Source organism: Columba livia, chromosome 2 (assembly GCF_036013475.1).
Source record: "Columba livia isolate bColLiv1 breed racing homer chromosome 2, bColLiv1.pat.W.v2, whole genome shotgun sequence".
In the NCBI taxonomy this organism is placed as follows: domain Eukaryota; kingdom Metazoa; phylum Chordata; class Aves; order Columbiformes; family Columbidae; genus Columba; species Columba livia.
Genome location: NC_088603.1, coordinates 120,749,236 through 120,893,414, shown reverse-complemented (window position 1 = coordinate 120,893,414; position 144,179 = coordinate 120,749,236). Strand labels below are relative to the sequence as shown.

The 144,179-nt window shown below is 37.6% G+C and overlaps 1 protein-coding gene across 4 annotated transcripts; it reads left to right on the top strand.

Moving 5' to 3' along the window:
• The first annotated feature begins 47,223 nt into the window (after positions 1-47,223).
• Positions 47,224-129,308, top strand: RB1CC1 (RB1 inducible coiled-coil 1). 4 transcript variants are annotated; one of them, XM_065053535.1, is made up of 25 exons: positions 47,316-47,455; positions 50,565-50,654; positions 60,255-60,373; positions 63,218-63,345; positions 66,638-66,764; positions 67,014-67,184; positions 85,246-85,448; positions 86,487-86,922; positions 90,757-90,927; positions 95,134-95,318; positions 97,510-97,696; positions 97,785-97,866; positions 98,792-98,853; positions 99,893-99,996; positions 102,463-102,589; positions 109,521-111,436; positions 115,841-116,000; positions 117,915-118,023; positions 118,144-118,384; positions 120,232-120,283; positions 121,625-121,672; positions 125,432-125,490; positions 126,223-126,359; positions 127,905-127,975; positions 128,335-129,308. In XM_065053535.1, the coding sequence occupies exons 4-25, from the start codon at positions 63,275-63,277 to the stop codon at positions 128,410-128,412; spliced, it is 4,797 nt and encodes a 1,598-aa protein (XP_064909607.1). In that variant the 5' UTR covers positions 47,316-47,455; positions 50,565-50,654; positions 60,255-60,373; positions 63,218-63,274; the 3' UTR covers positions 128,413-129,308. The 4 variants fall into 4 exon arrangements, with proteins under 4 accessions (XP_064909608.1, XP_064909606.1, XP_064909607.1 ...); XM_065053536.1 differs by lacking the exon at positions 50,565-50,654 and having other exon boundaries at positions 47,224-47,455; positions 126,223-126,350; XM_065053534.1 differs by lacking the exon at positions 50,565-50,654 and having other exon boundaries at positions 47,224-47,455.
• Positions 129,309-144,179: the final 14,871 nt, after the last annotated feature.

The window sequence follows — 144,179 nt, the reverse complement described above, 5'->3', positions numbered from 1 at the left end:
TCTAAATACACATTATAGATTTTGGGTTATGGAAGTAGTCAGAAACAGGCAGGAATGAATAAATACACTTAGCTAGTAAGGAAGATGGTTAGAGAAACTCCCCTTCTGCAGCAGCTGATTATCCAACAAGATGATAATAAAAGTCTTGCTGCTGTGACCATTTACAAAGGAGTGCAGCAGAACAGATACTAGTTTGTAGGAAAATGTGAGGTGTCAGTCATAGTAGATTTCAAACCAGGGTCAGGAAGCTATGAATCCAAAAATGTACTTTATTACAATTGTGCAAAATCACTACACATAATCTCATATATATATGTTTGTATGTAGCGTAGATTTACAATTTATAAATAGTTTGGTGTATAATCTCCTGCCCTTGTCCTGAGATTTCAGTCTCTCTCTGCCAGGAGGTGAAGAACATTTTGCTCTCAAAAGGCTGACAAACTGCTTATGTTTAGTTATATATGGCTTCACTTAATCAGTAATGTTCACTAATTTTATGGGTATTTTAGGAAGTTTCTAAAAAAAAAATAAATGTTAAAGGCAAACATATTGTATCTGGAAGTAAAATGGAAACCTTGTTAACCCCCAAATTATTAAGTGAATTATTAAGTATCACTGACATTTTAATCTTTGATCACATAACTGATGTATAAACATACATGAAGCCAAAGTTTGGTCCAAAAAATCCCCAAAAAGTTGGTAATTCCATTTGATGTGCCAAGAAACTTATCTTGAAAAGGCTACACCTTGAGATACTGGCAATACAGACATATTCTGGATTAGTGCTCCAACAAATATGCTATAGTTTGAGGTAGGATCTTCCTCCTGCTGTATTTTATAAGAAAGCAGCTGCTATAAATACTTCCTATTTGAACTGTCATGATCAGACTCCAATTCAGGCACTGTGTTTACACATTAAGGGAGCCTACCAGACTGATCCCTTCTGGGAGAGAAAAGCTCATCCTGTGGCTCTTCAACTTGTTTAAATATACTAGTCATTTGTTCAGCAATGTTAAAGCTGGGTAGCTCAACACGTATGCCAGGGAGGTATCTTGTGAAATTTAGAGCCCTCCAGGCTTATTTCCATGGAATCAGAGATTCCCCAGGGTGAGATAGCAGCTGAAAGGAGGTTTCTCAGGTTATTTTGGATCTAGGGAGAAAGTGAAATCACTTACACTCACTTTAAGAGCATTTTTTATTTGAGCTGAGTGCTGGAATAAAATTAGTTAGATGGCAACATAATCAGCAGGAAAGTTGTTATTTCTTTGTCCTTTAAAAGGAAATTGAAAATAGAAAATCAATTTAGTTCGTAAGTAACTACAATGACTTCTTAATTGCCTCAGTGCAGGTTGCCACTCCAGCTGATATGCTGATGTGGCATTCAGAGATAATCTCTTCTCACATTTTCACAGGGCCGTGGGAGATGTCTGACATAACCAGTGCCAGCAGCTGAGCACTCAGCTGCCCTCCCTGCTTCACCGTGTAAAATGCTGGTTGCCTGAGTGGCTTGTGAATCCATGTATGACTGCACTGTTTAACTGCCTGCTCAATTAGATTTGCTGCCAATGAAGGTGTGTGAAATGAAGCTGCTGAACCACCAACTAGGGAAGCAAGTTAGAAGCATACGTTCCCTTTTCTTATGTCTCTGCAAGGATGGTATATTAGTGATGGGACAGAGAAGACATCACTTGTATGTGAGTTGCTAAAGGATACCTTGAATAACATATATTTATGCAGAATAAGAACAAGAATCAACTGGTGTATAATACAGAAAAAGCTGAAAATATTTTACCTGTCTATCTTACAGGTAAAGGGATAAAAATAAATTCCCAGGAAGGAAGAGAGTCTTGCTATCCTTCCTTTAAGTGTATCAAGTCTGAAATACTACAGGAAAAGGATTCAGAATTGTGGTTTCTACCCTGCTTTTTTTTTTCAACTCCTCGTTTTGGCTGTCAGGAGAATGAGACTGAGTTAGGAAAGAGGTTTTGATGTCCTGCAGACTCCTGTGAACAAACAGTGAAAGGTGACAGTCACACCGAAAAGGGACGGTCTGAAGAGTCAGGGTGAGTTTTAGTCAAAGTTGTGTCAGAGGGTGGTTTTCCCTTCCTCCATCTCCCCATGGAAAGCATGCTTCATTTGTCTGTTTTCTGTGTGCTCCATTTTCATCTCGTCCATGCCAGGAACTTCTAAACTCCCTGGATTTGGGTTTGGATTGCGTGCTGCACAATACTGGGCTTTCCCATTTCACATCTTCTTATTAGAAGTTCTCTAGGATTATCTCTAATGCCTCCCTTGGGTCCTTTACCTAACGACAGTCCAAGCATAGTATTTTGTAGAGAATCTATGGAGAGGAATCACAGTGGTGAAGGACAACTTGTGCCTAAAGAAACTTGGTGCCTGAAACATGGACTTTTTTACTAATTGTATAGCCACTGTGTCCCCTTGCCACCTCTATGTTCTGGTTTTGGCTGGAATAGAGTTAATTTTCTTCCTAGTAGCTGGTATAGTGCTGTGGTTTGGATTTAGTACGAGAAGAATGTTGATAATACACTGATACTTTAGTTGTTGCTGAGCAGTGCTTACACAAAGCCAATGACTTTTTAGCTTCTCACATTGCCCTGCCACCAAGAAGGCTAAGAGTGCCCAGGTAGCTGGGAGGAGACACAACCAGGACAGCTGACCCAAACTGGCCAAAGTGATATTCCATACCATATGATGTCTTGCTCAGTATATAAACTAGGAGGAAAATTATTCAGGGGGCTGCTGCTTGGGACCTGGTTGGGCATCAGTTGGAGAGTGGTGAGCAATTGCATTGCGCATCACTTGCTTGTGCAATTATTATTATTATTATTATTATTATTATTATTATTATTATTATTTCTGTCCTAACTGTCTTTATTTTAACCAATGAGTTCACCTTTTCTTTTTCTGACTCTCCCCTTTCACACTGCAGGGGAGTGAGCAAATGACTGTGACATTTAGCAGCCTACTGAGCTAAACCACAACACTTTGAAACAAGGAAAACAGGACTTTTCTCACTTGGACTGACAGTTTTCTTCATTCAAGCTATGTACATTCTTCTTTCCCTGAAGAATAAAAATATCTAAGCAATTTTTTAATATTGCAATATTACATATTCTAAGGTGAAATCCTGTCCTGCTGAAATCAAGTGATAAAACTTCATCCAACATCAGAAAAGTTAGGACACTGTCTGCTTTTAGAACTGTGTATATTTCAAATGAAACAGAGGAACATTTGTTTTTAACTTTAGGTTTAACTTTTAATATTATCAGTGCCATACTGATGTGGCTTGTGTGATATTTGAAATTAGAAAATGAGAGGCTATATGCAGATGATGTATTCTCTGCCTCTGTGTTCTTGGAATAGTCTGAATGACAGGATGTTTTCCTGTATTTGCAAGGCATATGCTTTTGAAAATCCAGTTTGTATGCTTTAAAAGTTCTTGAGTCTTTAGATCTAAATATCATTTCCAGTTGCCATTGAACTGCATATATGTAATATTTATTAGTGAGAACAGAAAATATATGTCTCCCTGTGAATGAAGAATGTGGTGTGCAGACAATGAGGATTGCTTTTCTAAAGTAAAAACTATGGCATTAATAATGGAGTCAGGTCTTTCAATTTCCAGCAGATTTGACCTTGGATCAAGTCAAAAGAGGTGGTTTGTTTTTTGTCTGCTTTTAAATATGTTGAAGAAAGAAGCAATGTTCTTCAGCCTTCCTAATTGTTGAAAGATCTCAGTGTCCACATTTAGTAAGATCTGTAGTTGGAAATTTCCGTGGAAAACCTGAAAGTCTCAGAATATTGTATTTAATATATCAGATGCACTTCCTCTGTCTGAAGTAGTATCCCTTCCATTTTTCAGCAACTAGAAAGAGAGAATTTTCTTTCCTGATACTAAGTCCTTTTTCTTCCTCTTCACTAAAAATTCTTATTAACCAGTAGTAGGGGTATCCTGTTCTTTTTAGAGTGGCCGCTTCATTCTCTCTAGTTAAATATCTCTTGGAGTTAACTAAGCCTAGTTGGCTTTTTATGCTAAACTTTTTTCTCCTAGTAAAGAATTGCATGTCAGAAAATTTTGATTGAACTACAAAACACCTGGGTACAGACTGTGATAGCCCAGTAAGAATAAGTGGTGCCTTGTGTCATGCATTATTCAGTTGGATAAAGACCTGGAATTGAGGTAAGACAAAGAGCTGACTGATGTGATTGTACTGAAATCTGGGTCTTCATGGAAGGAAACACATAAGATATTCCTCTTATCAGGGATTCTTCTTTATTTAAGTAGAACAGTATGTAATTCAAATTGAATATATATATATATATTTTTCCAATTTGCCACTGTTACAGGGTGAAGAGAATGGAAATTAATGAACAACAATCAAGTATAAAGTAGGTAAATATTTTGGTTCAGGCTAAACAGAAGGTTAAACAAAATCAGAATCACAGAATCACTTAGGTCAGAAAAGACCTTTAAGATTATTGAGTCCAACCATAAATCTAATACTGCCAAGTCCACCACTAGGCCATATCCCCAAGTGCCACATCCATACATCTTTTAAATACCTCCAGGGATGAGGACTCAAACGCTTCCCTGGGCCACCTATTCCAAAGCTTGATACCCTGGATTCTCCTTTCAGCCCTTCTTGTAGATGGGCATCACATTTTCCAATCCCAGTCAAACAGGACCTCGCCAGTTTGCCAGCATTGTTGATAAATGACGAAAAGTGGCTTAGTGAGCACTTCTGCCAGGTCCCTCAGTACCACTGGATGGATCCCATCTGGACCCACAGATTTGTCCATGTCTAAGTGGTGTAGCAGGTCACTAATAATTTCCCCTTGGATTATGAGGGCTTAATTCTGTTCCGCATGTCTGTCTCCCAGCTCAGGGGGCTGGGTACTTGGAGAACAACTGGATTTACTACTAAAGACTGAGGCAAAGAAGGCATATAGTACCTCAGCCTTTTCCTTTACCTTTGTCACTATGCTTCCTTCCTCATTCAATAAAGGATGGAGATTGTCCTTAGACCTCCTTTTGTTGTTAATGTATTTATAGAAACATATTTCATTGTCTTTTACAGCAGTAGCCAGATTAAGTTCTAGTTGGGTTTTTGCCTTTCTAATTATCTCCCAGCATTACCTCATGGCATCCTTGTAGTCCTCCTGAGTTGTCTGCCCCTTCTTCCAAAGGTCATAAATTCTCCTGGTTTTCCTGAACTCCAGCCAAAGCTCTCTGTTCAGCCAGGCTGCTCTTCTTACCCACCAGCTCATCTTTTGGCATATGGGAACAGTCTGTTCCTGCACCTTCCAGATTTTCTTCTTGAAGAATGTCCAGCCTTCCTGTACACCTTTGCCCTTCAGGACTGCCTCCCAAGGGATTCTGTCAGTCTCCTAAACAGGCCAAAGTCTGCCTTCTCGAAATCCAAGGTAGCAGTTCTGCTGAATCCCCTTCTTATTTCTTTAAGAACTGAAAACTTGATCATTTCATGACAACTATGCCCAGGACAGCCTCCAAGAACCACATCACCCACCTGGTCCTTCTCTGTTTGTGAACAACAGTATCAGAGAGGCACCTTCCCTAGTTGGCTGCTCACCAGCTGTGTCAGGAAGCTGTCTTCCACACATTCCAGGAGCCTCTTGGACTGTTTTCTCTCTGCTGTGTTGTATTTCCAGCAGACACCTGGTAAACTGAAGTCCCCCATGAGAACAAGGACTAGCGATTGTGAGACTTATCCCAGCTGCTTGTAGAATAGTTTGTCTGCCTCTTCATCCTTGTTGGGTGATCTGTAAAAGACTCTGACTAGGATATCTGCCTGTTGGTCTTCCCCCTGATTCTTACCCATAAATACTTGGCTCTTTCATCACCATTGTCAAGTCTGGACAGTCCAAACACTCCCTAACATACAGGGCTTCCTTGCCTATCCCTTCAGAAGAATTTATAGCCATCCATTGCAGCACTCCAGCTGTGTAAGTCATCCCACCATGTTTCCATTATGGCAACTATATAATAGTCTTGCTGCTACACAATGGCTGCCAGCCCTTCCTATTTGTTGCCCATGCTATATGCATTAAATGAGACATGAGGAGGAAGGAGGGAAAAGAAAAGCATTAATTCTGGAGAGATTTTATATTACCCTGAAACAAAAAGTTTTTTTTAAGTATATTTGATTGAACTTATTATCTTTTTAACTTGATAATTTGAAATGAAATTTTGAAAATACCTTCCAATTCAGAAAGCAATTTCCAAAACCACTTCCAAATAGACTTTTCAAAAAAACAGAACTCTGGTTTGATGAAAAAGTGATGTTCCAACTCTTTGTTTTCTTTCAGAATTGAATTAGAATGAAAATGGATTTTCAAAATGGGAAAAAAAAAAAAAGTTAAAGCAAGAATAAACATTTTTCAGAACTAGCCAAAAGCCTGTTATTTAAACGCAGGTTCAGATCCCAAGCCTCTCTTGCTCTCAGATGCTTCCATTTTGAACCTGAGAAAATGTCTGTTTTCACTTGTGGTGTTGTTTTAATGACAGACTTCCACAATAAGTCTTTTTAGAAATTAGAATTTTGTAAGTCCTCATATATCCATTTTTCAAATAAGTACTATTAAAATATAGCATATGCTTTACTTGAAATCACAATTATGCCAGATATTTATGGAAATTCCATTCTTTTTTTTATTGGGCTTTTTCTTCCACATGTACGTACCATATTTCAGAGCACAGTGGGAATGCATAAAATGAAAGGTCTAGTTACTGGTGAGCATTGAAGGCTATCATTAGTGAAAATGAAATTAATTGTATTATGCATTATGTGGTGTTCGTTCTTACAGAAATACCAGAATAAGCCAGCAGGCTTTCTTGAGAAGGAAAGAATAATGTAAACAAAGCATCAAAAACCTCACCAGGAAGCATTAAACTTCCAAAAACTGAAAAGAAATTAACCATAATTGCTAGCCTACTGTGGAGGTTACAACCAAAGCCAAGAGATGTAGTCTGCACTTTCTCAAGAAAACACTTTTTTCCCTAGAGAGGTAAAATCTACTGAACTGGCTGTCGATGCCCAGAGAATTCCTGTAGCCAGGTGTTACACAAAGGGAGAATTTGTGGTATTTATTCCATTTACCTCAGGGTACAATGGGCAAATGTCCCTGTATTAGGCTGCTGACCCTTGCTGGGATTTACGAGGTAAGTGGCAAGCTGCATTCCTATGGCTGGTGGCACCGCTGCAGCTGTGACTGCTTCACTGTCCCACTGACTGCTAACTGGCATTTAATTCCCTAAGCCTGCGGGGAATTTTGCATATAAGGAGTGGCACACAAAGAGGATGACAGCTGATTAGGGGGAGTCTTTCACTCTCCACCCCTCTCCCACCAAGCACATCCAGCTTCACGTCTCCCTCATTCGCAGCCATGAGCTTTGATGCTCCAAGATCTCCCACCCCAGCAGACAGGCTGCCCAATTTGCAACTCTATCACCAGCAGCTTTTGACAGGAGTGTGGGACAGGGATAAGGAATAGGGTTGTGGTGTGGTACTGAATCAGGGACTCACTGCCTTGTAGGACTCCATGTGTGCATCCCCACTGCCAGTTACAAACACACTTTAGCTTCAATTTAAGGGCTAGGATTAGGATTGGACTAGATGATCTTTTGAGGTCCCTTCCAATCCCTAACATTTGATGATTCTGTGATTCTTGCCCCTCCTCAGTTACTGGATCAGTCTGTCACTTGTTATATGGCTTTATCAGCCCTTAGGAATGAAGAAGATAGGAAGGTGGGTTTTGTTTTGTTTTGGTTTGGTTTTAGTGTTAACTACAGGGTCTTTGGGGTTTAGTGAAATTCGCTGCCTTAGTAGTTCCCCTTTTAGGACCCCAGAAAAATTTCGAAGGCTTACTGAATGCTTTCTTGTTTTATCTAGCTCCATTAGGCATTCTTTGCAGTGACTACAGCACAGAGCTAGCATGGATGTCTGGCCTCCTGTTACTGGGTACCTGAGAGATACCTCCACCAAACCTGTGATATTCCTTTTGTTGAACATCAAGAAAATGAAAATATTGCTATAATGTAATAAGCTGTCAGTGTTGTTTGCTTGCTTATCTATTTTCCTCTTTCTTTACAGATGAGAATTAAAGGAAACCAGCCAGAAAAAATATAAATGTTTTTATTTTTTTTAATTATTTTCTTCTGTTATTTAATTTGGTGATTCACTTCATTAGCTCTTCAGCTGCAAATTGCACTGCAGATCACTTGAAAATTCATACTAATTTGCAATCTTTTCTCTCCTCAAATCTTACAAAATGTGCTGAAGGCTGTCTAAAAGGGGAGATTCCTCTCTGCCCTTGAAGACTGAACAGAAGTGCTGGTTGTGCTGCTGGCTGATATGAACTTCATTTGGATGAAGGCTGGAAACAGACTTTCTTTCAAGAGAAGAGTCAGCCAGTCTGGAAGGAATCAGCCTGGATCCTAAATGCTGCTCAGGGATTAAACCAAGGATTATAGCATTTGATTCTGCTTTATCCGTATATATATATATGTATATATAGTACTGGGACTTGAAATTTAGGATGTTGCTTCTTTGTATGCTTTTATAATACAAAATAATTTACCAAACTATTTGATGCTTCCCAAAATGGCTGGAAAGCAGACAGTTTATCTCACTGAAAGTTCTAAAACTTCAGAACTTCTTGAGAACCATATTGAAAAATGCCTAACAAAGGGATAGAAGTCTTGGATGTTTGAAATGAGGAATACACATCCAATGATACATTTTAAATCATTCCAGGACATAAGAATTTAAAAGGTGCTAATAACTTTAAGCTAAATGGTCACAAAAAATGCCCTTGTTTAATTTTTTCAAAATGTTTACGTTAAAGATTCCACTTAATTTTGTTGTGGTTTTGTTTGGTTTTTTTGAGATGTGAGGAATGCAAAACTCATTAAAACCCTTTCTTATTAACAAACTGAAAAAATTGTATGTCTTTAGTATTTGTGCCAAGAAAAAATTATTTGTAACAGTTCACTGATAACGAATATTTATTCATGAGACTGTTCCAATTGCAAACAATGTGCGGTATATTCTGTGAAGTGTTAATTTGCAAAGCCACTTGCCTGGCTAAAGCTAGTCTCAGTTTTCAGCACAGTTTTAGGCTGTTCATCAGATTTCTTCCCAGGAAAAATATTATAATGTTAACTTCAGTAATGTGGAATGAATGCTAGCCTGTGTTAAGTGCCTCTATCTTATGCTAAATGTTGGAATTTGATGTCATACAAATCTTTGGTATATTAATTGCAGCTGTTTGAAATAGAGAGGCTTTGCTTAAGACTGATGGCAAGGGTTTTATATGACATGGGACAAATATTTCTTCCTCTGTAGAATTAAAAAAAAAAAAAAAAAAAGAAATCTAATACCTTTTCTTAGTTGTTTTTTGAACAAGGAAATTAGTATTTTGGTCTAAAGCTGCTGCATATTTTTTAGGAAAAATCCCTGCACTGATATATGTTTGTACTAATACATATTTAGTGGATGTGCAGCACAGATATTAAAGCAAACTGAGACACTGTATTATAAACTGCGAAGTATGACTCCAGGGATTTACACATTGGATTTGGTATATTAGTGCTTTTAGTATTCAAATAGAATTCTTTCTCCTTTACCACAAGATCACATCTCATATATTTTTTATCAAAAGAGTATATCTGGAAATGAAGTTTAATTATATTAATTGATATCTTTTTCCAAAACCTTTGATTTTATGAAGTATTTTGCATTAGATATGCTGAAGTAAGTAAATATTATTGCAGTCTTAACCCCACGGGTTAAGTCAGTGTCATTATCTACAGAAGGTCTTGATGGTCTACTTTTACAGCTGATTATAGGAGACAGACAAGAATTGTAAGATAGCACAGAAAAAGTTATGAATCTGAGAATGTACACAGTGGAATCTGAGCTATGAAATCAAGTTGGACAACAGGTTTTAGTACAGTGAAGTACAAAAAGGTAGCTGGAGATGCGGCTAAAATTTTGAATTACCATGAAGCAGTAGTTTAGACCAACTCAGGAAGCAAGGACTTTGCTGATATACTTAAAAAGAAGCAAAATGACATATTTTAGCGGCATGGAATGGGCATGGGTTTAGTCTTCATATGGGGACTGATATTTTAAAGAAAGAAAAAACAAGCGCTTTTTATAGAAACAGCAAAATCACTGGCAAATTGTTGTTAGGAAGCTTTAAATCCCAAGGGTACTGTTTGATTTCTTTGTTCTCCCCAAGTGACTAAACTGGAATGAACAAAACAAAACTTCCAGAAGCAAAATGAAAAATTTTTATTTTCTTGATGATCACTAAAAGAGATGTTATGTAAAATACCTTCAAAAGTTTTTGAAGATAATTATGTGTCTGGTGTTTGTGGGAGTGCTTTGTGCATTCAGTTGTTTTGAGGCTGATCCATCAGTGACTAACACAGAAAAGTGGAGGTGGGACGCTGTGCTGAGCAGTTTTCAGCAACATCAGAGCTAACAAAAGGAGAAGGAAACAACAACAACAAATCTTATCTCTGGGTGTTTTTGAGGGAAAAAAAACAAACTTTGTTCAAACCAAGTAATGTGATTTCTGCATGATTTGTTTCCTTCTCTTTTCTGTAGACTGCTTTCCTTAGAGTCATTTGGGTCACTGTTAACAGCAACTTTAGAGATGCTTTGAGATATGCAGGTTTACATCAGACTTTAAAAAGTGCATATGTGCATTTGCACATATGTATTTAGAGTTACAATAGGAGGGATTGAAGAGAAAAACACCAAAGATGCATAAGTCAATAAATCTTTAGATGTGTTAGGCAGTGTTATACACAGCTCATATAATGACTCATTTTTAAATAAAAAGGAATGCTGTAATGTCTCAGATCTATAAAGATGTATTCAAGTGGTGGCATTGACTTTCTCATTGACGGGGAACACACACAGTGTTGTGTCTAAACATCTCCAGTAAAGTAACATCCATATTGCTTAAAGTTGGCATCTGAGTGAAGCAGATAAGTAATAAATGTCCCTCACAGGCTTTGTAAGGTTTGGAACTAAAACTGTATTCTGTCTTAAGAGGATTGTTGAAGCATTTTCATCATTTTCATGGGAATGTCACGACACTGTAACACCAGTTCAGTAATATGATTACAGACCCAGTGAGGCCATTCTTTGTGGCCGATAGTAAGACACTGACTATTGTGCACAGAAGTATATACTCCTTGGACTTCTTTGGTGACTTTCTCTTCAGTGCCTCGTATTGTAACTCTAAATATTTTTCAGCATCTCCTATCCTATTCTGACATTTGTTAGGCTTTCTGCTTTGCTGCTATTTGTGACAGTGATGTCCAGCATGCAGGACATTTGTTTACTTTTCGAGAATTATTATCTCTGCTGTGATTATTATTTCTTTCAGTTCCATGCACCTGCTACTGACTCTCACCTTGGCTTCTTAGGCTTACCTATAATAGCTTTCCTTGTGTGTTTAAGGGCTCTATGTATGTGGTACTATAACTACTCCAAATACAAAGATTTAATATTTTCAGTTGCTAATCTATACTGCCTTTGACAAATAACTTGATGTACGTGCTTAATTTTTTCCGTCTAAAATGCTTTAGTTTATAAGGTCTTTGCAAGAAAGAATCAAGATTCAGTCCTGAAACACTGCAAGCGCTTACGTGCATTGGATCTGTGCCAACATCAAATAATGAGCTTGCATAAAAGGCTTGGGCTCAGGCTAAGAAAAAGATAATGGACAAGGATCATTAAACAAGCCAGTAGTCACACAAAGGTAATTATCACAATAGTTTTGTTTTGCATTTCCATGGCTATATAAAGATAACTCTAGTACAATTTCAGTTACACTGAAAAATAATTTCATTTTGAAGCTACATTTTAATTTCACTTCAATTTGTGAAAATTCAGAAGCATTTCCATTCAGTTTCCTTTTCTCTCTCTTGTGCAGATACGAAAAGCTGACTTGCCATTTCCCATTTCTTGATGTTAACTCTCTCCTCCTACTCGCGGTGCTATCCCTACACTTGTTCATAGACCTAGAAGTACTTTACCAGATGGATTAAAACAGATGGGCTGGCTTTCTCTTCTTTTTCTTTTTTTTCTTCTCTTAGTCTCTAAAAAAGGGTAAATTTCTTGCACCTAGTGAATTGCCCATACTTTTGTATGGGAAAAAATAATAATCTTTCATAATGCAATTTTTTAGACAATTATTAATTTATGCCTGAAAATTTATAAACATTCAGAAGAAAGTTCATAAAAATGAAATTGAAAAATCCATAATTCAATACACGTTGGAGTTTCCTCCACTGAACTCTAGAAAACAATTCAAATGAAAACCATTTTTTTTCAGAAACCCTTTATTTAAACTTCTAGCTTAAAGTATTGTCAGCACATTTCAGAAATTAAAATGAATACTTTCTCTTTGCTATTAATTACTCTTAACAATATCGTTAAAAAGGTTGTTTGCACAAAACCACATGAAACCTAACACTTTTGTTGCCATTAAATTCAGATTTGCACCTATGAAAAGGTTCCTAGGAGGTCATTTCACTCCGTAGAGACAATAACAACATCAATAACTCCTTCATCAAGCACTTTTCACACATTAGTGAAAAGCTAACCACACAGGTACAAGTTTTACATAGCAGACTGTTTCATGGGAAGCACCATCTTCTGAACAGAAATTTGACTGATCAGCTGCTCCAGCCAGCCCAGCCACCCCATGTGTTTTGTCCAGGGAAGATGTGGGCAGAGCTGTGGGGAGGCTGGTCCCTGGCACAGGTTGCCTCTGACACCCGCTCTGTGTGAAAATACAGCTCAGGTTCTTGTGGAGCCTGAAAGAGCCACTACCTGAGGTAAGGTCTGCTTAAGAAAACCATTAAGTGAGCAAAATGAGGTTTTAGTAAAGAGGGTGAAGGTAAATGAAAATTGGTTTTGGACCAGCATGTTTGCAACAAGCAGCAAAGTATTGCAAACAAAAATGTAGAATGGGTTTGTAGCCAGAGAAACATTCCCTCGCACCCCATAAGAAGTGATAACAGACAAAGCCTTTTGGGAAGGGTCCTGGCTACAAAAAAACGAACAAAACAAGTAACTACCTTAATTTTTGTGTTCTTTTTCCTTTTGGAGAAACTCACAAGGCCTCAGCTTTGCCTTAATGATGGGATTTGGTGGGGTGACACTATGAATGAGACTAAGTTATAAATGAACCCTCTCATTAAATGTGTACCTACCCATCAAAAATGGAATAATGACTATTGTTTATCCTTCCAGTTGCCAATGGTGTATTTAAAGTCCATTTTAAAATGTGCAGTTTTTTGATACAGGCAACAGGCACAGTCTGTGACTGTTCTCTGAGGTTTCCAAGTGTGGGAGGGGTATTGAATGATGCATGAACACTTTCATGAATTCAGTTTTCACTGAGCTTTGTAAAATATGCCCATGTAAAACCTGTCCAAAACTCATAGCAGATCTCCTAATAAAACATGATACCATCAACATGTGCAGTAATAAGATTTTGTAAGTACTAATGATTAAGAAGGCAAAAATGTTATGGGTTTTTTTGTGTGTGTGTTTGTTGCTGTTGTTTTTTTTGTGGGTTTTTTCATTTGTTTGTTTGTTTTGTTTGTTTTTTTGTTTTGTTTGTTTGTTTTTCTTTTGAGTGGGGTTTTTTTAGTTCATGTACACTTCCATGGTAAAAGCTTTTTTCCTTTCTGAATTTTATTCACGTCGAGTTGTGTGTCATCTTTCTAAATTCAAAATTAACCATCTTCTTTATTTTTTGCTGACCATATTAGAAGCCAGTTTTCAGCCTCCAGATCCAGCAGATGTCAACATTTGAGCACTGGAGTAATCAGTTAACAACAAGTGGTTATCAATATTGTCACAAACACATGCAGGGAAATGCAATATAAATACTTTCTTAAAAATGAAAAATATATCTAAGGGGGAGATGTAAAGGTTCAACACACCTGTCTATAAGTGTTAATAAAATTGCTAATCTGCTGCTTGCTCAGAAAATAAAAATCGGAGCTGATTGTAGCAATTTTTATCCCCACAATTTTCAGTGACAGAAAAAAATCACAGGGAAACAAAGCCTACAACAATCCACATTTGGTTTAGTACATATAATTTATGTATCTACCCACACCCCATTAAGCAGTATCGTATGAGGCGCCTCTGATTTCTTTGTTCCAACACACAGACATCCACCATTTAAGTTAATGGTTTTTATTGTGTTTTACAGAGATATTGCAGCTAAATTAGCTAAACCAGTAGGAACATTTTAATCAAAGCTTGCAGTGGATAGTCCCTTGCCAGTCTCAGGGGATTATGGCTTGCTGCATGCAGAGGGTGTCTTTGTTTAAACACATTTATGCATTGATGTATGGTCACCTCATGCCATGAACACAGACAGACTGGCTAAACTGTATTATTTGATCACAGCTCCAACAAACTTAAATTAATGTCAACATTACCTTTCTTGCTTTTGTGCAGTCTACAGAAGGAAATCACAACCAGAGTTTCTGGAAAACTATGCAGATTATCATCCTTTGGAGAATTATGGAGTGAGCATAGGTAAAACAAAGTTTGAAATCATGGCAACTTCTTGACTTCTTGCCTTGCTGTATTTTCTTCAGCAGAGAAGTGTAGCTTAGTTCTCAATGGCTTTGACTTGTATATTATGAAACATTTTATGTTTATTTCACGGTAATGTTTAGGAATGTTACCTCAATAAAACATCTCATTTTAATGTTCACTTGTTCAGTAGGAGTGTTCTTGTGAGACTTATTATATTTTCCAGTATCACTTCTCATTAAATATGAAGTAGAAAAGATACAACGGCGTTTCTTAGTGTAAATAAAAATGACTGAAGTGAGCTTAGGTTGAAGTCCTAAGTCATTAACCAAATAGCACTTTATATCTAACAGTATGTGAGTCTGTTTTGGTCTGGAAATGTTAGAGTTACTATTTGCTATGTATTGTTAGTCTTTGAAAACAGCACAGTCAATTGGAAACATGCATTAACTGTATTAAATGGGTCTAATTTTACACTAACAACAGAGAGAAAACATTTTTTTTACTTTCATGTATAATAGCTAAGATTCCATATCAAGAAGACAGAGACGGGCTCTTCATAGTGGAGCAGTGGGAGTATCAGAGACCATGGGCACAATTTGAAATAGGAGAGGTGCTGACTGGATATAGGGAAATCCTTTTCCCCCGTGTTGACACTGTCAGTCACTTACGTGGATCTGGTAATGCACATCCTGTTCAGCTCCACCATGCAAAATAACAGCTCATACTCTTGGCTTTAGATATGTTTATAGACATATAATCAGGACAAATAAAAATTGCTGTGGTCCTTTGAAGAGTCTCAGATCTTCCTCAAGAGCACTTTGAAAATATTTCCTATTGCATCTCTTATTTTTTTTAAATATTGAACAGTGTTTGGATTATTTTTCCTTAAAAATCTTTTTCATCATTAACTATTTTTCTTGTGTTTTAAAGGACTTTTAATGACTTCCAGTAATTAAAACGTCATTTTTTTTCAAGTAAAATGAAATCTTTTATTCTGTACTGCACATTTTCATTAAAATGAATTGTGATAGAGTTGAAAAATAATTGACCAGACGAAAATAAAACACTAGCATAAAAATGCCTTTATTTTGAACTCTTGTCTGGAAAAAATCAGTTCAGGGTGTTGATCATTACTGAGAAAATGATTGCTCCATTGTTTTTAGTTACACTTTCTTAGTAAGAAAGAATTTCTGTTGGGTGAGATTAGGTGCTCTTGGCAAATAGGCAGCAAACTGCAGTTTGCCCAAGGATTGTGAATAATGTCTTGATCTTTCCCTGACCTGTCCCTTGATTTCTGCATAAACTGAAAGCATCGAGCGCCAGAATCCAACTATTTGTTCCTTGTGTGGGTTTGGGTGCTCAGCCCAGACTTGACCCATGATAGAGACTACTTGTCACTATAGGCAGCAAATAATCCTTAAAAAAGAAAAAAGAGCTCCTTTGGCAAATGGATCTGATGTCACATACATAGAAGTCTTTCCTGACCTTGCAGCAGACCTGTATGCTGCATGGCTAATAACAGCAAATTTTGCTGTATAGCTGGAGTGGAACAGGGCACACAGTCTTTAGTTTCAAAAGTTTAGGACTCTTCAGTCTGAAGCCCCAAGCTGCCCGCAATAGCTGATTCTTCTCTTCGTCAACACTGTCAAAGAGAAGCTGTCAAGGGCTGTCATCCAGCACACACTTAAAACTGCCCTTACTGGGTCTGGCTGGGATGAAGTTAATTTTTTTCATAGCAGCCCATGGTGGATTTGTGGCTAGAACACGGCTGAAAACACACTCATATTTCAGCTGTTGCTGAGCAGTGCTTGCATGGCATCAAGGCGCTCTCTCCCGTTTTGCCCCTACAATGAGCAGGCTGCGGGTGAGCAAAAATCTGGGAAGTGACACAGTCAGGACAGCTGACCCCAGCTGGTCAAAGGGATAGTCATAGCATACATCAAGATACTCATCAATAAAAAATGGGAAGAGGAAAAAGGGAGTGGGGATTTGGGACCGTTGCTCAGATACTAGCTGGGCCTCTGTCTGCTTGAGGGAGTGGCTGCCTTTGAATCACTTATTCCCTTCCCTTCCCTTCCCTTCCCTTCCCTTCCCTTCCCTTCCCTTCCCTTCCCTTCCCTTCCCTTCCCTTCCCTTCCCTTCCCTTCCCTTCCCTTCCCTTCCCTTCCCTTCCCTTCCCTTCCCTTCCCTTCCCTTCCCTTCCCTTCCCTTCCCTTCCCTTCAACTGTCTTCATCTCAACCCAGGAGTTCTCTCACTTTTTCTCTTCCTACTCTCTCCCCTAGGGAGAGGGGAGTGAGCAAGCAGGTGTGGGGGAGCATGGCTGCTGTTTGGGGTCAACCTATGACAATTTCCTTCTACATATTTTTTTAATAGTAAGGAGACATTGCCAAACTCCAGAATAGGTACCTTAAGTAGGGTTTTAAATGAAAAAGGAGTTAGTGTTTAAATGTTGAATAAAATTTCTGAGACAAGTTAAGGAATTTTGAATGTATGACTTCTGAGCTCTTAATAACTAACCAGATAAGAAAACAACTATTACTGATCATGACAGAGTTAGGTTAAAATTGAATTAATTTTTAAGAAACAGATTCTGAAAGAAAATTACTTACAGCTAGTTACCATCATCTACTTTACAATGACTATATGGTTTTCTTTGACTTTGCCTTCTCTAACATAATGAATAGTTTCACATATGCTTTCTTTATTTCTATAATGCAAAAGAGAAGAAAATATTTTGTCCTACAAAACAAAACAAGACATACTTCACACCTGATGCCCACGATGCCTGAGGACAGCATGAAGGAACTATCAATAAATGATATATGCTAGTCACAGTGTGATTTTTGAGGCATCTGTCATAGGTATCGTGAGGTGTTCCCTGTGAGATACACACTTTTCTCTGAATTTGGTCTTTGGTACTGCTATAGGACTTGCACTCAGGTTTGTAGTACAAAAGGGAAACTGAAAACTGGATATTCTGTGGGCTAATGCGTGGTGGGAAATGTGTGAATAACATCTCCAGTCCTTTCCCTTACCATTGTACTCTTCTGTAAGAGGAACTGAGCCTTAACTTGATGCTTACCAGAAATGTTACTTAACAGAACTTATGCAAAACAAAATATTTAGTGCAGGTGTCTGCCATCTGGTATCACACAATTTCTATGAACATAGATAGCTATGAGGAAAACTAATATATGTTGATTAATTTTTCATTTTCTAACATCGATCTCCAAACACCAGTTTTGGCACCTCAGATAAATAATAACAGTTGTTAGCCTGTCTGGGAGCACATTTGGCTTTGACAGGACTGTTGGATACCAAAGTAGAGAATATGTTTTGTCCACAGCGCTATCTGGCTCTCTGCTTTGCTCTTTGCCAGATGCTAAAAGGGAAAATGCTGAAAATGTTGAATGATTTTTGGATCCAGTAAAATACGATGCTTCTTTTTTCTAGAATTTATAAACTAAGTAGTTTAAGAACAAAAAACACCTTAGTGATGCTTTAGGTAACTAAAACAGATGGAAGAGACTACATGCAAATGTTTCATTTATACATTTTGAAAGGCATTTAAAAACCACGAATGTGTTGCTCTATACTGGTCTTCTGAAAAGAAGAGAGCGAATTTCACTTTTCCACCATAGGATCTGCTAATTTCTTCTCTTAATAGTCTCTTCTCTTCCTTCCTTGTTAATAGAAATGAAGTTTCATTTGAAAAATTTTCATGTGAAAAGTATCTCAATGGAATTTCTCTGAAGAAATGACATGTATATTGCATTATATTGACTCAGATCTGCTCTAAATTTTACATTTTATCAATATTAATCAATATGTCCAGGTCAAATGCTGCTGAGTTTCATGAGATTTGTTGTTCATTCACACTTGTGGTTTCTCGAGAGATCAATATATCTCAGCTTGCTAAGTATCTAACACAAATCTTTGGTGTACCACGGCCTTTCCCTCTGGTTGAGCTAGGGGAGGATTCGATGTGGAATTAAATTAATTAATTTTGGAATTTTCTGTGGAATGGGTTTTTCTTTTTTTCAGTCACCTGCAAACCCAGTCACTGTCTCCTCTGCCTTTCTCCCTGGTCACATTCTGAGAGGGTAAATAGCTTTATCAGGTTGCATAGGTGGATTTCAAGTGGTGAAAAATACTAGTGGAGAAAATTAGCAGATTGGAAACATTGGAACTAGATTCCCAAGTATAAGAAATGGAGCTGTGTTTGCATCCAGGAATTATCATGCCTAGCATGTTCCAGATGCCAAATTGTGCTCTAACCTCCACGAACAGTTACCAGCATGTTTCTTTCAATGAAAGAGTGAGCTGCTTCCAGCTCAGATCCTTGCTCCTGTCCTGCTGTCTTATTTGTAAATTGTGATCAACTGCAAGGGAAAAGTCATGGCTGAAAATCAAACCAGTAGTGAAAAAAAGGCTCATTTTAACTCATTCCTGTCCCTTGTCTGTCACACAGCTTCACAAGCAACTGTAGTGGTGCAAATGAAGAAATGACACTGGAGCAGTTCCTAATGTAGCTGTTCAAAAAAATATAAATGCCTGAATTTCTTTTGTAATAATGAGCTGAGTACAAGTGCTTGTGAGTCTGCTTTCCCTTTCTGAAATAATCCTTATGAGAGCTATGAACTGTCAACTAATTTTAATGAAACACCAACTCTGAAATCTAAAGATGTTAAAGTTCATACTGCATATTGCTTCATCACTTATCACCCTAGCAGAAGCGGCCAGTTATTGTGATCCTCTCACAATTCTGCATTTCCACTCCAAACATTTGGAAATCAAATGCTCATAAAAAGCACAACAAAATTACCAAAACATTATCAGGTCCCATTCCCTCACTCTACTTCTTCCCATACTTCCTGTATGTAACTTTTTGAACAACTGAAAATACAAAAATATTGTTATATAGCATATTTGGTGAAATTCATGTCAATGTTGTTTCATGATGGCTTCTCTCCCAAGCAAAGGTTATAATTGAGTCCCATCTTAACTTCCTAGAAATAAGCACTAAACATATAAGTAATTTTTAATACCACGGTTTTATCTTGCCTTAAACCATTGTTTTCCTTTGTTTTAGTTTCCTCAGCTTTTCTGCAAGTTCTGTTTTTCCTGCTTTTTGATACAACTATTGAATTGTCTTGAAGACTGCATATTTCAAAATAGCAGCAAGCTCCTGGCACCAGGTAAAAGATGGGTAAAGAAGCTGAGATGGCTTCTTTCTGATGACACTAACATGCAGCTCTGAGGTTCTCTCAAGCCTGTGTAAAGCACTCACCAGACATATTCGTCAGATGCTGAGAAAACATGTGAATGCCCTACTAATATCATGTAGTATATCTTATTGTTATGAAGACATATTTCTTCTTAAAATGTAAAACCTCTTACTCAAATAAATCCTTTATTACTTCCACTGTGAAAATTATAATAGTTCCAATTGGAAATGGGTAAGGTTCTCTTTTCAATAGTCTTTTCTAACCCAAAAAAGTCATTTAGCTGACTTTCCACTGTAAAATTTTAATTCAGGTACATGGTCTGTTTTATAACTTTTAAATCAAATGTATACAGGAGTAGTACCAGAGATTTTTAATTGGTTTTGATAGAGCAATTAGTTTTGAGGGAAAGAGGTCTGGATCGCTTACACAAAAGTACGTAACCATAAATCTCCTCAGTGAGGATTTGCAGAAGTACCACATATGTGATTTACACTCTCGTCATCCTGCATTCACTAGCTCTCCTCTGCTTCTTCCACACTTGTCCCTCCTGCTGTCTGTGCTCCTTTCTTCAAGCTGTATGTTACTACAGTACATTCCCCTTATTTCTCAAAAATTCTCATTCAAAGTGGAGGGGTTTTGTTTGTTTGCTTGTTTGTTGTTCTTGTTTGGTTGGTTGGTTTTTGTTTTGGTGGTTGTTGTTTAAATAACAGGTTTGCAAATGCTTTTTCTGCACACTTCTTTAATGTTGGAATTTGAAGGAGTATAATTACATTTTTCAGCTTTATTTAGTAATAATATCTTTAAATATATCAATTTAATAGGTTGGAACAAGAAGCTATCCAAATTATTTTAACTATTAATTAAAAAAACAGAGGAAGATTTTTTTTGAAAAAATAATTTTCCCATTTTCATTTTTTTTTTCTCTGTATCCAATCTATTTCCCAAAACGATATACATGGGAAGACAAATATATTTTTAGACAACTATTTCTCAGCTGTTCCTTATTTTGACATTTCTAAACCAATTTGAGCATGACTTTCAATATTAAGAAGTTATTTTTCCACTGACCTTTACCAGTGGCAGGGCGAGTATCTGGAAAGGAGGAAAAACATGCTTCTAAATGCATTTTGTACTCACAGATGAAAGATGAAGATAGTCAGTGGTCACAGTCACAGTTCAACTTTTTCATTTCTTATGATGAGGCTGCTTTTGAACTCACAGGGTAGCTTTAGGTGCTTCTATGTAGGCAGCAATTTGGGAAGAGTTAATTATGGGCTTTAAGGGGTCTATTTGCCTGATACTACTTTCATATGAGGGATTTCATTGGTTAGTTGCTTTAGCACCAAAACTAACGCTGTTCCTTCCTGATAATTTTAGGTGTTTCAGTGATTCAACTTTTTTTTTCCCCATTTTTACACATTTTTCCTCATAGCTTACCAAGTCACGACTTTGATTCTAATCAGTGAATGTGCTCATTTCTCATACATGCACATTACGTTTTTTGGTTTTCCATTACCATGTTCTCATCTCCTGCAGGAAAACAGCTTTTTCTTGCCGGCACAGTTCCAAGGTGCTGCTATTTGAAAGGCAGGTTACTCAGGTTAACAACCACTCCTTGTTGCTATACCAACCCAGCTGATGGTGTGGCATCATTGCTGAGCAGCTGGTTTGGTACAAGAAGAGGTTTTACTAGCTAAAACACAAGCAGCTGGCTCAGTTCAAACAGAAGTTTTCCAAGACAATCCATGGCTCCTGAAGTTTGCATTAACACATTTGCTGAACTAGCAAGCAAGCAGTTAGAAATATGTTCAGCTGTAATTCTAAACCCATAGGTTTTCATTTTAATGGCACACTTTATATCCGCATGAAATATAAGCTGTATTTATGAAATTTATCTAACAAAATTCTATAAGTAAGCTCCCTACTTTCATTGACTTTCATGACCTGTCAAGACATCGAGATTAAAATTAGAGTATTTTAAACATAATTTGGAGAAAAGTCTGATTTGGTCTTGCAAATTTCTCTGCTGTTCCATCATCCAGAAAAATATTTGATAAAATGTCAGTACAAGAATGAGATAATATTTCTGAACCTCAATTAGAGCTGATTTGCTTAAACAAATGCAATTTTTTATATTAGCTTATTTCTTAATCAAATATTGGGCTTTATTACTGATATGTCATAAAGGATGTGCCACTTTCAATAAAAGTCTTACTCTTTGATGCAGTTCATGTCATATGTGCTTAGACATTTTTGTACTTAGGAGGTTTATTTTAGACCATTCAGAGTACTAGCTCTATAAACTCTTGCCATCACAGACACAAACGTGACAACTACAGCCTTGCTCTGATAACAGTGAAGGGCTGGAGATCAAGTCTGTTTCTTAACTTGTCCGTTTGCTACCAAGAAGAGTTATGGAGTTCACATAGTAATGAAAGAATATTGAATTTCAGATGGCAAATACTACAGAAGCAGCAAAGCAGCCATAAGATAACAGCCCATTTTGATATGCATCGGAAAGCAGATTATGAGGAAGCAGAAATATTAATATTATGCCAGCCTTCAAAAAGGGCAAGGTGGAGTGTGTAGGCAGGTCAGCCTCACCTCTTCTTCTAGGACCATTTTTGAGTAAATATGCCTGGAAGTCCTTCCCTGGCATATGCCAGGAGAGCAGATGGCCAGAAGCAGCCAGCAGAGCTTTACAAAGGCAGCCAGCCAACCTTCTTCCCCTCCATGAGGAACTGACTGGCTCGAGGAACAAGGGGAAAACCAATTATTTTTACCTTGACTTTAGTCAGGTCTTCAATGCTATCTGCCACAGCATCCTTACAGACAAACTGGAGGGAGAGGACTTGGACAGGTGTACGTTGAGGCCAGTAGAAAACTGACGGGACTTGCAGGCTCAAAGTGGAGTCTGCAGTTTGCAGCCTGATGGTGGCTAATGCCAAGCTCTGTTCTCAATAATCGATACTGAAGCAGATGGTGTTTAACATCTCCATTTCTGACCTGAATGATGGGATACATACAGTGAACCCTCAGCATGCTGGCAGGCAAGCACTGAACTGGAGGGAGTCATCAATCTGCTGGCAGAAAGCGCTGAGAGTCAGAGGGGCCTTGACATGCATGAGGAACAGGTTTCCTGGGAGAAACCTCAGGAAGTTTAGCAAAGAGAAAGGGGAAGTCCAGCACCTGGGACAAAATAATATCATGCAAGAGTAAAGGCTGGGCCCTGACTGACAGGATCAGCCATACACAAAACAGCCTTAGATGCTGGTTAGGTGAGTTGGCAGTGTGCTCCGGCAGTGACAATATGATTGCACTAACAAGAGTATATAAAGAAGTGATTACTCCTTTCAAGGCAGTATTTGTGAAGGTAAGTCTGACCTACTATGTCCTCTTTTGTGTTCGCTTCCTCCCCAGTACAAATGACAGATTGAGAAACTGGAGGAACTTCAGCAGAAAGACGGTTAGGGTGCTGTAGCATAACATAAAAGAGAAGGCTAAAGAAGGTGGCTTATTTCAGCCTGGAGACTAAACGTGAGGAAGCATAACTAGCCTTCAGCTACCTAAGCACAGGCTATAGCAGACGCTCACTCCAGCTTCTCTGTGAATTGTATAGGATGACAGGCAACAGCCACCAGCTTCGTCAGGGGAAATTCTAATAGCTATAATGAAAAAAATCAAAATGAGAGTAGTTAAGCACTAGAACATGTTGCCCTAAGTTGTTGAGAAATCTCCATCCTTGCAGATATCCAAAAGTTGACTGGACACGGCTCTGGGCAACCGTATCTAACATTGAAGCTGGCCCTGCAAGTTAGGCTGGGGAGGTGGGTATGGATTGGATGCCAAAAGTCTCTTCTAACCTAAATTATTATTGATTCTAAGCTCAAACCAAGCAGAGGGGATCTCTGTTCTTTCCCAGGAAAGTAATAAATAGGTATATTTAGTCACTCTGATAAGGTCAATTAAAGCAATAAATGCCTCCTTATAACTACTGAAAATGGATTAAACATTGTCTTCAGCTAATCCAGCATCAGAGCTACCACAATCCAACTACTCTTTGCCACTCATTGTCCCTTGACACATTTTGGCAGTGGTGATTTATTAAATAAATGTTCCAATTGCAGGGCTGAAATTTGTTCTATTTAGTGATACTCTCCTGAAAATCTATACCCTTCCTTTAGGCACGCCCTATTGGTGATACGTGTACTATGCTTACAATTAGTCTGTAAAGTTGAAGGGTTTTGTGCATCTCCTACATCTTTAAAACTATGACACAAGCACTATTGTAATGTGTTATACTATCATTTATGGACATAGGTGCTCATGAGATGTAATCTTGATCTTACTGAAACAAGTGGTTAATCCCGACTTATTGTACCACACAGCACCACTAAAGTAGCACACAGACCAGTAGGTTTTCAGCTCATCGTCAGAAATTTAATGTGAACAGATCATAAGAGAAAACTGAATTAAGTGATTTTAGACTTTCCTACTTATCAAGAGTATTCAGTTCAGTCATCGTGTTAGTTCAGTATTCTCATACATATGGAATGTATTATTGTTTTCTTTCCTCAGATATGCTAAAGACAACTATGTAACTGCCATGACTTCCTCTGTGGGAAAAGGAAAATACTGTAAAAATTTTGGAACTCATCAATACCCTTGCTTTAACAGTCCCGAGAATGGGAGTAGGTAATGGGACCTCAGATAGCTCCAGTGTGTCCTCCTCAGAACCAGGTAAAATCACTACTGGAAGATTATACTAGAAATGGCTATTCTCTATTTTGAGATTATCAGCGTTCAAGGACCCCAAAAATCTGTTTTGGTTTAATCATTTTTTATCTACATACTTATAAGGCCCAGGATATACAACACAGCCAGACTCTGTGCTACAGAAGGCACTGAAATGCTGGCTTTGGGCCAGTAATTATGACCATGGTGGTCTGAAAAGAACACTGAATTATTTCGACCATGAATAATAAATAATGTCATGGTTATTAATCCACACATAGAAAATAAGCATGGATGATCTTACAGTGACAGGATTTATCTCAAGATCAAGATGTTTGTTTTAGATAGTTTTTGGTCATTTAATGCATTTGTTTAGACTGAATGTCAAATTAGAACAAATTGTTAACTGTGACTCATGAAATGTCTGGAGTGTTTCCAGGTATTAGTTTATCATTTCAGTTTAAAACAAGTGATACAACTTAAAGATATATAGCACATAACCCACTGTTAGAAATACTTGCAGCAATACAGAGAAAAATGTCTTCTGAATCTATCACTGTGTTCTTCCGTAATTACAGTGAAATGTTGAGTATTCTCTTTCCCCTGAAACATTTTCATCTGTTAACCTCAGACTGTTTCTTTCCTTCCATGGCCATCAGAATTACCTTCAACAAAATACCACAGTATCAGCACACTTATAATACAAAAATCTTTCCTCTTCCAATACAAAATGCTAATTCCATGGTAGGATTTTATTTACTGAGGCCTGCATTTTTTCTTATGGGAAAAAAATCCATCTTGATATCCAAAATGTAAGGTGGGTGTGCATATATAATTATGGCTTATGAAATATACTGTATTTATCTGATATGTGTTTAAATCAATTGAATTTTTTAGATCTCTGAAAGACTGTTAACATTTTCTTTAGCAACTGGATCATAGACAATACTGGTTATTTGATTTAGACCATACATTCAAGGTTTAGATTACACTGATTAAATCCAGCATTCATATCTTCATATGTTGTGTTACATCTATATTATTTGCATTATACTTTATCTACTACACAAATAAAACTAATTTTTAAGAATATGAGATGAGAGGCAGGCATTTCCTGGAATATTTTATTCAATAAAGGCTTATTTGAAAGACGATGTCTTTAATGTGTGGTTAGGAATAACTGTGGCTAAATAAATTAGACAAATAAAGCTTCTGTGGGCATGCGCATGAGTCTCTCACTAGTTACAAACAGCCACACAAAGTTTGTATTCAACCCTGTGTAACTACACACTGTAATTTTAATTTCAAAGTAAAAATTGACTCCTGCATCAAAAAATTGTCAATAGCTGCTTATCTTGTATTTCATAATACTGTAACACATACAAAGAGTTTGTAGAAAGGAAAACATTTATATTTCTGACCATCCTGACACTAAAAATGTGTGTCCATGAGGCTTGTGCTCTCTTTATAGAAGAGTAGTTCAAGCAAGTTCTTGGCAGATTCATCACCTTAGAATTGACATCAAGTCTAGTGGTCTGAAGCTTGAAATATATGTGAAATTATAGTCTTGTTTCACACAGTTGCAGTAGTACTGCTTGGTCCAGATCCTGTATTAATTCTGACATTCAAGCACACCTGCCTTTGACAGCAACAAGGGCAAAGACTGGTAAAATGAGAGAAACAAACCAGCAAGGTGTTTCTGCTCCACCTAAATATTTACAATGCTATCATTGCAGCGTTAGCAAAGTTCAAGTTATAGGTTATATTGTATTAATTAGCAAGAAAAAACAACAGTTTAGGACAATTTCTTCAAAGTAGTTCTCGGTTTCAGTTCTCATCTGTTACAATCGTGGCACATCACGAAGGTCTAACAGAAAAATATATGCAGCTAATACAAATAATATGAATAGTTGAAAACAAAAACAAGTATTTTGACTTTGCACAAAATTTGCTTTTTTAGATTCCATTTGGGTTAGACACTTTCAGTTCCCTTTTCATGGAAATGGTGGAAGCAGAAGAGTCTGGAGAGAAACATCTATAATGATTTCTAACACTCAGAATTAATGAACAAATGATGCTTTCCCCAATCATTTATTCTATAGTAATGGCTGCACCATTTTTATAAATCAGACTCTGAAAATATCTCTGAAAATGCATGTTTGCGAAAAAAAAAAAAGCCACCAGAGACATTGTCATTGTATCACACATTAGAGGTCAGAAAGCTCTTGCTATTTAACCACAAAGCTGTAGAAATGAAAGGATGTGTCTCTGTGGAATAACAGGTTTTCTGTTCTGTCATCAGAAGATTATTAATGCTTTAAAAGGTGTGGATAAAGCCACATTTTGAGCTTAGCATTATTTTATACATTATCTACAAAACATTTCATGTTCTGTATCTAATGTGCTCCTACACCTACACAACCATTATGTCAGGAATGTCTTCATTTGAATCTTTAACAAACGACAACACAAACCAGCTGAATTATATTTTTATTTCTCTGATAATTTTTCCTGGTCCAAAGCACAACTGTTGAACAGTTTTAGGTTTTTCTCTTTAAGTATATAAAACTGATGTTGAAAAGCAATGTTTTGAGCAAAAGGCAATTAATCTGAAGCAAAAATCTCTGACACAAGTTATTCTCTACCCAGCCAGTGATTCTGGCTGTACGTAGCCCTGAAACAGAAGCTTTCAGCCTCAGCTACCCTTGCTGCCATGGGAGCAGGCTTAGATGCTTCACTGTTACACATACCAGGAACAGGTTCATTCTACAGGCTGAGACCTTTATCTAAATTGAGTCTTACACTGAAAAATGTAGTTTTATTCTAGGGTCCTAGGAAGGCAATTGGGGAGAGAATTGACAAGCAGCTTCAAGAAAAGATTTGTTTACTATGGATACACGATAGCAAGAACTTTCTAAAGCAGTGTGGGGCAAGTGCACTTCTTATTACTGTCCATAGTTCTGGACCGATTATTTCTCAGACTGCCTACATGCTGCTTGCAGGTGCTGAGGTCCAGCTGTCAGTGTCACAGGGATGAACCTTCTCTTGAACAAGTGCCAGTCCTCTGAGTAAACTGTGTTGCCTTCCACAGCTTGGTGCAAGGTTATCTCTGCCAGACCTTTGTCACAGCCTGGGAGAGCTGCTCATAGACTTGCAAAATAGTGCATGGCTCCAGAAAGGTATCTCTGTGTTCCTTTAGTTTCTCTTCCTTTTCAGAGAGAGGAATGTAGGAAAACGCTGGTTTGGTTTAGCAGATTTCATTCGGCCTTAAAGTTTCGTTGACTGAAAATAATCAACACTATCTTCAGTTTTCCTTCTAGCTGCCTTTATAAATCAGCATTTTTATCAGTTTACTATTAGCCATATCTGAGTGTGAAAGTAATAAAGCAATTCACCCATCATTTTGGGATCATTTGCTGTGCTACAGCAGGAATTTCTTGTCAGACACTAAGAGTTCTTTGTAACTCATACTGCTCTTTAGCAGTCAGCATACTACTCCACTGTCCTGAAACAAATTAAGTTACATGATATGTTAAAAAGGGTATGTTCTCATTAACAGTTCCTTGATTCAGGCTCAGTGAAGAAATCTAAGGTAATTCTGCTGTTTGTCATTGGCTCTAGACCATGTTCTATAAAAGTCTCAGTATTCTTTGAGTATATCTTGTGTGTAAATCTATCACCTTTTCATGAGACAGGAAACAGTATTTCTAGTTTCCCCTTTACAGGCTAAATCCATCATCTGCCTCTCAGAGAAATTGTTCTGATATGGGACCTGGAAAAGCCTTTGTGACCAAACCTCTGGAGTATGTTCTCTTTTTCAGTGTCAACTGTATGTTTGTAACAAAGATGGTTAACTAAGACTGTGCTTTCTAAAACATATCTCCAGTCACCAGAAGGTACCATGATTTTTAAATTAAAGTTCTGGTAGGCCATCTCATCTTTTTAAAATGCAGTGTCCTATGACCCATTCCTATAGACATGTATAAATCTTTAATTTTTATTGTGAACAGCTTATTTCTTTTATATCTGTCCTATTACTCTTTTTGTTTTCCTTTGAAAAACAAACATGTTGCCAGCTTGTTGGCTCTGCCATATTTTTAACTACCATGTGTGTCTATTTTGCTCCTTCCAGAGATGCTCATAAAAAAGTATACTTTTACTCATCTGTTATTGCATGGTTGATAGCAGGAATAGCAATGGCTTAAGGCAAGAATAATTCAGATGAATGCGTTCTCAGACTTCAGAGCTTTGCTGCATGTGAATTCACAGATAAAGTACCTGCTTTAAGACAATTTTCAAAGTCCTTAATGATGAGACTGTCAGAGGCATGAAATTTTGTTTTCTTTACTTACATCAACAATGGAACATCTCTTTTAGACCTGAAGATCTACAGATAATTCAAAAGCAGATCTTTTACCAGAGTATACTTTATGTTTATGTGATGCCATTAGGTCTGGCTGTGAGCTGGATGCAGGAAAAAAGAAATTAGAAATTACTAGGTAGTACCTTACCAGGAACTGATGTAGACCTTCAGCATTTAAGATGCCAGATACTGGATCATTTCACAGAGATGGATGTCTAGTTATGAGTCAAAGCACAGACTCACTTTACTCAGAAGCTGTGATTTTTCAGAAATACCCATAAGCAAAAATCTCTGGTCTTATGAAGATATTATGGTAACGAGGAATAAAAATACTGTTTATTTAATACAGGTACTTTTTTTTCTGCTACCAATCTCTTCTCTCAAGTCTAATATGAAATGAAAGTGGAGTATGGGTCCTGTTCTTCTAGTGCAGTGATCCCACTGTCACCCTGTTGTGCAAATTTGGCTTTTAGCTGTGTCAGAAAACCAGAAATCAAACTTTAAATTAACCACCACATAACTTTCTGAGAAAAGAAAGAACATTGGGGCAGTAACATTCTAAATACTAAAACTAAAGGAAAATTAAGCTGAACTAACAAATTCAATAATACTGCCTTGTACACACAAAACATCTAATTCCAGAAATAACATTAGTGGTGTAGCAATGATCATAACATGTAACAGTAACTGCATCTTTTTTTCTAATTATGTTCTATTTCAATATCCTGCTCGCAGTTACTACCTTCCACTGTCATCTAGTGTTCAAAAAACTTTCTGCAAATGTTTGGTGATTACACAGAAGAATAAAATACTACTTTTTCCCAAGTTCATTTTAAAAGTTTCAGTCAGAAAGTAACTCCTCCCCCTCTACTCTGCCCTGGTGAGGCCACATCTGGAGCACTGCGTCCAGTTATGGGCTCCCCAGTTCAAGAAGGACAAGGAATTACTGGAGGGAGTCCAGTGGTGGGCTACAAAGATGATGAGGGGTCTGGAGCATCTTTCTTATGATGAGAGACTGACAGAGCTGGGTCTGTTCAGCCTGGAGAAGAGAAGGCTGAGAGGGGATCTCACCAATGTTTATAAATATGTCAAGGGTGGGTGTCAAGAGGATGGGACCAGACTCTTTTCAGTGGTGCCCAACGATAGGATGAGGTGCAATGGGCACAGACTGAAGCACAGAAAGTTCCATCTGAATATGAGGAGAAACTTCTTTACTTCAAGGGTGACAGGAGCACTGGAACAGGCTGCCCAGAGAGGTTGTAGAGTCTCTTTCTCTGGAGACATTCAAACCCCACCTGTGCAACCTCCTCTAGGTGAACCTGCTTCAGCAGGTGGGTTGGACTAGATGATCTCCAGAGGTCCCTTCCAACCTCGACCATTCTGTGTGATTCTGTGTGAGCCATGGTGCCAGACTTTCAAAATTACAAGCTTAACAAAGGGCATTAATATCTGTTCCAGAAAACATACATAATCTGTTTACTCAGTAAATGTTATTCCAAGGGTAGAGGGCAATATTCCAAGGGTAGAAGCTAAATTACTCCAAATGACATAAGGGCAATTTATTAACATAAAACACATTAATAAAAGGGTGATTAAAAAAAAAATAAAATAAAAGTTCCCTCTGCAAAAAAACCTAACAAAACCCAATACTGTTTATGTAGGTTAATAGGTAATTCAAATACAGAAACAATTTTAACTCCACCTTCTTATAACCTATGAAAGATATAAAGATTTTAAAAGAAACTTTCAATCTTTACAACTTAGATTCATGCCACCTTAGACCAAAAAAATTAAGGTCAAAACATCACAATTATTCTTTGAATAATAATAATTAAAGAACAGGTAAATTTGCATGGAATTAAAGCTTTAAAAAGAACAGATCTACTTGTCCTTACAACCTGGCAGCTATATTCTTACAAGTTCAACTCAAGGAATCTTGGTGTCCATACAATTTACAAGTAAAAAAATAATAAGACCTCACAATAACTTATTTTTAAAATATTTATTTGGCAACTAGTGCAAATAAAATTGCAGTTCTTGATTAAGGTAGATATTGAACTTAAATGTGCGAAGGGAAGAAAGATTTCAACCTTTGTAACAGGACTTCTAATTTTTAAGCTTTCTTCCTGTATTTGCTACATACATAAATTTCTTTCAGTTGGCACCTTATGGTAGTAAATGGTGAGGTCTTGATTACAGAATTCTGGTTAGTGTTAGAATGAAACAAATAGAAGTTGCTTTTTAAGTGCCAGTACATCCCCAGAGAGATCCATATGGCATATGCAAACACATCTGGAAATCAATTAAATGTGTGCATTATTTATTATCCTGTCTATTGCTCCACATAGTAACTAAAAAAATTTCAGTAGCTCAAGGCTCTGAAAGTATTTAAACTCATTTTCTGTAAAGTAAACAATCTGTTCTGTAAATTTGAACTAATTTCCTTGCATTAAAGCGTGCTGAAAGAAAATCTAACAGCAACTTTGGAACTCAGTAGCAAATATCATACTAGAGCTGACTGTGCCACCTAAAATGTCATTTTAAGAAAATAAAAATTTTGTTCCAACAATATTTTTTTGTTATGGTTATCTCTGATTTTTGAATGCAGCAATTTTCAATTGGAATATAACCTTGGAACGCATTAAGTAGTTCCAACAACTTTATTCCTTTGTGAAATGAAGTATATGTATCTAGTAAAATACCTAAGTATCAATACTTGAACATTTGATATCAGACTACATTGAACCTCTAAATTTCTACTTGCTCTTCGCTAGAGCATTAGAAATATTCAAGGATATGTCTTTCTGCATATAGTAAAAGATGTTCAGACAAATTTGCAATCAATTATTAGACAATAAAAGATACTGAACAAAGATAAACTTCCTGAAAAACCTCCTAACCTCACCAAGCATTCTACATACTATATTCTAAATAAAAATTCAGTAGAAATTACTTATATTTGCCTTTAATGAAAAATGGCAAAAGGCAAATTAATCCTTGCTAAATAAGATGCTGGGAAAATTAAGAACCAAATAGAGAGTAAGAAATATATAATGTAGGACTGACATGCAGGTTTCCAGGCCACTGTGTTGTTTTTAACGTATACATTCCCTTGTCTGTTCTGGGATTGTTGTCCTACTCTATTTCCTAATTTTTTTTTCTAGAAACAAAATCCAAAATGAAGTGTGAAAACTTATGAAACCATATATAAAGAGTGGATCTGGATCCTGGATATGCTCTACACAGTCTATAATTAAAGAAGAAAAAAAAAATACTCCTATCATCAAACTCTTCGAACTCCAACACTTTCTTTCAGATTCAAAATATAAAGACTAGCAATGACCTCTAGTGTTGCGGTTTAAATACTGCAATATAATGCTGTGATCAGTAAACCACAGCATCCATGAAACAGCCAGGTAATGTTAGACTGTAGCATTCAACTATGTGGTGTAGCACAAAAGAAGCTCTTTTACTGAAGAGAAAACGCCTTGTCGAACTGAAGCTATCAACAGCAGAAATACTCTTCCATTTTTCCCTAGAAGCTAGTAAAAACTAGTGGAATACTGTTTGGATTGATAGTGTTTGGATTTCAGATGATGAGGGGCAAACTTTCTGTACTTTTCTTTGTACTTGGTTCTAGAACAAGGATTATGTATCAGATGAGATGCCACTCCAGCTGGCTCATATGTCCAGGACACATATCACAGAATCACAGAATCACAGAATCACAGAATCACAGAATCGACTGGGTTAGAAAAGACCTCAGAGATCATCGAGTCCAACCCTTGGTCCAACTCTAGCCTGTTTACTAGATCATGGCACTAAGTGCCATGTCCAATCTCAGTTTAAAAACCTGCAGGGATGGCGAGTCCACCACCTCCCTGGGCAGGCCATTCCAATGCCTGACCACTCTCTGTAAAAAATTTCTTTCTAATATCCAGCCTAAATTTCCCCTGGCAGAGTTTAAGCCCATGCCCCCTTGTCCTATTGCTAACTGCCTGGGAGAAGAGACCAATACCCACCTGGCTATAACTTTCCTTCAGGTAGTTATAGAGAGTGATGAGGTCACCTCTAAGCCTCCTCTTCTCTAGACTAAACAACCCCAGCTCCCTCAGCCTCTCCCCATAGGTCTTATGTTCAAGTCCCTTCATCAGTCGTGTTGCTCTTCTCTGGATCCAATGACAGAGGGAGCAGGAGAAAGTGAATTAAATCCCCACAAGAAGCGCGAATGAGAGGCTGTCATTTTTCATACATATATTATCTCCTTAGGACCATTTGTGGAGAAAAGACAGAGCAGTGTTGCTCTCTAAGATGGCCTTTATGCAAGGATAAGGCTATTACCGTCCCCTACACAAGCAAATGTTCCCTGCTGCATATTGGCTTTATCAGCCATGGCTATGAATAGAACAGGCCTAGATGCACAGATGTGGTTCAAAAAAGACAGTACTAGGACCTAAATCAATTGTCCATTTCAGCTTGATAGGAAATATTTCTCTTTGGTAACACCATAGAATTCTTGGCCTAACTCTTACAGCTCAGACCTTGAAATTATTTGAGAAGTGGGATTAATTTATTTCTACTAAGTATTAAAAAAAAGTCTACAGCTTCAGTGAAATATGAAAAATTGTCTTTAGGGACAAATTGCCACAGCATGATGGTTAAAAAGATCACATGAAATAAGCTGTGAAACCCTTGTGTGGCTTACCTGACGATTCAGGAGTATTTCACAAACAGTTGAACTAAAATCACACAATTATCTTCCTATTTTTTTTCCAGGGCTTGCTTTGGCAATCCAGTACTGAAGAGTGTAACATTTCTGTGCCTAATTCCACTTTTGGATCTGGTTTGCTCTCACTTGCTTCTTACCTTTTTTTTCCCTAATATTTATTATATTAATATTTTTTTCCCAATATATATTATTCCACTCCACTTGGAATTATTCTTTTTTATTATGGAATTATTATGGAATTATGGAATTATTGGAGTGGAATTATTCCACTCCACAGGAGGACCTGAAATTCCATACAGAGTGTTAGCATTGTGTGTCGATTCTAGGATTAGCTGTCTGCAGGAAAATCCCCAAAATACCCTGATTCATGCTAGAATGTACTTCACAAAATATTAAACAGCACAGTGACCTTAGAGGTGTGTGGAAAACAAAGGCTTTTTGAGACAGTAGTCTGGAGTATTTCTGAATTAGAGAAAATTGCAGGAAATGCTTCAATTTCTATAAATCTCTGGAGAACATAATGCAAATCAAGCCTAAGCAGGTTCAGATTTTAAGAAGCATTTGTGACAGATACGGGGTTTCTCCTCTTCTGCATCCTAAGGAAACTCCAAAGTTGAGTTAGTGCTTAGAGAAATATTAAACAAAATTCTTTATGACAGTTTCTCCAGCTCTGTCTTTCAGAAATAACTTCTTATAACTAAGTTGGAAAAAACAATTCCTCTTGCAGATAAATCTAGACTAACCAATTCTTCAACTGGGATTTGAGACTATTTAGTGACAACCAATTATTTTTGTCTCACATTCAGAACAGGTATATTTTGTTCACATTAGGGAACATGTGCAAATTCGGCAATTTCCTTTGCCTAATTTTCCAAAGGTAAAGATAATGAGCAAATTCGACCTGCAAAGACAAGTATAAAATAAAATGGGGATGAAAATTGAGTATTCAAAGAATTTAATAAACAGTCAAAAAGCCCCAACTGTGCAATCTAGAGAGAGCTACTTTTAAGAGCCTATCCAGATTCACCAGTTATATAAAGGACATAGCTGGAAATTAACCAACAGCAGCAACAAAACTAATCACTATTACAGACGATGAGGACCGGGTTAGGGAGCAATTAAATAGTCTGGACATCCATAAATCCATGGGTCCAGATGGGATGCACCCGCGGGTGCTGAGGGAGCTGGCTGAAGTCATTGCTGGACCGCTCTCCATCATCTTTGCCAAGTCTTGGGAAACGGGAGAGGTGCCTGAGGATTGGAGGAAAGCAAATGTCACTCCAGTCTTCAAAAAGGGCAAGAAGGAGGACCCAGGTAACTACAGACCGGGCAGCCTCACCTCCATCCCCGGGAAACTGATGGAACAACTTATCCTTGGTACCATCTCAAGGCATATCAAGGATAAGAGGATTACTAGGGGAAGTCAGCATGGCTTTACCAAGGGTAAGTCATGCTTGACCAACCTCATAGCCTTTTATGAGAATGTAACAAGGTGGATGGATGATGGCAGAGTGGTGGATGTGGTCTACCTTGACTTCAGTAAAGCCTTTGACACAGTCTCCCACAGCATCCTCACAGCTAAGTTGAGGAGGTGTGGTCTAGACAATAGACTAGTGAGGTGGGTTGCAAACTGGCTTAAGGAGAGAAGCCAGAGAGTGGTAGTCAATGGTGCGGAGTCTAGTTGGAGGCCAGTATGTAGTGGAGTGCCTCAGGGGTCAGTACTGGGGCCAATATTATTCAATATATTCATTCATGATTTAGACGAGGGAATAGAGTGTACTATCAGCAAGTTTGCTGATGACACTAAGCTGGGAGGGGTGGCTGGCACACCAGAAGGCTGTGCTGCCATCCAGCGGGACCTGGACAGGCTGGAGAGTTGGGCGGGGAATAACCTAATGAAATTTAACAAGGGAAAGTGTAGAGTCCTGCATCTGGGCAGGAACAACCCCAGGTTCCAGTATAGGTTGGGAAATTACATATTAGAGAGCAGTGTAGGGGAAAGGGACCTGGGGGTCCTGGTGGACAGCAGGATGGCCATGAGCCAGCACTGTGCCCTTGTGGCCAGGAAGGCCAATGGCATCCTGGGGTGTATTACAAGGGGGGTGGTTAGCAGATCGAGAGAGGTTCTCCTTCCCCTCTACTCCGCCCTGGTGAGACCACATCTGGAATATTGTGTCCAGTTCTGGGTCCCTCAGTTCAAGAACGACAGGGAACTGCTGGAGAGGGTCCAGCGTAGGGCAACAAAGATGATAAAGGGAGTGGAGCACCTCCCTTATGAAGAAAGGCTGAGGGAGCTGGGTCTCTTTAGTTTGGAGGAGACTGAGGGGTGACCTTATTAATGTTTATAAATATATAAAGGGTGAGTGCCATGAGGATGGAGCCAGGCTCTTCTCGGTGGCAAACAATGATAGGACAAGGGGTAATGGGATCAAGCTGGAACACAAGAGGTTCCACTTAAATTTGAGAAAAAACTTCTTCTCAGTGAGGGTGACGGAGCACTGGAACAGGCTGCCCAGGGAGGTTGTGGAGTCTCCTTCTCTGGAGACATTCAAAACCCACCTGGACATGTTCCTGTGCAACCTCACTTAGGCATTCCTGCTCCAGCAGGGGGATTGGACTAGATGATCTTTTGAGGTCCCTTCCAATCCCAAACATACTGTGATACTGTGATACAGAACTGTCATGGTTTAAATCCAGTCAGCAGCTCAGCCCCACACAGCTGCTCGCTCATCGCCCCCGACTAGTGGGATCAGGGAGAGAATAAGAGGGGTAAAAATGAGAAAACTCATCGGTTGAGATAAAGACAGTTTAATAGGTAAAGCACAAGCCATGCACACAAGCAAAAAAAAACAAAGGATTCATTCACTACTTCCCATGGGCAGGCGGGTGTTCAGCTGCGGTGATTAGAAACAATGCACACCAGGACGCAGACAGAGATTCACACACAGACAGAGATCTTGTTCAGGAAGGAGCGCAGAGCCGGACAGAGCAGAGAGCTGAGCCAGGATGAGGCCTTCTTTGTTAGTCAGTGACAATTTATAGGATTTACAGGTACGGACCTGGACTAAGATGTTACATAAGATGTTTTTCCAATAATTGTTATTAAAAACACACCACAATGATGTTATCTTTGTTTCAGTTACGTTCCCACTCATTCACAGACCAGGCCCAAGGACGTTCACACATCATACATATGGGGGCGGTTTTCCGACCCGAGATATCATTCTCAGTGGCCTGGGCTATCACTTCTTACACTCATAAAAACCAAACTTCTGTATAATCTGTCCAAGGACCTTTAGCTGTTCCCACATTCAGCCATCTTCAGGAAAGCTGGGCTCCATCATGCATAACAGTTACTTGGGAAAGCAAACACCATCACTCTGAAAGTCTCCCCCTTCATTCTTCTTCTCCCACCTGTATATGTTGAGCATGATGTCATATGGTATGGTATATCCCTTTGGTCAGTTGCAATCAGCTGTCCCAGCTGTGTCCCCTCCCAGCTTCTTGTGCACCCCCAGCCCACTCGCTGGCGGGGTGGGGTGAGATGCAGAAAAGGCCTTGACTCTGTGAAGGCACTGCGAAGCAATAACAAAAACATTTTCTGTATTATTTATTGTGTTTCCAGCACAAATCCAAAACATAATCTACTCTGAAGAAAATTAACTCTATCCCAGCCAAAACCAGCACAATAACACACTAGAGGAAAAGAGAAATAGGTAGGAGCAATACGAACTGGAAGATATGAAACACTGAAAAGCTGAAGTCCATAGCCAGTCTAGGCAAGGGTCAGTTGCTCTTTTGTTCCCAAAGTCTTAGAACTAACACTGGGCCTATAACAAGGTGTTGAAAATTTTAATGACATGAAAATCATCTACTGTTAACTAAGAAAGTTACCAGACACACAGATAATTTAAGTAAGTCCAGGTACCTTGGGGCTGTAAACCATGGTCCATTAAAGTTATTATCAATACAAATCTTAAAATCAGGGAAACTTAAGAAGAGTGAACGAGTACTAATGTTAGGGTAATGTTCAAAAAGGACAAATAGATGAAACTGCTTAATCTATAATTTGATGTGATGCCTATATCACACTTTTTCTTTACAAAGCTAACAGTTCAATTCTGTCAATACAGCTAAAAGGCTTAACACAGTTAATGTTGATCAGGAAGGTTCTGTGAAAATGGATCCAAACCGGTAAATTTTAATTGACTGGGATTACATATTTGAGGAAACAAAACATACTGCTTACTGAAGTCAGTTCCTTCACTGTTAAAGCAGGGACAATATAAAACTGTATACAGAAATCTGATTTTGTACGTACAGTGTAAAATAATATAAAAAAGCAAAACCCCAAATGAGTCTTCAAGGAAAGAATCCTCTTCCCATTTTGGGGGTGGGAAGGGTAGGGGTGGGAAAGGAAGTATTACAGTTTTGATATATTTTTCTTTCTTTCCTGTGCCAAAAAAATTATGCATGTATTGATCTCTATTATCTCTACCTTGCTTATTTCAGTCGAAGAGAGTAATTTGTAATTAGCAGATATTTTTACGTCTTAGTTTCCATTTTGGTGTCCTTCATACATTGGAGTATAAATACAATGAATACAACCATTTCAGAAATGTGTTTTAGAAAGACATTAGTTTAAGAGCTTTAGATATTCTTAACTTCAAAATAGCCTGCCATAATCTCCGCCTCTCTAAACAATTCCCTGCCTATACTGATTTGAACAATCTATATATGCTTTTAAAATGTGTAGGGAACATAAATGATATGATTAAACCAGCAGTCATCTGAGTTGCTGTATGGGAAAGCTCAAGTGCAGAGCAAATTCCAAAGCTTTAAAGCCCTGAAAGAGGATTCTTCCAACACCCACGCCTGATCTCAGCAATGAATATAAAATAGTTCCTAAGAATAGGTAATGAATGCAAGTGCATTCAGAATAGTTTTGTTTTTTTTTTTTTTTTTTTAACGATTTAAAACTTAGTTTAAATTAGAATACTCCTACAGTATCTTTTAAAATAATCTAACTAGGTACTTAGGAAGGTTTGATAGGTGTAGTCTCTTCTGGAGATGCAAAGAATCAACAGTTCACTCAGTTCATAATTCCAGTTTATTCTATTAAATGAAGTCAATGACTAATTCTTTGAATTGAGGCTCCGGGAGCTCAAAAAAAAAATGATGGTTTTGTTTCTATTCCATTCAGAAATAAAAATGAAACAAAAAGGGCTGAATGCTATAAGTTAGTAGAACAAAGGACAAAAAGTTAATTCAATGTGTTAATAGATGATATTTTCATTTAACAATTCATCTTCATGTAAGCACAAAGAGGGTTTTATATATTTGCTTTAAAGTTCTTGGTAGTTTATTTAAGCAATAAAATATAATAAATGAAAAGTTTCTGCGTCTTAAATTTTCAGTTTGTGTTGATGTAGAGACTGGGGAGGAGAGGGAAATTTACATGGTTATTTAAAAAGGCAGTTAACAAAATGCAAAAAAACCTCCAAATGTCTAAATTAGCAGCTTAGATTAAATACGATCATGCTTTTCTAGCCTTTAAAAATAGATTGCACATTAAAATCTAAATATAGGAGTGGATGTAGCCTAGAAGCATCTGAGTCTGTCTCACTGGAGTGCCTGATGAGGTACACGTCCAGGCTGGCTGCTGTGATGTTGGCTGGCTTGTGGCCTGGAGATGCCCCAAATCCCTGTTCCTGGCACAATACTGCCATTTGTATCTGGCTTTCTGTACTGGCCCAGGGGTTATAATGAGAGACAAAGTTTCACTGCTGGGGCTAAGGGAGGAGCTGAAGCCTCATAGGTATCCCTGCACCCCTTGGTTTATAAATTCTGTCTTTGTGGTTACTGAACCAGAAGAATGACTGATGTAAATCATAAATGGATCAGAGTATGTTATTTGTGAACAGAAAGACCATTAGATACTTAGAATGTTATTTTGCAAATGGGGACAGTATATCCTGTGCTACAACTGTAAAAAGAAAAATAAATCAGGTTGCTAGCAACATATCACAGAATCGACTGGGTTGGAAAAGACCTCAGAGATCATCGAGTCCAACCCTTGGTCCAACTCCAGTCCGTTTACTAGATCGTGGCACTAAGTGCCATGTCCAATCTCAGTTTAAAAACCTCCAGGGACAGCGAGGCAGGCCATTCCAACCACTCTCTCTGTAAAGAATTTCTTTCTAATATTCAGCCTAAATTTCCCCTGGTAGAGATTAAGCCCATGCCCCCTTGTCCTATTGCTAACTGCCTGGGAGAAGACACCAATCCCCACCTGGCTATAACTTCCCTTCAGGTAGTTATAGAGAGTGATGAGGTCACCTCTAAGCCTCCTCTTCTCTAGACTAAACAACCCCAGCTCCCTCAGCCTCTCCCCATAGGTCTTATGTTCAAGTCCCTTCACCAGTCGTGTTGCTCTTCTCTGGACCCGCTCCAGCACTTCAATGTCTTTCCTGAACTGAGGGGCCCACAACTGAACACAATACTCCAGGTGTGGCCTCACCAATGCAGAGTACAGGGGAAGGATCACTTCCCTTGTCCTGCTGACCACGCTATTTTTGATACAGGACAGGATACCGTTGGCCTTCTTGGCCACCTGGGCACACTGCTGGTTCATGTTGAGCTTCCTGTCAATTAGTACCCCCAGGTCCCTTTCTGTCTGACTGCTCTCCAGCCACTCTGCGCCCAGCCTGTAGCGCTGCAGGGGGTTGTTGTGACCAAAGTGCAGCACCCGGCATTTGGCCTTATTGAACTTCATCCCATTGGAATCAGCCCATTTTTTCCAGTCTATCCAGATCCCTCTGCAGAGCCCTCCTGCCTTCCAGCAGGTCGACACTCCCTCCCAACTTGGTGTCATCAGCAAATTTGCTGATGATGGTCTCAATCCCCTCATCTAAATCGTCAATAAAGATGTTAAACAGGACTGGACCCAACACTGACCCCTGGGGAACACCACTAGTGACTGGCCGCCAGCTGGATGCAGCCCCATTCACCAGCACTCTCTGGGCCCGGCCCTCCAGCCAGTTCTTAACCCAGCGTAGAGTACACTTGTCCAAGCCATGGGCTACCAGCTTTTGCAGGAGTATATTATGGGAGACAGTGTCAAAGGCCTCGCTGAAGTCCAGATAGACCACATCCACGGCTTTCCTCTCATCCACCAGGTGAGTCACCTGATCATAAAAGGAGATCAGGTTGGTCAGACAGGACCTGCCCCTCCTAAACCCATGCTGGCTGGGTCTGATCCCTTGTCCATCCTGAAGGTGCTGTGTGATTCCATTCAGGATGATCTGCTCCATAACCCTGCCAGGCACCGAGGTCAGGCTGACAGGCCTGTAGTTGCCAGGGTCAGCTCTGCAGCCCTTTTTGTGGACTGGGGTAACATTGGCCAATTTCCAATCATATGGGACCTCCCCAGTGAGCCAGGACTGTTGGAAGATGATGGAGAGCGGCTTGGCAAGTTCTTCTGCTAGCTCCCTCATCACCCTAGGATGGATCCCATCTGGTCCCATAGACTTGTGAGGCTCCAGATGGCTCAGTAAATCACCAACTATTTCCTCCTGGAATACAAGGGGCCTATTTGGCTTCCTATCTCTGTCAACCACCTCCAGAGATGAGTTGTCCTGAGGGCCACCTGTCTTACTGGCAAAAACTGAGGCAAAGTAGGTACTAAGTACCTCAGCTTTCTCCTCATCTTTGCTAACTATATTTCCCTCAAAGTCCAGCAGAGAATGGAGGTTTTCCTTGCCCCTCCTTTCGTTATTAACATATTTGAGGAAGGACTTTTTATTATCCCTGACAGAATTGGCCAAATTAACTTCAAATTGCACTTTTGTTTCCCTGTTTTCTGCATGATCTAGCTATTTCCATAAATTCTTCATAAGTAGCCAGCCCTTTTTTCCACAGTCGGTAAAGTCTCTTTTTATTTCTGATTTCATTCAAAATCTCCCTGTTTAGCCAAGCCGGTTGTCTTCCCCGCTGGCTAGCCTTTCGGCACACTGGTATCGCCTGTTCCTGTGCACTCAAAACCACCTGCTTGAAGCACATCCAACCCTCCTGGGCCCCCTTGTTTTTAAGCATTGTTTCCCAGGGTATGCTCTGAACTAGACTTCTGAATAGGCAAAAATCTGCCCTCCGGAAGTCCAGCGTAGAGGTTTTGTTAATGGTTCTCCCTGCATCTCTGAGTATTGAAAATTCTATTATTTCATGGTCGCTATGCCCCAGGCAGCCTCCAACCACTACATCTCCCACCAGCCCTTCTTTGTTTGTAAACAGTAGGTCTAGTGGGGTCTTGCCCCTGGTGGGCTCATTTACCAGCTGATGAAGGAAATTGTCCTCTATACACTCTAGGAACTTCCTAGACTGCCTCTTCTGTGCAGTATTGAGCTCCCAGTAGATATCCGGCAGGTTAAAGTCACCCACAAGAACAAGGGCCGCCGATTTTGAGACATCTGCCAGCTGCTTGTAGAATAATTCATCTCCTTCTTCATCCTGGTTGGGCGGTCTATAACAGGCACCCACGAGGATGTCAGCCTTGTTGAACTTCCCTCTGATTCTGGTCCACAGGCACTCAACCTTGTCACTGCTGACCTCAAGTTTAACAGAGTCGAGTGACTCTCTAACATATAAAGCCACCCCTCCACCTGCCAGATTAATTCCTGGTATGACTTCTTCAACTGAAATATCTGCTTCTGTAATTAATTTTATTACTTGCAGGAATTAGACTTAACATTTAAAACTATGAAAGTATATGTGAACATGACTTCAGTGCTTTAATATTGAAAAGCAAAACTGCTACACAGTACAAAATGGGAACTTTACATTCATATATTCAGTAATGCTAGTACAATAGTACCTTTCTATAAGTTCAGTATTACTGGTGTTCCATGTGGTCTTCAGTGTGTTTTGTTTGGCCCCATTGCATTTGGTATCGTCTGTGTGTTGTGGAGAGGTGGTGGTGTGGGAAAGGTCAGCTGCTACATTACACAAATGGGGTCTCTTTAATCAAAATGTGCTACAGGGGATTTTTGTAAGGTTATTTAGGCTGCGTGTTTTCTCTTGAGAGCCTCTGTTCTTAACTACTTCTGAGGGTATGTCCACTCTATTTTATCTGAGGTTTAAATATCCTTTATATATTTCTAGAACTGATGTTATGACCTAGATGTTAAATTGAAGGTAACCATCCCCTTCCTTGTGAGGAGCTTGTGCAATAAACAAGAAAAATCACTTATGAATTCAAAACCTGTGTAGTCAGAAGTACTGAAACATATTGGGAAGCCACACAATGTTCAAATCACTGGTTAGGAATGATCCATAAAGGCTCAGAGGGAGTGGTGTGCTTTCAAAAACGGCATCAGCTGCGCCTGAGTCACTGACCATTCAAAAACAAATTACTGAGAGCTTAGGTACCAGAGCTTAGGCTACATCAAAGGATAATCAAAGTTCTTGAAGTATCTCTCCCTAACATGCAGGAGATCTTGTGTTGTTGGAGACCAGTGTTTACTTTGTACATTCCAGTTCAGAGCTGTAATACATACTTTGTGCTTTAAAAAATGTCAGTTTTTTAAAGTGATTAAATTGTTCAGTTGTAGGAAAGCCTAAATTGAAAATGAACACTTGTTCAAGATCACAAGATACCACAAAGCCCCAATGGAGAAGGAAGGAACTTGGGTTTAAAACATCAGCAGGGAAGTGAGTGCAGCTGTTTCCAATATTACAAAAAAAAAAAAGAAAAAGAAAAAAAAAGATAAAAAATGAAGGGAAGTTAATGAAGACAGCAACTATAGAGAAAGCAGAAGTACACAGGGAGAATTTATGGCAAGTAGAGCTAAAGAAAATAGGAAGATGTGGTTTTTCAAGTACATTTAGCACTAAATAAATACTGACAGTATTGGTCAGTACTGGCATAGCAGGTTACAATCATACAGAAAGATTGATATGCTACTTCTCTGCTTGGTACTGAATCTTTCTGACCTGGTGTTATCAGCTTAAGAGGGCTGCTTGATGAAGAAGTATTAGAGATGAACTATAGGAATAAACTCTTAAGAGCAGAACTCAAGAAGCTTAGTTTATTTGGCACCTTGGAGAAAACTATGAGGTCTTAACGAACATATGAACAGACTTCTCCAGAGAGAAACACATAACAAATGGCTGACAGTGAAACTGCTCAGTTGCTGTGAAAGCATGATGGTAATTAGTCACTGTAATCCTTGAAAATTTAGATTCATGTTCAATTTTTTTTTTTTTTGGTAAAACACATTGTAAGTCAAACAGGAATTTTCACAGTCTTGTCCCATTTGTTTTTGGAAGAAAGCGGAGTGCTCAGACTAATTCCCACCTCCTAATTTTCTTTTGGAATTGAATTAACTCAATAATTTGTTTTGTTTTGTTTTTTGCTAAAACACTATCTCAAAAAAGCCTTCTTGACTTCAAGAAATCCACCATCCCCACAGTCTGCATTTGCTAATCAATCATGCTTCCTATTCTTTAAAATTTTGTTTTACAATTGGAATTTTTAATTATAAATTACACTTACAGTATTCAGTTAAATAGACAAAATCTATTGACAGGTGCATATTTAAATTGAAAGAAGCAGAGTCAATGCAACAGCTAAGGCAGAATGCGCTACCACATTCAGGTGCTAGGTTGTATATAATTTGACAATAATTTGGGGAATGAATACTCCTAACAGATAAATAAATCTTGAAATTGGCTATAAAAAAGAGACAGTAATCTGCAATTGAAATAGGTTTATCTATTTATTTCTTATTGGGTTCTATATGTACAGTGTCTTAATTTTGCACATGAATCTACTTCCAGCCATGGCAATGGTAACAGCCCTGGAAGTGCTAACAGGCTCTGTGACCTTTGCTGCCCCTCCAAAGGGGCCTGGCTGTCCCTTCTAAAGGCCAGCTCTGACATGGCACAGCCATGGGACCTGCTGGCAGGGCGCTGCATCCCCTTTGCTCAGGAACTGCACTCAAACCTCAACCCTTGGCCCTTTTTTGAGCTATGTTGCAGCTTTGACTCCACTGATCCTACTGCACTGTGCTGGCTCTACCCCAGACCTGCCCTGTCACCATGGACTTGTCTGGCAGTCACTGAACTGGTGGCTGAACTGGGTTGTCACCAAACTTGACTCTGAGACTGTGGGAGTGTGCCCCTTTTCCAAGACAATGGCCCCCGCAGCCTGTTTCTTTTGCTTCTTGACTACAGCTGCATAAACATGTAGTTTAAAAGAGATACATTCTTTGGTAAACCAAATTTAGCACCCAAAATTAAAACCACACAGTGAAAAACTACTTAAACCTTGTCTGTTTTACAGAATGTGAACAAAATATGCAGGTGAATCCTGAACAGTATGTGGAAAGAATAATAACCTATATTTGGTACAGCACTTTGAAAATGTGAACAATTAACAGCAAATCTGATTTAATGCTTCCTTTTCATATATCCTGCAGAAAAAAAAAAACAAAAAACAAAAAACAAAAAAACAACTTCATAAAATAGTGCTTTTTCAGAATGGAAGTGCTAAATACAATGCTAAACTTTTGTTTTTGTTCAGATAGCTTCATGAAAAAAAAAAAACCACCCTATAATTAGTTGCTTGGCATGAAGTGGCTCTGGAACACTTTGAGAGGAAGTAACATAATGAAACGTTACCAGAACAAGCCAGACCAACCTGCTCTGCTGGCAGCATTTTGCTTACTGCCCAGATCCTGCTTCAGTCCTGCCTGAGCTGCCTCTCAAATCAACAGTTTTCCCACCCATGCTGTAAAAAAATCCTGGAGTCTCATTCCATGCAATTGCTGAGAGCTTGACTGGCAGAGGTGCTTTGCCAGAAAACTACAAACCCTGTTGGCACTGCAGCTTCAGTGTTTGAATAGTTGCTGCTGCTTCTCTTGCTGATCTGTCAGCTCCTCAAACTGTAAGAGGTCACTCTCAGTAGTATCTCCTCAAGACAAGTTTAATGAGGCTCACTGGTCCTTCAGGATTACTAAACCTCAAAGTTACTTTTTTTTCTGCAAAAAGCAGAAGCAGAGATCTGTAGAAGTAAAACACTTAATTTTGACATAATCAGTGTTCTATGACACAAAGCTGCCTTGAATTGCTTTGTATTGTATTTCCCATTACATTACATCTGCTCATCATAGTATCCATGTCTTCTCAGCTCCATTCACTGTTGTAGTCTGAAGTGCCAAAGATTATGTCTTTCAGAATGTGGGTAATTAGGACATGTTTCCCAACAAGGGGCAAAATTGGAGAGCGCTTGTCTATCAGGTGACACAAGGTGGGAACTGGGGGTAGTGAAGATGTTTTTACTTTCAAAAGCTCGGCAGTGGTCTTTTCCAATAAATCATATCTGTACACACTGGGACTGTTCAACATTGTATTTAACATGACAGACAAGCAGAAAGCTCTTCAATCTGGCAGCAACAGCTACTAAGAGTATACTGTGCAAATCAGAAGCCTGATCCAGCTTGTAAGAAATAGTAGTTATAATCTGGTGAAAAATACAATTAGATGAAGGGCCATGTGTATGAAATTTTAGACATGCTGAAGCGGAAACTTTAGGCGAAGCAAAGAAAATGCTTTATAAAATGAGCCTAGCTATTTTACTAAATGCATGTGTCCTGTGGGCTAAAAAAGAGATGCTTGTGCTCTCTTTTGCACTCCTCTCTGATGTGATTGCTTCATATTCTGGTCAGAAGATCATGCTTTGAATTTCTCCTATTCTCTGACCTGCCATTTACAGCATATGTTATGGAAGAAGAGGTCATGGTGAGGCATCAGACAAGGTATGACCCAGCTGCTTGCCATCGTCACGGGATCTTTACTGGAAGATATCTGTAACTGCAACGTTGTGATCCCTACCTGTGGTTCCGAACGAAACATACTGCTTCCTCACACCCCTCTCCTATCAGCTCTTCCCTGTTTATGTGGTTATGTCCTCATTCCAAAGAAAAGTTCCACAGACAAAGCCTCTGAAGAAACCTATAATAAGAGAAAAATCTGAAAGTGACATGTGTGACGCTCACTTTTGTTTTCTCGGGACAGGACAAAGAGGCCGGTTCTTACCCCACGGCTTACACTTTGCTTTGTGTCCCAACTTGTGAGCACTCACAGGACCAGCCCTTCACCACACAGGGAGGGAGCGAGAGGAGCCCGATCCGGATAATGAGTACACCCGCAGGAGAAGGGAAAAATTTAACGTTTGTTACACGCGGAGGCGCGCTGCTGCCCGCCCCGTTACCCGTGTGGGGGTGAGACCTAGTCAGCCTGCGGCCCTGAGCTGGGGCGGCCTCCGAGCGGGCATCCCGCAGGGCGGTTAACGGCTGCCGCTCGCGAACACCCCCCCCCCCCCCCCCCCCCGCCGCGCTTCAACGATCCCCGGGGTCTCCCGGGGTGAGCGCGAGGGCGCAACTTCCACCTCCCCCGGACGCACGCATTACCGCCGCTTCCGCCCCGCGGTTCCTCCTCCGGGCCGCCCTCTCCCGGCATGCACTCGCGCCGGAAGCGGCTGACGACAATAACAAACATCGGCGGCGGCTGCGCCAGGACTCCCCGGCCCTGCGCTCCCGGGCCCGCCCGCCGGCCCCGCACTGCCGCTCCCGGCCCGCCGCCTCTCCGCGCCCGGGCGCGGTGACCGCTGAAGCGGTGCGCGCCCCTGAGAAGCCGCTGGGCCCGGCCGCGCGGGGTGGGGGGTGGCGCGTCGCTGCCGCCGCAGGATGCGCGGCGCTGCCGCGGGAGCCTCGGGTGAGTGCCGCCGGGTAAGGCGCGGGCTCCTCCCGCCGCCCCGCGCCTCGTTTCGGTCCCTCCCAGCGGGAGGGAGGGCGGAGACCCCCGGCGGCGGGGGCTCCATTACTGAGAAAGCGGCCTAGGCCAGGAGTGGCGGTCCCAGCTCTGGCCGCAGGGCTCCACCTGTGGGGCGGGCGACAAAGAGCTGGGAGCCGGGGGCGGGAGGGGCCGGGGAGGACGGGGATCCCGTTGCTGGCTCCGGTCCCGGGCTGGCGGGGTGACCCTAGCGCAGCCGGCTGGAGGGGGCGGGGGCCGGCGGCTCCCGGCTGGCTGGGGGTAGCGGCGGGCGGGCCGGGGTGCGCCCTCCCTGCCCGGGCTCCGCTGCCAGGGCGAGGGATTCGCGGTGAAGTTACTCCAAGGAATGACTCAGCCTGGCTGCGCCTCCGTGCCCGTGGTCGGGCGAGCGCCTTGTGTTTACAAACGTTGTCCTGCCTTTCCCTCGGCTGTTTACTTATTTCTGCTCCCGAGGAAGCTTATGTCATGTGAGGAATTTTCTTGTCGGTTTCTCGTTGTTGTTTTCGTGTATGCTTTCAGGCTATTCTGTTGATCCGTGCTGGCGTTTCCTTCTCGATGCCCCCAAAGTTCTGGCTGACAGTGATCCATATTTCTAATGCTAATATGAATGGTGGAAAAATTAACTGATTTTTTTAACACTCGTGTTTATAACTGAACTTCTAGAGACGAAAAAATCATGTCTGAGACTGCGATACTTGGAACAGACCTAAAAATGTTAGTTTAGTCCTCTTATTGCCGAATGCTATTACTATTATTATTATTATCTTTTTTTATTGTGTCACTTGATTATTGTCTGAAGTAATTAAGTGGCATGTTTTGTCCCTGAGCTTTTTCCCATGTTTTGTATTTAAAGCTTTCACCTTTATTTCTTTATTGGGAGAGAATGAGAAGTTCAAGTTGTTTTTTTTTTTTTTTTCTGCCACTCACATAACTTTGTGTTGGAAGTAGCTATTGGCTTTATAGAAGAACTTACAATTATGGAGTTGTTTGGTTGACTGCAGGGTAAAATGTACCTCAGTGCTGCTGGAGAAATAATGAGGATGGAAAAGCATGCTTCTTACAGTTTAAGTTCATACAGCTGGGAAGTACTGCGAGGAGTGCTAGACACTATAAATACTTCATAACAATAAAGAAAACTTGTGCGCTATCATGGTATATTTAATTTGTGAACTTTAAAAATCTTTGATATCTAGTACCTTGGGAAGGTTTTAGAAGATGAGGAAAGGGCTCCACTGTTATCTAGTGTTTTAATATAAAGTTTAGTGACAAGAAGCAAATATTATCAAGGAAGAAATTAGGCGTTTAAACATCATTAAGTTTTGTTTAAATGAAAGTGTGCAGAGGATATATTAGTACTTATTCTAAATGCTGTTTGGAACCCGGAATGGCTGTATTTTATTATGTTGAGAGTAGTGAAGAAAACTTGCTGAAGAATGTGAGGTAAGGGACTTCAACTGTGACACTTACAGAGCTGGAAATACAAATGAAACTTTTGAGATAATGGATTAGTGTAAGATAGACGTAATTGTGCTTTGGAAGGATGTTATTATTGTCCACTTTGTACAAGTAGTTGTATATTTTTTTAGATTAAAAAAAAAGTGCAAAAATCTATCTTATGCTGTGTTGTGTTGATCTAGTCTTGCCCTCAACACAGATTTTGGTTAGGAGTCTCTGAGGTCATATTTGAGGGGCTGGCTCTCTCCCCATGTCATGTTACCATATTTATAATTAGAAGTGTGTGCAGCAGACTTGCACTCTGACTGGAAAAGAGGGCAAGGGGTATCTTGAGGGCTTCTGTAGCATCTGTTTAAAACATTTTTGATCCTTGCATGTTGTCTGAACACAGCTAAGGTTAGTCTTGCAAAAATTAAGGTGAAAACTATTATACATTTCTTTGAATTTCAGTTAATCAGATTAAGCAGGGGGTGACTGTATGTAGTGGGATAGGAGTAACACATGACGATTTGTTTCTTTTGATAAGAGAGTGGCAGTTACAGCAGGATTGTTTGAAAGAATTTTTTTTTATAGGTTATCCTGAGGGGTAGGTTGTTATCAGTGTGTTCTTAAGTCTTTATTTGGCTTTAAGCTAGCAGTTAGCTTCTGTGGAAGACTGGCTCAGAGTGGTGTGAAGCTCTCAAGACTTTCATTGCACAGGTTGGGTTCATTCGCATATTGTGTAAAGTGAAGTAAGTCAAAATGAAAGACTAGTGTGCATACCTGGCTGTCACTTGAGCTGCTTCAGAGTCACTTGGGAAGTGTCCAAGCAGTCATGTGCCTTCTTCTGCATATGCATTTTGCTCAAGAAAGTTATGCTCCTGATTTTGGTCCACAGCTCAGTGACATTATATGATATGAGGAGTTTAGGAAGAATGATAAAAAATAATTTTTCAATACCTTTCTGCTTTCAAGGACCCTACTAATAGTTAGCATTCTGATGCAAAGTTGATAATCAGTATTATTGGGTAGCAAACACTTGATTACAACATGCCAACTTACATAATAATATTGCATTATGGTGTAGTATCTAATTAAATGCACTGATACCAAGCAGGCAAAAAAAGTAGAATTAAAATGTAAATTACTAATATAATTGCTAGAATTACAATCTGTCTGCTTTGCAGCGGATTTGTCAGTAATGATTTCAGTGTACAAGTGGAAAGATCCTCACATGAGCTCTTTGTCGTAAAAGCCTACAGCGTGATTAATGATGATAGAGAAATTGCAAACAATTATTTTTGTGAGCTAATTAGGATTCTGTGGTTACTGTGGGAGTCACTTGTCTATGAGTTCATTCATATTGCAGATCTACTTTTAATTTAGTTTTGATTTCAGTTGAAAGAGAAGTTGGAAGACATCATGGCCATGTATCAGCCATTTCTGTTCCCATTTGTAAGCAGGGTTGGAAGCAGATTTGCTTTGGTGATGTGTTTTCTAACAGGATTTGAGCATAATTATGTTGTTAATAACACATACGTAATATCTAAATCTAAATTCTTGGCACTTGTTGATAGAAATTTTGAAATAAATTTATTAATACATAGTGTTCATTCAGGGACTCGGATGGAGGTGGCTACTGTTGGCTGGTCAGGAGAAGCACCTGGAGTGTCAGGGTAGTTCTTCCTTGTCTTCTGTCCATCTCCAGGTGTGTATTTTACTTTCATTGTTCAGGTTTGCAGTTCAGGGTTCCAGTAGGGTTCTTAACAAAAACTACCAGCTCAAGCCACAGCTAGCGTAGCTTTTTATGTGCATTCGAGGTGTTGGCAGTTTGTTTTGGGAGCAGAATTTTGCAGCTGGGCCTGCTGTCTTTATCGCATCAAGGTGAAATGATTACAGTGTGCTATATATAATTCTCTAGCAGTTTGTGCATCTAAAAAACTAGCTGTTGTCTAATGTAGTAGCCTGCTTTCTATGTGAAATGACTTAAGTATTATATGAATTCCTCTCTGACCTCTATTGATTACCTGTTGATTGAAAGTAAAGTGTAAAACAGCTTTGATTGGTTGAGTTCTGAATGTCTGCAGCTGTCTGGTTGGGTAACGCCATAGGTCCAATAAGCAGACTGATATTTGAATATTTGAAAGTAGCTCTGCTTAAGGAATGTTCTAATGGGTCTCTGACTTCAGAATGTGCTTTTATGAAAGAGCTCATTTTTTCTTACCTCCTAAGACTTATGTTTGAAACAGTATTTTTGCTTTCTCAGGACAATAGGCAAGTTTTGATGGTGGTCAAACAGTGTTCAATAGTTCAAGTACCTGTTGTTTTTATCTGGAGGTATTAGGTGAAACTAATGCCTGTATGATGGAAGCACAATACATAAATCTTCATTATTATTCTTGAAGGTGTGTTTGAAAGGCCAGTATGCTGGTTTCAGTTTGAACAGATTGAAAGCAATGTGTATTTTAGAGGTAGAAAGCAGCATTGAAGAACTAATTAAAGGAAAAGTTTTACTTCTACCATGGATTCAAAAATCAAACCACTCTTAACAGAATTCATATTATAGCTTTGCTGAGAATGGCATTTTGCTGAGATCGGATTTCTGTTAACATTTCAGGTAGTTGCTCCTAAATGCCCAAATTAGTGCTCAAGTTTTCTTTTGTTAAATGACTTATCTGCCACTTTTTTGTATGATTGAATATGTTCATGCTTCATTCTGTAAAATATGCTCTTTTGTCTATTGTGTACGTTGTAGATATGGCTGCAGTGATTTTTTTTTTTATTTTTTTGCTCTTTATCATTTGAATTGTGATGTTTTCCTGATACTGCAAGGACTCTAAGTGTCAGTGGTTTATCTCAAATTTTATTTTGGATTTATTGATGTCAGATAGCTGTGCTGATATATCAAAATTGTGGATATTTGATCCTTATTTAGTATAGTTGTGGCTAGGGTAGACAGTTCATACTGACAAAATGATGCTTTTATTTATACAGTTTTCCTTCCATCCTCCAGAGTGTGTGTTTTTATTAAATACAGATGAAGCAGAGATTCTTATATAAGAATATATTGTGTAACTGGACTATCAGCTCTCTTCTAATGTATTATGCTTATGCGATAGTACAAGTATTCTTCTAGTACACTCAAGATGACTTCTCTATTGTAATTAAAAATATTATTTACAAATACTTGTGTTGTCTACAGATTGAAAGAGACTTGGTTCAAACCCAGTGAATGCTTCTTTAAACAAAAAAATTAAAATATGATTCAAAATTCTCAATTCTGCCTGAACAAAAAGAGGGGGTGTAATGTGTGAGCTTTCCTTTACTTACGTTGTGTGAAAGACTTGGATATAAAATACCTATACATTTAAAAATGAAGATGTAATATAAGAACAGTTTCACATGCATGTTATGGCTGCAAACAGTACAACCAGCGTTCAGTAAGGTAGGAGTTCAGTTGTGGTATCTCTGTCTTGATCATTGTATGTGGGTTTTTGTTGGTTGGTGGTGTGTGTTTTGTTTTGTTTTGTGTGTGTGTGAGGTTGTGTAGTTATTAAGTTGGTAATATTTCATAAAGGGATTTATTAGTGCACTTTGTTAGGTGTTTTAAACTACCAAAGATTTGTCCCAGAGAGGTAAAAAAGGATAACTGAAAATTACTAAACACCTTCTTGAGATAAGGTAAAATTTAAGTCTTCAAACCCATCCTGCAGCTTTTCTGGTGTCTTAATATGTTGCTGTTATCTTCTTTCAGATTGATGCCAATAGAGATCTGAAGGTGGTTTGTAACTATGTAACATCCAAATAGAGTAGTGAGCTGATTCACCAAAAATCTGGACATTATTTTTGAATATGTATGAATAGCGAGGGTGGGGGTGATGTTGACTCTGCCTGTCATTGATGGTCCTTTACTTATCTGTTTTAGGTACCACTGGAAAAAAAAAATAGGAGGTTCATGGGTGACCTGTGAATTATAAGGAACTTAAAAATGGGAAATTAGAGAAATTTGACTTTTGGATCATGAAAGTTCAAATGTTTTATTTTATTCATATGGTTGTTTATAAATCTATTTGAAACAATTTTGGAAGTTGCTAATCATTTGTAGAGTTTACCGAGGTGGTGGTGAATTTCCTTATTTCTGGAAAACTTTAATGTTATTCTGAAATATGATTGCTTATGAATAGAAATTAAGGAAGAACGTGTGGCTTTTATGTAGGCAATCAGACTAAATCACAAGGATCTTCTCTTAACATTTCCTTACTGTCAATCTTTTATTTTCTATCTATAGTGTTTTCATTTCTGTGAAATAAATGCCATTTAATCAGTCTAATTTTCTGTGCTTTCATCCTTTAAAGTAGATCTGGCCAAGTTACCTTGTACTATCCACTTAAAAGCGAAAAAAATCTCCAGACTTGTAGTATTATGATGGTGTATCTGGAGAAGGGAGGGCAGGAGAAGCGGCCTCATAGTCTATAGTCTGAGACACTCTGTCCTCAATTACATCCATAGTAATTGCCCATTTTTGAGTTATTTTGGCCTATGCGTTAAGAGGATACTGGCATTTTTTTTTAATAGGTTAATGTTTATAAGAAGTTATCTATTAATAACTGATGACGGCATGGGCAGTTAGGAATGTGAATGGTGCATTCTGGAAATTCTCACTTCTTGGATGATGGTGCTGACATTTGGTATCCCCTGTATTCCTCTTTCCAGCCCAAGTTGTCATGTAACAGTTTGTGGGGCTGTGTAGGGAACTGGATCACAGAACTAACTCGAGCTAGCAGTAACCTGTAACAGCAAATAAATCCAGTTTACTCCACGGAAGTATGGAAAGTTGCACCATTGAAAGTTGGTACAGGGAAAGGAGCAGAAGAACTCGCTGAGGAAAGGGATTCATAAGTCTGGTGCTTTTATTATAACCAGTGTTTGTGTGGTTGTGGTCTTGGCTAACCAGATAGTGAAAGAAACATTGGTGCCGATTTGTCTGAATTTGATGTAAGAAATAAAGGAATTTTTGTTGGCCATTTCTTGCAGAATTGTTTGCAAAAGCTGCAAGATTTTACATTCTAATTATTTTTAAAGAGTACAGGGAGAGCCTTTCCACCAGTATGTAGTCAGTCAGTAACATGAATAAAAGTATGTGAAGCTCTGCATGCCCAAGAGCACCATTCTTTGCAAAGTGGATGCATTAATCTCTGTAACTGGAGGGAGACTTGTCTACAAATGCATTTGAGATGGCAAAATTATATGTTTAAAAAAAAAAAAAAAGAGCTGACAGAACCTTCAGTTAACTTTGTCAAAGACCAAGTCACAGACAGCTGTGGAAAGACTGTTTCTGTTAATTACAAAGAAAGAAAGAGAAAGGGTACTGTGGGCTGTTTCCTAGCAATAAGAATATCAGAAAAGCTCGGTTTCTTGTACCTGTGACCTGAGGCACAGAGATGTCACTCTCATATGTAAGAGATGCGGGGTTTTGAAAAATGTGGTAGAGTGTGTTTTTGGTTTTGTTTGTTTGTTTTTGTTTACTGTTAGACAAGAAAAACTTTTTTATCTGATCCATTATATGGATTGTGTTTTGTCAGCTCCTCAAATTGGTGAAAAGAGCAGTGTAAATACTTCCTAACCCTCAGATCTGAAGTTTTGTAATTATATACATATGAAATAATGACACAGTGCCTAATACTGTGCTTGTTGCCTCATAAACATGTTTGAAACTGTTGCTTTCCTAGAATTTACAATATAAGTTGTGTCTGAACTTGTAAAAAACTGCATCGTTTTGGGCCACACCAGTTTCGAAGCTATTCTTTAATGCACAATGTTTTCTTACCTGCCCAGGTGCAGTTGCTTTTGATCTCTTGCTCTTCCACTGTTGATGTTGTTGAGGATCTGTGAAGGTGCTGCTGCACCTACTTTGCTGAATGAGGAGCTTCCACATAATTCAGAGTCACAGGAACAATAATGTAACTCTTAAGTTAGTATTGTGTAAAATTATTCATCTTAGAGAGGGAGAAAAGACAATCTCTCTTGTACTGTGAATTACTGTATACTGAGTTACTGAGTTTTGAAATTAGAAAGTAGGGGGCTTATGCCTGTTTCCTGGTTGCTCTGCAGAACTGCATCTTTGTTCTTGTGTTGACTGGAAGAAACTTGCTTTACTGACCAGCAGCTGAATTTGAGAGCTGCTAACAACATGGTGACTGGTGGAGATGCTGTAATTAAGTAACCGCCTCTGTGCCTGGTGCACATCTCAACAGAGTATAAATAGAGCTCCAGATGGCACCTTGCAGATGTCAGGGATTGACAGACTTTCTTTAAGACTACAGAGTGGCTTGGGCATGAGGTTTATAGGCTTTGATATAAGGTGGTAATGGGAGATGGATCTCCACCTGAAATAACATGTATCTCAGTGATGAGATGTGGTCTTCTGGTTTAATATATTCTGGAGGAGTGGGGGATGAAGTTATTCTCTGCAAATGGGTCAGGAGGAGCCCTACTATTTATTCATCACATAGTGTAGTTCAAGTGCCTTTTAAGGCATGTTTCCTTTCAACACTTGATTGTTCAGCTGAGGGTATGCATTTACATTGTGTTTTAGAAATTAAGCCATTTCTGTTCTTGTGAAAACGTTAGTAAAGAATATGTGCCTTGATAATGAGGTCATTCTGTCTGCTCTTCTGGTGCTGGTAGCTTAATTTTACAGAAGACTACTATTTCTGGTTGCAGTATTAAGGAAAGCTTCTTGAAGTCTGCTTTTAGAGATGGTCTGAAGGTTTTGTTTCCTTAACTTCAGCTTCAGTCTCTTCCTTTTCCTTTGGTACTGAGAAATATGTGCTATAAAATTATTTGTTTATGAGGGGAGGTGTCCAGGTTAGAGCAAGAGAGTGTTTTTTGAGAAGGGCATCTGAAAAAGCAAGGGCAATAGGAGTAGAAGACAGGTTTGTAGAAGAAAGTAAATTGCATTGTTAGGAACATTTTGTGCTAGTCTCATACCTCTGTGTGTTACAGAATTGCCAAAGTCAAAGTGAAATGGGAAATCCTGCTCTAAAATGAGAGGAAAGAAAGGGGAAATCACACGAGTAGCAGCATCTCAAAGGCAAACCTTAAGATTTGCTGTATGAAGATGAAGCACAGCTTAATAAAATATTAACGTGCCCCAAAGTTGGCTTTCCATTTCCAGAGGTAATAAAGGTATATTCTCCTTGAGGGAAGATGTTCTCCAGATAAGATATTTAGTGAATGAGGAATAGCACTAGAGTCTTTTAAGGATATGATGGACTTTTCAGCCTTTGCCTCAGATGAATTGACCTTTTGATAAGCAGTAGTTCTGCAGTGATCTCTACTGTGAGAAGCCTGACCTTTGTAATCAGGAGTGATGCTTAGGACTCATATTGGAGGCACTGTCTATTACTTGCACAGTAGCCTCAGCTGCTCTGCACGAGAACCTTCCTTTATGGGCAGCACATGGATGATGTTCATACGGAGCTATGTGAGTGTCTTATAATTAGCAATGTGGAATTGCAGCTTTCTGAGTGAACAGTGAGAGTCTTGCCTTGCTTAAGTAGTTAAGCTATAGTCTACTTTCAGAGCTAAGTCCTTACCAGCCAGGAGGTAAACATGGCTGGTAGAATAGTTTCGTCCTCTTAGTCCTCTGTGACCTGGGAGATGAAGCATTGTACATAAGTACAATACTTACTGTACAGATGGGAAGCAGTACTTCCCCAGGCACAAAAAGCAAGGTACCTTATACTGCTGGTGTGTTGTTCTTGTAGAATGTGGAAATTTAAACGCTGGGCTTTGAAGAAAAGCCATGAGTTGGACATAACTCAGTTTAAATTCCAGGGGGATAAAGGAAAAATGTATTAATTACTTGGTATGCTTAAATTTGATTTGTAATCCAGTTTATAAAGCAAGCATGGGAAATGAGATATCACAAACATGTACACAAACTTAAATACCAGAATATTGCAGAGGAAACTTAACTTTAAAGTGGGGTTGATGATGCCCCTTTAAATTAAACCAGCATAAATAAATGTTGATTTCTGTCTTTGTCTTACCTTGAATGCTGTATTTCAGTGTTTGAGTATGTGAAGTTGGAAGGAATTGTACCATGAAGCAATGGAACAGTCAGAATTGGATAACAGTGTGAGTTCTGCACTTAATGGCAGAAAAGGATGGTTAATATAGCCATAGGATTATTTGTGGAGTGCTGTGAAACTAATGACTCCTTGTACTATAGTTATAGAAAGATCTGTAAACAGACATCCATTTCCTTTTATGGATGTAACAATGAGCATGTTCTGAACTAAGATACATTTCAAAACTTCTGAACAACGTTCATGAAAACAATGATCAACAAGTACTTCAAAAGTACTCAGTTGTGGAGGAGCTTATATTTTATAGGAAAATCTTGCAATACTTTCATGAAGTGAAGCAGATGTAGTACTTGCATTGAAATGTAAATACAATGTAGACTAGTGAAATGAATGTTATAACCAGCATAACATATTGATGGCTGGTTTTGGTGTTTTGCTAGCTAATATAACAAAATGCACATCTTCTGAATTGGCTCTGGAAGCTTTTTCAAGTTTGTGCTGTTCTTATTTTTTTGTAATCTAATTATTTTTCTTATATTCTTGTGTACCATCTTCTGTCTGATCTGAAAACTGCTACAGAAATTTCCTTTTCAAATTTTCAGCTATTTTTTTTAAATGTTGTTACTGATAATTAATAGCTATTCGTCATACAAGCTTCCATCTCATAATTGGAAGTATCTAGTTTACACAGTAGCATGGATTTAATGCTGCAAGTCACACAGTTCAAACAAGTAGTCGGGGTAGATTAGTCATTTTGTTACAGTTTGTTTGATTGAGTAGTTAGCAGCTCTGTCTTTGGTAGTTGTCAAATTTTGTATTTGTCCAGCCTCTATTAAAATTTAATCTCTGCAATGTGACACTAAAAAGCTTGAAACTTGCAATACTCTGTAACACTGTGATGCTAAAGCATGAAATTCTCTTAATGGCCTCTTCAGGTAATAAGAAGAATAAAATGTATGTGTTTATGGACATATTCTATTGACGCTTGATGGTGCCTTTCACTCCAAGCTTATTTTAAAAAACTTGTCTTACTGCTGAATCATAATATTCTTGAATACTGGGAACACACTTAAAGACTATTTTGTGATAAGTAGCTGGCTTTGCTTGTGATAGTCTGCTGTAACCTCACTTTTGAAAGAAAAGAGACTTAGGCAACTGTGACTGCTTTTCATGCATCTCCCCCTTTAACTAGTCTTGGACTTTGTAGGCCGAACTCAGCCAGATGTTGTCTGGAGAGGCAAGACTAGAGAGGGCTCTCAAAATTCAGTTTCTTCCAGGGTTGTGTGAACAGGCAGCTGGGGAGAGGCAATCAGCACAGTTCCTGCTGAAAGGAAAGGGGTGCAGCCTACCTTTACTGGGCACCAGTGAACCTGTCGGAGAGCTTGGTGCTCAAGGCATTTATTCTCTGAAACGTTCCTTCAGACGCTGCCTCTGTTCCTGGAAGTGCTCACTCAGATTTGTGGCAGCCTCGGGAGTGGGTGAATTCTACTTTTGTTTTGTTTGTGTGTTGTTTTTTTTTTTTGTTTGTTTGTTTGGTGGTTGTTGTGTTTGTTTGGTTTTGTTGTTTGTTTTGAGTTTTGGGTTTTTTTTTTTTGTTTTTTTTTATTACAGAGTAACTTAATACATTTTTTTTCCTACCTCTGTGAGTGTACTTCTGTCCCTCAGGATTGTTTGCTTAAATGTTGGGTGGAAGAAAGGAAGAAACAATGCTTGTTTTATGACTACTTAATGGTTGCAATGGAATTAGAAGAATAGAGATTATAGTATTGTGATCCTACTTTGTCACAGAAGTGTTTCAGTAGTTTCTTGTTATTCATGTTAATGTGTATTACTCTGATCTGAAGTGAGTATTCATAACATTATTTTGCTCGAGTAGAACTACTGATAGCTAAATTGGAAGAGGACACTTCAGATACTCATTTTCTAATGATAGTACTTAGACACATTGCTTTTTTCCCTTTTATTGCTCCTTTGCTTTTGCCAAGGTTGTATGTATGCATTTTGCATAGGAAGAAAAGAGGGAGTGGACAGGAGGGAGAAAGATAATAGTTCAAACAACAGCCTAACGAAGAGCTATCTGTTCCATGCATGTAAAATACATATAATAGTTGTGTAATTTTTTCCTTTTTTGTAAGGTTTTCAAATTTGGGATTAAGTAGTTTTTATTTACTCTTAGTAGCATCAGTTGTATAAAGTGATTTACGCCCTCTAATGTTTTTCAGGCTTCAGCAAACCTATTTTTAGTAATGGATTATCACTCTTTATAGTGCCTGATCATCTCAGAAACCTTGCTAGAACATTAACGTGGTAGAAGTAATGTTTGTTTGTAGTTCGGAGTTTGATTGTGCACTTGTCTGAGCACCCTGAGCCCAACTGCTCATCACCACCCTCCTTGCCAAGGGCTCCTTCTCCTTCAGCACTGCTGGTTAACCAGCAACAGTTCAAAATGAACTAAGGCAGCCTAAAAAGACCACCGTTGCGGATCTGGCTCATTTTGATTGTTGTAGCTTCCATTGTAGTTTAAATGGCAGTTCTGCAAGACGAGGCCAGTGACAAGCAGCTGGGAATGCTAACATCTTCAGTTTATTTAAAAACAAAAATAATTTTTAGAAATTGCAACAAACATTGTGAAAGTAGATGAATGGATCAACAAACAAGGTTACCTTGTTTCAGGTAAGGAAGGTGGTGCTGATTTCTTAAGGAATCTGCTGGATACAGCTGCAGGATGCGGCTGTTCATTCAACAGCAGTATCATGTGTACATTTTTACGCTGGATTTTCTTGGTCAGGTTGCATTTTTTTATGACTTTCTGTATTTCTTTTAGTGTCACCATATCAGCATTTTGCACAAGGTCTGAAAAATTATTTCAGATAATGGAAATAAAAGCGGTTCTTTTTAGTGAGCTAACTTTGCCTCCTTGTAAATACTGAAAAATATCACGAAGGGTTTTTTTTTTTGGACTTATTTTATGAGCAATAATATTCAGGTGTGTAGCAGTTTTGAGCAGATTCGTAACCAGAGAGCATTGTTAATTAAATCAAACAAATAAAACAAAACAAAACCCATAAACAAATACAACAACAACAACAAACTCCCACATAATTATTCTTTCTGGCATTGGCATACACTGATTGATGAGTTAGATGCACTGATGACCATAAAATCTTGACGTTTTAATAATACCTGTAATTGCATTCTGTATCTTTTCTTTGCAGATCTTCTCTGGCTTTGAACAGCCATGCTACTTTGTTGCCAAAAATCAAGTCAAGCAAATGTGTGCATTAATTCTCTTCTTGCATTTGAAGAAGGTGGTAACTTTGTATAGTGCCTGAAGGTAATTCTTTCTTTGCTTCAAGTTAAAAAATTCCAGACGGCTGATGCCTGTGTGGCAGATGCTGTCATAAGCATTTTGATCTCAGTAATGTGTTTTTCTTTCTGTGTTTTAAATAGTTTTAGTGTTAAGGTGTGGTGTCACAGAGACACCCCGTAGGTTAATTTAAGGGACAACAAGGTCCAAAACCAACTTTTATTAAACCAGTGAGAAACAGGGTTTTAGCACTCCAAAAGTGACTTAAACAGAGGTTCGGATATCAATTGAGGAAAATTATTAAGGGGCAGCAACTAACACAACAGGCGGTCCACAGAGTGCATACACGTGGCTTCACTCAAAACAATGCCAGAGCCGGCCCTGAGTCCGAGACAAATACACACTTGCCTAAACACGGTGGGGGATTATTTTTTAAAGAGATACACGTACTCATAGTGAATACGGAAAGTGTACACTCGTGATTCCGCGAGGGTAAATTTATAATACACTCGCAATCCTGCGAGAGTTAACTTACTTACACGTGCAAATGTGGAAGCACGGGAGGAAAGTACACTCGCGATTGTGCGAGGAAAATAATTTAAAGTACACGTGCAAATGTGCACGAAAAGTATAAATATACTCGCAGTCCTGCGAGGGTTAATTTACTTACACGCGTGGTGGCAAGGCAAGTGGAGTCTCAGTCCCGGGGAGCGGGGGGGGCCGTGGCTCCTGGTGGCAGTGGCTAACGTCGTGCTCCGAGAGACCCGTGACAATGGGCGGAGACAATGGGCGGAGTCTCGACGAGAGTCCCGTGTTTATCTGATCAGACCTGACTGTAGGCATTCTAGAAGCTCCTCTGCCCCCACACACACTGGCTGTGGGTGCCCCTGAAGCCTCCCAAAAACATCCCCCACACTGGGCACAGTGCCTCCCTGGTGCCTCGGCACTCCCTACCATTGCTAATGGCCCTGGCCAGGGTGCTCTGGGGCCAAACAAAAGAAGCTGTTAGCCTCAAGTAGCAGAGAGAGAGGGAGATGTGCCCACTCCTCCATACTGAAGGAGAGAGGGGGGGGTTGCATTCTGCCACATGTGGAGAGGAGAATGTTTTATTAAAATTTTACTTTATTTACATGAGGTTTCTGGACAGATTATCTCTTAAATATCACTTGATATTAGAGAAAGTAGCATTTATGTGAAAACTAGATACCGTGTGAGCCTTTTACTTTGCTTAGGTGGAAGAGAGTTTTTTTTTTTGGTGGGTGCTCGCCTTAAGCATTGTATTATTTAACACATTTGTTTCTTATTCTACCTGGACCATGGTCCCAAATCTACCCTGTGTGAAAAGAAGTCTCTCTACATGCGAGTCTGATTATTGTGAAACCTAGGCCAAAGAATTTAATAATAAATTATTGCTAGCTTGTTCTTGATGTTCAGCAGTGTTTGTCTAATAACTTTGTTTATAGAGTGTATTATTCTTTTTCCCATATAAATTGGAACTGGTGCCACTGAGTGCAGTACAGTTCAAGTGTAAGAACAGCTAAACTCAATTTAGATCAAATAATTTAACTGGGGCTTTTTTGTTTGATGTGATTCTGTTTCTGAAGCCTTGTTGTGAACATGCATGTTCTGACTAGCTTATATACTATAAGCTTATGTACTATAATACTTGAAAAGTGTGTGGAAAGCCACTCTCTTGAAAGAAAGTTCTTTTGACTTTCTGGACTTATTCTGGTAAAACCTCCCCCCCTTCCTCATTTTACTGGTGTTTTTGTTATTTTTCTCTTCAGTTTTTCTGTTTGTAGGCAAGGAGATAAACGCAAATTTCGGTTTGTTTTACAATAATATAATTGGCTGTGTAGACCTTGTGTGTATATCCTGTTCACATTTCAGGGAAAGTGGGACTACTTCCTGTGAAGTAACTTAATACAAAAAGTTGTTTTTATAATGATATAAGAATATTGCTGAGTAGTTAGAACTTTTACAGCTTTTCTTAACTCCTTCTACATTAAAAAAAAAAAAATCGGGTCATGAGTGACTGCAGTGCTAGTTGTACTTCTGCAACAGCTTTGTTAGTGTGGGGGAAATTATGAATAAACTTCTGAGCTCCTTTGGGGGAGAAGAGAAAAAGTCTTAGAACTTTGTGTGTTTTTTTATTTTTTTTTTTCTGTTTCATTCATTGGAAAAATGTGCTTATAGTTGTTCACACAGATACTTGTAGGGCACAGGACTGAAAAAGCATGCAGTATGTTGGACTGCACTGCTTTTCTCAATCACTCAATATTCACTATTAGTGATGAAGAAAGTAGCTGCAGATTTGCTGAAAATAGGAAAATATGTACATTTTGTATACGTTCATAAGGAATTAAAAGTTAAAAATTATCTTAGCTGTTTATTTTTATATTTTGCTAATACTTCCATATGTCTGAGTGAAAAAAATATAGATAGGGATAGTAGTGAGCCAGTAGACTTTGTAGCAGTAAACTTAGCGCATAGAACATGCTGCTGTTTGTTAAATTTAGAAAATATGTCTGGAAATAACTGTACCTGGGGCTTTAAAAATGCATTTCATAATTGAGAAAAGCCAGGTGTTCTCTGCAACTGAAAGTTGTCTTTTCCTCTCCCCCTGCCCTCCCCTCAAATTCTCCTCAGTGTATGTTTTCATGTGTTCTCCTAACCATCTGCCAATGCAGAGGCTTACCATGCCCATGTTTCTGGTCATGGGAGCATCTATATGTTTAGTAATGGGTAAAGAACTGTGGAATATGAAAGCTGATGTGTTCACTGCTATATATCTGCAAGTATTTTTTCAAAAGCATGTAAGTGTCTTTTTTGTAACTTGTATGTGAAACTAACATTTGAAATTTTTTTCAGTTTCTAAATGATTTTATCAGTGGAAGTTATAAACTTCAGAGACCTAAAGAAATCATCATGAAGCTATACGTATTTCTGGTCAACACTGGAACTACCCTTACCTTTGACACAGAACTTGCTGTACAAAAGTAAGAAAGTAAATTAATTGCCTATTGTTTGTTTTTAAAATAAATTTTTAAGAGTGTATGCATACTTTTTGCATGCTGAGTTCTGGAGAGCTGATACTTGGTTTTGTTTTGGTCAGTCCCTATAGTTATTGTCACGGAGGCACCCCGAGGTTAGTTTAAGGGAATTAAACTGGTGAGAAACAGGATTTTAACACTCCAAAAGTGACTTAAATACAGGTTCGGATATCAGTTGAGGAAAATTATTAGGGGGCAGCAACTAATACAACAGGTGGTCCACAGAGTGCATGCACATGACTTCACCCAAAACAATGCTGGAGCCGTCCCCGAGTCCCAGAGAAGTACACACTTGCCTGAATAAGGTATGGGATTATTTTTAAAGACATACATGTACTCGTAGTGAGTACGGAAAGTGAACACTCGTGATTGTGCAAGAAAATAATTTATACACGTGCTCATATTGAGCATGGAAAATACACGTGCAAATGTGCATGGAAAGTATATGTACTCACAGTCCTGCGAGGGTTAATTTACTTACACATGTGGTGGCAAGACAAGCGGAGTCTCAGTCCCGGGGAGCGGGGCGCCGTGGCTCCTGGCAGCAGTGGCTAACCTCGTGCTCTGAGAGACCCGCGACAATGGGCTGAGTCTCGACGAGAGTCCCGTGTTTTTTTTATTGGCTGATCAGATCTGACTGTAGGCATTCCAGAAGCTTCTCTGCACCCCCACCTTTGGGGTGCCCCTGAAGCCTCCAAATATCCTCCACACTAGCCACAGGCACCCAGCAGCTCACTGATGCCTCAGCACTCCCTTCTCCTGATGGCCCTGGCCAGGGTGCTCTGGGGCCAAACAAAAGAAGCTGCTAGCCTCAAGTAGCAGAGAGAGAGGGAGATGCGCCTACTCCTTCCATACTGAAGGAGGGAGGGGGAGAGAGGGGGGTTTGCATCCTGCCGCAGTTATCTTCTAGGTTTTTGTGTATTTGAGTTAATTTTGGGGTTTTTTTGGATTAGTGTTTTCAATGCCTTGAAAAGGTGCTTGTGTTTGTTTGAAGTCCCATGAACAGGTGGAGAGGTTATTTACTTTCTGGGGTAGTGAGACAGGGTGACCTGCTCTTAGCCAAGTCTGGTGTTTTGTTTGGTGCTTTTTGGAAAATCTGTCAGAATGACTTCTGATCTTCTGTGACCTTTCATTGAATGACATTGTTATTTAGAATTCCTATATAAAAAGCTTTTTTACTGACTAGTATCACAGAAGAAATTCTGCAGACTACTCTTACCTCTCAGTATATACTCATCCTGAAGAAAACGTTCAGCCTCTAGTATTTTTAGATTGGATGCTGAAGAACTGGAATATAGATGGGGTTTTCTCTCATTTCCAGGATGATTCTGCCCTGTGTCGTGAGGCTCCAAAACATTTTACAGCATTTTATATGTAGAACATGAACTTTTGAACTCTGTACTGCCTGAGGTGTGAGCAGTGTTACAGAATCACAGTCAAGTCCCAACAGCTTTGCTGCTTCTATTTTTTTTTTTCCACTGCCCATTAAAAGCATCTTGCAAATGTAAATATGCTTTCAGAGAGGTCTAGATATGCTGGATACATTGGATCCTTTTCCCTTGTTCTCATATAGGATTCTGATCTAATAAGTAAATCATTTATCATGATAGCCCATATACCCTGGAGCTTGCAAGAGCCAAGTTTACCTGCTGTATTTGTATTCTGTCAGTGATGGATGAGTTGTGATTGTGCTTGAAAGACTTCTGCCGTGGATTTTATGCCCAAATCCATTATGTCCTTTTCTCTTGAATTCCTGTTTGTAATTTTCATGACTCAATAAGTGAGTCTGGATTTTGAAACTTCTTTGGGGTGGAAGAGCCCTAGGACTATCTACATTGAGTGGTTTTGCATGCTCTTCTGCAAAGCCATTGATGCTCTGCGTGTTTTTGTACGTGAAATAGCATTTCATCTCAGCCATTCTGGATCTACTGGGTCATTTGCAGATGTGTCAGCACCCCTGTATGCTCTCAGTTACTTGGAGACATTATGTTGCTAAATCATGGTGTGTGAAGCACCTAATAGTCTGGTATGGATCAACTCTTTGTTCAGTTGGATAGTTCTTTGAGAAGACTATTCAAGGCTTTTCAGTTGAAGAGTTTAACTTCTTATTCTGTGTATCTGTGTAAGTAGACTTGCTCTTTCTAGCAAGGCTAACTTTCTTGGGTTCTTTGCCTATCTCCATGTCTAATGCATGGACAGGCCAAGCTGTTTTCCCAGAGACCATGGAGACGATAGATGAGCACTTACAGTGACGCAGCTAGCGAGTACAAGCTTGTGCTTGTGAGATATTTGTAGTGAATTCACAATGTCATATTGAATCATGGTTATTTTAGATAACTGATCTTTATTTTTTAAATAACTAGTCTATATGTAGGCTATGCTTCCTACCATTTGTATCAAAACCATTGATGCTTATATTAATTATTCACTTGATACTCTGAAGCTTTTTAATACCTTTGTACAGGTACTGCCTTAGTGTGTTATAGTTCAGGTCAGTTACTGTATCATATTAGTAAATTCTTGTTTAGCTTGCTGTTTGCCTGTGTCTTCAAAATGAACCCCAGAACTGTCTAAAATAGTCAATAATGTGACCTTGTCATCACCTAGAATTAAAGGTTAAGGGTGGTGAACAAAACCAGGAATGGTTTATTGATGTACTGTTTCTGCATTAGAAGTGTCTGTAATGTTTATATGAATTTGTTGCATATACATGGATTGTTTAATTTCCTGTTATTGTTAAGTGCTATACTGCGCTTCACATACAGGAAGTCAGTCAGAGTTGTTGAGGTGAAGTTGTGCTTATGTTATGCATAAGAAAGTGTTAATATGCTTGCTGTTGTCTTCTAGGGTTTCAGTAAACCAGCTGTTTGTTCATCAAGTATATATTCAAAGAGCATAATGTGACTTTAAAAGTTATTATCCTAAATGCGTGACGTGACTTGATACAGAATTTCAGCATCCTATCAGAACTTCTTGGAAGAAGATTGCTGATAACTTAAAAGTAATGCAGAGGCTGTCATCTTTTAGCTGATAGCTTAGTAGGTGGATATTCAGAGTGCGACACATCACAGCACTTACAAAACTTAAAAATATCTATTTGTGCAGAATAAAAAGTAATATTTCTTTTAAAATATTCTACTTCGATACGGACAAGTCACCTGTCTCTATTACAGGAATATGTAAAATTAGACGCACAAATATGCTGATAGTGTCATCTTCTCTTCCCATTTTTTTCCAGTGTGGCTGATCTGAAACATGCAATTCAAACAAAGTATAAGATTGCCATTCAGCACCAAGTACTGGTTGTCAATGGAGGAGAGTGTATGGCACCAGATAGAAGAGTGTGTAGTTACAGTGCTGGAACAGTAAGTGCATACTGCATTTCTCACCTCAACTGTCATGTTTAGGGGAAGAAAAACATGTTTTACTAAGGGATTTTAAAGTATTGTACCGTTTGCTGGGTTTCTTAGCTTAGAAAAAACGCTGTTGATGTATTCAGCTTATAGATGTAGCTCTTAATGTGTTCTTAAGACATGTTACCCATGTGATGGAATAATTGGTGATTGAAGAATAAGTTGCCTTAATGTTTGGCTTCATTTTCTTTTTGAATGTAGGACACCAACCCAATTTTTTTATTCAACAAAGAAATGATCTTGTGCGAACGTCCACCAGCTATCCCCAAAACCACATTTTCAGCAGAGAATGAGATGGAATTGAAAGTAGAAGAATCTCTCATGATGCCTGCAGTGTTTCATACGGTAGCATCACGGACACAGCTTGCTGTGGTAAGTAAATTCTTACTGCACTTGTACACCAAAGGAAGATAACCTTTTAGATGTCACAGGGGACACTTGTTACAAATTATGAAATAGTTTGTTCAAAAGACAGTAAGAGTAGCATATTAGTGGTGCTGTATTCTTCAGAGCCTTTGTCTTGAAATTTTAAGGTAGGCATTGTAATGCGTTCGTTTCTTCAACGTGTTCAAAGCTTTTTTCAAAAGCATATTGTAATAGAGCTTTATGGATGCTTGTGTTTACAGGATTTGCAAGATAAAAGCAGTCTGTTTGCTTTGGACCCATGCCTTAATGCTCTGCCTTATTTTCAGTGTCTTCAGTCTGCCTCAACCTGTAAACAGAAGAGTTTGTTACTTTGAAAATGTTAATCCAAGTAGAAAATTAGCAGTAGAATTTTTAAAAGCACCTTGCCAAGATTGTGTTTCATCTTATATGTCTAAACAACTGGTGAGGAATTAATAAAACTAAGCTTCCTTTTCCTAAAATTCAGGTCTTTTATTATTGAGTGCTGGCTTTTACTTACATAGAAAACAGACTTGTCAGATTACCAATTTGATTACTTTTGTATTATTTTGATAGGAGAAACTAGTTTTCTGCAACATGGTCAGTAAGATATCAAGTGTGCATGCAGCAGGAGTGGCTGCATGTTCAAGAGAGTGACACAATGCCTTCAGTAGCTGGATTATTTTTCTTAATGTTAGCAAATACTGTCCTAATTTGCCTTTTCAAATTTTGTATTATAAATGCATTAAATATTTTTCATGTCTCTAAAGATTATTTAAATATTCAACAGCTAGGAGTGAGGAAATGGTTATGTGTAGCACTTAAAACAAAATGAATAGTAATATATGTTTTTAGCCTGTTGTCTTGGTAATAAGGTTTCTTGGTTTCAATGACAACTTGAATGTAGACCAAAAGAATATTTAGCACTTTAAGGAGCTGTTTTTTTTGTATAGCTGAATGCAGGCAAAAGTGCCAAGTCTTGCATATAGTACAGGGTTGGATTTGTTTTTTCTCCTTGGCTTCCTGACCTGTCAGGACTGGGAAAGTTAGCCTAAATAATCTGACCTTGACATACTGTCTGATTTAAGGTCAGGATTGAGTCCAGCAGACTGTCTTCCTCTGTCTGCCACCTGTTGACAGTTCTGCTGACTTAGTAACAAGGACCTTGAGTAATTAGGGATCTGTGAATCATATGACCATCATACCGAGAAGAGTGTATTTCAATGTGAATTCAGCTAGGAGTGGGAGGTTTTCATTTGTGCTCCTTGAAGACTCTGAGGATTCTGGTTTAGGCAGCTGAAACCCAAAGTGCTTTAAAACCTTGTTTTTTTCTTGTGGGGTGTTAAGATGATCTTATAAAAGTCAGCAATACTGATATATGTTAAATGCTTAATGTTAATTCGGTATGAAAGTGGGGATGTAGTAATTACTATGGTCTTTGTGCTGTATTTAGGGTAACAGAAGTGAAAGGTGGTAGTACCCAGTCCCACATTTCTTATTGTTGATATTTTATCTTCTTTCTTCATGCTGTGTCTAATTTTGTGGTCTTGAAGATTCTTAATTTGGTTTGAAGATTCTTAATTTTGATTTTGGTCTGGTAAAGTTAGTATACTCTGATAGAACAAATGTAATTCCTCTGGAGTAAGCTTTTTATATTCCAGGAGTTTTATGAAAAATACTCCTACTTAGACTTGAAAAGAATTGTTAATGCTACCATCTCTTCCTCCTTAATTCTGAAGGATTTATTAATATGCAGAGCAAACAAGTTTATTGCAATGTTTCTGCTTTTTAATTAATAATTTAGAACTTCACTAGCTCATTCTGGTTGACAAGCCTTCTGTAAGGGAAGCCCATATTTCGGAAATGCTCTTCAAAGTCTGTGCGTAGAGTGCAGCTTTTATTGGCCAGCTGGAGCTAGAATATTTAGCTGGGGACTGAAAAGTTTATCTGGACACAGAGATCCTGAACTGTTTTGCAAGAAGAAAATCTTTCAATACTTGATGGCACCTGTTAATGTTATTATGGGTTGGAGGGTGGAATTTGGTATTTAAAGGTCTTTAAATGTGGATTTAAGTAGAATAGAGTTTTTGTTTTTAGCCTGCAGATTTATCTTGAAAAAGATTATTCTCTGTTCCCCAGCTCTTCCTGTTCTTCCTTGCTTGTAAAAGGGCTACAATTATATAACTTAGAAAAAAAAATACTTAAGTGAAAAACTTAGAAATTTATTTAAAGGTTAAATAAGTGGTATTATTCTTAAATCTGGAACACCTCTATACCCACAGTTAATTTTACCCAAGACTGAGGTCTTTCAAAACCATTGGCTCTCTGTTAGGCTGTAATGACGCATTGGGTACTTCTTTGGGAGTTCAGGGGAATGACAAAACTGTCATATATGGTGGAAGATGAGCAAATAGACTATCGTTTTACATGTACCAAGGTGTGGAAACTGTGTAAAGGAGTTAAGTATTACAGTGTTGTACTAAAGCAGTTTTTCATGATACCTGCTTGAAGCATATTGAGCAGTAATTCAGAAGAAACTGAGGGAGGGCTGGGAATGTGGTTAGAACATTTATCTTCCTCAAGTTTCATCATGAGACTCTTGGCTGGAAGAGGGAGTATGGGATATTAATCCTTCTCAAAATTGATGAGGATCTGGGGGGAGCTATAAAAGCGCTGAGCCTCTGTAGCTGTGAGATCGATGCATCCAAAGGCACACTGAGAGTACCTGGGAGAATAATGGAAGACTTCCTGCAAAATGGGCACTAGAAATCTACCTTATAATGAACCAAGATTTGTCTTTTTATTGATTTTAGTGAGATAGTAACCTGCTTTACCAGAAAAGCAGAGTGGTGGTACTTGATGGAGTGTTTTTGCCTATTGTAATTATTTGACATAACTACATTTCATTAATTCATATTTACTACTAATATGTGATTAAAATGTTTTATGTTAGGAAAATGAAAGTTACAATCTACCTCATTGTTCATGATAGAAAGTCTTACCTATTCTTGTCAGCAATAAGAAACAGTGATGTATAACTGTGTAGAAGTGGAGGAGAATATTTTGTAGCTACCAGTTTATATTTAATTTGACATCTGTTCTACCAAGAGGATATACAGTATGATTTTTAAATCAGACTTGATATGAAATTGTAAACAGCATAGGAAGGAAGTAGTAAAAATTGCTTAGGAAATTGCTGCTAACTTGTGCAAGAGCTCTTTGTCATCTCTTGTACCTCATGCCCTAAGTCTGCTTTAGTAGTAAGCAAGCTTGTGGTGTAGAAGATTATGAATATTTCAGGGTGTGAAGACTTTTATTTCTATCTTATTTCTAACTCATTTTAAGCATGCCTGAAAACTGTTTAATTTAATCAAGTCTTTCAGCATCTGTGACATGAACTGTATATTGCTTGGCAACTGCGCTGTAGAACTGTATGAAAGGTGTTGTTCGTTTGTTTGTTTTACCTTACCTTATTTTAAATCTTATTTGTACTGTAGGGAAAGGTGCGGAGAGAATTCTGGTTCACTTTTTTCTGACCCATACTTTGTATACACTGGTATATTGCTTTTTTTTCGTACAGTAACAAGTAGTTCTGGATTCTCCTTTAACAAGTATTTTTATTAATCCATGCCTTTCCATCATTTTTTGCCTATCTAAAGCTGAAAGTTATCCATTTAAATTCTACTTTTGCTTTCTGCGTTTTTTTTGTCATAATTTTCAGATATCTGTAGTTACTATTCAGGTATGAACAAAAGTAATCTTTTAGTTCACAGTGGAGGCCTTGGCATCCTTATGGGCTTGTGTCCATATATGCTTAGGGTATAGGTATATGTAAAAGCAGCCATTATTTTTTTTCCCAATTGAAACTATTTTCGTTAACTTACATGTAGCCTTATTTAGATTTAATACCTACTAACCAAAAATCATTTCTGTGTGAAACTTGCTACCTCTTGTTTGGCTTTCCACTGTACAGTACTGTGATTATCATATCAAGATCTCATTTTATTCTTTCTTTTTGCTTTCATGATATAACATCTATACAGATTTTCTTAAGTTCCTGTTGATTCACCAAGATCTCATTATGTAGAATTCAAAGATTCAGTAGCTTTAAAGTAGTTATGTCTGTTACATAAACTTGTTCCTTTCTTGCCATAGGTTTTATCATATGTGGCATGATATCTTTGTTTTACAAATTTCTTTTAATCAGATCTTTTTTGGTCAGTGTTTGTGGTATCTACTGTCTGGCTTTTAAATGTCAGTTAAAGAAACTTTCTAAGCCTATCTTCATTTTATGTCTCAAGTGTCCTGGTTTCCCTTTGACTAAAAACTTTCCTTTGAGAAGTCTGTACCTAAAGGGCTGTAGCGTGCCCTTTTACAAAGAGCCTGGTTTCCCACCTCTCTTCCAGTTCAGCAGTTTTGGCCTTGAGCTGCAGTATGTGGACAATGAGGTACACAGTGTGTTTGTAAAAAGTTACATACACACCAGCTTAGGAAGAGACAAGTTGTTCTCTACATAGTGCGTTGCGCGATAAACTATGTTGTGTGAATCTTATCTAACCTTGAGGTCTTTTAACACTGTTGCTTAAAATGATTTCTGGTAGCTTAGCCTTTAGGAAAGGACTTTTTTTTTTCAGTTAGTGATCCAGCTGAAATTCCTGTGTTGTTTGTCCTAGAAGAAGGATATTGAAACTTGGACATTTTGTTAGTGGATATATTTTATGTTTCAGGTGATGCTGTTGCTGTCATCATCAAACTGTCAATTCTGGTCAGTTTTTCTTTGAGAAATAGAAATGAGGATGAGAAACTATGTGGTCATTTCACTTGGTTGCCTAAAGCTGTGGCTGTAGTCATCGTACCTAGATCATTCTTGGTTTAGTTCCAAACACTTCATAATACTTAAGCCAAGAAATACAGTCATTCTTCCTGAAAGCTGTTTGTATACTATTTAGAGAAATGCTCTTTCAGTTCTACTAGAAAGCTGTTTTGAAACCCTTTGGGAAAGAGTTACTTTAAAATTTTAATGTTCTTTTAGGTGTTGTAATGTCTGTAACAATTGTGTAGCTAAATTAATTTAGCTAAAAAGGATGAATAGCATTATTAGTCTAATAGACACAGTTCTGGCTCCTCCACAAAAGTCCGGAGTTGTTTGTAACTCAGATTAGTGATCAATATCATATCTTAAAGTAGTGCAGCTGGAGGGGTGTTAGGGAATAGGGTAAAAATGGAGTAGGTTTCAGTTTACAGCATACTGACAGATCTACCCTAAGGCATACTAAAAGATACAGCATTTGTTTTGGTTGGCCTTTGTAACCAGAACTGTTAGTTCAAGCCTTTAGAAAATTCACCAGGAGAAGATGATTTGTGTGGCTTGGAATCAAGCTAGTAGAAGTTACCACTTACCTTGCACCATGGTTTGCTTCCCTGGCTGTGGCGGTTTATGTCAGCTTCTCAGTATTTTCTTCTGTGGTGAACTCTGTCACTTGACTTCTCTAAGCCCACTTTTAATGTTGGAGTGAAGAGCCAGTGAAAACAGTAATGAAGAAAGTCATTAAGTTATGACTTGCAGAATAACTTGTTCCGAGTATGTCATAAGTTATGTACTGTGTGGAGAACTGTCTGAAGGATGCGGTCACCAAAAATGACGAATATTAAAGGAGAATGAAAGGAGAGAAATTGCCATGAAATATCCAAGTCTCTCTCACAGTGAAGTTAACTGTTCCAATTACAGATTTTAAAAGCTAAAATATTGAAGTTGGTTTATCTAGTTAGCTTTATTGATGTTTTAGTTGGAGCTGTATAAATTATAGATAATGGTCTTGGTTACTAATTTTGGTAAGCAAGAGAACAGTAACCTTTTGTGGAAGTGCTAATCTGCTGTTATAGTATATGGGCATGTGTAATTTCACTTTCAAGGATCTTTTTTTTTGGTTTGAGGTTGATTTTTAGGGTGACTGAAACCTATAAGGAGTCCTTTCTACAGGATTTCAGACACATGGCGATAGAGGACTTTGATGACTTGTTTCCTTTTACTACAGGGTTGTAGAGAATGGAAAGAACCCTGCATTTCCTGAGAACTTTTTGTTCTTTAGAGGTAAGTCCAAAGACCACTTAAGACAAACAGACCTTCCCATATTTTCTTAATTCACATGAGCAGAATTATGACAGTAGGATGCAAAGACAGTGTCTTGAAATCAATGGCAGTTAATTTCTGTTTTAGATAAAACATACTTTGTTGCTTCTACTGATTTTGGTTGAAACATACTAAACAGAAGTAATTGTAATCAGATGAATCACCTAAATTATTATGATTGAAGGAAATAATTCAAATAAATGTTCTGTTAAAGCACCCAGCCAAAGATAAAAATCTTTCTGTTGGGTCTGTGAATTTCTTGACAAATTAGGAAGTGAGGATGCCTTTATTTACAGCAAGTTGAGATTAGCCTGGATTTATTCTAGTTTTGTACTGGTGATGGTGATTTTGAGGTCCACATTCCAGTGTTGTGGTAAAGCTGTCACTGTTGTAGGTATGCTGGTATAACCAAGATGGACATAGCTCTACAAGGCAACTGAAGTTAAATTTTTGCTCTGTGAACCATTGGGTGTCTGCCAGCTATCCTTGAGAGGACCTGTGAAAAATCAATGACAAAAGCAAGCCTGTTGTTAGGCAGGCTTCATTTTCTATGCTGGAGCTGGCAACTTTACTGAGAAGTGTTAAAAATATGTTGTATTGCAGACCTTTATTTAGATGCCTCGCATAATTCGGGTTTTACACTGTATTCATTTAGCAGAGAGCTGCTGAATTCTTTTCTGCATACAGACATACTGTTTGTCACAGAGGTGGACAAAACTAACCCAAGCGAAGGATAAACTCAGACTTTATTTCGTGGCAACACCAAATCAAAACCACAGAAACCAGTGAGCAACAGGGACAATTGCAAAACCAGTCAGCACTCCAATAACATTTAGCACTATCCATGCAAGTCCAATGTGCCAGTGTGCCAGTTGGGGTTTTATTACTCATCTTGTTACTAGTCCTGCTGTGGCCAGCAGGACTAGGGAAGTGATTGTCCCCCTGTACTTGGTGCTGATGAGGCTGCATCTCAAATACTGTGTTCAGTTTTGGGCCCCTCACTACAGGAAAGACTTTGAGGTGCTGGAGAGAGTTCAGAGAAGGGCAACAAAGCTGGTGAGGGGTCTGGAGCACAAGTCTGATGAGGAGTGGCTGAGGCAACTGGGGCTGTTTAGTCTGGAGCAAAGGAGGCTGAGGGGAGACCGTATCACTTACTACAACTACCTGAAAGGAGGCTGTAGCATGGAGGGTGTTGGTCTCTTCTCCTGAGTAGCTAGTGATAAATGGAGAGGAAATGGTCTGAGGTTGCATCAGGGGAGGTTCAGATTGGATATTAGAAAACATTTAATCACAGTATCACAGTATGTTTGGGATTGGAATGGACCTCAGAAGATCATCTAGTCCAATCCCCCTGCCAGAGGAGGAACGCCTAGGTGAGGTCACACAGGAACATGTCCAGGGTGGGTCTTGAATGTCTCCAGGGAAGGAGACTCCACAACCCCCCTGGGCAGCCTGTTCCAGTGCTCTGTCACCCTCACTGAGAAGAAATTTCTTCTCAAATTTAAGTGGAACCTCTTGTGTTCCAGCTTGATCCCATTACCCCTTGTCTTATCATTGTTTGCCACCGAGAAGAGCCTGGCTCCATCCTCATGGCACTCACCTTTTATATACTTATAGACATTAATAAGGTCCCCCTTTAGTCTCCTCTACTCCAAACTAAAGAGACCCAGCTCCCTTAGCCTTTCTTCATAAGGGAGGTGCTCCACTCCCTTTATCACCTTTGTTGCCCTATGCTGGACTCTCTCTAGCAGTTCCCAGTCCCTGCATGGAAAGGTCTGTGAAGCATTTGAACAGGCTGCCCAGGGAAGTGGTGGAGTCACCATCCGTGGAGGTGTTTGAAAAACATATAGATGAGGCTCTTGGGGACACAGTTTAGTGCTAAATTTAGGTTATGGTTGGGCTTGATCTTAAGGTTCTCTTCCAACCAAAATGATTGTATGACTCTACTACATGGTGACTCACAAGAATGATGATCCAAAGCACGTGCACACACTCGCAAAGGGAAAACTCTCTCAAGGACAGCCAGAAGATAAATTGCTTGCCCAAAGGGGCAAGAACTCACTCAAGGTTATATCCAGAAGTACTGTTTGCTCACCAAGGGCGAGTTTGAGGGCTGTCAGTCCTGGGAGGTTTCCTCATATGGTGTCCCAGTCTGAGGGTAGAGATTTCAATGACAGTTCCTCTGCTTTCAGACCACTCAAAGAGGCTCTTTGACAGGAGAACTATTTATAAACTGGTTGGATCTGAGCTGTGATAATATTTGGACATGGACCAGAAGCTTTTCTGGGCTGAGGTGCCCATTGGGTTGGGACCCTGTCTGTTGAGTGGGGGGTCTTGCCTCCCTTGCTTTCCTGCCGGAGGGCTGTGTGTGACTGTGGGCACCATACCCTGGTGGGTACGTGGAGGTCAGCACCCAGCCAAGGTGTGTATGTGACAGCTGCCATGCTGGGGTAAAAAGGGCACAAAAATAAAAGAACCAGTGGCTGCCATGCTAGTTGCCCTGGTCTTTATCAGGACAGCTGGATCTGCCACATGGGTTATGTGAAATAGTTCAGTCTTGATCCTTCTGTAGTGGCCTTAGGAAATCTCCCCAGAATTGTTGTCTATGGAGATGGTAGGAAGAAAAAGCCAAATCACTTGAAGATGTGTTTCAGTAGTGAGGGAGTGATAAGATATAGCTGAATAGCTTTTAAGTTCTGAACTACTTTTAAGCTACACAGATACTCCAAAGGAAGCAAAAAGCTTCACTACTTCATTTTCTTGCTGCACACCCTCCCATTTTGAAAGCAGGGTTGTAGAACTGACTGAAACAGTGTTTTCTTTTTGACCCCACCTCTTCCATACAGCATTAAAAATAAAATAATGGTTTATCAGAGTGTTCTTGTTTGTAGTGAATGAGGCATGGACTAAGGTGCGAAGAGAGACATTTATTACAAATTCAGGCTTGCATTTATACTTGCTATGATGCTTGACCAAGCATTTGCTGATTTGCTAAGTTAGTCATTACATAAGCAATATATCTTGTGTTCCCACCAAAACTGGGGCATTTTTTGTTCTATCACAAGTTACCCCCCTGTTCTTGATGTATCAATCAGTATACAGTCCTTGCTTCTTGTATTTTTCCACCAATGCTTATTCTCACACTGAATCTTGTAGTCTCTCAGAGGCCTGATGGCAGAATACTGCCACATCTCCTTCCTCTTTTTTTAATAATTGCATAGCCATTACACGATTACAGCTTTTTTTCAATCATTCGTTGTACACAGGATAAGACACGTGGTATAAAATCAGAGTAAGTAACAAAACTCTACATATAAACATTCTAAGCACTGGGTTAAAGAAACGCCATGTTTCACAATTCTCTATGGCACCCATAACTGTTACAGAATAATTACTTAATTTTCCCTGCATAGTGTTTAACACAGAATAATGAGCTCCTGTGTCAACTAAGAATTCTGTTTCCCTGTTCAGGATCTATATTAGTATATTTTTGAGCTGTCTCTTTAAGATGGTTTAAAAACTCAGTAGGAGATTCCTTATGATCCTGTTTAATCTCAGAAAGTTTTGGCATATTTATGATTTTAGGCATAGCATGTCTAATCCCATAAAAAAATCACTGTCAATAACGATTCCGCCTGTCCCTCGATATAAGGATATTAGGATCCCACTCTGGATCCGCCAAGGGACAGTATTGATCTAATGTTCCCTGTATATTGCCTGCCAATACCTGTTCTTCAACAAACCTTTTACCAGTTTTCACAAACATCTCCCTCTCAGTACTATCAAACAACATCTTTAACATAAGGCCAATTTCTTTCCAGTCTGGATTTTGAGTCTTTATCATAATCTTGAATGCCTTTTTCCTGCCACTGGACTAAAACATCTCTCTGACATATCCACTCTACCTTCTTGGCTATACTTTCTCTGTACCTTCTTTCATTCTCTGTACTTTCTCTGCTACACATTCTGAATCTGATTTGGCCAACATTTGTGGTATTGCACCACAGGGAGTGATTGACATATATGTCTATAGGGGACACATCAAACCCTAAACTATTTAGATACTGATGTGTTGTGAAATTTAGATAAAAGCAAATAGGTGCCCATAAGGTGGAACTCCTGTGGTTCAAGGAGCAATGCAGGAGAGTCATTGAACTTGTACAATTTATCACAATACCATGTAGCTTTTTCCCTGGCAGCCTGTCTCGAAGTATCCCAACACCACCACCATGGCTGCGTAACTCCTGGTTTGGTGCAATTTCTTCCAACAGTTTCATTATATAAGGTACTTAAACATCGTTCTGTTACCGGCACTCCTATTAAGTATGTACGGAAAGGATCTGTTGGTGTGGACAAAGAAACATGCAGCATAGTTGCACGGGTTAAGTTAGCTAAGGTAAGCCATACATTTTCTTACTGAATCAGTTCTCTGTTGACAGGCCACCTGAAGACTCCAATGAGGAGGCAACATAAGGTCCTACACATCTTGACACAATCCATTTCACTTGAGAACCTGAAGAGACACAAGCATAACCCCTCCCCAGGTTATTAGATCAACATGTCCTGACCATTCCTTAGACACAGAATCTTTTACCATCCTTAGAGGCCGTTGCTGTTCTGGTATGCTGGTACTATGCTGCCATTCGTAGCTACTACAGTTCAAAAAATTCAGAACGTAAGAACCTTTCCATAAATGCTCCTGGGACGAGAAGCCAGGCTCTCGCCTCTTTCATTTAGTTAGCATAGCTTCAAAGTCTCTATGCGCTCATTCTACTATAGCTTGTCCTGTTGGTAAGTGAGGTATTCCCGTAATGTGGGAAATGCCCCATTCATTTAAAAAGAAGTGAGCTTTGCTGAAGCAGTAGGCTGGACCACTGTCTGTTTTTATACATGGTGAACTCCTAAAACAGCCAAACATGTTAACCAGTGTTTACAGACATCACGTGTTCCTACAGCAGTGTGTGCGGTAGCAACAAGAAATCTGGAATGAGTGTCTACAATAACATGTATATATTTGAGTTCACCAAATTCAAAATAATGCATTACATCAGTTTGCCATATTTCATTAGCAGTAATCCCTCATGGATTAACATCCTCTTTGGATGGCATAGGTGTGAACTGTTGACAATCAGGGCAGGACATAAGAATGCTCCTGGCCTGATCCATTGTAATTTGAAAATGTTTTAACAACCTTGCATCCTGGTGAAAGAATTAATGTGATAATTTAACCTGCTCGAAGGCTTTAGGCACAGTAAGTGGCAGAGCTAGTGCATCAGCTCTCCTATTGTCTTCTGCAAGAGGTCCTGAAAGGGCAGTGTGAGAGCAGTTGTGCATTGCATAAAAATCATGACGTCTATGATTTATTAGAAACCATGACATTCTCAATTCAGTCATGAAGAAGTTTATCCACTTCCTTGAGAAAAGAAGCTTCAAAGTGGTTAAGTATGCCAGCTGCATAATATGAATCAGTTACAACATTCAAAGGCTCATTACAGAACACCTCAAAAGCCATCCTAACAGCTGTTAGTTCAACAACTTGTATTGACACTTAATCTCTTTTTTTCTACCTTGTGTTCCTAACACTGGGTTTCTGAGTTTAGCCACGTAATTACAACTTTGTGAGTCACCAGAGGCATCAGTAAGAACAGTCTTGCTGTTTACTGGTCATTTCTGACAGTGGCATTTGCTGTACAATGGTAAATTACCAATTTCAGCCCAAAGCCTATGTTGAGGGTAAAGAACTAATATGTTCCCTCTGTCTATTGGCAATTCAATCTGGAAATTCTCATATTTGGTTAATAAACGTATGTAAATTCTCTTTTCTTGTAGGAATAAATATACATTCAGGGTCTATCCTATCCATAGTGTATAAACGTTCTCTGCATTTATCAGTTTTTGCATACATTTCATTAATTGTCCAAGCTGTTTTCATTGGTGTGTGAGTGAGAAAAAGCCATTCCAGCACTCTTCCAGAATCACTTCATGATTTGTCCCATTGAAATAGTACTGCAAAAGTGCTAGCACAAGACTGAAAAACGGTGCTGGTCTTCTTTGCCGGATCAGAAGGGGAAATCGGAGTGCTCTGTGCGCGTTATGCGCAGAGCAGCCCAGCAGGGGACGGCCGGGCCAGGTGGCGGCGGCCCGTCCCCCAGCAGGCGGCGAGGCCGAGCGGGACGAGGCGGGGGATAGTTTCCGCAACGCCCAGGCTAGGCGGGCGGGCAGGCAGCAGCCGAAGCGCCGTGAGGAGCACCGGCCGTCGGGAGGGGGTGGAGCGGAGCAGCCGGGCGGAGGCGACGCCCAGCGCCACCAGCCCATAGGAGAGGAGCTCCAGCAGCCGACACTCCTCCGGTCCCGCCTTCCCCTCCCTTTTCCCTGGGAAGGGTTAATTGGCTCCCCTTTCATATTAACCCTTGAACGACATTCACTCGCCCAGTGCCTGCCTTTTCCTCATTTTGGTTAGTCTCTAGGAGGTACAGCCTTTGAAGTCTGGTATACATACTTTGCGCAATCTCTCTTTACACGACCCAGGGCTCCACAACAAAAACATCTTGATTTCAGTTTTGTTCCCAATACTTGTAACTGTCCTGCTAAGGCTAGAGAGCTGGTATAATGTTCAGCTGACCATATGTTTTGACATGCTCTCACCATGTCTGCTCTAGTACACCTGTCTCTATTTCCCATACCCTGTAACACACACAGACAATTAGCATTAGTATTTTCAAAAGCCAATTGTTTTATTAACAACTCATGAGCTGTGTCATTATCAATTTGTTGCTCCAAAGCAGTTTGCAAGTGGTCTAAAAACTGCACATAAGGTTCTTGTGATCCTTGCAAGATTTTTGAAAAGGCTGTATTGGCATCTCTCCCACCCTCCAGTAACTTCTGAACCGCTTTCATTGCTAGTTTTACTATTACACTATATATGTCTCTGGGATGTGCAACTTGATTCTCTGGCAAAGCATTGGCACCTTCCCCAGCTAAATGACTGCAATCAATTCCTCTTTGCTGATATGCATTATCAGTAGTCTCTATAGTACAGTTATTCCGAAAATCAGATAGCCTTGCAGTATATTGAGTAGTGGTTAAAATCATTTTCAACAAAGAACGCCAGTCATGCAGAGTAAGTATGTAGGAGAAGCTTAACACTTCCAAAAAATTTATAACAAATGACAAAGTAACCCCATTTTCTTTGGCTAATGACCATAATTCCTTTATAACATCCTAAGATACCTGTTGAAAGCCTGGAGTTTGCCTTTTGCGATAGATCGCAGGACATGCCGTAACCGCTTTCCAGTCTTCTACTTTCAAAGCCTCTTCTCTCAATTTATGCCACATGGTTAAATTAGTGTGCATTTTCGGTTGCAAAGTATCGTCTGGGGGAAATAAATCAAGCTTTTGCTCCAGGTCTGTCGGGCCAGGATCAAGGGGGTTGTCGGCTGACTCCCACAAACCATCTTTCATAAAAAGCGTTTGCTGTAGTATACCAGTGGGGGCTTTGTTATCAGCCAACCCTTTCTCCGCTACTGCATCCATGGGTAGTACATTTTTGCCCGATACAGTTACATGATCCCCCTCCTTCCCTGGCAAGGGAGGAACAGAAGGTTCACAGATAGTTGTGACCTGCGGAACTACTTCTGAGTTGCTTTTAAAGTAGTCATCGTTTTTCCCCCCAGTAGATAGATGTTCACAAGCAGCATTATCTCCAGTCTCTCCCTGTTCTAATAGTTCTCGTCCAACTGTGTGCCATGCTTCCAGCTGAAATGTACCAGTTGTAGGAAAGTCCGGCACATGATTAGCAATCCATTCGAATAAAGTCACTGATAGGACTCCTGGTATGTCCTGATTTTACTTAATAAATGCTGAAGGACATCTAGGCTTTGTCTTTGTTCAAGGGATAACTTCCCACCCACTGTTCCCAATTGCTCACCTTCTCTCGGTGATGGGTGCGTACTTTTTTGGTTCCCGGTTCTGTTTCCCTGGGTCTGTTTCCTGGTCCTGGTTTGATTGGGCTTTGCTACCGAAACGACTGCTTCCTTTACAGCCGCGTTGAAAGTCCCTATTCCAGGGCACCATTTGTAGTAAATGAGGCACAGACTCTCTTTAAGGTGCAAAGAGAGACATTTATTACAAATTCAGGCTTGCATTTGTACTTGCTATGATGCTTGATCAAGCATTTGCTGATTAACTAAGTTAGTCATTACATAAGCAACATATATTGTGTTCCCACCAAAGTTGCTGCATTTCTTGATCTATCACAAGTTACCCCCCTGTCCTTGATGTATCAATTAGTATACAGTCCTTGCTTCTTCTATTTTTCCACCAATGCTTATTCTCACACTGTTGACTCTTGTAGTTTCTCACAAGCTCGATGTCAGAATACTGCCACACTTGTTCCCTGTGTTGTTATCTGCTTAGTATATTCTAAGACTAAAACAGTTCTGATAGGTGGACAGTTACTCTGTGAACTTTGTTAGAATGGTATACTTGGTCTCCCCCTAAATTCAGAGTAATATTCCTTATTGTTTGAAAGTAATGAGCTTATTTCATGACATTTCCTAGGGAACCAGCATCAAAATCAGTAGTGGATTCCTGCAGATACAGCTCGTGTTCGGGTTTGCCCATGCAGACAGAATCCTACTGCTTGCTCCCCCACACTCAGAGATAATTTCTTTGGCACTTGGTATAAACATGTAAAAATAACTTTGGGAAGATTTGTTGTAGTATTTTGTGTATGTGCCCTGAAACAGTCATGTCTCTGTTTAGTTGTACAATTTGACTTGTAGTTTATTAGCTTGCAGGTGACTTTGAAAACATTGTATTTGTAAGAAACTTAGCTATGGTTTCTGGCTAATGAATTTAGAGCTCAATGTTAGTTCAGTTTGAGCTCTAAATAGTTCAGAAAAAAAATCTTTTGTCTTGTTGTATTTGATTGCTTTCACAAGGGGATGGTTTTTTCATGTCTTCTACATTTACAACAACGAGCTTCAGCTCATCTGGCAATGAATAGCTGGTTGAATACTTAGGTGGCATTAGGGTATTTTTATATAACAGTTTCTTTGGGCATGTCTCTGTTCTATGACAGATCCTGACACTTATTAGATTGATCGCCCTTCTGTTACATGGTTTCTGAAGAATAAAGAAATATGAATTTGTCACTCTAGGAAATACTGTTGTTTGCTCTCCCTTTTCTAGGAGTCAGACTGCTGGGACACAAGCATCTGGTTTGGTTAAATTTGGGTAAATTGCTGCAGGTTAGAATCCTATATACAGAGTGTCAGTGCTGGTCATCAGTAGCGTAACAAGCAAGATTAATTGTAACGATTTTTTTTTCCTCACTAAATTTGGTAATTTGTGACTTCTGTTTTGTGTTTGAAAGTGTTTTGCTCAGGAAACAACCTTGTTAAAACTAAAATCTTAAACTGACAAAACTTAGATTCTCAAGGAAGTATCCAGAATTATGTATTAGAAGCTCCATAGGACAACACAAATTCATAACTTCCTACTTCCATTGTGAACAGAGTACATAGATCTAGCTAAAAAAGCAAATGCTGGCCTCTAGTGAAGAGCATGACTCAGGGTGGAAAGTCTTGTCCTATGAAGCCTAGTGTATACATTTATGTATTACACATTTGAGCTGTGCCATGCAAAGTGAGTTTGTCCGAAGGAAAACAGAATAACAAAAGTCTCTACCCAGGGCTTTTAAAGAAACTTTTTTGTTTGAAGGTAGAAGTCCTGTCTTTATTTTCCCCAGTAAACTGTGATACTCACTTGAAGGAACTACATTCAAAGTCTTCATGATCAATTTTGGTTTTGAAGATGGCTTATAGTATTTTAGTCTGTGAACTAATGTGTGGTTCTGCATATGTTCTCACTTTTGGAATTGTTCCCAGTAATTTGGAAGAAGGTTGAATTTGAGAATAGTGTTAGTGAGTTGAAAGTAAAATACTTGTGTACATTCCCAGGACATGTGTTAGAACACAATGAGGACATACCTTTTCAGCTTCATGTTTTTGGTGTCTTTTTTTAGTATACCTTAGAGTAAAACAGCCTGTTATTTTAGTTCTCAATATGATCATTGAGGAAACAGTAATTCTGCCATTTTATGTGCTGTGGAATTTGCCTTTAAGTAACTTGTATACAAAGTTGTTCAAGTTGTCGATATTGCATTAGTCAGCATGTGTGAACTAAAATTTTATGGTTGGACTAGAAATAGTCTGAAGAAAATGACTTGCAGGTTTTGGAACTATCTGGATACTGTCCCAGTTGTCTTATTGGTTGATTTTGACTTTAAGAAGTGAGAGCTCATGCATCAAATAACTCTTTTTTTTCAAACTTGAAATCCTTATTCTCATGTGCATAGAAAGTGACCAAAGCTCAGAAAACAACAAGATAAATAGTATATTTACTACAGAGTGATAGAAACTTGTAATAGCTTTTGGTTTCCTTTGAGTTTCAAGTGCAAGTATGCTTGTATATTCATTTTTCATCTGCCGATAGCTTAGGTACAAGTGATTTGAAGGGCAGTGGAATTTTGTCATGCCGCTTGAGACAAAGCTTGGACCTTTAAAAAGAGGGGGGGTGTTTGTGACTTTCAGGTTTGGTCAGTGTTAATTGTGAAAAGTTCAGATAAAATGTTCTGCACTTTTGTGGTTTGTTTCAGGATGATAAATATTGTTGGGCTCAAAGTTCTTCTTAATGTATGCATATGTGCTGCTGTATGTTCAGCAGCAAATAAGTTCTGAAATGTACTAATGTGCTGGGTTTTTAACACTGCTTTCTCACTGTATTTGTTTAACTTTTCTCCATGCATGGTTTTCTCACACATACTAGAGCAGAGGAAGGTTATGTGTTCAGTCCTAGTTCAACAGTATGCTCTACCTGCAAAAAGTACTACGGTTTTATTTCTTGGAGAGTAGATAGATATTAAAACCCAGCATTCACATATGGTCAGGAGGATATTTTCCATGTAGTACGTTATTGATGTAGCATCGAGCTGAAGGATTTATTGTATGACTTCTGTTTTACTTCCTCATTTTGGTATTTGATTAGTAGGCACTTTGCGGGGGGATAGTCTCTTTTTTCTTAAATTGGTAAACTTGAAATAGTTACTTTTCTACTAGTAGTTAAAACTTTGGAATTTAATAGGCATTGCTGTTAGTGCACTTTTAGTAAGATATGGTACTTGCCATGTGTAGGTCTCTGTTTTAACTCTGCCAAGTTGGGTCGTAATTAAATTCTCACCTATGGCAGTAAAATGCCTCTGTCATCCAGTTGTTTAACAGAAAATATTCCACATTGGTTTGCATATACCATGTCTCAGGGCGTGCTTTAGAGTTTTGTGGACACACACTCTGTATCGCTGCTCATCATGCTGCATCTGGTTTATTAATCAGTGGAAGACTTCAATGAATTATGTGCACTGCTGTTTTCTTCATGCATTTCTTCTTGTATCTGATGCACCTGCGCTTCTGCTGCCAGTTCTTGCAATTCATTGTCTTGTTCTGCGCTTCTGCTTGGCTCACCAATTGTTTTCTCCTTAATGGATCTTGTTTGCCAGCCCCTTCTGTTGGATTAGTAGAATCTTGTATGTGTGTACTGAATATTTTATATTAACAGCATTTAATTAATTTTATAAGGTTTATTTGGAGCTGCAGCTTTCACCTGCCTGTTTTGAAGATACTTCTCAGAAAATCATCTATACGCTTTTTTGTCATCTAATTTTTTGTATTTAAAAAGAAAGGAAGCTTTGTTATTTTTGGTTGAAGTTTTAAAGTGTACCATTTTTAAGTGTCTGTATTAAACACATTTTGTATTAATATTTTCTAAATGTCTCACTTTACTGTGGTAACTGTATAAAACATTAATAATCTGACGTGATTTGCAATTTTTGTTGGATTTTTTCTTTATTTTTTTTTTTAGGAAATGTATGAGGTTGCCAAGAAACTTTGCTCCTTTTGTGAAGGTCTCGTACATGATGAACATCTTCAGCATCAAGGCTGGGCTGCCATAATGGCCAACTTGGAAGATTGTACCTACTCTTACCAAAAGCTGCTTTGCAAGTTTGAAAATGTATATTCAAGCTATTTGCAGTCCATAGATGAAATCAAGTTGAAACTTACACAGTAGGTTTGCCATTAACCTTCAGCCTGAGTCTCCGAAGTGACTATATTTTCAACTTATTTTTTTAGTGTTATATGTCTGGTCTTCTAATTAAGTGTGTTCATTCTTTTCTATACTAATAATTTTTTTAACTGACATGTTTTCCTTGTGTTCGTCAGCAGACAGAAACCTGTATTTAATTATGTGGAAGATATGCTCATTAATGAACAGCTGTTTAAGAGCTGGAGTCCTTCCAAATGTGCACTAGAAATAGCTAGATAATACATTTAGACAGTCAACATTTTTAAATACATATTTGTATTTCTGAACTAATTGCTTTTTAATATACTTGAGCAGATATTAATGATGATCTGTGTTGTAAGTATGAAGTCATAAAACTTCATAAAACTTTGGATACATATGTATACCTTTGAGCAGGTGGACATGAGCGTGTATATATATGTGTGTGTATACTTGTACCCTGCAAACTCTGGATGTTACTTCAAGGAAAATATTTGACATCTTTCCGAACATTATAGTATTATGATATTTCTATGAGTGATTTGCCTAATATAATATAAGTGGATGTCAAGTACATAAAGAAATAAAGCATAAATATATTTTACCTTAAAAAAAAAAAAAGTTTAACTTAATAGCTTTTATCAAATCTATAGAAACTGTTTGAACTCTGCTAGTAAGCACTGGTATCTGCACAGGTTGGAAACAGAAGTCCCAGTTGTGTGTTCAAAAAGATTAAAAGGGGGGCATGTCTCAGTTTATCCAACTGTTCTTTTTTCATTGCATTATAAACATACACTTACTTGGACATTTGGAAGAGTTCATGTTCAGTAGTGGAAGAAAGCAAAAATGGTAACTTGTCCTTGCGTGATGTTGATACTGAACACAGTGTTTTGAAAGGGTAGTTACCAAATTAATTTTGAAATATGCTTCAATTCTAAAATAAATAGTACTTTATATTATGGGTGGTTTGTTTCTAAGTTTTTATGTCACATTGGCTTCTAGATAATGATGTTTTTTTCTTTTCACCCTTTTTGAAAAAGCTTGGGTTCTGCTGTTTCTGTCATGGCGAAGATACCACTGCTGGAGTGCCTAACGAGACATAGTTACAGAGAGTGCTTGGGAAGACTGGATTCTTCAGCTGAGCATGGAGGGGCAGAAAGTGAAGAAACTGAGGATGGGAAATCTGCTGAATTGGTGCTTTCTTCTGGTTTATCTAAAATGAACAGTAAATCAATGTTAGCCTCATTTTGCAAGTCAGTTGAACATTCAGCTTTGGAAGGCACAGATTCTGAAAATGTAAAAGATGATAAGGAGTCTGGTCAAATTGCTACTGTCCAGGACAATGAAACATCAGTAGAACTGAAAGGTGATGATCAGCCTTCCTTCAATGTGTCTTTGTTAGACTGGATAAATGTTCAAGATAGACCTAATGATGTTGAATCGCTGGTCAGAAAATGTTTTGATTCTATGAGCAGGGTAAGTTAACAATTTTTTGAAAATCATATTATATTGCATTGAATGTTGCTGGTTGGTGGTTTGTTTGTTTTTTTTCCGGATGCTGGTGCTTTTGCAATGGCTCAACTTTTTGTAGCTTGTTGTTTCTCACGTAACTTTCTGAATGGAGACCAAAGCAGAAGCTGAGGGGGTAGTGGGAATGTGGGAAGTATTTTAAGAGTTCTTGAGTGTTTGTAGAAATTAGGCATATAATGAAAGTAAAGATTTTCCTGGACCAAAGTTAATGTTCTTTGTTTAGAAAATACTGAAGCCTTTGTTAAAATACAGGACAAATTCATGTAGTTAATTGTGAAAAATTTACATACTTTATGTATGTGCATTCCTTATTAACTGATGCGGTTGTGCTCAAAAGAGCCCAACACGTCATTTTGTATTTCTTCTGATGGTAGAATAAAACATTGCTCACTTTCTTTGATTTCCAAATGATTATTTTAAGCCATAATCTTTATAACCTTTTAAAAAAGGTTTGCCTAGAGATTTTGTTCTTTTGTTGCTTTCACTGTAGCATGTATTTCTTGCATTGTTTAGCCTTGTTTGCTTATGTATAATTTTATACTATTAGAATTCAACATACCTTGAACAAAGGAAACAATTTCTCTTGTCTTTGACACTTTATTGCTTCCTTAACTGAGACAGTCTTCCTGTCCCATCTTAAGTCTAAACACCATCTGTTGTAGGTAAATTTATCATGTGATCATTGATTTTCCAATTCTGTGTAAAGTAGTTGGAGCATTTGGCTTAATGTTAAGCACTGCTTAAGATTTTGAGCTGAATTGTAGTAGTTCAGGAAAGGCTAAGAGAGAGACTAGACTTTAAAAAAGGTTTTTTTAGCAAAAACGATATTCACTTTTCTGTGTGAAAGACTTGTAATTGCTGAAGCCTGAGACAGTCCTCTCTCCTGTTTGTTCAGCAATGCTATAAGGTGCTTTCTAGTACTTTAAAATAACAGCAACAAAAACCAGTAGTTTGGTTGTAAGAGAATAAATTCACTTTGTACGTAATATTAACAGTTTCTTTAAAGTCAATATTTTAAGAGACAGAAATTAAACAGTTCCTTCCAAATAATTTTTCGGGATACTAAAGACACAAAAATTAAAGGGTAACCACTTCAGTTAAAAACTCACTGTACATTTTTTGGGTCAGCCTGTAGTCTTATCTGATATATATATCATGTTTTAGAGAGGCAATCTTGTAGAGCTTTTCTGTCCTTGGCTTACCTAAGGCTAGTCAGAAATCCTTTGTTTCAACTATCGTAATTGTATTGTAAGTTAAGCTGATTTGTGTAGGGAAAAAATGTGATTGCTCCTGCAAAAATGAAGGTGTTTTTTTTCTTGGCATAAGCAGAATTGGCACGTAAGGAAAACACTTTAGTCAGACTATTGTGGCCACTACCAGAATAACTATGATTGATCAATCTTGACCTGTTTTAGTTTACAAAATCCCCAAAGCTTTGAAATAATGTGACAGTTGCTGGTTTTCGTTAGGAAAACATTGCATTGTTTTGATAGCAGCACAGAAAAATGATTAAATGTTTGCTTACCATTGAATTAGAATTAGTTTCAAAACAGAATTGGCCTGTGGCTGAAAATACTAAATCAATATCTTGCAACATAATTGTTTTTTTAATATTTACCTGAGATGACACTATAACATAACAAACTAGAATTAAATGACACTCGTTTGTTATGGGGTTTTTTGTTGTTTGTTTGGTTTTGGGTTTTTTTTTGATGATTTTTCCTGCATTCTCCCCATGCTCTTTTCTTCTTGGAAATATGAACTATACAAACGGTTTGTGATTGTAATTCTTATTTGGAACTTTGAATTCAGGTAATATTTTCATGAAAGTGTAAAGCATTGTTGTATGAGCTTTATAACTTTGATACTGGTAGTCTTGGCAGAACTGATGTGTTGCACAGAGTGCTGCTAGGTGTCTGGTTCTTCGAGTTTCTAGGTGTTTCTACAAAATGACACTTCTAATTGCAGAAACCTAGGCTGCAGCAAAAGCAAGGGGTAAGCAGGAGCTAACCAGATGTTTCTGTTAAGTGCTGTCATAGCTACTTAGGTAAAAGTCTCTTCTAGCCTTTAAAGACTCGGATAGCAATATTCTCTATCAGTGAAAGTAGAGCTGAGTGCTACAATTGTAATTAGCTCAAAGATGGGATAAAAAGAATGGATGGAGGAAATACATTACAGGGTGGAATTAGAGGATTATGCTCTTTTTTTTGGTAATAAGAGGTACATAATTGGTTTATGAAGGTAAAAAAAAAAAAAAAAACAGAACAGTCAAGAAACTGTTTGGGATGCTGCAGTGGAGTAATCCTGAATAGGATGGCAATGAAGATGATCCTGTAAAAACCCATCTGGTTTAATTCCAGAGGCTATTTTTATTATGGTTCTTGAAGATGGACAACTCACTTGAGAAAGACCAAGATTCAGAGGACCATTCGTAACATACTAAAAATGGACCTTTGCAATTTTCAGAAAACTTTGATGTATTTTGTCACACTAATAATAACATTATTTATTCTGGGAGTTCTGGGCTACCAGTTTTTAGTACTTACCCTTATGGTCTTGTTTGTTTGTTTATTTTTTGTTTGTTTATTCTGGCTTTTTGTTTCAAGAGAAAGACCTGTTCTTCATAGTTGCTCCTTAATTTGTAATGCCTTTTCTCTTCAGATTCCTCTCTCTGTATCCCAGAAGGGTGTTTCCAGAATGATAAAGTGCTCTGTATGAAAGCTTTTATACAGTTAAATAGCAGATTGAGGGGAAAATAGTACTTTTATTTGTGCTAATATTTATTAGTGTAAGTGGCTTCTTTTCTGAGGGTTAATTTGTACGCTCTGTGATGTGACATTAACCATGCATATTGATAAAAGAGACCTGTGTTCTGACATCTAGTATGACCTCACGGGATAATATCCTTTCCACTTGATTCTCATATAATAGATGGCATACAATAACAATTTGAATAAATTTGCTCATGTTCTGCTAACATGTATTGACTCCAAAGTTAATTTCCTAACTAGTCCAGGTTTAGACTAAACTGACCTATATAAACTATTGTAATTACCTATGCTGATTTTAGAATCAAGGAAATAAAGACTAATTTATGTCACTGCTCTTATAGTGAAACTTGCAAGAGTCACTGTTAATATCTGTGGATTTTGGTAGCCTCTTTGTGTTTAAAACACTTTTTTTCTGGATAATGGCCTGCGAAGAAGTGTGATGAAATAATTTTGAAAATGTGTTTTTATCAAGAAAAACCTTAGCAAAAAGTATTACAAATGTATTGTTTTTCCATAGCATGTTTTCCAGCTACTTAGAGCTGAGCTGCTTGAGTAAGGAATCAATTAAAACATTCATTTAGTGGAAAAAGGCTAATGGGTCTCGCAGCTTTTTCCTACCACCCTCCCTGCTGCACCTTCCACTGAGTCACGTTCATTGCTTATTTTAATTGTAGCTCTATGAACTCTGTTCCACTGTACACTGTGACCATTAGCTTTAAACTGCTGCTTCCAACTCAACCCGGCCTTGTGCTCTCAACTAATGTCCTTTCCTCTTGTAAGGATCCCAATTTGTATGATGGTCTGGTTGGAATACTTCTAAGAAATTCATGCTGTCGTATAAAATCCATTAACTCAGAATTCTGAAAAAGGTGACAGATGTAGGCACGCATTAGATTAAAAAAAAAAAGGTTATAAAAACTCATGTAGTTAGCTCATGTCACTTTTAAGTGTGGCAACTGTTAATAAATTTTTTTGTTGTTTTTTTTTTTTTATTTTATTTTATTTTTAGCTTGATCCAAGGATTATCCAACCTTTTCTGGCAGAATGTCGTCAAACTATTGCCAAACTAGATAATCAGAACATGAAGGCCATTAAAGGCCTTGAGGATAGGCTCTATGCATTGGACCAGATGATAGCAAGCTGCAGCAGACTGGTGAATGAACAAAAAGAACTTGCTCAGGTAATACCCATTTGTGTGTGCAACACTGGAAGATGGTAGACTTTTGATACATGTATGCTGTTAAAGATTAAAGCAAAGGTGCTATATTCACAGTAATTTGGTATTTCAGTTTTGGTAGTTATACATCTTGTGGTCATGTTTTCAGCTCATAACTCCCACTACCACATTAATTTAAATACCTTTTTTTAAAACATCAAAGTAGTTGAAAATGCAACAGTGGGTGGTAGACAGCACCAGAACTTAAGTATAGGGCTTATATTTATGTAACTTCACCTATACAGGAGAATAAATCAGTCTACAAAATAAAAATGCCTTACTTAAAATATCCTAGACTTAAAGCACTAGGAATGTGCAGAGGTGTAGTTCACTGCAACTTTGTCAACTGCATATTAAGCCATATATTTTTATAACTGAAGTATTTCTGTCAACATTCTCTTGGTTATAATTTAGAAAAATGTATTTAATTCTAGTTCAGCCAATCAGCATTCTCATAAAAGCACCAGCGTAAAATTGCTAACTTCTGATATGATTCAGTATATGGTGGTGTTTCTGGCATAGAATACATCTGGTTTATTTTTATTTTAGAAATCAGGTTTCTTCTGCAAGAGTGAGAATTGCTTAGAATATGATAAAATTTTAAAACTTTGAATATACCTCTTAAGGTGTTTCTTGTTGTGTAAAGGTGTATCTTGTTAAATCTAGTGAATGGTTTACAAACAAGTTGTTCTTTATTAGTGTAAAATTTTGCAAACTAATGTAGAAACTGCTAATTAAAATAGGATCCAATGAAGACGTCTAACAGCTATAATCTTTGTAAAGTATTTTTAAAGCTTATTTGAAAATGGATGTTTTAAATGAGCTTATGGAAAACACCTGGCTTAAATATTATCTTAGTATCTGCTTGTACACATTTCTGTCAAAGCTGTCTAAATTCGACCGGGTTTATAGCTACATTTAAGAGCAGACAACTTTTTGTCAATGGTAGACTGTCAGAGAGCCTGTAGTTTGCAGTTGCTCCTGTGGTGGAGACCAGGATGCCGTGAATTGATTAATCTTCGCTAGTTCATCCAGTCTTTCATTAAATGGAAGACAGACATAGAAAAAAATCTCACTCATGGAAAGGGAAAATGATGCATGAAATTGGCATCATGCTGAGGTGGCATGTCCTGAACGCTTTCTGTCGCACCCACTAATTTGTTGGTTTGTTCTTAATATGTTGTCATCTTCTGACCTTCAACTAGTTAGTTTCAAAGTCAAATAAGTGCAGCCAGATGATTCATGAGCTTTTCCACTGTCTTTTTTCTTGGTAATGTTAATTAGCTGCCGTGCCAGTCCATGCAGTGAGCTTTTTGTGTTTTGAGGGGGCGTTGCTTTGTTTTCTGAGTTATGGCCCAGCTGCATTATATACTTCAGGAGTTAGAAAAAGTCTAAGGACCTTCAGGTTTGAGCTATGGAGAGTTTTTCTGTTATCCTTATAGTCCAGAAATAGAAAAAAAGCTAGAAAGTCAGAAATTCAGTTGAAGGTAGGGAAAAATAGATAAGCAGGTTAAATGTAATTTTCAAGAGAAATACTGAGTCCTTGGTAACAGATCACTCAACCATATAGGAAAGAGGGAACGTGCTTAATGGTTGATCACCAAGCACGCAGTGAGGAGAGTAGTGTGCCTGCATTGGACAGTGTTGTTTGAAGTTATTTGATAAAAGGCTATTTGAAGTGTAAAATATATAGCTCCTATATTTTAAAAAAACATGTCAGTGCCGTATTAAAGCTTCTTTATTAAATACAGTTTCTGTGAAGTGCTTCAGTTAAATTTATACCTAAGATTGTCCTTTTATGCTTTGTTTGCAACTGAAAATATATTAAAATCTGTATGTAGTCATTATTTGATGTTCAGATTTTCACTTTTACATCAGAGCGAAGAAAGGCAAGGCATGAGTTTCTTATTTCTGCTTGCATAGTGGTATATCATTAGTAGGAGTAAATGAACATTGCTTCCCTATCTTGGGGTGGGTAGAACCTCTTTTTGAGGAGGAGAGAACTGGGCTGACTGTCACATAAGACCCAGGCTTCCTGTTGCGTCCTCTGGCTGATACATAAAGGGGGGTGCTGCCAGTACTTCTGGCAGTGTTCTTTGAAAGTGGAGCCTCTCTCTCTTCAGATAATTTCAATGAGTAAGTCTAGAAGTAAGTTTCTGCTAAAGTTTGGCCTTACATAGATGTTTATATTGTAGGCCAGTGCTAAATACAGGGGGATTTAGCATGATGGAAGAGCTGCTCTTGCAATCCCATGCCTGGTTGCTCAATGCTGTGAGTAGTGGTTTTAGCTATGTTTTCCCTCTTTACTTGAAGGAAAAGTCTACCTCAAGGTTACCAATCCCACTTTTGAGTGAGATGTCTAAAAGAGAGTTGGAAACATACTTTGCCACCTTGTTTAAACGCTGCTGTAAATTTTGAGTTTATACCTTTGAAGAATTTGCTGAGAGCTGTAACTTTCAAACAATTGATTATTTAGACCTTGGATTTCTCCACAACATAGAGGGATTTCCCTCTTTCCACCCCTCCCCCTACCCCCCCTTTTTTCTTTTGGTCAGTTTAATGTACTTTTTCTTCACTGGCCTTTTCCTAGTATACCAAGATTCTTCTTTCCGAGTTGTGCACTAGGGTAGTTTTATTTGACATTGTATTTCAAATATAGGTCCACAGAAAGGAAATGTCAACAGGTACTCAAATTTATGGAATAGCCTTTCAGAACTCAGAGTAAAGCTGGGAGGGGTTTTCTAGCTCACTGCATGCAGTTTTGTGTAACTTCAGGCTCCATGCCATGTGATTAATTTAAAAAGCTTACTGAGCTCATATTTAAAAGCAATTATTTCCTTGACCTCTCTATTCCTGTTGAAAAGTTGTATACAATCTGATCATCCTAATGTTTATAAACATATGCTCATCTCAGATCTTAAAGTATTCTTGGCTAGTTCAGCTCTATATTCTGTCATGCCTATACTGCCTTTGATTTTGGTGCTTGGTAATTCCCTAACGATTACCACTGCATGTTTCTTCAATGTCTTTGTATTCCTTCACTAAACAACCTAACTTCTTTTGATGAGGCTGTCTTCTTTATCATCAGTAACAGTTCTTTCCGCCTCTTCTGGTTTCCATTTATTTGGGTTGGATAATACAGTTAAAAAGTTTGCAGCCTTCTTTTGCTTCACAGAGGGTGCTCACTCATTCAGTACGTAAGTTGCTCAGTTTTCAGTAAACAGTTGACTGTTCAGTGTTCTCTACCATCTTCAGTGTGCATCTTCTTCCTTTTCATTACACTTAATATATTTTTTCATACTTACTTCGATTTCTGTGCTGTTCTCACTAGGATATAAATATTTGCAAATGTGTTTTGTAGCATCTTACAAGAAGCTTGCTTTACATTCAGTGTCAAATCAGCAATGACATTGGTCTTTTTTTTCAGCAGTTTTGTATAACTCTCTATGTTTACTGTTCTCATCAACCTCAGCTTCAGAAAGAAACACTTATAACTATTGTCTGATTTTTTTGAATTCTTTATTAAGAAAACAAAGGTTTAAATAAGTTTGTAGAACTGCAATCAGCCATCTAAGGCAGTCCATCTTCCCTGTTTTGCCCCCACACTTCTAGGGGTTGCCTGTTACCATCCACAACAGATAATTCTTTGCTGTGCCCAACTCCTATGGGCAAATAAGATGTCTAGCTGCGATCTTTGCTCTCAAGGAGAAATAGTTTCATGTATTAATTTCTTTATGCAAAACCTATACTATTTAGCCCACAGTAGCCTTAGGAGCATGTGCTCTTAAGTTGATGTTAAGTCTTTCATATGCCAGAAGTTAACACGCTGGTTGTTTGCAGAAATTAGAATGATGGTTGATCTGCTCCATCATAGGAGCTACTTTTCTGCTGCATTAACTTCTGTGATCTTTCACTGGTGTTGGTTAGTTGTGTCAGGTTCTTATAAGGTTGTGTTGATAACTGTTTGGAAGAGAAATATCAAATGAGATCTATTCGGACCAGATTGTACAATGAAAAGAAAGCACCTTCTCTGTGTAGCTTTGTGTTGTACTCCTGAATGGTTACAGTAAATTTATTAAAACGCGTGCCTTCTTACAGAGCGGGTGGATAATTTCCATGCTTTTTGATTGTCACAAAGCTTGCGTAACAAGCGTGTCTCTTTTCCTCTAGGGATTTTTGGCTAATCAGAAGAGAGCTGAGAACTTGAAAGATCCTTCTGTGCTACCTGATTTGTGTTTGAGTCATGCAAATCAGCTGATGATTATGTTAACTAATCACAGAAAACTGTTAGATATTAAACAGAAATGTACCACTGCCAAACAGGAGCTTGCAAATAATCTGCAAGTCAGACTGAAGTAAGTTACAACTTTTCAACTTTATATTGCTTCCGCTTGCCTCAAGACTGTTTAAAGAATGTATGTCGTAAGAAAATCCACAAAGATTTTCTTAATGGGAGAGAAAATAAAAGTTGGATCAATTAAGTTTGTATATGAAGTTATTTGTAAGTGAGAAACAAAATATTATTTTAAGATAAACTTTTGTTAGAGTTTAAATGGTCTTCATAGCAATAAAACAATATAAAAGAACTTATAATCCCCTCTCCTCTCATCAACATCAGAAGCCGTCAGTATCTTATTTAAAATTTGACAGGCATTTATATTGATGTTTTCAGAGGATTATAAACATAGGTGAAACGCTCTTTGGTAGTTTGTGATCGCATCAAAGCAGAAAAATATGGCAGTAGGTCAACTGGCTTGTAGTTCCTGAAAAATAATTACATCCAGTCACAGCCAGTAAAAATGGCAATTTTCCTGTAAACATCATACTGTATAACGTGGAAAGCAGTAAGTAGTCTTTATTGCTCACTGGGAAATACAATTTTTCATATTACTCCACTTAATTATAAAACTTTAGATAACTTGTCATGTCAGATACGTAGGAAAAATTCAAGTTTAACAATTTCTAGAAGAAAAAACTTTCTTTATACTAGTAGCAAATAATTAGGCAATGTTGTGACCCTGTTAGGCTTGCACACTGGATAGCCACCAGTTGTTTTTTTTTCTTGAAGAGACTGTGGTTTATATAGACAAGGCAGACACAAGCTGTAGGAAGAAGTAAAACAGAATCAATAGAACACTAGCAACAAAGATTCTGTTGTGTTTGTAAAATAAATTACTGCTAGGTAAATCAAAATGTAAATTTGTTTGTCTTTACTTATGTGTCTGCTTTTAACCCAATAAAATATGACTTTTTTTGCACCATTTTTCACTGTAACACGTATTTAGGGGTAGTACATAGAACCTAGGTTGCCATAAATACCACTTTCATTTCCCATGTGCTAAAGTAGTTTGTGTAGAGGACACTTAATACATGAGTTATTAGAGGAAAAGACTTGCATCCCAAACAAAAAAACCCACTGTATTTTGGGTCAAACCAAAGATTCTTCTAGCTTGTCTTCAGTAGTAGTTAGTATCAAATTACCATAGTGACATAATGGGAATCTAGTAATGAGAAAAGAACATAAACTTAATTAGATGTAAATATTCTTAGAGGAGAGTATTATGGTCTGATCTAGAAGCAACTCTTCTGTGTTTGATTGCTGACAGAGTATTTTTTCCATGTCCAGCTTCTTTTTTAATCCACAAACTCCTGTTCTTTGCAAGTTCTGCCATTATGTTATGTGGAAAATGTAGCTCTTTGTGTTTTGAACTGGCCATGTGTTGGCTTCACATAGTGCCCTCTTTTTACTTCTTAACTACTGATTGCTATGAGAAAGTCCACAGTGCATTTCTTGTATTTCTCTGTTAGTATATGTTCCCAGTTGCTTAATGTTGACTTGTTTGTGTTTGTTGTTTCACTTTTACTTCTGTCAATAAAAATTTTCGTTTTCTTTGTTACCTGCAGTATATACCTCCACCTTATGCCTTAATGTTTCCCCTCAAGCACACCAGTTGATCACCTTTTCAGTAGTTATCCTGTGATTTACTTATGTTGGTGGCTGTGTTTGAAATTAATGTATTGATTGTATCAATGAGTTAATTGAAGATGTGGTTACAAAGTGTAAAAATTTGTGTATTACATGGCCTGTTATTTGTATGGCATGAGTAGCCGATGTGAACTTCTCAACCATTTGTTCATCTTATTTCTCCAACAGTATCCCTACCCTTAATGTTTCCTGCTAATTCTTTTCTATAAGTATTTTTAAGCTTTATAAACAGAAAGTACTGTTAAGAAGGTTACATTATCTTTCTTCCTGAGGTTGTGTATGCTAAGAGCATTATTTGGAAAAAACAATACCTTAACTCAAATAATGGTAAGTGTTCATTTTTTGAGCACTGATGTGGATATCTTACTGTGAGAACTTAATAGGGAGCTACAAGGAGTTTAAAGAATTCAAAATTGCTTGATACTTACAGATAGCCTGTTGTTTTCCCATGTAAAACAATGTTGTTCAGCTCATCCAGACATGTTGCTAATCTTAGTGAAATGTAAATGCAGAAAAGATGACTAAGTTGTTATCTTCTAAAGTGTAACCTACTTTTGTAGGTGGTGTTGTTTTGTAATGCTTCATGCTGACCAAGATGGAGAGAAACTACAAGCGCTGCTTCGTCTTGTAACAGAGCTCCTAGAAAGGGTCAAGGTTGTAGAGGCTCTCAGTACTGTTCCTCAAATGTACTGTCTAGCTGTTGTAGAGGTGGTGAGGAGAAAAATGTTCATAAAACACTACAGGGAGGTAAGTAAGTAAGTCAGTAAGATTTCAAAACCAAACTTTTGTGTCAGTGTATAAATTAACAGCTAACTACATATTTTCCCTTCCACAGTGGGCAGGTGCTTTAATAAAAGATGGGAAGCACCTGTATGAAGCTGAAAAGGCAAAAAGGGAGTCTTTTGGTAAACTGTTCAGTAAGTACTTCTGTGAAATCAGAATTGTGGTTAAGTATGACTTCTTTGTAGTTTAAGTACTTTTATTATGTTGTAGTTCTAATAACTGTCCTTTTCTTTAAATACGAAATGCATGCAGTGTGCCAAATGTTCCTATTATGAACAAATATTTTTCTATTAATCAAATTAATGAACTGTTTCATATAGATTATCCAAAACACTGTGAAAGTTCTGATTAGTTTGATGCCTGTAAAATATAAGATTTCTAATTATTGCATTTGAATGCAGTTTCTGTTTGAACATGCCCTGCGAGCTTTACTGTTCTTTTAAATAACACTTGTAAAACCATTCCTGAATATTTGGATATTGCTGCAACGTCCTCTGTATTACTGCAGGAGGAAAAGAGAAAACAAAACAAAACACCACCACCACCAAAGAACCCCAAAACAAACCATGAAGACTTGTGTCTAAATACCTCAAAGTTTTTAGATTTTTCTAAAACAAACAAACAAACAAACAAACAAACACAAAAAAACCCCAAAAAAACAACAACATTGCTGGTAAAAGAAATCTGATTTTTTTTTAATCTGCAAAGTCTGCAACTTTTATGTTCTGAATGAATGCTAAAATAAGAAAATTGAGGAAAAGGTTATCAACATTTTGGAAAGGCTACAGTTAAAATTTGAAAAAGGAGTTGAGGCTTTTACAGGGGTGACCGTTAGATAAAAAGAAGCTTCAGTGAAGTGAGAAGTTCTAATTTGATGGTGTGTGTTGTGTGGAGTTCTATGGTCACTTGCAGTTTTTATGTGGTGAAGAAATGTCATATTTAGTAATGCTTTTAATTTTAGTTCAGCTGTTAAACTGTAGTAGCGTAGTTGTTTTCTCTTGCGGCTTTGTTTGTGTGTTGCTTTTCCTTCTTTTAAATAACCATTTTTTCTTTGCCCAGGGAAGTCTTTTCTAAGGAATCGTTTGTTTAGAGGACTTGACTCCTGGCCTCCATCCTTTTGTGTATGTACTCAATTTATTTGGGAGGTTTTATTTCATTTTTATAAACAGTACTTTGTTAAATTGAAAACCTAAGCTTAATTCATGCAAGCTGTATGCCTGTCATATTACTCTGAAACAGATGAAAAAGCTGGGAGGCAGTGTTCCTTGGTATTTCAAGTTACTATTATTATAATAATACTGGTTTGTAACTTGCAGTGTGGTGGGAAAGGAAGTGTCACCTCGATATTCCTTTTTAACAAGGAGTCTATAGTATTTAACAAAAAATCACTATTAATGATCAGAAGAAAGAAGCCGGGAGGGATAATCTGACCATCTAATCCTCTCTTTTGAGTAGCAGAGCCATAAAATTCATTGTATAGTAAAAGCAAGTAAAAGGTTTTGTGTTTTTCTATAAACACTGCATGAGTGGAAAAGCATTTTTGTCTCTTGGGCTGACAACATGAAGGGATGAAAAAGTTAGTTGTAGTCAAGCATTGCCTGTGAACTTTGATTTCGTACAGATTGCTTAATTCAGGTAAGATAACACCCCCTGATTCTAGCATTGCCATCTCTCTTGGCCTCATTTAACCTTTTCATCTTCTCCCCTGCAGCTTTCTTTGTCAAAGGATACTTGGAAAATAAGAATGCTACTCATTTCAGTGTGTTGAATACTGAACTGAACTAATACTTGACTGTATTAAATAAAGCTTTAGTGCTATCTCTCATCCCTTAATTATTGAAAAATATTCTTAATGTTTATGAAGCTTGGTAGTACGGAGGAAATTGAACTAGAGAATCGTTGTAGGTCCCTTCCAACTGAAATACTCTATTCTACTGCTGCACAAGGAACTATGGATAGAGTTAGTTACTATGAATATAAATTATTTGTCTTAGGACGGAGGGGCAAGGCATGGTTCCTTTAAAAAAACTATGAAATCTTCTGAGAGATCGATTTAACAGCAACTTTTCCATGTAATTAAACTCTTTTTAATCCTTCCTGAGTTACCTTGATATTATTTACCTTAACGACAATGTGTAAATTAATTTCTTCTTAATACAGACAAGAAAACCTCGCAGATTTGACAGTGAGCTTCCAGATATCTCTTTAAGTGATTTGCAGTTCTTGCAGTCTTTTTGTCCTTCAGAAGTACAGCCACTACTCAGGTAAACCACCTTTTAAAAGTTTGTATGTTATGAAAATAGCTGCACCCTGGACTCAACCCCTTCAGTCCCGCCCCACAGTTCATTTTTTCTAAGGAGCAGACAAGGATATTTTTTGAACTGATATCATTCTTAAGGAATGGTCTTCACTGACTTAATGCTTCACATACTCAAACTTGAATGCTTTGAGCACTTATACTCTATACTGAGATGTAAAGGATGTTGGATGTTCCTCTAAGCTGCCTCATAGCTAAAAGACAAAAAAATACTGTTGTCAGTTTTAAACTGAAATAAACTCATAACTTTTATGTTTTGTCAGATCAGAATTAAATTGTGGGGTTTTTAATTTGTTCTTTGTTAAGTGGTATTCTGAAGGAAATAGAATAAATTTCTTCAGCCCAGCATGAGATCATGGACATCTCCTGTATTCAGTTATCACTTTTTCTCTGACAGGCTGATTCTACTAAAAAGTGTATTCTCTGAAGTGCATCTGCTGTCTGTGGAAATCCATCATTTTGAGCAGAAGCTCTATTTCCATGTTTCTTATCTCCCAACAGTGAGGCAGACATGCAAATATAGATAGGAAAGCTACTACTTTATCTCACAGGCAACTTGACAGGATTAGTTTCTTATCTAAAACTTGGAGATGTCTTTCTGCAAAAGCTGACTATTAGAGTGAGATTTCAAACTCCTGTGTCTTAAACCTGTAGCAGATAGGGGAATGGCAGCCAAGATAATGGGCAAGACATAGGCAGTAGAAAGTTCTATGTAAAGTTCTGTCTAAGAGAAGATCTGTCCATCAGGATGACCACAATCAGATGATGCATGTAACCATCATCCTTCTCATGGAAGAGATCTGCAGTTGGGGATTTGCTGAAGTTCCATTTTTTTAGCCCCAAGACCATAGTCCCACAAAGCATGATAAGATAAACCAAAAGGAGGATGCTCTGCTGTCATCTGTCAGATTCACCAATAGTATCAGCCTAGATATCGGTTTACAGTGTAGGAGCTGAATTCACCGTGTTTTTCACCTATATTTTGTACTGGCATTCTTTTTGATTGAGAATTTGTGACCATCCTTATGGTATTGCTGCTGGAATTAACAAAAAGAATAGTGAGCTTAGTCTGCTTGACAGTGATATGTCATGATCCAGCTGATGTACCCTTTTAATTTCTTATTATGCCTTTAGGCTTGCTCCTCTGTGATTCTGCAGAAAAAAGGTGCCAACTATAGTATCACATTGTTGATGTCTGCCTGATTTTTGGGTGTGTGAGAATTTCACAGTCTTCCTGGGAATTTTGGACTGAGTTCAGGAAGAATTTTGCCTTACTATTGTTAGAATCACTAACAAAACCGGTTTATTTCCTCTGAATTGTAGTGACATAGCTTTCCACTTGATGGCAATAGAGGTGGGATTATGTCACATTCCTCCTGGTTTCTGAGCTCAGGGTTACATTTGTTGGAAATATTTGTGATAGTGGTGGATTTGCAACTTGAGTGTGCAAAGCTGTCACACAACTTGGTAGACACTGAGCTTCAGAAGAAACTGCAGAGCAGTACGTCCTTTGGTATTTTCATTTAACATCTGAAGAGCAAGCAATAGGCAAATTGAGACCCAGCACAAAGTCCGTTTCTGTCAGCACTGAACCCCTGAGCTGTATAATTAAAATGATGCTTTATTTACTTACAGTGCTTCAGTCTTCTGATATATGTTTTAGCAATTATTGAAATCTTAATTCTACAAAAATACACTAGGTACCACTTGCCCTATATAATGAATACAAAATGTAAAATATTTTATTTTATTGTTCTGTTAGTGTAAATGAACTCCTGCTTCATGATTTCAGTGGAGCTATTTCTGAACAAATTAGAAATTCTGGATATATGGACTCTCAAGAAAAAAAATAAATGTATGTTTCTTTTCAGAGTTGTAGAAAACTTGCAAGTGAAAGCTTATCTTGCAATACTTGCAAATGTGATCACGACACATTAATCAATGTTTTAATTTAGGTTACCTATCATTACAATAAAATAGTAGAGAATTAATAGCTACTTCAAAGGAAGAGCTGGATTGGAGAGTATCCAACTGGAGGGAAGACTAGAGTCATTTGCAAACATAAGTGCTTCAATTACTGATCTAATCACTGTCAATTCTCTTATGTTACTGTTATTGGAACTCTAGGTACTACTGGTAAATGTTTTCCTCAGAAGGTGAAAGACTGACTTATTACTTCCCCTTCATTGTGTTTATCATGATCTACTCCTTAAAAGCTCTCAAGTTCTTAATTTAAAACAGAAATATCAGGTGGTCTTTGAGGATTTTCCATGTAAATGGATGAAATGCAGAAAGTACAAAATTTATACAGAGGGAAGCTTAGTCTTGTTGGGATATACACATAATGATTTAACATATTTGAATATCTAATTAACAATATGAAAAAAAAAAATAATCCTGTACTGTTTTTAAGGGTCCCCATACTTTGTGACTTTGAACCTCTTCACCAGCATGTACGTGCTCTACATAACCTGGTAAAGGCAGCACAGAGTTTGGATGAAATGTCGCAAACCATTACAGACCTGCTGAATGAACAAAAGGTATTTTTGTTTTTCTTTACTAAGAAAACAGAATATTCTATTCAAAACAGTAGAATATTTTCATAATTGTTTTACAAACCACTTCAGAAAAGAAACTCTGTTTTTCTAGATGTAAAAATTAGTTGGTCTCATAACTGCATAATATTAGTTTCCTTTCTGATCCCATTCTAGTAAATACTCTGAGAATTTTGAGCTCTCAATGAGTAAAGTGAGTTGTATCTAGACAAGAGTCAAAATATATTGAATGTCTTCCAAACATTTAATAAATGCTTGTATTCCACATAAATTGTAGAAGTAGAATACTTCTGTTAATATTTCTGTTTTCTGCCATAATCTCAGGCTTCTGCATGCATAATGTGTGTGTTTTGCTTCTGTTAATTTTGTATGTATTTAATGAAGTTGTTGTTACTTTTCTAGATGCTTGCATTGCTTCTCAACTCCTTTTGGCATAGGCATTTAAGAATAATTTAGGGCCTTGGTTAGTTGTATCCATTAGCCTGAATATTGATCTGTCACCTTCTCCTTTGTTGCAGTCCAGCTTTTTGGGGAAGGAAAAAAAAACATGCAGTTTTTTTGTTTGAGTATAGAAGGAACAGATGGCAAAAAGATTCATTCCTAGTTCTGCGCTGCCTGTCAAGCAGATTCTTTCTCCTAGAAACTGTTTCTGCCGATGACTTTTGATTGCTTCTGTGCATTCAGCCTCTAACTTTTGTAATACGCCAAATGGGGTCCTTTTAGCTTCTGACTGTAGCCTGTCCCAGTGAAACTCTGAGTGAATTCAGCAATACTTAAAATTTTATGTGAAGTTGACTGATTCAAAACGGATTTCTTGAGCAGTTTTTGCTTTAGAAAAAAGGTATAATTTTTGTGGGGCTCCATGTTATCATCTATAGTGTATTTCTATGCACTTTGCCGACATGAAGTATCTTCTATAACTGCCAAGGTTATGGACATGCTTAATTCTGAATTAGCAGATTCCCGCTTAACCGTGAAGTCCTCTTTTTATTCTTCTGTGACTTGAAGAAGAGATTTACTGGAAGTCTTTCATTTATGTAAAATATGAGATCTTGGCTTTTATTTATTCTGTAATATAAATGCCACACCTTTTTCATCTAATTTCTTAGCTCTTTTCTCTTGTTATGAAGATTGTTTTTTTACAAATGAGTGTTAGGGCCTGACCACTATATTAGCCAACGGAATGGCTAGAAATGGTGTCAATGTTGTGAAATTTGGCAGTTTTCTGAACATGCTATTTTAATAGATCATGCTCTGAAATACAGAAGTCCACCCCCAACTTGGAGCATCCTTAAATTTATCTCATAGGAAACCAGGATAATGACAGGTGTTTTAATGAACTAATTTTTCACTAAGGCTTGCAATGTCAAAAAAGAATGTAAAATAAAAGAGTAAGTTTTAATTCAAAATATGCATAATAGTAGAAAAATAAACAGGAAAGGTGCTTTACTTGTTTGAGTCTTGATAGTTTGCTCTTTTTTTGTTCAGACTTGGTTATCTGAGAAATTTTTATCAGTATCTGTCTGCACAAAAAAGGCGTTTGCGAAGTCAGGAGAATCTGTTCTTTCCACCCTTCTCTTTCACTGGGCTTTGACCAGTGTAGATTCTTGGCTGACTCCAAAATGTCAAGTGTTTAGACAAATTTGGATGATTGTCTCTTTCCTTAGAGTAAATTGCATTGCACAGTCAGAGCTGGGCCATTCATGATGTCATCTTGAAAATGCCCATCTCTGTGTGTAATTTCAGTCATTCATTTGAACTCTTTTTTGGAACTGAAGCAAATAGATCTGTCAGAGAGATTTTTCCTCCTCAACAACAGTGCTCTTGTTATTACTTGGTCTTCGTGTTGCTTTGTTCTGCAGAGGGTCTAGAAGTGCTTGTTAGATTATACTACTTTTGCCCATGCTTGGGGTTTTTTTTGCATAGAATTACTGAAATAATATGAAAACATTTTCTTATCCTTAGTATTGCTGGGAACTTACAGTATATAATTAAAAGGATGAATAAACATTAAATATTAGTCCTGAGGATGCCTACAGCTTCATGCACCTACACAGTCTGTTGATGAACTGTAAGATACTGTCCCAGTTTGGGGCAGAGTTTGTGATGACTTTGCAGGCGTCGAGCATTGCCTATATAGTAGAATGTTGCTGTCATGGGGATACACCAAAAGTCAGTTTAGGTGGACAAGAAGCTCCAAACACACTTTACGCTAGCCAGAAAAGTATAGCAAATAAACCAACTAGAAATGGGGTTTATCCGAATTATTTAGCACTCTAACAACATAGAACACAGGTTCGGATACCAGCTGAGGAAATCACTACTGCACAACCACATAAGAATAATGAGGATCCACAATGTGCATGCATTCACTCACAGAAAGCAAACCTAGAGGCCTCTTTTCCACAAGGGTACCCAGTAGAGAAGAATCACTTGCCAGGGGTGGGCATGGGCTCACTCAAGGTTATATCCAGAAAGGAAAAACACTTCCCAAATGAGGAGGTGAGGCACTCTCAATCCCAGGAAGTCTCCTTAGGCGACGTCCAAGTGTAAGGGGAGGGCTCCAGTTCACAGTCCTGCTGCTCTGAGAAGACCACTCCAAGGGTCTCCTTGGCAGAGGCCCCATTTTATAAGACTGTGCAGATCTCGCTGCGGTCATTACAACATGGTCTAGAAGCTTTTCAGCTTCTCTGGGCACCTCCTTTGTTGAGGACCCTGTCAAATGACTGAGAGTCCCACCCCTCCCTCCTGTCCCCCCAGCCAGGGGGTGGTGAAGTCACCCTACCCAGGGGTGGGGGAGGATGTGACTGTCAGCACCTTGACACCACCTGAGGTCATGGTATGTGCAACTGCCACAGTTGCTCTTGTCTTCTCCCAAAGAGACACGTTCAACCCCAACCTCCCTTTCCACACAAGTCGCAGCAGAGGCCTGGTGAAGTTGGACTGGGGTAGTTTCCCTGGCTTGTTGGTATGCCGCAGTTTAGCTCTGTCTGGACCAGGAGTATATCCTACTGCACCAGTCGTAGCATTTGTTTTTAAGCTGTAACTCTTAGTATTTTAGCTTTCAAGTTCGTAGAACATTAGTGATGATATGCTTCTCTGATATCTGTTTTCTTTTTTTTTTTAGTATTACATCAAAGTAGTTAAAGACCATTGTTGATTTTTGCTTAACTTGTCACTACTTTGAAATCTGTTTTCATTTTTAAAGATTTCTGCTTATTCTGTGTAACTTAGTGGTCTCACACCAAAGATATTGCTGTGTCCTTGCATTTCTATAATACTAAGTTTAAGGAGATCAGTGATTTGGTTAAAAATGTCCAGGAGAAAGTTAAGCTGCCCATAGGAGTCAGGTAAGATGATTAAGGTGTCTTTTCCAGAGTTAGTAGGTAATTAACATATGCAGTCCTTTGGTATTAAGTTTCTCCTGTAAGAGAAGCTTGCTTTTCAAATGGGATTATTAATTTACCATTTGTTCTAGCTGAGTTTGAAATTCAAACATTATTTATAATCCTTTCAAGAATTGCCCCATTCTCTGCCTATATTTATCATAGTAACAAAACTAGAACATGTAATTCAGCAACACCTGAGAACTTAAAAATTAACTCTGCATCTGTCTCTGCTTTCTATTTTTTTCTCGTTTGCTCTAAACTCCTTTTCCTTTGTCATCACAGGAACTACGGTGTATGGCATATGCACACATTGCTGCCTTTAGATTGTAAATAGACTAGATGGCACACACCAGCTTCTCAGGGAAATAGGCAACAGTAAACAAATTATTCCATATAGTTTCAGCTGCTCAAAATGTGAAGTTTAACTCTTCGTTAGCCAGTAATCTGGTGCTCTAACTCAAGACACAACTCACAGCAGCCACTGCAGAGGCATGGAATTTGTTACAGCCCCAGGTCGTAAGGAAACCAAGCTCAGTAGAATATTGCTCCACATAGTGACAGGTGGTGTGATTTTGATTGTTTTGTTTGGTTTTTTTACTTCTATACTTTATATCCTTAGTTTTTAGCTTCTAGGATGATTCTACTGGTGTGTCAAAAGTAGATACTATGCTTTGCATGTGGCTTCCTGTAGGGCGTTCTAATGTGTGAAGTCCTTGAAATGTTGTTGGGCTTTTTTTGTTGTTTTGTTTTGGTTTTGTTTCTTTGGGTTTTTATTTTGTTTTGGTTTTTTTGCATGTGCTTACTGACATCTGTGATGCTAACTTTATTACTGCTAAAGTTCTGTTTTGTCAATGCTAACTGTTGTCACTTAAAGCATATGGTTTGAGTCCAGGCGTGTATCAGCATATACAGTGTCCTTCAACATTTATTTTTCTAAATTTTGTTAGACAAATAGCAAGCTGAAATTAAACCCAGGCGAAATGCTTAAACCTGAACCAAGAGTACCATTAAACAAAGATTGTTTCCCTTTAAGTTTTTTTGTCTCATGTCCTGTGTTCATTTTTGATAAGGACAGTATTTTGTATATAATGAACATACGTTTTTTTACTGTAGGTTTTCATCATTGGATTTCAAAATCATTACTTGACTTTCATATAGATGCAAAGGCTGATGGGCATGAGGTGTAAATGAAGCTCTGCTAAATAAAACGTCAGAGCTAGAGAAAGATTCTCCCTATATTTCAGGTCAGAGTTCAGTTAGTCACACTGCATCTCCATTAGGTGAACATTTACGTGGTGCATAGAAGAATAGGATCCTTTTTTTGGGTTGCAGCCATTTGTAAAAGATTAAAAAAACATCGACTATTTATACATCAGTAGGCCAATATCTGTCACTTCTGTCTAGTTTTTTTGGAGTTCTCTCGCTTACCATTTATTGAACAGCTCCACTGACTGGCGCCAGTCAAGTTGCTGAGTTCAGTGGAAAGCAAAAGTTCTTCAGTAGAAACTAACGTACTGAAGAACACCAGGCACACAACTTAAATGCACGGAGACAGTGTGGACGGTTTGGAAAAGAGGCACAAGCAGGATCACTGGAGACAGTGTTGGCTTTTTGGAGAAGAGTGCCATTCGGAAAGATCTCCAGCACTTTGAGACTGATCATCTTACAGGAATCTTTTACTACAAATATTCCCATGAGTCTTTAGGCACAGTTTTTTTTCAAGATGATCACATTCCTCAGATGAATAAGATCAGACAAGTCCTTCAAGGATGAAGGATGGAAAAGCGTGGTAATGTTTGAGCTACGGTGTCACAGACAATGCATCTGAGATCTTTCAGAACACTGATCAATGCAAAAAACTCAGCATCTCTTCCAGTTTGTGATCCTGATGATCCTGTTCATGCCTTTTCATCCTACATGTACAGATACTCTTAAGGATTTTAAATATGTGTGTTTCACTGTCATACTTGAGAGTTATTCAGGAATGCATCCTTGGTGGATACTGAGGCTGTACATTGCTATTTGGCTTCTACTGTGGTGTGTTCTGCACTTGCAGAAGCTTAAGGTTAATATTTTTGTTCTAAGAATCTTCAGATGAAATTATTGTTCACATTAGGGCTTTTATATTCTGTGTTGTATTTAAGTTAAGATACTACAGGTTGACCATTTGTTCCTAGTGACAGATGTGAAGATAGTAAAAGAAGAGGACTTCAATACACCTTCACTTACTCTGTCAAAGCTTGCAAACAGTAAATTTATTATGTTAAATGTATTAAATAAATAGCAAAGGTAAGAAAATCTGTAACTGAAGTGTACTTTTGTAGATACATCATAATGTAAATTAAACTAAGGCTTAGTCACATAAAAAAAGCTTGAAAGTTGCAGGTCAGTTTCCACAGTCTCTAAGTCCTTACTGAGGTTGATTATTTTTTTAGAGCACTTCATATGGTGCTTTACTGAATTTCCGATGCATAGAAATAAGCGCATGTAGCTTGGCCTGAATTCACTTAACGTATATAAGGTATATTCCATGACAGTAGTAATAGCGTAGTAATTCATATACTAATGAACAAGAACTGATGATAATGAGATTTAATTATGTTATCACAATTAATTGGAAAATGGATTTGAAGGTAAGTTTTTAGCCTTTAAGAATCAAAAGCACTGGAATTGGTCAGGAATACTTGGGAGCAGTTCTGTGAAGGTGAAGCTTTTTTAGTCTTTGTATTGTTTTTCAAGCTGCTGTTACTCGTTAATGATTATGGATGATTATTCTAACCATTAGCTTTTTAGCTGAATATTGAGGGATCTGGTGCTACAGAATTAGACTTGGTCTAGAATTAGACCAAGGTCTAGAGTCAAAATGGAAAAAATTGAGAGCAGCATAGACACAAAAAAAAATCCATTCAGACTGCGATGTCTTGCATTTTGAAAAGTCAGAATGTTACTTTTAATTAGAATATGGCCTTCATTATACTGTACTACTTCTACACTCTCCCAAGCAGAACAATTCTCGTGCATGTTTTTGGTCTGTTACTAGACAATGGTTTTGTTGTTGTAGAGTTTTTGGTAAACCTTCTTAGTTGGGTATGTTAATAGTGACTGGAGTACACTCATTTTTAATAGCAGAATTTGCAACAATAAAATAAAAATATTTTTGTAACAAAATTATTAGGAAAACTGAAATCACTAAGCTGTTAGAAAACACAGCCTGTTTCTGACTGGTTGCTCCAGTTTTTTGTATCATATAAACTTGAATTTAAGCTCTTTCAAATACAATTATGTGATCTGTGTAGGAATTTTGAATAAACAAACATTTGGTGCTTTTCTGACACATACTTGAAAATATCTCTGAATTTCTGCAATTTTTTATGCAAATGTTAGTCATGTGTATTTTGGACTGTTGTGGATAATAAGGCTGACTTTTTAAGTTCTTACTTTGCCTGGTAATTTTTAATGAATTTAAAATATTAACACTTTTGCCTATCACTTTTTTAAGTGTTTGTTTCATATTTTATAACTCGTAGGCCTCCAATAGTCAAGCATCACCACAATCTGCTACCACACCAAGGATGGAAAGTACAACAGTAACCACAATTGCTACCTCTTCAAGAACTCCTCCATCACTCAGTCTTCAGGGTCCCCTGTGTCCTCCTGTATGTCCCCCAGCTCCGTTAGAAGAATTGTCTCCAGACAGCATTGATGCTCATACATTTGATTTTGAAACTATTGCCCATCCGAACTTGGAGCAAGCTCTTAAGCAAGGATCGTTAGACTTGGATTCACTAGCAGAAAGTCCGGAATCTGACTTTATGTCAGCGGTAAATGAATTCGTAATAGAAGAAAATCCAGTCTCTCCTAATGTAATAAGTGATCCACAAAGTCCAGAAATGATGGTGGAATCTCTTTATTCTTCAGTTATCAATGCAATAGACAGTAGACGTATGCAAGATACAAATACTTGTGTAAAGAACGTCTCAGTAGAAAATGCATCTCTCAGTGTTTGCATGGAGAAATGTAGGGTTATTGCCCAGGACTCAAAGGTACATTTAAGAGGTATAAAGGAAGATCTTTGCCACTTTAGAACACTTGTACAAAGAGAACAGTGTGACTTTTCTAATTCTTTAAAATGCACTTCGTTAGAAATAGTAAATACTATTGAGAAGGTAAAACTTACACTTGAAAAAACACTAAAAGATAAACATCAAAAAGAATTACAGTCTTTGAAAAGTGAATATGAAACTAAAATTAATAAATTATTGGAGGATGGTGAAGAAAATCAAAAGAAGATTAAAAAGTTAAAAAGTGACTTATTAGGCCTTGAGGAAGTTCTTCAGAATAAGAATGATGAATTTGCCATGGTAAAAAATGAGAAAGAAGCTGTAGTTTGCCTTCAGAATGAAAAAGACCAGAAGTTACTTGAATTGGAATGCCAAATGGAGACACAAAATTCTGAAATTAAGGAACTGAGACAGTCACGTGAGATAGTACTTGAAGACTTGAAAAAACTTCATGTTGAAAACAATGAAAAACTACAACTTCTGAGAGCAGAACTTGAGAGTTTAGAGCAAAGCCATTTGAAAGAACTGGAAAACAACCTCCAAGCCAGGCATTTACAAGAATTTGAGAAGGTGCTGGCTGAGCACAAGGACTGTTTAGATAAATTAAAAAAAGAGAACCAGCATAGACTTGAACAAATGCAGGAATCTCATGCAGTAGTTGTGCAAGAAAAACAACAACAAGTAGAAGAGTTACAACTCAAGGTTTCAGATCTGTCTGATTTGAGGTGCAAATTAGAAGTTGAACTTGCCCTGAAAGAGGCAGAAACTGATGAAATGAAGCTTCTTTTGGAAGAAAACAGAAACCAGCTACAAGAGACCTTAAAATCTCAGATTGATAAAGAAACCGAAAGCTTGAAAAAAGAGATAGATAAATTAAACAATAAAATTCAAAATAGCAGTGATGAATACCAAATGGGCTTATCAGAACTACGGCTTCTGATGAGCATTGAGAAGGATCAGTGCATCTCTGAGCTAATAGACAGATATGAAGAAGAAACAAATTTGCTTAGAACTGAACTAAATAAAGTAACACTTCTTCATCAAAAAACTTCTGAGACAGAAAAAAGACTTTCAGAGCAAATAACAGAACTACAAAGTAAATTAGAATTGGAAGCAAACGCCCTAGAAAAGGAAAAAACAGAAAAATTGTCTCTCTGTGAGCAGCAAGAAAAATATGAAGCTATTATCCATAAGCTTAAGGAAGAAAAAGAACTGTTAGTATCTAACCAGGAACAAGACAGGCAGTTGCTCATTCAGAAGCTCAATTGTGAGAAAGAGGACGCAGTACAAACTGCTTATAAAGAGTTTGAATTACAGAGGGAAGCTGCTGAAAAAGGACTTTTGGAAAAAATACAACAACTTGAGATCCAAGTAAATCGGAGGTACTGTAAGAATTAAGTTGCTGTGTTTTCTTAGTATTCTAAAGTAATTAATATGGTGTAATCATGATGGATTATGCAGTAAGTAGAATTTCTGTGTATTTGTAATAGCATTTATCTGGCTTTGTTTCTATGTTCAAGTTTCAAGTTACTTCCATATTAATGGTAGTGATATTCCTGTGTCTGTAGTTAACCTGAAAGATTGTAAAATATCTTATACAATGTTATTTTCAGATAGCAGTGAAGTTATTTTTTCAGTCTTGTAACATTACATTGAAGGAGTGCTTCCACAGTAGCACATTGCTTGACATTCCAGTTTCGATGCTTTTAGTTTCTCCTTTCCCATCCCTTGCTCTGGTAATAGCACTGTGTGAGCATGCAGTGGCTAGCTTTGAGCCCGATAACTTTCTTTTATTGGCTAGCTGTACGCTCTTATCGGTGCTAATGGTGGTATGAAAAAGTGTGTGGGAATATGTATGACCAACTGGCCACTTGGACTTACATTGACTTAGCTGCCACAGTTATGTATTTTGAGATCTTCAGTTTGAGCTTTATTAATGAAACACATGTGGGCAACATCATTATAAAGAACACCCTATCATCGTTGTTTTTCATTGTTAATTTCTGCAGTGCTTTTCCACTTTAAAAAGAAAAATCAATTTTCCCTTGCCATAAATGCCTAGAATTAGTCTTTCTGACTTCTCATATCTTACCTACTTATTCGTTCATAATGCCTGTCAGCAGACTAGATTATGATGTTGTGGAATGGAAATACTAGCATTTTTCTATGTGGCTACTGCTTAGAAACAATATTCTCTTTAGAAATGCTAGAATTTGTCATTTATGTTGTAGTAGTGTTGAAGAAACTCAGCAGATAGATCTCATTTGTACAATATCTAAATTGAGCATTTTTTTTCTAGGTATTATACCAAGTATGTTAATTGGGAAAAAAAGACCAATAAAATGGACAGAATGGGTTTAAAAACTAGAAGAGTACTGCAGAACATGAATACATTTAACTTTCCAGTATCAAAGTAGTGTTAAAAATGTTTAAAAAAGGAAGGAGAGGAGGTTAGGTGGAGTCTAACATGTGCACAATTCACTTACACAGTGCAAGGGAAATCTGAATATCTGCTTCATTTGAATTATTGACTTCAGTCCCATTACCTCCGGATTTTGATATGTGAACATATCCATCATTAAATGATGTTGTATCAGTGTCTGTGTTTTGTATGTCAGCGAATGGAAAAAATACATCAAGATAATATTACATTTTTTTATTTGAGATATAATGAAATTAAGAACTGCTCTTCTTAACTGAACAAAAGATTCTCTTAAAGAAATATGGCAAAATGAGGAGAAAAAAGAAAAACTCTATTATTTTCATTTTATATGTATTAATGTACTGTGAAAGTGTTAAAAACTTGACTCAACAGGAAAAAGATGTAGCTATGTCATGCAACTTTTTAGAAATCCAACATCTACACTTAAATTTAAACAACCGAGCACAGCTGTGTATATTCTTATACAAACTGGATAAAACAGATTGTGATGTATTTCAAAGAAATATTATCTGCTTCAGTCTAAAGAAGCATTAGTAGTTTGTTCTGAGTTCTGCAGAGTAATTTAATATTCAGTGTGACATTAAAATGTATATTGTCTCTTAAGGCTTTAATCTGCTGTTAGCCTTTTTCTCTAGGACTGAAGACGTGCTGTGATGTATGTCTGGGGCAAATACCTTATGTGAATCTGTCTTAATATTTCAAAGTCACTGTCTAGCTGTTTGTTTTTTGAGTTTGTAAAAACTCAAACTGTGTCAGTAATTCAAGTTGACTTGTTATCCTCACTCGATAGAAATGATAGAAACCAACTTTTATTTGGTGTGTGCCTATATATTTGTCAGGTAAATGTCCTTTTCTGCAAGACCAATGCTATGTTAGCCGTCTGGTAGACACAGCTGGGGAGATGAGTTGTTAAATTTGACTTGAGTGTTGCACTGGTATCAGGAATTTTGTTGGAATTTATATGAAAACAAACAAAAATGTTTAGAAGTGAGAAAGAAAAGTTTGTGACCCATGCATTACCAAAATATGAAAAATAATATGTTTTGGTCACAATGTGCCTGAAATTCAAGCCATCACAATTAGGAAAGGTAACAGAACGGCAAGGCACATGTAACTCTCCTACTTAATCTTTCCTTTGTATGTAGTTTGTACTAGCCAAGATTAACTGAAAAATACAAATTCTGTAATTACTTTTGTTGTTAAGCAGTTAGCTAGCTAGCTAGTTAGTTAGCTAAAAGATTTCTAACATTTTAAATAATGTTGAAAATAGCATAGGAATCCTGACTGCTTTGAAAACCAAATTGCAGGTTTGCTGTCTTCCAGCCTTGGTGTTTTCCAGCCACTTCTATCAGACCACCATCAATAGTGAAGCTTCTCTGTAGAGCACATGCTCTGTTTTGCAGAAATACATTGAAATTTAATCCAGCATAAAAATGGTTTCTCAGTGGCACAAAAAAATATTTGCTTGGGTGTCTCATGACTTGCTTTGTTCTCTGCTTATTTTACATCTGGTTTCTGGAATGTCAAAAGTTGTTTTGCTATCCTGAGAACTTCAGTTGGCTTTCAAAGCTCATTTATTTACAAATTCTTATGGGGTTTTTGAGTGCTTAGCTACTGCATGGTAGTTTGTATCTTCAGTATATGCCCATGTGGTAGAACAGTGGTAGTGTTGTGTCCTGTTTCGGATGGGACAGAGTTAATTTTCTCCCTGCTAGCTGGTATAGTGCTTGTTTTGGATTTAGTATGAGAAGAATGTTGATAATACGAGGATTTTTGGTTGTTGCCAAGCAATGTTTATACAAAGTCAAGGACTTTTCAGCAGGAGGTTGGAGATGCAAAAGGGGCTTGGAAGGGGGCACAGCCAGGACAGCTGATCCAAACTGGCCAAAGGGATATTCCATACCATATGGTATCATGGTCTATATATAAACTAGGGAAAAATTTCACCAGGGGATCACTGCTCAGGGATGGGCACCAAACAGCAGGTAGTGAAAAATTGTGCTGTGCATCAGTTATGCTTTGGGGTTTTTTTTTTTTATATTCTATTGTTACTTTTGTTGTTATTTTCTCTTTGTTTGCTGTCCTGTCGAACTGTCTTTATTTCAACCCATGAATTTTGCTCCCCCACCCCAATTCTCCTCTGCATTCCACCAGGTGGTGGAGTGAGTGAGTGGCTGCGTGGTGCTTAGTTGCCAGCTGGGTTTAAACCACAACATTGCTAAATACATCCTTTGTCATCTTTGAGCAGTACAGTGTTTACTTGCCAGTAAGGAACCCAGATCTCTGAAGAAATATGCTTTTGGTATCTTGAAAACACTAAAAATATAGATATTGTCACTATTGCCATAGTTGCTGAGACCTTTGCAGATTAAATGTGTAAACCTGATAGTCTGATAGAGTGATGAGGTTTATAAACTGGCACTGTGCTAGCACCCTTTGTGGAATAACAGTATCCTTTACTTGGCTGTCATTTGCAAACAGCCAGTAGTCCAGGCAGCCTGTCTGAGAGGCAGGTGATACTTGCTTTGGTTTAGTGCAGCTGACAGCTCTGGGTTTAGATAACCTGGAATAATAAGGGTGAATTTTTGTTACTTGTAAAGTAAGGTGCAGGCATACCTCTTCTTCACATTTCTCAGACAAACTTATCCTGTGCTTTCTTAACTTGATAGGGAGAATTGATGCTGGAAGCAGAGGTAGATATGTGCTGGAACATATGGTGAAGCAAAGACTCTGTAGAAGTAGCTGGAACTGGTCAGTTCATGGATGCCCAATCTCCCATTCAGTATGCAGTGATCAGAATTTTAGGTTCCCTACCTCCTCTGCAATTCAGTTTTCTTTCATATTCTCCATGCTGAATCTTTCTGGTGTCTCTGAAGTTCTGTTGCTCTTAATCTTAACAGAGAAGCTTTGCAGTATGGAGCAAGAAGAGTTCTTGGAGCGTTTTTAGCACTATGAGTTGTGCTTTTGGATGTTACTATATTAGGACACAATGTTTTGCTTTCACTGCATCCTACTTAATATCAGGAGATCTTACCTCCATGCTGCTCTTATGAGATAAAACCATTGACACGTGTATGGAGATGAAGAGTTAGGTTTGAGAACAATTAAGTACATGAAGTACAATTCTGTTGTACAGGAATAATAGAAATTAAAATAATACAGTTTTTTTTAAAAAATATTTCTCCACAAAGTTGTTGATGCTTTTCTTTCTATTGTGATCATTGCTATTTCTCCAAATTCTGCAATATTTCTGAAAAGAAAGTCTCATGACTTTTTGCTTATTTCATGTATTTTGAGGCTCTGTGTATGCTGCAAATTTAAAGCCTAAACATTTTCTTTTAAGTCCTCCCACTGAATCATCTGCTGAATCAAGCTTGGTTGCTGAACTTCAAGAGAAGCTTCAGGAAGAAAAAATGAAGTTCTTGGAGCAACTGGAAGAACAAGAGAAAAGAAAGAATGAAGAAATGCAGAACATCAGAACATCGCTCACTGCAGAACAACAGGTAAAGCTGATTCTTTTCTATTAAAATTACTTTTGTTCCCATGATGACAATTGTGTGTTCTTTTGCTGTTTTGAAGTTAAGGATTTTTTTTTTCTGTATAACATTTATACTCTAAATTTGCAATGTTACGTGGAACGAGAATATGATGTGTTAATGAAATCTGATACTTAAGAACAAAAAAATTAAAAAATCTCACCTTTAGTATGTGTGAATGGACGATCCACATTGCTTTTTTTAAACTTTTTTATCTTTTGCTTATGTTGTTAAGCTAATGCTGTAAATTTTTATCAGTTAATCTACTGAACTCCAAAAAGGTAACAGTTAAGTATCATTTAAGTTAACCACACAAAATCTGTGAACAACACAGATTAGTTGTTTGGAGTGCTGGTTGGTTTGGAATGCTACTTAATGGCTTTTTGAACTTTATTAGCCTGGGCAGGTGCTGCTTGAGGTTCAAAGCAAATGATGTATTTTACTGAATAAATTTAGCAACACTAGGTATTCCACACCTTGATACAAAATCATGTTGCACCGGATTAATAATTATATATGTATCCACACATTTTTTCCTTTCAAAGCAATCTTGAGTCTCTCAGATTTTTGTAAATGAGTTTTCAGTTCTTAAATTAAATCTCTTAGTAGCAGCTATTATCTACAGCTTTGCATTTAAACACTAAGAAAGGATTTTCTGATTTAAGCACCTCTACTTACTTTAGCTGTAGAAGGATCAAATAAGGACAAAGAGACAGTGTAATGAATGAACACTATGAATCACTTGAGGGAGACAGCAGAAAGTTGCAGACAGTTATAAAGAAAGGAATCTTTTTAAATTTTTGGACTGCAGACATTAATATGAAGTGAGCCTTACGTAGTATATCTAATTGGAATATTTTATACATAACATTGGTAATGTAAGATTTCTTTTTCCATCAAAATCTACTTTACAGGTCATTTTCCTCACTATCTAATAATGTTCTTCATTCATACAGCAGAGTGTGGAAGGGAAGGTTCTGAGCTGCTAACAGCAAATCCCAGTGAAAGATGGAACCCTCTGTTTAAAAAAAAACGTTCAATGGTTATTAAACGTCACCCTTGATGTCAATCTATGTGGGATGCGTAGCCCACTAAATAGCTTGCATTTTAAGACTGAGAGTTGATAGGTGCAGATCATGACTAATCTTAAAATTTGAAAAAAAAAAAAAAAAAAGAGAAATTATAATTTAAAATATCCTTTTAATAGATGGTGATTGGTGGTTTTTGTCTGTCTCTTTGGTACAACTGTAAGAGTGGAAGGGCTGAGGGCGTAAAGGTTAGTAGAAGGATTCAAGAAGATGGGTCAAACTGATACAGAAGAATTATGTTAGCTTCTTATTCCTGTGTGACTTCAGCATTGATTGTTCACTGAGGTATTAATGCATAACTTGAAATCTTTTTTTAATGCAATTCTGGTGTATTAGTAATGATATTTTATGTTACATGTAACATATCATGATACAGTGCATATTAAGTAACTATTTTAATCCAAAAAGTAACTGGTTTTAGTATAAAACATGCAATTGTGGTGCATTAACTGGTATATAAAGCATTGTGTTTTAAAAAATAAAACAACTTACTAATTATTTTTTATTTAATGATGATTTCTTTGTAATTGTACTACATGTTTATATTGGGCTTGAGAGAATAGGAGGAATAAAAATGTAAAAAACCAAATTGTTACAGAGAAGCCTTAAAATAAAATGTCCAGGTGAGTTATCTTGTCACGGAAGTAATATGTAAACAAGTTTGTTTCCTTGTTTAATTATAACTTAAGTAAGACAAATGTGTATCTTTTGTACTTTTTGTTCTTGTGGCAAATATTATATTACATTTATACAGTACATTTCTTATTTCAGTAATACTTTTTTCTGTTTTCAGACCAACTTTAACACCGTTTTGGCAAGAGAAAAAATGAAAAAAGAAAACATAATTAATGATCTTAGTGACAAGTTAAAAATGCTAACACAACAACAAGAAAAGGATAAGGGTAAGCAAAGCTCTGAAAATGTATTCAGTTTTTCTATTAGGACAATTCTATTTGCTGCAGATTGGTTATGATCCTTAGTGCTGTTGTTATTAAAAGAATTTTTATTTACTTGTGTCATAGATTTGATTGAAACACTCTCTGAAGATCGAGCTCGCTTACTCGAAGAGAAGAAAAAGCTTGAAGAGGAAGTTAATAAACTGAGAAGTAGTAATTTTTCTCCATCAACCTACTCAGCGGCAGCTTCAGAAGCTTGTGGAGCCTGCGCAGCTGATCTTCCCACTGACACTGACAGACTGGTGTCTGACATTGCAGCTGAAGGGAGGATGGACTCCACAATGGAAACCAGTATGATGGCTGTGCAGTAAGTATGGGGCATTGTGATAGAAATACAGAAGTATGCAACTTAAAGGTGAAACTGGGCCTTCCCAATTACGAGATGAAAAAAGAAGACCCAAGTATGTGGAATGTTAGTCAAATGGGAGAAGAGCAACTTTAACAGTGGCCTAGAATGAGCTGGGTGGCTGCATGTTATTGGCCTGTCTTCTGAAGAGTGACTGGGTCTCATTTAAAAAAACAAACAAACAAACATCTTTGATTTTTCATGTACATGTCCGCTGTAAGACAGAATAATGACATTCCTTGCTAAAGAGGAAGGGGCGATAGGATGCCTGGTAGACATTAGGCTGAATCCTCAGGGTTCAAAATGAGTAATGGGACTGAGGCTGATTAAGTGGCCTCGATAGGTCGCTGGTTTGTATCATTGGAGAGAAAGACAGGTATTCGGCATCCCTTTGTTTATATGATCTTTGAATCATCAGTACTGTCAGCTGTGAGGTACTGCTGACTTAATAGAAGGCGTGATGGGATTGGGGACGAACTGCGATGATTTAAACTCTTACTTGAGGAAAATAACCAGGGCAAGCAACTTACATACTTCAAAATAAACTTCTCACTTAAGATTAGTTTGTTTGTATTTACATCTGGTTGATAATCTGGATTTACAACAGATTCAAATAATAGGTTGATATCACAGGCACTTAGTTGTTTAGCACCCTTTTTTATGGAGGTTAATTAGGCAAGGGCTAATTTGCAGGTAGTTTTCTGAAGCTGTGCTTGAAATACTCAGGTGATTATAGAGATCAGAGGAAACTGAGAGTCTTTTTGCAGTTATCAGCTTTACTATATTCTCTGTTTTGGGTGCCCTACAATAGCAGTGCCCTTTGTTATTGGCGTATAATGCCTTGCCTAGTAAGTTAAGAGTCTACATGTGAAGCCAGTAGACTGTGATCTGGTCTTAGTACATGACTCCGAAGTCTTCTGAACTTAAACAATTCTGACTGGTACGACGTTGTCCTGTTGGTTGTTGTCAGGAATCCAGCCTATTGCAGATGTATTTTCTTTTATTTACTTTGCTGTTATCATGCTTAGAGCATTATGAGAATCCGTTCAGAACCGATTACTGGCAGAGAAAGAGCTAAACAGCCTTTTAACTGAAATGAAGTAATGATTAGCATGGCTTAACTATAATCTATTAGTTCTACTTGGCATTTTGCTTGGATTTATAGCATGTTTTGTTAGACTAGATGAATGGACTATAATGTCCAAAAACTTGTCCATTTTCTTTTTCCAGCCAAATCAGCCTGAACTACAAAAGATATTGTTTCTTCTCTGTTAATCTGCCTTTCAAAATATATTTTAATTGTATGTACTCAGTTTATCTCACAGATAAATGGTCACAATTAGGAAATTTACATTAGTTTCTCTCTACCAGAGAGTGCCAGGGCATTTAAACTACAAAGAATAGGAAAATATGATGTAGCAGAGCTGAATCACAATGTCAAGGGTTAACTGCAAAGCATTTTGAGCTGTATCTTTCATCCTGATGCTTTGAAAATCATGCAAAATATGCAGGAAGGGCCCCATGTAACCTCATAAACTAATCAGTGACTGAGAATTCGTTGGCTTGTTGCAGCAAAGAAGCTCCTTGAGTGTAAAGGAAAAAAAAAAAAAAAAAAGGAAAAAATCCCCAAAAACCTGCCAGAAATGTTGATGCTGATTCTAAAGGTATCTTTCTGTGCTATTCCCTCTGAGCTAGTAAATACACGGCACTCATCAGTGAGTGAAGATTATGGGGTGGAAAATACAATTTTTGACCATGGAAAAAAGAAATTCATTTTTACCCTATCCGTTTTCTTCTTTCTCTTTTAGTGAAAATGTCCATATGTCTGAAGAGAAACAGAGGATAATGTTGTTAGAAAGAGTGAGTAGATTGTTTGTGATGTTAAGAATTACAACTAAGTACTTATATATATTTGTGAAGTTGTGCTGTGGTCAGTTATATATTCTGATGCAATACAGTATCTGCAAGGCATATGATTATCATTTCAGGATATGTTTTTTCATTGTACTCATTTCAGATCAGTATAATTTGTTAAAGTAATTAAAAAATAAGTATTAGTACATTATACTTGACCTAGCTTAAAGTTTGCTTATTCTGTTTATGTGGGCTTCAGTATGAATGAGTCAGGTGTAATGTTTCTTAGGAGTGACAGGTCACTGATCTGGGGGATTTCTATAGCAAAAAAAATTTTGATTTTTTTTTGGAATTAAGGTGTCCAAAGCAGCTGGACAGGAATTAAAATTGATTTACCTGCTTCTCTTGGAAATAGGTAATTTCTCCTCTTAAGCTGCTGCTACTTAAATAATTTTAATTCTGCCTGGGGTGCATTATCATCTTGACAGTATTGCTTCTATAAAGAATGAAATAGCACTTGTTATGAATGTGCTTGAACTTCCAGTTTTCTGAAGTAACTGTCATCTGCCTACAGGCTCGAATTGCAAGTTTATCACTCACCCCCCCTGATTCTCGCAGATATATACTTCAAATTTTCACTTCTGTTACAATCGAGCATAGCTTTCATTGTACACTGACTAATTGAACCTTTTTGATAAAATAAAAGTTGTTTTTATTGGTAAAAGGCCAGGTTAACCCTTAACAGTTAGACTGGAATATTTCAGATTCTAGTGATTTTTAACTATCCGGTTGTGTCTAACTTCATTCCAGTTGCATTTTTCTTGTCTTTTCAAAGTTGACTTAAAAAAAACCAAAGTGTCTTTACCTTTCAACTTTCTAAGATCTCTTAGACAAATATCTGTGATCAGTTAGAGACCAGGAATGTTTTCTGTTAATGGATTGTGGCACTATATGATGCAAGTGTCTGGATGTTTCTGACTAGCAGCGCTTGCTTACATCTGCTTACAAAGGATTTGTCACAAGTGGAAGGTATAAAATAGTAACATATTACATCTCTTGCTGTACTGTCAGTGAAATGTTTTTCTAACTTAAGGACGAGTATGGAGATAAGCACAGCTTATCACAGTGGGTTTTGTAGCACTGTGGTAATTGCCACACTTTTACATGTGTTTGGAAAGATGTTTTCATATTGTTTTAAAACTGAAGGCTGTAGTAAATGGGCAAATTCTACAGTAAATGGGTAAATGTGTATATTCTATAAGTAGTTTGGCTGTGGTCATATCAAAACTTTTTGAAAATGTTTATACTGTGTGAAGTATTAACTAATCAAGTAAGTTTTTCTTTCAGACTTTGCAGTTGAAAGAAGAGGAAAATAAGAGATTAAATCAACGATTGGTAAGTATTTGTGTAATGCGTGCTTTAAGTCTCATGAAAAATAAGAAAAGCTTACAAATGTTTATTAAAATCTAAAAAATGTGATTTTTATTAACTTATTAAGCGTTAAGGCAAGTGATAAGTAACCTGATAACTTCAGGGGTAACTCAACTTAGCAGTCTTCTAATGGAAGAGATTCACAGAAAGAGACTTCTTCCCAAAGAACAGAGACCATCCAGGCTTGGGGTGCAGGCACTTAATTCCAGTGGCACCATGGCTCCGTTTTTCAACAATGGTAGTTTGAAGGCTGGTTTACAAGAATGTAAATATTCCTGCACATTATATGTAACTAGGTGTGTTAGCAATAACCTAGAGATTGTTTTTGGAAAGCTGCACCCATCGTATTTGAAAGCTGTGAGACTTTGTCGAGGGTTTAGATTGCGGGGTCACAATAAAACCCTGGCAGATGTATTGTTAACCTCCTCTCCCCTCCGCTTCCCCTTTTTGCCCCTCTCTCTCCCCCCTTCCTACTAAGGACAGGCGATCGGGAGGGAAAGAAGGACAGAGAGAAGAGAAGAGAGTTGGAAAAAATTAACAATGTTTTACTAATGCTACTAATAAGAATAGAGAAAATAATACAAAATATACAAAACCAATCTTGAAAGTCTCAGCAACTGCAGAGCCGGCAACCAAAGTCCTGGATTGGACTCTGCAGCCAACCGGAGCTGGATTCAGTCTCTCACTAGGCCTCAGTTCGCAGGGAAGACTATCAAGGTCCTCTCCTAATGTCGGCCATAAGCAGAAGGAAGAAGGGAAAGGGAAAAAGGGAAAAGGAAAGGGACGAGATCCTCGTGATCTCCCACTTTTATATGAAGTATTCACGTGAATGGAATGTTATACACAGTTGGTCAGTTTCTTGGTCACTGGTTTCTCGTTGCCCCTCTCGCGAGATGTCCATCCATGCTTATCAGTAAGTTTGCATTCCATTGCTAGGTTTACAAAAACATGTGTCTGGTTCTCCAGGAAAATGCGGTTAATATGAAGGCTTTAGCTGACAGGCAAATTCACTAAAAGAGAAACTTGTTTTTAACAAAACCAGGACAGACTTTTAGCAAAACAACCAACCATTGTCTTAAACCCTCAAATAACAGTCAACTCTTATGGAAGGAAAAATAATATAGTGACAGAGTTCCCTTGATTCCTGCACTGTGGATCCTTATTTACTTATTTATTTATTTATTATTCCACAGTTTATCCTTGCTAGCAGGTCAACCTTTAGTCTTAAAAAAAATTGCTGTGTATCCAAAACAGACACATCCTTTGGTAGTTTGTTGGTTGGACTGGCCATAGTTTTCACTTTCTTCACGTGACAGGTGATGTCTAGGAGTTTGGTAGGAACACATATCTGTGTACTTACAAGTTATATTTCATAATAAAAGTATTTAAAAAGCTTCTCCCATTTTTCTGTCTGGGATAGGATTGAGATTTACTATATAGTTTATTTAGGTATGAAATTGCAATGCTTTTTCAAACACTTTCCCTTCCACATTAAAACTTGTACAAAATAACCCTGCTAGTGCAGGGCCTAAGAAAAGACTGTACAACATCTAAAAGCATAATTTATAAAAGGAATTTTTTATTCAGAGTGTAAATGGAGTGCACAAAAGGTATTTCAGTGTAGTTTTTACAAAAAAACCCTCAAAACACACTGGACAGTCTTCTAAACCTCTCTAGACTTCGTGAATTAAACTCTTGATCTCTTGTCTTCTCAGAGTAAAATGAAAGTGAACATTTTTGTGGTTGTGATTAATACCAAACCATGTAGGAGAACTTAGTAACTCATTGGTGTCTAAAGCAATTCGAAGTTGGTTTCTAAATGGGCATAGGGACATAATATCTTTTCAATCTCTTCCTTATAAATTGGTCATTTCATAGATAAAATAAACTATTTGTATTTATTATCTCTTCATCCTCCTTTCTCCCCTCCTGCTTCCAAATATGCTTCTAAAACAGAAGTATACATCCACACTTAAATACCAATATTCATTTATATCCAGGTACTTCAGATAAGGAACCCAGAAGGGGTTACGCACAATAAAAGAAAAAATTCTTAGGTCACTGACTTCTGCGACGAAACTTGTGGGTTGCCTCCGCAAGCAATAAAATATAAAAAGGGCTTCCTTTTACTATGAGGAATGTTGTAGGATTTTTGTTGTTTTAGATAAGTTATTGGGAAATGTAACCTTTTCTTCTATTTGAAGTCTATTAGAACTCTAGTAATAAAATATAGTATACTGAGTTTTCGTGTAAATATTCATAATATTATAATTTTTTCCATTTTTCTTAGAAGCTATAAATTAAATACACAGAAATCAGGCTAGTTTGCATTTTAATTTAACATTTATTTCAGTTTTAAAAAACAGAAAAACTTTGGTCTTCACATCTAAAGGGAACTCTCAGGCACTTGTGTATAATTTCCCTACATCGTTCAGGAATTTGACAATTTTCTTGTTAGCTGCAACTTTTTCAAGCAAGAAAACAGTGTGAATAAGTAAAAGAAATCTAGTCTCTAATTACAAAAAATAATAATAAATCTAAAATTGAGCTTCATAAAGAAAACTGCTGAAAATGTCATCAGAAGTTGAGAAGTTTTTTTTGTTGTACTGTATTCAATTTGAACTCATTCTTTGATGAAGGAAACCAGCTGTGAATAGTCTTCAAGCTCATGTTAAGATGGGCTGGTGCTGTTTCCGGGGAAGTGGGTGAGAAGGCTGAAAATAGGAAATATGCTGTAGGTAACAAGAACAGCTGAAGAATCATGTGCTGAACTTCAGATATGAGTAATCTAGATTTGAGTGGCATGTATAAATAGTCCAGGAAGTAGGAACCTATGGAAAAACTGCAAGACCTTTATTCAGAGTTTCTACAGGGCAATTATGCATTCTCTAAGGAAGTCACCAAAGGGTAACAAAAAGTATATATTTACATTAGCTTTTCTGTTTGCCTGTATGCATGCTATGTATCCCTTTGTACATATAAAGTAGCATTACCCATTTTCATTTCTTACTCTCGCAGTTACTGTAGAAAGTGTATGTACACTTCTGTTCATTTTTCGATCTACTTTATTCTGTTGGTTCATGTACCAGCATTAGTTAATTTAAACAAATTCAAAGGCAGATATAGTGCATATAGGAGATAAGAATTATGTCCACATTCTTATGTAATTGAGCCTTTGTTTGCTCTTAGTAAATCTGACTCCAGTTTTATTCTAGGGAGTGCTGCTCCATCTACTACAAAAAACTTCAGATTATGTGACTGTCCTTAGTAAAACTGAGAGACCAAATCAAGTTCAACATCCAGAGTTTAATGGCAATAAACATGTTTTACCCACAGCCCTTTTCAGAAAGCCAGTGGCTTCTTTGTTGGAGTGTGCAGCTGTGGTTTAGGTCCTCTGTCTGCTTAGAACAAATCTTCACTGGCACTGATCTGGAAATCACTTCTCAATTTTAAATAATAAAAAGTCAGTTGTGTAAGAAATTTCACAGTCAAAGGTGTCTATTAACAAAAAAACAACAAAACAAAACCACAACCAGCTAACCAAACCTGCTACACAACAGGATGACAAAAAGGTATAATGTTTTCTGGAATTAATATAAGATCTGCAAGAATTTACACTGTTTGAAATCAGTAATGAGTAATTTATCTTAACCATATTGCTACCTGCAATGTACATTTCATCATAACTTGCCAGTACTGTATAGCTTTCCTCTTTTTTTATAGATGTCCCAGAGCATGTCATCAGTGTCCTCAAGACATTCTGAAAAAATAGCAATTAGAGAGTAAGTACGTGTTAATTTTCATATAAACAGATGGATATGCCTTCAGTAATAAGTATGTAGTTAAGGAATGTCACAGTTCTTCTGTTCTTCCTCTGTGCTAAAAAGATACATAGGTCATCTCTATAGTTTAGCTGTCAGTTATTGACAGCCCAGTTGGGCATAAAGCAAATATTACTAATCCTTTTTTTAAAAGAAAAGCAATGCCTCTCTGGCTTCTGTATGTCAATGGCTTTTTGAATTCTGTGCCTTTCTTTACACAATTCATAAGGATAGTACCTCGTGGGACTTAAATATTTTGCTGTATTTTTCCATGTTCAATTTTACTTCAGTTTAAAACATTAAGAGTAGTTGTAAACATTGCTACAGTGATCATTTCCATAGATATTGGTGAATAAAAATAATATAAAATTGAAACCTTAGTATTTTGTTAGGTATTTCTGTTTATATTTTGAAGCAAAACCGTTGTTTCAAAAACAGTAGTTTCAGCTGATGTATGTAGAAAAACGTTTCAAAACCACACTTTTTTTTAAAAGTAGAAGTTTTTTGTTGACTTTAGAAAATGTAAAACGTATGTGAGTTGGCATAAGAAGTACAAACATCTGTGCTGCTGTTCAGTTAAATCTCAGCCCTTGCAGTACTCGGAAAAAAAAATGTATAATTCATGTAGTTTTAAGCTTCTTTGCTTTTTTTTTTTAGTTAAATTCCTTGTGTTTTGTTTTTTTTTTTCTCCAGTTTTCAGGTTGGAGATTTGGTTCTCATAATCTTGGATGAAAGGCATGACAACTATGTATTGTTTACTGTTAGTCCAACCTTATATTTCTTACACTCAGAATCTCTTGCTGCACTGGATCTCAAACCAGGTGAGTGTGGTAAGTGTCAGATTACTTCCAATTATTTTCTCCTTCTACAAATAGCACTCTTAACTTTCTAACATTTAGTAAGCGGTTTTATAAATACATATGTGATAAATATGAAGAGTATGTAATATAGCTAGCTGTCAGCTTTGTAGCTTTTGCTATTTCTTTTGACACTAACTATTTTCCAAGGCATGATATTTTACATCAGAAATGTATATGGATGTTAATAGCTTGGAAAAATAAGGGAAAATAACTGGGTCTTCAAAGTAAGCTGTAAAAAAAAAAAAGGAAAAAAGAGAGAGATGCCAATTTTGTACACACCCAGTGTATGTTAACCTGTCTATGGAGAAAGTATGTACATATCTGGTTAATAATTCTGTATCAATCCACCTGCAGTATTAAGTGTAAGGGATTTAGGCTATCATAGGTTGTCTTTGCCTACATTAAGAGCACGTTTAATGCTTTGACAACACTGAAGTTGGTTGAGGACTTCGTGGTTTCTCTATTGTATTTTATCTTCAGGGTATGAAAGCTTTCAATCTGCAAAGGCAAGGAAAAATAACCCTGCATCTTTCTCACCATTTTTGTTAGATCAATGAAGTCTTTCAGACAAGCAAATTCAAAAACACTGAAGTTTATTTGTAATTTAGATATTAGTTGTAGAGTGTTCAGGCCAGATATGAATACTTGGCACTGATTTGTAGAGAGTGTGCAGTAAAGCAGAATCTGCTCCATTATTGATAGCCAGATTAATCTTGAATGATTGAAATTTTAAGCTCTGGTTCTCAAGTGACTCATATTCTAGTCACTAGATACAGGTTGTCTTAAATAGTCATGTTTAGAAAAGGATTGATTTTAGTATTATGCAGCTCATATGTGAGCTGTTCCATCTTCTTTGATGTTTTCTTCATGCTGTGATTAGTGATAGTACAGTGCAAAGAAAATAAAATGGATATAATTTCTTGGAATACAAAACAAATAGATGTCTCCTTGCTGTTACAGAAATGGACACAAACTGAAAGTGTATTTATGCCCACTGTTGCTCTTTTCACCTGTCAGTTTATTATTGAGGTTTTTCACTTTTCTCCTTTCCGAGCAGTATTGGCTGCTCTCAAAGACTGAACCAAAACTAGCAGACTTGCAGGGCTTTGTAATTATTATTTGTGAGTAACTAATTTCCATCACTAATACAGAAATATAATTGAACGTTTCAGTAAGGTCAATAATGGCCCTTCTATCCTTTGAAATACTTCAAGAAATTCTCACTTTAAATCAGTCCAAAAGGTCGAGCTGGGTTAATTAGAATAGATTTGAATCATTAAGTAAATGCAGTTTGGGTTTGCTTTTGTCTTCTCGAATGTTAACTTTGAAAACAAAATTTAAACTGAAACATCAAAGTTTTTGCTTAAAAATGCCAGTGACCTATCTCAACATCAGAACTTACTTAATTTGTATTAATTTATTAAAAAAAGTTTTTTTGAAGAATTTCTGCTTTCAGTGAAATCCTTTTAGCAAATAATCTTTAACCATATTGAATGTAATATGTTGTCTCTTTAGCTTCAGGTGCATCTAGGAGACCTTGGGTGCTAGGAAAAGTAATGGAAAAGGAATATTGCCAGGCAAAAAAGGTAAGGAAATTGGAATGGAAAATCAGCTGATAAAATTAATTGAGAAGAAAATCACATCTAATGTTTGTAACAGTTTTCAAAAGTAGTCTCTACATAGTAAGAGAAATGAAAATTGTCTTAGATTCTTCAATTCCTGCTCTGTTTCTTTAGTCACTGAACAGCAAGAGAAGAGGAACTAGAAAAAAGAATTAAGTGAAGCAGTGCCTTGGGTAGTTGTGTCCATACTGCCCTGAACCTTGCCAAACTCCAAAGGGTCTCATGAATACTGAGGGGTGTAGATTAGTATCTGCTTAAGAACATAAAAATCACAGGAATAATCCCACATTTCTAATGTAATTTGATTTTTTTTTCTTTTGTAGGCACAAAACAGATTTAAAGTTCCCTTGGGTACAAAATTCTACAGAGTGAAAGCAGTACCTTGGAACAAGAAAGTATAACAATAAAATTTTAGTTTGTTCTGTCTCCATTCTTTTTTGACTTGTCCTTCAGTGCTCGTTCATCGCTCCAAATACCAGGCCATCTTTTTATACTGAGGTCATGTGACAAGATGTGTCATTGATGTACTGCTTTTACTTTTTAACAGGTCACATTTTAGAAACAAGAAGTTCATCAAAAACTCTGGCCCTAATTGTACCAATTTTTTACCCAGATAACTTTAGGAGTGTGGACCAAATGAGTTCATTTTCGCAAAGGGCAACCACATGAAACATGGTTTGTTAGCCATGTTAATTGCCTGTTGAATATACATTAGCTTGTATTTAGATGTTAAATGTTAGTTACCATTATTACCAGCATACGTCCTTTTGTGAAATCATTATCAAAGTACTTGCACTCTTTAACAGATTCTTTATATGTGTAAAATTCATCAACTATTTAAAGAGGAGTGTTCATTGCATGCAGATAATCATATAATTTTTCTTCAACATGAGTTTGCCTCAGTAGATGAATAAAAATAACTACTGCAACTGGTTTCATTACATGAAAATGCTCTTTAACGTTAAAGAAAAAACTTGTAATTTGATGGACTGATTGTGAAAATCAGTCACAGTTAGATCTGCAATCTTCAAAAGCACTTTCGATGGATTGATCACACAGATTCTGAAGGGAAGACACCTGTGCCGTTTGTTCAGCGTGAAGCACTTGTTCTTCCCAGCAAAACAGAAATCTTGTATTAATCTATTTAGAAAAATCATATTGATGAAATTGTATTTCATGGTTGAGTTTCAGGAAAAAACTCATTGTACATTAACCATACAAGAGTCATTTAAGTAACAAATTATTGTAATTGTAAAAGACATGTAGAATTTTAAAACAATAAAGATTTGAAACTGTATGTGTTCGAAGTATTTGTGTGCCTTTAAATACTATCTATAATATTTATTTTATGTTAGTCTGTTGCAACTTCTCTCTGATTTCTCTGCAGTTTCATTACATAGAAATACCTAAGTTTTTTACAAGAGGCATTAATATTCAACAGCATTCAGGAATTACAAGAATTACCTTGTAACGATAAAGAAGAATTTTAGTAGACAGATAATAATTTTGTCAGCAAGTTAAACTGATAAGTGACATTTTTCAAAATAGTTTTACTGTCTGCATCTTAAAAATGTAGTCTAATTTACTTTATTTTTTTAATAACAGTATGAAAAGATGTACTATAAATGTGTAGCCAACGGAAAGTGGAACTCAGGATTCAACTAGGAGCTTATGTCTAGGACTTAATCCGTAGAGTTATTATTCAACTGTGATTTACCTTCAGAAGGTGTGGAGTGGAGGAGTAAAAGAGATAAAGAAAAGATCACATAAAAATGTCAATGCTTCTGCCCATATGTTGCAAATAATATTCCTCCAGACTAACCAGTCCACTTGAATACTCAGAAACTTCTGTATATGCTTTATTTAAAATTTTGTTACATAACAATTTTAAGTTCAGATTTTTATGAAATGCATGGGCTTGTAATTGTATCGCACCTTTGATGAAATAAATCTTAAACCAATTGTTCTCTGGAAAACAGAATGTCATTTTGTCAAGTTGCATTTTTGCCTGATTGTTAGATTTGCTAGTTGAGGTACTGACTTATTTTAAAATTACTTAGAAAAAAAATGTGCTCCCTTTGTTAAGTACTGCCCGGTGTCAAATATGTAAATAGCATAGATCTATAGAACAAGTTTAAAGCAAATATTTGTGATGCCATATTTTTTTCTATCATTGACTTTTTGATGTTCAACTAGATGGGAATTCAGTTCTATCTGTGATTTGGATGCTGTCTTGTCCATTAGTCAACTGAGTCACAAGTGCTTTAAGAATGTGCACGTGCAGCAGGATTCATTCCTTCTAATATGCCAGGTGTTTAGAAACCATAATACCTTTTACCCCAATTACAAAGTTTTGCCAGCCTCAGATAATCTTCCTACTGCTTTGAATATTATTTGTCCTTTGGGGACTAATTGTCTCTCAGAAGCCACCAGGCCTAGTTAAGAGTCACTGAGTCCTTCCATTTCTAGGAGGACAGTTACTCCTTGAGAAGCAGCAATGGATCTGCATAGCAACATGCAACACAGCACTACAGCATAAGATCCCACTCTTCTATTTTTTAGTATCCTACTTCAAAAATAAGTAAAAAGTTGCCCGGAATTTCCTCCACAGAGAAAAGGATGTGGTTGTCAAGTTCTTCCAAGTTGGATAAAACTGCAGATTTGATGATGGCCCTACAGGACTGTGCAGCTACAAGCTGCCCTTGTTTTGGGGCATCCAAAAATTAGTGTTTTTCTGATACTCTAATCTTGTTAAGCACTAAGACCTGTGTGTCTTGCTAGTATGTGTGGATAATGTACCATGCAGTTTGTTGCAGACTCTGGGATGGTCGTCTGGAGCGCAGAAGTAAGTACAGAACTCAAATTCTGAGAAATAAAAAACAAAACCAAAGTCATGCATTCTTTCATCATTGTAAAAAACCTGAGCTTTCTATACTTAGTTCATTGTTGCCCAGATTAAAAAATCTATATGTATCTATATATATATATATATATATATAAAGTTTATATGTGGACAGTAGCAGGGAAGATTTATGATACCATGAAAGTTGGCTTGATTTCTAGCTGAAGATAGACAAAGGCATGACTGACGTTTATATAACTCAGAAACACATGAGCAATATATGAAAGTGAACTTGAGAAGCACCTAAATAAGTTGATTAAAATAAAGTACTGTAATGCAAACTATAAGGGAAGAAAAAGTCCTTCCCTGCTGATATCTGCCACTTAAAAGAATGCCAGGATGTATCTGTTATTGTTACATGACATCATATTTTTAAAATATAAATAACATCAATGGCTTTGGTTTTTAGGAATATTCGTCATGTGTTTCATCTTATAATCTTTATGTATATTCAAAATGGAAATTCTGTCAAACAAACTCGTAACATATTCAGTAATGATTCTGAACAGTCATAGAAAAAAATGTAGTTTACATATTTTTTGCATGTCACAGCCTAACTAATTCTTGAAACTATGCTTGTTATGCACCACCTATGTGTTTCATCTTGCTTCATAATAAAACTTTGTATATAGCTTTATAATTTGGATGAGGAGCGTATTCAGAGGGGGTGGGAGGAAGTTGGAGGATAAATTTGATGAACTGAGTTTTCTCTAATTCTTTTGTGCAGCTCCATGTTAGAAACTCGCTGATTACTAAAAAAGCCTCTTGTGCTACTGCTAATGTGTTTATTCTGAAAAGTCTGGCTTTAGACAAAGGCAACTATATTTTTAAAGCGCAAAAAGGAGCATGAATGGTAGAGAAAGTTGACTGAAAGCAAATGTCATCTTGAAGGCTTAAACTAAAAAGGAATGTGATAATGTAAAAGGTGCTGTTTTTTTTTTTCCTCTTCCATTGTTTTGGAAGACTATATTTAAATACTCTGAGAAGCACGTGGCTTTTTGCACTGCTCTGCACTAGGTCTCAAGTCAGGAGCTTGTGCTGTTTATAATTCAGCTGTGGTTCATTTGAATCTTAAGATGGGCCTTGAGTAGGACCGGTTTACACATAAGTATACAGTTTTCCCTAAATACGGTTGTCTTTACATATGTTGCAAAGCAGGACTGGAAGTCTGCCTTCTGCTCGCAGAATGATTCCGTGCCTTTTTGCAGCGTGAGTTTTCTCCATGACTGACCATCTCAACCTTTCTTGTTTTGTGGACTTTGCACTAGAAGCCAGATGGGCTGTAAATAGTTATTGCGAATAGTACTTTATAATACTTACTCATTTCTAAAAATTTTTCATTAATAAATAGTAATACAGTGCATTATTTCTTAGTGCCAAATTGATAACTTTCGAAACAGAGTATTCACCATACAAAAACTGTTGCCTTTTCAAGCTACATTTGCCTCTTAAACTTCAGTGAGCTCAGCACTGCATTTTAAGTCAATGATGTCTTTAGATCACTTTACAAGCTGTCCTGCAGTCCCAAAGCAGTAATGATAAATGATAAAAGATAAAGTTACTTCCTCTAGCACTCACTGTGTTAACACTCACTTGTATTAACAGCATCCGCATAAAATACTGAGGAGCATGGGAAAGTCTGTCCCTAGACTCGAAATACTTGCTAAAAATGGGGTTTAATGCTGGCACACTCAAGCAGTGTCAGAATGGATGAGTTTGGAAAGAACCTCCCAAGATTGTCTGGTCCAACCCCCCTCTCAAGCTGAATTGCCTTGACTTTTTCAGTAAAGGTCTTGAGTTTAAAATAAATTTATCAAATGATCAATGTAGTAATTTGTTTTGAAGCCTGAGTTGAAACTGATGGTATAATTTTAGTAATTTTAAAATTTTCCACTCAAAAATTCATTATCCTGTATATATATGTATATTTAATTTTAAATGCAAGAAATACGATAGCTGCCAAATTATTATTTCTACGGCTACTCTCAGCAAATTGTTGTGGCTTAACCCCATCTGGCAACAAAGCACCATGCAGCTGTTCACCCACTGTGGGATGAAGGAGAGAATCAAAAGAGTAAAACTGAGAAAACTCATGGGTTTAATAGGTAAAGCAAAGACAGTTTAATAGGTAAAGCAAAAGCTGCGCACACAAACAAAGAAAAACAAGGAATTTGTTCACCCCTTCACATGGGCAGGCAGGTGTTCAGCCATCTCCAGGAAAGCCGGGCTCCATCATGTATAACAGTTACTTAGGAAGACAAACACCATCATCTGAAACTCCCCCATTCCTCCTTCTTCCCTGAAAATATATGTTAATCATAATGTCATATGGTACGGAATATCCCTTTGGCCAGTTGTGGTCAGCTGTCCCAGCTATGTCTCCTCACAGCTTCTTGTGCACCTGGCATGATGTGAGAAGCTGCAAAGTCCTTGACTGTTTAACAGCAGCTAAACATCAGTGTGGTATCAACACTATTCTCATTCTGAATCCAAACAACAGCACTATACCAGGAAGAAAATTAACTCTACATCAGCTGAAACCAGGACACATACACACCAAATATTTGTTCTGTATAATAATTCCGTACTTGTAATAGAGTCCTTTGGGCCATTAATTTATTATTTTTATGAAGATTAGCTGCAGAGCTACCACCTATGGTTTCATATAACCAAGCATTTCAGTTTTGTTGGAGTTTAACACAAGCTTACCGCTTCTACGGACACTGTAGGAAAAATATCAAGAACGAACAAATACAAGAGCTTAAAGATCCTTGATGTGTAAGGAGAAGCAGTCAGTCTTAAGTACCTTTGCATCTCTGAGCCTGTATTAATTTATACAATTGAAATGTCGGTGCATAATGTCTAATGTGACTGCAGTGGTAATCAGGAGGCTGCTGAGTTATGCTTCTCGCAGGGTGCTGGTCAGCGTTAATTGACTACAATGTCTCTCATGAATAGTGGTTGTATTTCTAACACAATGGTTGAAATAACAGAACAAGCTTATGATGAATACTGAATTTAGCAAAGAAGTTCCTGATAAGAAAAAAAAAAAAAAAAAAAAAAAATATGATTTTCTGAACTTTTCTGTGCTCCAGACACAGAAAAAAAAGATACTTAGTTTCAGTTGAAACCAACTGCCTAAAATCAATTCTATGCTTTTAAAAAGGTTGCAAGCTGCAAATAATCTTTCTTGGTATATACTAAGCTATATTAAAGTGAACTGAATAATTTTTCAGAGATTGTACCTTTAAAAGTGTTTAATCAACAAAACAGCTAAGCAGTAAAACTCCCTCCTTTATTTTTAGACCTTGTAATACTCATTGTATTTATAATCCTTATGTTTGTAGCTCTTGCGCATAAGTGTACTTTCATAAGCAAAAATAATTTACCAGAGCTATGATGTATGCAGTTAAATATGTTTCTGTTGACCTTCTAACAGTGCACTGTAGAGTTTGCAGAAAATTTCCAAACTAGCAGTAAAGTGTAAGTACATGCACAGTGTTGTGCTTGATTTTTGACTAGTTCAGAATACCGGATCTTTTGATGTGTGTATACTGTGAATACATATGCTTCAAATTTTGCAATGGTTAAGTTTTTAAACACTGAAAAATTATGAAATGTCAGCTTATGACTACTTGTCAAATTTTGCTTTCAGATGCATAAGGATGCAGTTTTCACCTAGCTAATGAGATGCTTTTTTCCTGCTTTTCATGTCTCTTCCACATCTTTTCACACAGTTCTATACTAAAACCTTACTTTCCACATATGATTGCAATCTTGTCCTTTTTATGATGACAGTTTATGAGCAGAATGCTTGCTATGTGCCTCTTAGGTAAGACATGAGAGTCTCCAGATCATCTGCCTATTTTTGGTACCAAGATGACGAATCTTAGATACGTGGTCTGCCGTTTCAGAGGACAGCGGTTTATATTTTCAGTTACTGTGCTCTCACAATTTGTGTTTTCTCCTTTATGTGAGAACTGCTGTTGCAAAGCAAAACAATGTGTGTAAAAGCACATAGCACCAGAATTAAAAATTGCAGCCTTGCATCTATGCCTCATTTGACGCTTCTGATACTTCTTGCAGGTACCTCTGGAAGAGCTGGAAGTCTGTGTGGGTCAGTTCTTACTCTGTAATTTAGCCTTCTGTATACTATAAGGCAGGCAACTCTATCTGTGTATCAAATCACATACTCCTTTTAGAATTTGTCTTTGAGTAAGACCTAATACACAATAAAAAAAACCCTAATTTTTATAACGGTTGATTTAAAAATCTGTAATTTATTTTCTGCTAAGTTTTGTACATTTCAATTTCTATCTACAAGGTGCTTGCACATTTTTTGGCTTTATATTAGACTTCCATAATATGCATATTTGGCAAAAGGTAAAGGAAAATAAATCTCAGTGCTTCTCCATCTGACAAATTACTTATTTCTTTCATAATCTACAAGTGTCATCTTAAACTTTCAGCCTTTCTGTCAATACAGTTCCTTAGCAATCATCTTGACAAATTTTGTTAAACTTATGACCCAATGCTGCATAGAAAATTTAGAATGAGCCATGATTTTAATATGGCGCATTTTGACTGTCTATGATAATCTTATTTTTTTTTTTCCATCGTCTTAGTCCCACTTCACTCTTTCCAGCTCTTCAGTGAATTTGGACAGAGGAACTCGCTGTTGACAGTTCTAGTCCATTCTCTGTATCCCTGTATGGTTGAATGAAGCTAATACTTTTGTCTCATTGTGTAGATGAGTCATATTTTCCATTGCACATACGTAGTTTAACCTATCCGTTGTTGACAAAAGATAGCGCATGAGCTTTCATGCCCTCATGCTGGAGGAGGTTGGTAAGTTTTTAGTAGAAAGTTCTTTTTTGGAAAATCCTAATTCTTACAAACTTGAAATTTCCCATAGATATACAATCTAATGTTTAGGATACTTCCCATTACTTGACCTGTCACTCTGTAAGCTGGCATGAAAGGAGTGATCCGCTGTGAAGGGAAGACACCTTGCTGTCGAAATTCTAGGCCATTGACCTTACTCCAAGGGGTCCCACAGTTCATTTTTTTTTCCTTAATTGCAAGAATTAAGCATCAAAACTGCAACACTTTCTATGCAACCGAATGAGTGTTCAGTAGCCATCAATGGCATCAGTCTGTCTCCTACCTACAAAGCATTCTTATAACCAACTATTTTAATAGATAAATTAAGAAATGAGAAGGAAAAGAGGGTAAAATGAATTTCTTTTCACTATCCATTAAAAAAAGTGTTCATATTTTAACTTTTCTATGAACTTATTTTGTTAATGTTGTGTTCCTTTACTTGTCAGGAAATGACTTATTGGTTTTGTGTTTCTCAGACAACTGAATTCAATATGTCTGTCTTGCATCTTTTGTTTTAAACAACAGGCAGTTTATTCTGCAGAAACATCTTGAGGTGGCACTGAATCTCATCCTAGCTTAGGTAATTCCACTGTAATTTCACTGGCAATCAAATTTTGAGGCAAAAATCAACATTTTGAAAAATGATATTGTCTACATGGTAATTATTCAAATGAAGGCACCTCTCCTTGCTTCCTATAACATATAGAAGATGAAATTGTAAAACTATTCAGGTGTTTAATTCATAATTCATTGGGTTTTTTACAACTTTAGAAATTTTTTTGTTCAAGCGTCCTCTATATGCATAAAGAGAACCAAAATTCTACTTATAAGTATTATTTTTATGTGAGGAAAAGTAATGTATAAACTATGTCTTGTACTTTTAACTATAATCTAAATAAAAAGGAAGTCTAACTATGAGGTTGTTCAATCATTGCCTAGTAGATGTTCTTGGAAACCAGTTTTAAAAGATGAGGTGGAAAAAATTGTCTATCTGCTCTCTTGTGCTATATGTTTACATTTCTATTTTGCTGAAGTTTACATACTGACTGTTGTGAGAAGAGTATTCTTAAGAGTTTATACTTACCATTTTCAAATGAATTGGAAACCTTTAAAATGAAATGAATTTTTACAGCCTAAGGAGCAGAGAAGCTTTGCTGAGAGCTCCTGCCCACATGTTCTGAGTACAGGAACGCTGCTTAATGACCAGTGGGGAGACATTTATGCCAGTACAAAAACAGAAAAGTGGGGAAGAAATAGCAATCCTTTTGTTTTCTACTTCTCATAGAATCTGTACCATGTTCCCTGAATATTCTTCACCTGCTCTTGATGTTTTAAGTTGTTCCATATTTGTTATATTTAAATTGTTTAATTATTTCCCTGGGTTGGTGGGATTTATTTTTTTTTCTTCTTCCCCATTTGGGGTTTCTGCAGAAGCTGAATCACTTTGCTACAGGCTGGATGCTATTTTCCTTTATGGCCATACCTTCTCATCATCATTAAATATGGTGTCAACTTCCCTGCATGCGTTGTTTATACTTGTGATCCTCTTGCTGAATTAACAGGTGGAAAATTAATGACAGCACTCCTTTGCTGTAGAGCAAGCCTATTGGCTTCAGGCTGGGGTGTAATGGAAAGCCCCAGCATAATGGTCTCATCTCTTCGGCTGCTCCACACTAGTTTTGTAAGGTTTTCACTTTCTTTGCCAATGGCACCTTGTGCTCATTCCAGGGGAGCGATGTACCCACCATTTATGGCCAGTTCTGCTCCCCGAATGACTCCTCTGTGTTTTCACAGCAAGTTATCAGTCAGACATTGAAGTTGCTTGCTTCAGACCGTAATTATTACCCCATCACTCACAGTAGTGTTGTGGTGAATTAAATATTTGTTTTTAACATAATGCTCTTTCCCATATGATTCTTTAACATTCTGGCCTGCTTGCAAAATACTGTTTTGTGGGTTTAGGAGTTCTATTTGCGTATTATGAGCCCTCCACTCAGTGAAGGCAATGGAGCCAGTTTAACGGAGTGAAGGAGGGAGTGGGTGTTTGACTGTGTTCAGAGGAGCAGTAGACCATGCTGAGACCAGAGGTCTGGCTGTTGTTGACCTGTGACTATGCTCATGATGTGGGGTCTTCAGGATGGTGATTTGCCTCATGCCTTTCCTTGCAATGAACCAGGCTGCTGCAACTGCATTGACCTCTGGATGTCAGTGTGGGGAAAAGGAGACTGGGGAGTCAAGGCCCTGTTCTCTTGCTGTAATTCCTGAGAATCAGTACCCAGATGGTCCAGACCATTTTAGCAATTTTAGCTCCATGGCCAGCAGAACAAAATGTAATTTCTGAAACTGTTCTTGAAGTTTAACCCTCCAGCTGAGTGCTAAGGATGTCCCTGCAGGTTCAGTGGTGAAAGAGTTCTTCACATTGTTCTCAAAGAAACTAAGCCCAGGACACTGTTTGAAGCTTGCCCCCTTTTCTGCAAAGTGTGATTCAGAAGCCCCCCCCAAAAAATTCAATCTATTGCTCTGCCAGCTTTTTGTCTTTTTGCAACCACAAATATTCAGAGTACCAACCACTTGCGGTTTTGGCAATTATGAATCTTTTATACAACTCCAGACAGTACAGCGTCCACATTTTATCTTCTTAAAATAGATGAATAGTTTCTACAGGATGTCTGTCACTGTTGCATAACCTTCTTTGATTTATTTCTGAGAGAGTATTTTTGTTAAGACTATGAACATAATTATTAGAAAAATGACAGAGCAATAATAACACTTCAATTTATGCATGCTTAGTTATTCCTTTTTAAACAAGCGTATGATTATTACATGAAAGTTGAAGTAGCTGATTTGGTAGTTATTTTCATTTTTTCACATCTAGAATGGATTTTAAATATGATGAAATTCTAGTGCAGGGGTGGTCTGTTACTAAATTTTTGAAGGCATAAAATGGATCTTGACAAGTTACTATTTCAAGGGTGTCTCAGGAATCCAGGAGACTTTTTATAACACAGCATTCATGGGTTACTTCAATGAAAAGGAAAAAAGCAAACTATCATTGTCATACATTTTTTGACATAAGTAATGCTTAAATCTATTTTTAAAGATATAGAATTATATGCTTTCTTATTTTAAATCAGGATTTTAAAAAATCAAAGTTCTCTTTTATTGAACTGCATCGAATTTTGTATGCAGGGTAGTTAAGCAGTTTTTTTGTTGTTTGAAGACACTTTCCATTTGTGTTTATTTGTTGAGTGACAAAAGCAGATGATAAATATGGCAACAGCTACAATGGAATTACTTGCTTTCTTCCTTCTGTGTTTCATCCTTTAGAAAATGATTGTAACTAAGGCAGTATGCCTGAGCTCTTGGTGCACTGCCTCTAACATTCGTTTCTATGTAGGTTGCTAGCACAAAATCAGCAACACAGTGTTGTTGTGTGGATAGCTATATGACTGCGTGATGCTTTGAATGTGCTTAATGTAAAGCTGATAATTCCTTTCACATGTTTTTGGTCTAACTTGAGAATACTCTTTTCATTAGACCAACTTCCTCTAGGCCTGCTTTTGAAAGCTGCGTGTTTTGAAGACAGACATCAAAAAAGAGTAATTTCCTGCAAGGCATTAGTTAAAGTAGCCTGTGTTTCGTCTCTTTACACTAAGTTCTAATTTTGATTTTTGATTGAAAGTGTCTTCTGTTAATAAAAGATCTATAGATAGATAGATAAGGGAAGCATGAGATTATACAGGCTACACTTCTGCTTTGGAAGAAGCAATTCCCAGAAATTTTTGAGAAATAACAGATTTTTAGTTCAAATGAAGAAGGGAGAAATACAGCTAATGTATAAAGTAACTCACTGAATATTGGAATAGAAGATACTTTCTTAAAGACAAGTAACAATGTTATAAATAAGAGCCAATAAATCGATTTTGAGCCAATCAATCGATTTTATTTAGCAAGCAGTAATTAGGCAAAACAGCGCTGGGTGACCGGGGGAAGCTCGGTTCCGCCAACAGGCACACCACTCAACTTTTCGTGTGTGCTTATATATGTTATACGCTCGTTCACACGCTGGGAATTTCCGTCTCTGGAACTTTGTTATCTGTTGCAACATCCGGGCGCTCTGTTATCTGTGGCACCATCTGGGAGTCCTGTTATCTGTGACACCATCCGGGAGTCCTGCTGTTTATGGCACCATCCAGGCAATCCAGGCATTGGCTTAACTACTACTACAAGGTTCTACAAAACATAATCAAACTTGCACGAGCGCAGTTACTGCTTACAACAATATGCATAATATAATTGAATCCTACTCGATTTGTTCAACATTAACAATTTTGACCATCACTTATTACAACAATATTTTTCTATATTGTAGTTCCACTTCTTAATAGCTGTTAGTCATAATTCCATCATATCTCTGTATAATGTTTTGATAGGTGGAAAATAAGAGTCTCAGTTGAGTTGCTTCTCCAGGTCTGTATTTCACATAGAATAAGCCTTACAATCTGCAGCTGTTCTGCATCTTTTTCCTTTTCTCCTATTTGTGATTTTTTTCCTACTTTCTACATTGTCCGTTTAGCCATTTCTTTGTGTTCTGATTTCTCATCTCTGTTATTTGATATTGTGGGAGAATATATAGTTTGCTTTTTTGTTTTATTTTGTTTTGTTTTGTTTTGAAGAGACTGCATCATTTACTACCCCGAAGTCCTGAATTGTGGAAGAAGAGAAAGAGCAGTATTGCCAGGCAGCTAAAGTACATCTGCTGATAGTTTGTTTCTGACCTGAAGATTTGGCACTTTGAGTGCCTCTTTGATGGCAATTTTGAAGAGGTGATGGCTGCTTTCATTTCAGGGAGATATTAAAACTATGAAGAGGCAAGAAAATTTTTTCTGTCTTCAGGGTAAAAGTGAAAATTGATAATTCCATGGCATTAATTGCTGGAAAAATCTTCAGTACTTGTAAGAAATATCAGAGTGGAAAGGATGTTATTCAGGTTTGTGGTGGAAATTAGCAATGTGATACAGATTCTAGAGTAAATCTGAAATTTCACAGATTCGATGTTCTCATGGCAGAAATAGCTATCAACTTTGAAGGGGGAGGAAATTTTATTTATTTTTCTTTTTTTTTTTTTTTTTTGCCACAGCAAAAAGGACAATCGGGGCAAATCACTGGGTGCAGACTGCTGGGAAGAGTGAGGCCAGTGATGGCTGCCACCCCAAGGAAAGCCAGCTTGTCTCTGGAGACCCAGTGACAACTGCAGAACAGTGTCTGCTAATGCGCATTTCCACACCAACACAAGGATTATGTGCTGGTGGTATCAGTCATGTACACAGCTGTAGCGTAGCTCAGTGTGAGTTGTGCTGCTTTTTCTTTGTGCTGAAGATTATGGGTGTTTTCTGAAGGGTCCCATGTGCTTCACCAAATATTCTGACGGATCCTGGTTTTCGCAGTATCTCTGGTTTTCTAGCATGAAAAAAGGTTCCCATAATCCTCTCTGTTCATAAAATACAAATGTATGAAGTAGTTAATGAAAGACATCTGATCCTGCATAGGGCTGTATTTCCAGAGCAGAATGAGAATCCCTTATGTATTACATAAAGATATATTAAAATAATTTGAGAAAGCCCCTGACCAGTTTGCAGATTTGAGAAGGCCTTTTCATACTGCTTTGACTAGAGATACTGAATAAATGCTCAAGGCTCTGCCGTATATGCTAAAAATAAAGGCCAAGGCAAGCAAGTGAGCCCAAGCTGGTAGCTTGGGGAAGATCAAAGTTATCCTTACTGTTTTGTGTCGCAAGATTGGAAAAAAAATAAGCACCTGCTGTATGCTTTTACCCTTAATTTCTTGTACCATTATCTCTGTTTAGGCTTCACTGTAATGCTACCTAGTACAGCTACTACAGAGAAACATCTCAGTGGCTTCAGATGAAGGACATCTGATAGTCCAATGTTTGCAATGAGCCACAGAGCTTTGAAGAGAAGTTCAGGCTTAGACAGGTGTTTCCAGGTGCTCATTTTCCTGGAGCAGTGGGGGGAAGATGATGTCCAAAGCCATCAAAGGTCTGTACTCTCAAGTTATTTCACCATTTTCTGATTTGTTTAACAGAAAACTCAGAATAACTATGTTAGAAACCTGCCTATCTGCAGTCCCCCTAACACTGATGTGTTAAGACAGACAATGATCGAAAATAAAAAAAGTAAAATCTGTGATTAAGATGCTCAGCAGCTGACACTGTGGCAGTACCATGATGTGTGCAGGGAGAAAAGTGCCGCTTTCTGATCACAGTGGTTATAAATAAGATAATCTCATAAGGAAATGAAGATATCTTCAGACATGGGCAAACAGAGGGTTAAGTGACTTCAAGGCACAGGAGAACATGAATTAAAAATGCCAAATCTTCCATCCTGCTGAAGGAAAGAATCTCTCTTGCTTTAAGGCCCAGTGGTGCCAAATGAAATGAGTGCAATTCCTCCTGACGGCAGAGCAGTGCTATTTAAAGGAAGGCCCGCAAGTCCAGGCAACAGCACAACATCACTATAACTGAGTTTAATGGACAGACAGGTCCTAACCACCCAGAGTTTGGAACAGGTATTGATAGTTTTTAGGAGGCATATAATTTTTTCTTTAATTTTTGCCTGTAGTAGGAATTTGTAATTTTACACATTGTTTCTTGACTAACAGGAGAAAGGGGTAGAGATTTTTTTGCTAGGAAAAGCAGTGGCAACTGTATGCGTATCCATGAGGAAAGCAAATTTTTTTTCTTTTTTTTTGTGTGTTTAAATCTCTGTATACCACAACCACATATGGAAATTCCCATAAAGTTACAAAGCAAATAAAACACCCCTGCTGTTGCTTTGAAATATTGTTTTTTCCCCAAATTAGGAAAAAGTCATCTGTGACAAGAAATAGAAGACAAAAGACAACTGGTGAAATTCCCTTTGATTTGTTTCTTTAGTCATGAGAAGCCTCATCTTTGGTAAGGATGGTTTCTATTAGTGTCTTGCTGAGGTGAATCTTTGAGTCCTCTAATATCTGCAATGCCATGGACAAGGTAGTCTATTAACTGATATGAAGGGTTTTGTAAGAATTCAAGCAGTCCTAGATATTAAACACACCATAAGAGATGTTGCGGGATCATGCAGTGGTCAGCTTGGTCAGAAAAACGTTGTTGTAGCATTTTGCCAACATTTTTTACAATAATAAAAGGAACCAACAACCATCTGTAAAGAAATACATGTGCCAAAATAAAAATAAACTTCATGAGAAAGGCCATCTTCTGCGATTTTATTACAGGTCTATCAATTTAAAGGTATTCTTTTAATCATGCATAAGCTAAAGCTCTCAGTATCTGCTCTATCTAATGTTTGGTTTTTCAACAATTAAAAACAAACAAACAAACAAACATCTAATCTCACTTAAAATACTTTTTCACATGTTTATGCCAAATGTGTCCTTAAAAATCATTCTGACCTCTGATAATTGTGGAAAATATAGGTGTTGAAAAGAATGGGGAAGGGGGAGTTAAAAAACCTGATGCTAAGTTATCTTGTGAAAACTAAAATAGTCTTGTTAAAAATCCCTTGACATTTTGCTGACTAAACGAATGTATGTTTATTATAATGAGCTTAAACATCTAGGTAATTATTTTGGGAATTAGCCCTTTAAAGTTGTCTTCCACTACAAGCAAATTAGATGTAGTGCCTTAAAAATTAAAAGCATCCATTGAGCTGTGAACTTTAGCTAGCAAGTGTGTTCTCAGGATAATTTTCATGGTGATAAAGTGTCTGAATTGTGGATAAATATGAATTTATTTTAAGTAATTCAATAGAGGTCCTTATAATTAAAAAGAAACCAGTTTTTCTTTAGACTGATCTCTTTCTACAGTGCTGAGGAAAGGCTCTAGAATAACTGTATATTCAGGTAGCATGAGCAGTTCTTCCATCTGCCAGATCTTATTTTCTAAAAATAAGTACAAAGAAATGGGTTTGATTTCTTAATCTAATGCATGTGGCTTAGTTTCCAGACCATTTTCTCATTTTGCTGGTCTCTGCCCAGGGCATGATAGATGGGGCCCTGGAGGTATGTTGCATGCAAAAATGCTTGAGTGACCTGTGTCTGCTGGGCTATGGGAAGCAGAAAAACAACTTCACTTCCTGAAGGTACTTATGTTTTGTTCGTATTTTTGACTGACTTGCATAAATTGAGCTCTAGAAGTCTTTAAGAGTTTGGTGGGTTTGTTGGGTTTTGTTTGTTTGTTGGTTTTTTTTGTGCTTTCTTTGTTGTTTTTTTTTTGTTTTCTGGCCTGTGGAGCCAGAAGGTGCTTTCACAAAAATCTACAAAACCAGACTGACTGTTCTAAGCAGATACACCTCCAAGGACAAA

What these genes read in the sequence shown, in the direction of transcription:
- RB1CC1 (XM_065053534.1), top strand. Translation starts at nt 63,275, where the DNA reads ATGAAGCTATACGTATTTCTGGTCAACACTGGAACTACCCTTACCTTT. An exon ending in ACAGAACTTGCTGTACAAAA is followed by an intron (nt 63,346 to 66,637) that starts GTAAGAAAGTAA and finishes ATTTTTTTCCAG; the next exon opens with TGTGGCTGATCTGAAACATG. An exon ending in GAAGTACAGCCACTACTCAG is followed by an intron (nt 99,997 to 102,462) that starts GTAAACCACCTT and finishes ACTGTTTTTAAG; the next exon opens with GGTCCCCATACTTTGTGACT.